Below are 128,348 nucleotides of genomic sequence, written 5' to 3'. Positions count from 1 at the left end.
CTTGACCGATGGAAAGCTACCCAGTAATGAAGGGCTTTGCTGTTAGGAGACAGCGCCCTCAGCTCTGGCTGATGCTGCCAGGCTAACTGAATTCATGGGAACAGAGAGGCCCCAGACACCTAACAAGGTGAGAGCTATGTTTATGGTAAGTAGTAACCAACAAAGGTGTTGAAAGGGTGCCTGTGGAGGAAGAAGAGCGTCAGGCAGGTGACACAGGACCAACAGGGCAGCTACCTCTTGCAGGTAAAGTGGGGTTCCAAAACCTAGCCCTTGAAGGGAGCCCAGAGATCCTCTCACAGACGTGCCCAGAACCTAGACTCCCTGGTGATTCTACATCCCCTGGAGTTGATAGCAACCATCGCAGAACCTGAGAAAAATCAAAATGGCAGCACGGGTTGTGTGTACACACACAGCATTGTGTACACCGTGGTTAAAAGCAGAAATTATACAAATGCCCAAGCGATGCAATAATTGCCTGTATCTCCATACGCTGGACTATTTGTTAAAGGCGCAGAGCGCGGATAGCACAGTGCTGCCTGGATGAGCCTTAAAAGTACAGTAAGTGAACAGAGTTACCCACATACACACACACAAAGCAGCTGTTCTACAATTGCCCTTGTATAAAATGCTCCACATAGTCACGATCCCAGACCGCACCGCTTCAAGAGCGCCCCTCAGTACCCTACTGACCTGCTTAAGGAACCCGGTGTGAGAGGATCCCTTTGAAATTGGTTATATACTCGAGCCGTCTACCAGTCCAGAGCCTGATATGCCTGAACACTGGCATTCTTAGTTCTTGGCAGACTGTAGTGTAAGCCAGTGACCGTGTAACCGCTAGAGAAAAATGATAAGGATCTATTAATGATGAAAGATTCCACATTGCGCTGGGCAGCTGTTTTCAAAGGTGAAATTGTACTGAGAAGGGGGAAGCACTCATAAAACTGTGGCTGTCAGACAGAGACAGGTTAAGTTTGGCCGACGCGCCCAGAGCCCTGTCGGTTATGGCATCATTCCTTTAGGTTTGGTGTCTACCCAGATGCTGGCTGGGTCACTTTCTCCTCTTTTTCCTTTCCCTCTCCATCTTGAAATGTGTTGGTGAGACCTTACCCTGGCAGGCTTAGTGATCTGGCGTCTGCAGAGAACACCAAATTCCGGGACGTCAGTAAGTGGTGAGAGGAAGGTGGCCTGAAACCCCTCAAAGCTGGATAGCCCTGCAAAGAAGGAGCCGGATTGGGGATCAACTTGCAACCACCCTTTCCTCCCCATCTCCTCTAATTGAGCACACTGGGAACCTCGCAGCATCACTAACCCACTGTGCCCAGCCAGCCCCCTCCCCCAACACAGTAAGGTGCAAAAGAGAAAACACTAGCACAGACCAGGGGATGAAGCAGGTGACTGAAAGATTTCCACTCTGCCTCACTGAGATCCCGAGAGTGAACGGTTGGTCCTTAGTCATTTAAAGGGCTGATAGATAGTTATGGCTCTTTTGGGTTTAGTGTACTATGATCATTCCTTCATTGAGTCTCCTCAGCCCATGAGGAATCGCTAACGTCCCCAAGCGGGTGCTTGGAGGGGCTCCCGTGTGCAGAGGCTGACTCAGCATCACTGCTTTTGTCCTCCCAGACCAGTCCTGAAAGGTATTCTCTTTAGGACTTTAAAGACCTGAGGCGAGGGTACGATCACAAATGAGGCTGACGAAACAGTACCCACCTATATGTCTCCTCAGCTCTGGCCGATCCAACAAGAACGCAGCTTTCTGTATGACCCCAAAGCTGGGTATAAAAATCCCAAACATGCCTGAGGATTGATGAGGTTGATGTTCACGGGCAGTCTCGTGTTCATGCATGGAGGCTGGGAACTGGCCTTGATGTTAAAGAAATATGCCCGTCAACATGAGGAGAGTCTGCCTTTAGGGCAGTGGGGGTGGGGCAGAACTGGAGAGAGGGCTCAGCCCTTGAACGCGCCTGCTGCTCTAGCAAAGGACCTGAGCTTGGTTCCTAGCACTAATCAAATGGCTCATACCTCCTGTAACTCCAGTTCAAGGGGATCTGACACCTTTTTCTGTCCTTCTTGGGTACCCACACTCACACAGACACATGCAAATGCACATAACGTTTTTGAAAATTTTTACTCAATTTTTTTAAGAATTAAAAACCCCACAGTTGATAGTCATTGGTTAACCGCATTTTACGTTTGTTCCATATCTTCAAAGTTCTGTACTTTCTCTTTACATGTACACTGTATTGTAGTGTTTCTGTATTGTTGGAATCACTTGGTTTGTTAAGTTCCAAAATGACACTGTCCAACCGGACAGACCTGTTTTCAGCCATGTAACTGATAAAACAAAATGCTGTAACTTTCAACCATCTTTCTTTTACTTAAAAGGTGGAGCTGAGTTTGTGAGACTTGGTTGGTTGTTGACTGTTCTAAGTGATGAGAGGTTCAAGATTGAGATGTTTTTCTAAAAAATTCTTTGTCAAACCTTTTATATATTTGTTTGTTTGTTTGGTTTGGTTTGCTTTGCTTTCAAGATGGGGTTTCTCTGTGTAGCCCTGGCTATCCTGGAGCTCACTTTGTAGACCAGGCTGGCCTTGAACTCACAGAGATCCTCCTGCCTCTGCCTCTCCAGGGCTGGGGTTAAAGGTGTGTGCCACCACTAGTTTTTGAAGTCTGTATTAAAAAATTATGCTCATAATCCTGGTGCTCAGAAAACCGAGGCAGAAGGATTGCTGCAAGTTCAATGCTAGCCTAGCCTGCCCAGAAAGATTCTGTGCTGATGGCAGCCCCCCACCCAAAGCAATAAACTTGGGCTCAGCCAGTAAGTACTGAGAAGCTGAGTGAACACATGTGAAAAGCCAGGCAGTCGGAGCTGAGAAGTAAGAGCACTTGCCGCTCTCGCACAGGACCCAAGTTCGCTTCCCAGGACCCATTTCAGGCCAGTCACGGTCTCCTGTGACTCCAGCTCCAAGAGATCTCTTGGAGATCTTCTGACCTCTGTGGGTACAATACTCACTTTCACACACCCACTCATGGACACACGAACACACACACATATCTACAGGAACATATATACAAGTGCATTCACACAAAACGTGTGTGTTGGTTTTTCAAGACATGGTTTCTCTGCGTAATAGTCCTGGCTGTCCTGGACTCACTTTGTAGACCAGACTGGCCTCAAACTCACAGAGATCCGACTGCCTCTGCCTCCCCAAGTGCTGGGATTAAAGGCCTGTGCCATCACGCCCAGCTACACATAATCTTTTAAAATGAGATATTTTCAAAGCCAAGCGTGAAGGAGTATGCTTGCAACCTCACACTGAGGAGGCAAAGGCAGGTGTTTCCTGAGGTTCAGTGGCCAGCCTAGTCTACTTGGAAAGCTCCGAGTCAGAGAGAGAGCCTGTCTCAAAGCAAGATGGCTGGCAGCTAAGGAACAACACTCAAGGCTGACCACTGGTCTCCACAGACACAAAAGCAAGAGCAGACGCCCGTGTGTATTCACACAAAACATCAGGCTTGCACTGTTTTGCCAGTTAAAAATGAAAGTAAGTAAAGTTAATACAGAAAGGGGTCTGGGCACGCTGGCTACTTTGATTAAATCAGTATAGTGACAGAAAACATTCGTGAAATAAATTATCTTAATCCTGTGTTGTCGATTTTTAACAAATTGGGTTAAATCATGGTTTCAAGGTCCAGCTTTGATGTAAACATTCCTCCTTGTTTCACACACACACACACACACACACACACACACACACAAGAACGGAGATTCTTTTTGTATTTTGTATTATGGTATTTCCCCTCCCTGGTGTGAGTGTGTGAATGTGTATGTTGAATAAATATTTGTCAAAACACAAGAATGTCACTCATGAGGGGCTGCGGTGCTCTCAGTTGGTAGAGTCCTGACCTGGCATGCTGGGAGCCCTGGGCTTGAGCCCCAGAACCACACAAACTGGGCTTCCTGGTACATGCCCACAATCGGAGCATGCAGGAGGTGGAAGCAGGAGGTCTAGATGCTCAGCATCATCCTGGAGAGTTAAAGGACAGCCCCGGCCAAACGAGACCCTGCCCTGAACACAGCATCACTAAGGCAAGTGGGGTAGGCTGTGTAGATGCAAGACAAATAAAAAAATAATGTAAGTGTACAATAGATGTTTAGATGTTTCTTTTATTCAGAAGTTTAGTCTTAACAGTGAGGCTTAGAGCACTTTTCACTTTCCCTCAGATTCTAGGGAGAAACTCAGAGATAGGGGAGCAAAGATAGGGGAGCCACGAATAAGAATGTCTTCTGTGTTTTCTAGTCTGTCTTTGTGGTACTGTGAATGTGTGTGGGTGTGTTGTGTGTGTTTGTGCCTGTGTATGACTGCTTATGTTCCTACATGTGAGAATGTGTGTCACAGACTGTGTGTCTGTATGTGTGTTTGTGTGTCTGTGTGGGTGTGTGTGCATCTGTTTATATGATTGTACATGTCTATGAAATATATGAGAGCATTTTTATGGGTGAATGTATGTTTCCGGTCTTATGTGGTAGTATATGTGTGTGTGTGTGTGTGTGTATGTGTATGTCTATGTACATGGTTGTGTGAGTGTATCTTACCTATATGTCTGTGGTTTTATGTGGTTGTATGTTTCGGTGTGAGTATGTCTGTGTTGTGTATGTGAGTATGTATATCTAGTATGAGTGTGTTTGCATATTGTGTATCAGTGTGACTATGTGTCTATGTTTTTAAATGTGTGTCTACATCTGAGTGTGACTTGGTGCATGGAGTATGTCTGTTTGTGTGTCTGTGTGAATATGTATACAAATTTGTGTGTCCGACTGTACTGTGTGGGTGAGAGAGAAAGAGACTGCAGTCTGCCTGTGTGTGTGATGGTGTGTCTGAATGCACTGTGTCTGTGTGTGATGGTGTGCCTGACTGCACTGTGTGTGTGTGTCTGTGTGTGATGGTGTGTCTGAATGCACTGTGTCTGTGTGTCTGTGTGTGATGGTGTGTCTGAATGCACTGTGTCTGTGTGTCTGTGTGTGATGGTGTGTCTGACTGCACCGTATGTGTGTGCAATGATTCTCTTCCAGGTGGCCACACAGAGGTACACTCAACTCAATTGCAAAGCCAAAGAATTGTGTTGATTGTGGGATTTAACATTTTGTGCTCAGAACTTTTTGGTTTCTGATACATTTTGAGTAGATGTTTTCCCCCTGCAACTACAGAAGAACATCAAAGTCCAAACCAGACAGGTTCTGTGTGGAATGTGACAGGTAAAAAATGGTAACAACTGAGGCCTTTCCTAACCCGCCTTTCTCCTTAAGGAGAACTAGGTGGAGGAGTCCCCTGAGCCCTCTGAATTACGGGGACTCTGACTTCTCTAAAAAGGAAGTGTGTAGCCCCAGTGAAAAGTAGGAAGGAAGCCGTTTCTTCCAAGCATCGTTAGCGCCCAGCCAGAAAATTACACAAGAAGAAAAAGCAGCAATCTCCCAATTCAAAAACAATCACTCTGACGTGGGAAAGCAAGACTCAGAGAATTCTAGAACCTGTCCAGGTCCACAATCTCCACTAAGCTGTGCGCCAGCTGAACAAATGTAAAATGAGTCAGCCTGGCCCCTGAGAACGAGGTGACTACCTCTCACTTTCCCCTGGCTCCCGGGAAGCCTGAGGCCAAATCTCAGCTACCGTCAGCTTCACTCACTTATCCGCAATGCTTGAACTCTGTCACCGTCAGCCGCTTGATTCTGCTCTTTGTATTTACCTTCGCCGGTTTGTTTTCATCGTGCTATCTTGTAAGTGTATTCAAATGCTTTCTAGAACAGAAGTTGAAGTAATAGATCCTAAAGCAACCTCGGAAGGGAGATCTCTCCCCACCCTGCCCTGCTACCCACCTGCAACTCTTAATCCAGCTCTTGGGGTAGCTTCTTCACCGGAGTCTGTCTTGTCAATCATGACGTCACTTTCCCACCAGCCTTCTGTACTGTGTCTGTGGTGATGAGGCAAGTCTGGGCATCTGCTGGGAGGTGGCGGGTCTGTGCCCTCCCACTGGAGCCCTGGCTGGGAACCTTGGGTTGGAGAAAGGTCTGAGCTAACCCCTGCCGTCTGAGGAGCTAGGGAGGAAGCAACTTCAGGAGGGTCCAGTTGTGGTTCCAGCTGCTGAGGGCTCAAGGCTGGCTGGCTACGGAAGTGGAAGTGAGTCTGACTTGACAAATATTATGAGACTAATTCTAACTTCGACAGTCACAATCCTTTTCCTACATGAAAAAATACGCTGGGTTTCCCAGGAACTTTTGAGTTTTCTTAAAGTCTCACTCATGGTCCCCGAGTTAGGAACGATACCACAACCTTCTCTGCATAGAGCCCCTTGTTTTTCATGTTGGGGCTTGAACCCTTCATCCTATATGCACTAGGCAAAAACTCACCACAGCCCCAGTCGCCTTTCCTTGGGGGCACTATCCTACGGAATTGATTTTCTTGCAGCACTTGCCTATATTATAGGAAGGCATTTTAGCAAGAGAGGCTCTTCTAGAACATTGCTGTGACACGCTCACAGCATCACCTAAAACAAGGGCGTAAGAAAGACACAGCTGAGATGCTCCGCAAACCGAAATCCGACTGGTAAACAGCAGTGTGCTATAATCATCAGGGGGAAGCAGGCTATCGATACCCTCCCTGCCCCCGCCCCCCGCAAAAAAAAATCCAGAACTCAAATGCACGGACCATCTCAAAACCATGCCGTGTCTCAATCTCAGAGAAGATCATTAGTATTAAAACGTGGTACCCTTCCACAGAAAGCACATATAAGGAAATGTTTCAAAGGGGCAACTAGTCTGGGCTAGAAGCATCCTTCTCATTTTGTAAGCCAGACAAGCTTGCCCATTTATATGGCAGGCACGAGCCCTCTGCAGACTCTGCCACCTCCACTCCCTGCCTGCTCCTCCAGGCCTCTGCTCTCTTCCCTCCCTCCCTTTCCTCCCATCAGAAAAGCAGATGAGTTGTTTGTGCTTTCACTCTGGTCCGTGCTGTCTGTTCTGGGAGCACATGTCTCCACTGTCTAAGTCGTCAGTACTAACCAGGAAAATGCTTGGGGGACTATTTAAAATTTAAAATCAGGCCATTCAAATATCTGTGTGTACAATATTTGTGTGTGTAAACCATACAATAATCTAATTGCTTTATATTCTCTTTTTCTTCTAAAGTTGTCACTCCCTGGCCCTTGACCTGTGGATCCAGATGTTTATCGCCAGGAATAAGGTGGACAGGATACAGGGGATGTCCTGTAACTATTTTAGAATGCACAAGAGGCCTTTTAATCATCCATGCCAGGCCACTGGGATCAACCCTGAGGCCTATGCTTGGAGAAAATCAAATGGTTCCTGAAAGGTCAGGTCTTGGTAAACCAGGGGCGTGTCTTGGTACCAGGCTTGGCTCAATTTCTTCCATGCATAGCCCATAGCTAATGTAAGAGTGTGTGCACCAGCAGGCCATGCTTACACTGTTTACAGCTAATTTATAGCCTAAAAAAAGCTGGGAGGCTGGGCATGGTGGTGCATACCTTTAATCCCAGTACCCAGGGAGGCAGAGGCATGCGGATCTCTGTGAGTTCTAGGCCAGCCTGGTCTACAGATGGGAAAGCAAAAATCAGTTTCTCCAATGGAGTCACTAGGTATATCAGCCACACTCCAGGGCAGGCCCCATGCCCAGGAACAGCTGCCAACACAGAACAGACTCCATGTTTTGTTTTGGTTTCATCTTTAAGATTTATTTAATTATTTTATGTATATGAACACTCTGTTTTCATACATACCAGAAGAGGGAATAAGATTCCATTACAGATGGCTGTGAGCCAGCCACCTTGTGAATGCTGGGAATTGAACTCAGGACCTCTGGAAGAGCAGCCAGTGCTCTTAACCACTGAGCCATCTCTCCAGCCCAACTCCCTGTTTTTTTTTGTTTGTTCGTTTTGTTTTGTTTTGTTTTGTTTGTCTGTTTGGTTTTGGGGTTTGGAGGTGGGGCAGAGGAGTGTAGACCCAGTTTTTAAACTCTACTTTATTTGGGGTTCCTTAAGTCTCTATCTCCCTTCCAATCCCCCTCCTCAACCCTAGGTAGGAGAGAAAGAAGGTTAGGAAGGAAAGGGGACATAGAGCTCTTTGTTCAGACTTAATTCTGGCTGGTTAGGTTTGTTGGGGGTTCTTTGGGAAAATAACAATCCGAGTCATCAGGATATCCAGTAGTCCAGTAGAATGAGAGCCTTCTTTTTTCCCCATCTGAGTCTCTCCTCAAAGCATTCTCGAACTCCCCTCCTCTCTCTGAGTCCTCAGAATTAAACTCTCTACAGCTGACAAAGACCATGCCCCGCACAAAGCGATTATCAGTTGTGGATAAACTAAGGCAGTCCCATATCCCATACTTGAGATTAAAACAAAAACATAATTACATAACATAACTGAGTTTTGTTTGTTCGTTTTGTTTTGTTCAGTCTTGTTTTTGTTTTTTGAGACATGGTTTCTCTGTGTAGCCTTGGCTGTCCTGGACTTGTTTTGTAGACTAGGCTGGCCTTGAACTCACAGAGATCCACCTGCCTCTGCCTCCCCAAGTGCTGGGATTGTAGGTATGTGCTATCACCACCTGGCCAAATGAGTGGGGATGATTTTTATTTTGTTTTGTTATGTTTTGGGGTTTGTTTGTTTGTTTGTTTTGGTCTTACTAGTTTTCATTTGTTTTTAATTTTGTTTTGTTTTGTTTTGTGTTTTGAGAGAGAAAACACAAAGTTGGGTGGGTAGGGAGTCAGGGAGGATCTGAGAAGAGCTGTGGAAGGGAAATATGATCAAAATATACTGTATATAAATATTTTGAGTAACAAAGATTTATTATATTTTATGTGTATAAGTGCTTTGCCTGCATGTGTTTGTGTTTACCATATGCTCCAAAAGGTTGGAAGAGGGCACTGGGTCCTCTGGAACTGGAGTTAGGGGTAGCTGTGAGCTGCCGTGTGGATTCTGGGAAATAAATCCAGTCCTTGCTAAGAGCAGCAAGTGCTCTTAGCTGCTGAGCCATTTCTCCAGCTGCAGATGTTACGATTATTTTTAAAGCTATTTACTCTTTCTCATATTAATAAAAGAATGATTCTTTTTTTTTGAGACAGGGTCTCAGTATGTAGCTCTGGATGCCTGAAACTCAGCTTGCAGGCCAGGCTGGCCTTGAACTTATAAGGATTCACCCGAAGTCGGCCACCATGCCCAGCACAGCTGGTTGTTTTGTTTATTTGTTGTTTGAGATACGGTCTCACTAAGAACTGTTTTTGAGAATGAAGATTATTATGAACTTTTCAGTATAAGTCTTAGCCATAGACTTAAAGATTTTTTTTTTAATTGTGTATGTATGTGAACACACATGCAGGTGCCCAACAGCCAGAAGAGGACGCAAATCCCCTGGATCTTGAGTGGCGGTGAGCTGCCTGACATCAGTGCTGGGAATCGAACTCTGGTCCTTTGAAAGAGCAGCAAGAGCTCTTAACACTGAGCCGCCTTTCTAGCCCTGAAGACTTTTCCTAATGAGACTATGTCACCTTTTAATGTACTATTTTTATTAATTCTTTGAGAATTTCCCACACGAATGCAATATATCTGACCTCATTAACCCTCTACTCCATACCAAACTCGTCTCAGACCCCCACCCATGCTAACCTCCCACTCTATCTCCCAACTTTTTCTTTTTTTTAATTCAAGGCAGGGTTTCTGTGTAGTCCTGGAAGGGAAGGAAGGAGGAAAGGGAGAAAGGAAGAAAGGGTGAGCTATGCTGGATACATTATGCACAAGAGTGAAAGCGAGCCCTAAAGTAAACACATGTTTGCATACATCATGTCAGCGTAGGCTCATTAGTTGTAGCAAGTATTCCATCCCAGTGTCAGCTGTGGATAACGGGTTAAAGCCCTGTAAGCTGGGACGAGGTGGGGGAGGTTAGAAGAAAGCTGAATAGATCCTTAATTTATTTAATGAGCCCCCAGCTCTTCTAAAGGTAGCCTTACTATAGAAATGAGTAACTTTGCTCCGAGCATCCTGAAGTCTAAAGGACAGTTTGATTGTTCAGCCGTCCCACCTTTGGCAGCTTTGGGCTTGGTGTCTGCGCGGCAGCTTCAGAGCTTTCGACACGTGTGAATCAAGAAAGAGCTAAGCCTCCTGAGCGTCTATCCTACAGTGAGTAGCCATGAGTCTCTAAATGTTGCCAGAAAACAGGCAGGACGACATACAGCGATTCTCTAGTGTATGGTTGGGGCTTTGTGCACGTGTGTGCCTGTGTCAGTGTTTATGGCCGACAGTGAACATCTTTAACCCCGTGAAAGCCTGCTTTATAATAAAGTCTGGTGCCTCAGTAATCATGACAGTCTCACACTGACCTTCCACATCCCACCCCTGTCCTTCGTGCTACTGTTGTATATTTTAATTTTCCATGTTTTCGTGGGATTTTTAACTCAGTTTCCTTGTGATGAAAGAACGTATTTGGTGTGATTTAAACCCTGATAATTGTATTAAGATTTGTTTTTATAGCCAAGCAGATGGTCTTTATTGGCAAATATTCCACCTGCCCTTCAGAAGACTGCTGACTTGGGATAGAAAATGCTGCAAATGTCAGATAAGGTCATTTGATTGTGTTGTTCATGCCCAATATACACTTTCTGGCTGCTTATTCTGACAATTGTTGCATATGGGTATCTTGGGATTTTCTCTGTTTCCCTTTTCAGTCCCATAACTTTCGCTCCATGCATTTTGAAATTCTACATTTAGATATAAATATTTAGTATTACTTTGACCTCTTGAAGAATTAACCCCTTTCTTATGAAGGTAATTTTTATCCCTGATAATTTTAAGAATATACCTTTCCTGATGTTACTATATGCATTCTGGCTTTCTCCAAAGAGGACCTTTGTTTTGTTCTGTTTTGCTTTGAGACTCGCTCTCATGTGGCCCTGACTCCTCATCCTCTTGCCTTCACCTCTCGAGTGCTACATCACAAGTATGTGCCACCATGCCCAGACCTTCATTTGGAATGGTGCTAGGATAGGGTAGGTTACGGTGGTTTTTATAGACATCATGCAATTGGAGCTTACATGTGATCTAATCAGATGATTTCTGTTTCCAAGTGTTTTGGTCATCATTTAGTGTGAATATCAATGCAGTTCTATTTCATAATTTTTTCTTTGGTTTTTCGAGATAAGGTTTCTCTTTGTAGTCTTGGCTGTCCTGGAACTTGCTCTGTAGACCAGTCTGGCCTTGAACTCATAGAGATTCTCCTGCCTCTTCCTCCCAAATCCTGGGATCAAAAGTGTGCAACACTTGCCACCTGGCTGATACACTTCATTTTTTGAGGCAGAGTTTGATGTAGCCCAGGCCTTGAACTCACTATGTAGTTGAGAATGACCCTAACTTTCTGATCCTCTTGCCTCTGCCTTCCAAGTGCTGGGGTTACAGGCATGGACCACTGTGCTTGCTTTCTGGAGCTAAAAGCCAGCACTCTATCTGGTGAGCTCCATCCCCACCCTGCTGTTTGTTTTCATTGACTGAGAATACTTAAAATGAGCCACGAAGATAAAATAAGCCAACGCACTGGAACTTCTACCAGCAGATGTCAATTATTTTTTAAAAATAATAATTACCTTGAAGGAACATGAACCTATTGAGATTTCTTCTCCACGTTCGTTTACTTGGGAGTGGGTGGCTCTGTGCCTCTGTAGACATGTGGAGTCTGAGGACAACCCTTGGGAGTCTGTTCTCTCCCTGCACCATGTGGGATCGGGGTCATGGGGCTGTCAGGCCTGGCGGCAAGCGCCTCTGCCCACTGAGCCATCAGCCCACGAGTTCATTTTGAATAACCTTCATGGAATGATCGGGGACCCAGCTGGGAAAAGAACTACCGTATGCACGCTACACACACAACATGCATCTCATCACAGCATTTCTTCTTTTTAACACCCCCCCCCCAAAAAAAAACCAACCTGCTTACTCATCCACCGTACTCATCAGCCTTGGATTCGCTAGTTTTGACTGCTTCAAAAAAAAATCAAGTTCATCTTCAGAAGATGAAGCTACCCATCATTTCATCAAGTCTCTTTCTTAAAAAAGTAATGGTCCCAAACACTCCCATCCACTGCCATGCGGGTGCTCCAAACATGCTGTGGAAATGGTGGCGCCGATAGAATAGGTTTTAAGCCAGCTGTCATGCTGCTCTCCTGCTGCCCTCCTGCTTGCTGTGATTAGTCGGAGAGAGTCACAGCTCTCAGGCCAACCTGGGATACATACATAGCGAATTCTAAAACAGCATGGGGTAGGTAGCAAGACCGCTCTCAAAGGGACAAGTTTTTGATATTTATTAAAATATTGTTGCTGGGGGGGGGGAGGGAGGGCTGGAGAAATGGCTCAGCAGTTAAGAGCACTGGCTGTTCTTCCAAATGGACCTGGGTTCAATTCCAAGCATCCACATGGCAGCTCACAACTGTCTGTAACTCCAGTTCCAGGGGATCCGACACCCTCACAGACATACATGCAGATAGAACACCAATGTACACATAATAAATTAAATAAATAAATATTTAAAAAAAATACTGTTGACAAGTTTTTTTTTGTTGTTGTTTGGTTGGTTTTTAGAGACAGGGTTTCTCTGTGTAGCCCTACTGTCCTAGACTCACTTTGTAGACCAGGCTGGCCTCAGACTCACAGAGATCTGCCTCCCAAATGCTGGGATGCACTGCTCTTGCTGGCTTCGTTGACATTTTTTTATGCTCGTGCTTTGGAAACTATTTATCTCCCAAATAAAAGAGGAAAGAGTGCCCTCCTCTTAGGATTTGGATCTTAACTGCAGCTCTTGGCAAAACAAACAAGAACAAGAACAACAACAACTCTTATGTGTTCAAGGCTTGGTCCCCCATACATCAGTGTTCAGAGGTGGGCCCTCAGGAATGCGACGGGATCTTGTGTGTTTGATGGGTTAAGCCACTTATGGTTCATGGCTTATTGGATTTGGGGGAAGGAGCCTTCGAGGAGCTTTGCTGGCCTTGGGCTCTCCACCACACTGGCCTGCCTCTATCCAGGTCCAAAAGCAACGGAACCAGCTGGCCACAGACTCATACCCCTTAGAGTGTGAACCGGAATCAGTGTTCATTTCAGGTGGTCCCCACCCTGCATCCTGTCGGTGATACGCACCTAGCACACTCTTTCTAAATAAGAGAAGCCACAATGGCTTTTCTTTAGCACAGTGTGTCAGTTTTACAACCACAGTCATGATCTATATAGGACCCTGGATTGATGGACAGAGGACAGATACCCCTGCACCTGCAGGCTGGATGTCTCCACGTGCAAAATTTAGTGCTTGGTACTGAAAGCACAGTACCTGAGCCAAGAGCTTGGCAGGGACACAGGCTCCCGCTGCATCTACTGAACTTGAAAATGTCCTTTTGACAGGACTCCCAAGTGATTTCTAAACATGGCAAAGTTTGATAAGCAAGGCTCTAGTTGCTCCTTCAGAAGACATAATTTACAACAACAATGACGTAGTTAATGAGAAAAGAGATTTCTGATAGCAATGGCTGTCCATAGGAAGAAGAAGTTAATTCCAGAATTATGTCAGAATGTGAACCTCCAAGTAGACTGCAGTGTAGATTGGTTGGGCTGAAGATGCCAGTTGAGCAAATCACCCCATAATCTGAAGACACTGCCAAGCATTCAGGATGGTCCTGTTGCAATGCCATGCCAGGCTTCAGGACATGCATACATGTCCCAAGTGCCTCAGGGAAGGGTAAGGAGCTGGAGACCTCCGCAAGGACCCTGGCCAGGCCTGGGCAGTGTGGGACTTCCACGAACAAATAGGCTAAAAAGCAGCTGTAAATCCATTCCCTTCTGGAAATCTAAACTTTTTTCCACTTAAGACTAAGCCAGGAGGGGCTGGGAAGATGGCTCATCAGTTAAGAGCACTATTTGCTCTTCCAGAGGGCAGGAGTTTAATTCCCAGCAACCACAAAGTGGTTCACAACCATCTATAATGAGATCTGTCTGATGCCCCCTTCTGGCATGTGGGTGCACATGCAGTTAGAGCATGTATAAAATAAACAAATCTAAAAAAAAATAAGCTTTGAAATTCTGTAGCATACATAACTGCCTATATAGCTTTTTAAATTTTATTTTATGTGCATTGGTATTTTGCTTTCATGTACATTGTGTGAGGGTGTCAGATCCCCTGGAACTGTTACAAGACAGTTCTGAGCTGCCATGTGGGTGCTGCAGATTGAGCCTAGGACCTCTGGAAGAGCAGCTGGTGCTCTTAACCACTGAGACATCTCTCCATCCACACCTATATAGCTTTAAATTGCATCCACCTGACTTTAACAGCCTCCTTTCTTCTCTTACCAAATCAACTAAAAGCTACATCTAAAATTCAATAAGAAAAATGACAATAAAAAATTGGTTTGTGATTTCTAGATTTATTTAATATCTCTACGGAGAGTGGATGAATCACAATCCAGGAAGCCAGCAAGAAGCAGTCCCTTGAAGCCACAAGCCGTAAGGAAACAAGTTGAATACTTGAGCAGATGCTGTCAACGCTGTTTCAAAATGGGCGGATACTCCTGCTCTCTGCAGTCCTCCAGATCCGACAGAGGTGGAGCCGGCGGTGTTCATCTGTTCAAAGCCCAGCGACAGTTTATTTACAGCAAGGAAGAGGTGTCCTGAGGGATGAAAATGCACCCAGAGGCCCCTCCCGAACAGTGATTCTCAGCCTTCCTCATGCTGTGACCCTCATGTTGTGGTGATGCCCAAACATATTATTATTTTCATTGCTACTTCATAACTGTAATTGTGCTACACTTAAGTCATAACGTAAATCTTTTTTGGAGCTAGCTAGAGGGTGATAAAGGGTTGCAACCCCCAGGTTGAGAACCAATGCTCCTATCTTAAGGTTGCATGGGCCTAACCAGACTTAACCAGACTTGAGCAGCACGTGGAGGGCGAACGAGTCTGGTCCCAGGATTAGCAATCACCGGGTGAGACTTCTCAGATGACATTTTCAGAGGCTTTAAATAAACTTTCCCTTTAGTCTTCTCTCCTGAGAACATTTGCCCCTCACTGAGAGTGAAAGTTCAAAATTAAGGCTCCTTTCTTAGTTTTATAAAGACACACAAAGGTTTTTCATTATCCTAAAATGAAAAAAAAAATCTGTCCCTTTATTAAAATTTTATTTATGAAATCTACAGATCTGAAAGAGAAGTGGATATTATCTATGTAGGAAGTTAATATTTAATACATTTTGATCTTTCTTCTATGTACAAGAATTGGGATAATTTTGAAAAACATATCTTATTTAGTTTTGTACTTTTGTTTAAAAAGGAATCCTCGGCACCTTTAAAAAACATCTCATGTGTTAGTGTGTGTGTCTGTGTACAGATACGCACACATGTTTGTGAGGGCTTGTGTAGGCCAGAAGACTGCATTTGCTCCCTGGAGACAGAGTTACTGGTATCATGATCTGTCCAGCCTTGGTGCTATGAACCCAACTCAGGTCCTCTGCAAGAGCATCAAGTGTTCTGGATCTGTTAGCCACCCCTATAGTCCAAAATCTTACGCACATTTTAAAACTGAAAAAAAAAAAAAAAACTAATACATGTTCACAAAAGTATTTCCTGATGTCCTGTCTTAATTCCACAACTTAGCAGTGATAACTTATGTTACAATAAACACGTGTACTTCCTCTGTCTTAACAAGTCCGCTGCATCACACTCCATATACGTACTGCAGACACATGAAACAAAAAACTTCCGAAGACTGTGACGGGGTACTTCCCCCTAGTGCACCCATATTACATTATTTTCTTTTTTTTAATATTAGTTTATTTGCTTTCATCCGAGGGTGCCCCCTTCTTCCCTTCCTCCCAGGCCATTTCCTCTCCTTCCTTTCCCCCCAGAAAATGGGAGGCCCCTCCCCTGTAGAAACCCCTCCCAGCACATCAAGTCACATCAGGACTGACTGTATCTTCATACCCTGAGGCCAGGCCAGGCAGCCTGCCAGGCAGAAGTGATCCAAAAGCAGGCAATAGAGTCCGTGTTAGAAACAGGACCCCCTACACCTGCCAGGTGCCCCATATGAAGACCAAGCCTCCTGTCAGCTACATGTGTGCAGGGGCCTAGGTCCAGATCATGAGTGTCCCTTGGTTCTTAGTCTCTGAAAGGCCCCATGGGACTGGGTTAGTTGTCTCTGCTGGTCTGCTTGTAAGGTTCCTGTCCCCTCCAGGTCCTTCCATCTTTCCCCCAACATTTCTACTGAACCTCCAGAGCTCCACCCCATGCTTGGCTGCATCTGTCTCGATCTGCTATTGGCTGGAGCCTCCTAGACCACATTACGAGTTGCCTTGGTCATGGTGTCTCTTCATACGTAGAAACCCCAACTACAACAAAAAGCTTTAATTTCCTTCTCTGCCTCTAAACAGCTGAGGTTCTACTCTGTTGTGCACTAAAGGTAGCCGGACAGTAGAGAGATTAGGGTGACTTCACCACATTGGAGTTATCCATAGAAACTGCCTGTGCCAAGAGACAGGTTCTTTATCTGCACTGTGCAAAGCAGTGGCCAGTAATCCCGCCGACTGCCGAGCCCATAAAACTGTGACCAATGCAACTGAGGACTGGACTTTTAGTTGGGAGTTATCTCAACAGTGCCCTGCTGCTAGGAGCTACCATAGGATGAACACACCTTCTCCTGGGAATGCAGTGACTCTCAGTCAACACAAAATGAGAAACCGGTTGAGAGCTCCTTATTTTTAAATCCTAGCCTTTCTTAAAAAAAAAAAAAATAAAGAAAGAAAATTTTGTTTCATGTGTATGAGTGCCGGCGGGTGTGTGTACAGAACATTTGTGTGCGCAGTGGACTGAGGCCAGAAGGGGGCACCAAATCCCCTGGAACTGGGGTTACAAATGATAGTGAGAAGTTTGGTGTAGGAGCTGGGGAGCAGCAAGTGCTCCTCTGTAAGCACTCTGAGTCATCCCCGAGGCCCTGCTGAGTACTTCCTAAGTGCAGGGCTTCCCTATCGTACAGTACTTTTACAACCCTTGTAGAAGAGAGAGAGAGGCATAGTACAGGTGTGGAAACCATTTGAAGTACTCACAGGCCTCACAGTACTCACCAAATGCTTGTAACGTCAGTTATTCCTAAGTGCAGAAACTATTTGAGCTGGGAGAGTGTTCCCTCCAAGTGCTAGAACATCCTTAATTTTGGATCATGAATGTATTATCTACTCAAATACAATTTTATAATAATCTGAAAATTAAGGGAAGGGGTATAAATGCCGCTCAGACCAAAGGAAACTTTTTGTTTTTTGAGACAGGGTTTCTCTGTGTAGCCTTGGCTGTCCTAGAACTCACTCTGTACACCAGACTGGCTTTGAACTCAGAGATCCACCTGCCTCTGCCTCCCCAAGTGCTGGGATTAAAGATGTGCACCACCACTTCCCAGGTAGGAAATATTTTTAAATTAATGCTTACTTCCACACTTTCTCGATGGTCCAGTAACACTAGAATTAAACACATTATCTTCTGTTCATGGTGTCTAAGATGGTCCCTAAATAAGACTTTAAAATCTCAGAAGTGGTCAGTGGGGTAGTTTAAGGGCAAAAACACGTGTGCAGTTTGCTTGCCTTCACCTGATTCCCGGAACCCACTCTGAAAAGACGGAACTGATTCCACAGAGTTGTTTTTAACACCCTTACACATGCACACAGCACACACAATAATGAAAATCTCAGATGATGTACACACTATGTGCTGCCTTACCCTACGCCACCACTCCCCACTACAAACTCCCCAGAAACAGCTACGGTTTTATTTGGACGCCTTGACAGTCAGTCTTAGTTCAAATGCTATCTCTACCCTTTAACCAGCTAAGTGGCCACAAACTATGACTGTTTCGTCATCTGCAGAAACATGAACATTAGTCTTCTGTACTGGCTCTTTCTGATTTTTAAATACATTTCTACACATAAAATCGGACATGGCAGGAAGACATGAACATTAGTCGACTTTACTGGCTCTGTGATTTTTAAATACATTTATGCACGTAAAATCGGACATGGTAAGCTCTGTAGTTGGTAACTATTAAAATACAGATTACCTTTAAGTCTCTTACGACCCCTATGTAAACCCTGCATGTGCACATCCTCTATTTTTCTCTAAAATTCTAAACTATAATGCTATTTTCAGTAGGATTTGATTTCGGAGAGAGGACTACACTCTTTCAAATTACCAGTGACACTGAGTAATTAGCTTCGTTGTTCAGGAAATAAAATAGACATCTGAATTAGATGGAGGGAGGGAACTGGGAGAAGGGGTGGGAAAGGTAACAGGTGTAGAGAGAACAGGAGTAGAGGTTATATAAATGCAGATATGTATGTATACATACACATATATGAACACACACACACACACACACACACACACACACACACACACACAGGGCTGGCCTCCCTTCAGGACAGTGTAAAATTCATCTTCAACCACAGCAGGAGTTGGCTCTGAGCACTGAGGGTTCAGTTCTGGCCAAGCTCAGGCTAGCAAGCAGCTCTGGGTTCAGTGCCCATCACCACACCCCCACAACAGCCTAACTAAACCAGTAGGTAATCTGGTTTTGCCACACTGTACCATGCATATAACTAAGCGACAGAACCTTTTGGATTCGTATTCTAATAAACACAAGATGTCATAATCATCCGCTAATGATTACTACTGAATTATCGTAAGACCAAGAAAACATTTATGAACAAGGATAATGACAAAATCTGTTCTAAGGTGTGAGCATGATGTTAGGGTCAAATGCAACACCACACAGCTCTTTAGCATGTAAGAGAAAGAGCATACATGTTCAAAACAACATCGGCTCATTAAGGGAACAATCCCAAATGAAGAGGTGAGCTGCTCTTACTCATGTCACACCAAGGAATAGCAAATCCTGAGGGCCAGGACTATCTTAGTCTGTCAGTGCAGTCAGACAGAACAGTGTAATAGAAACGAAAATTTCCTTTCTCCATAAAACCAAGACTAGGGACACAACTTAAAAATTGCAAATATAAAAGTCAGGCCAATCTTCAATATATATGCTTTTCAAAGATCTCTCTCAGAGAAAGGATGAAGGACTCAGGGGCAACAATCTCTGAATGAATGCTATAGCTTCAATTCTTCGCTTCACTGACTTCTGACAGGTTGGCAAATTGAGGGTCATCACATTTAAGTGTCACCAAGCCTTTACAAATGTGACCTGAGAGGATAAATATAAACTCCAAAAGCCTGTGCTATTTCCTGTAGCTTCTCTGTAGCCCCTTTTTTCTCCTCCTCCAACCCCCATGACAGCCTTGGCTGTCCTGGTGCTAACTCTGTAGACCAGGCTGGCCTCGAACTCACAGAGACCTGCCTGCCTCTGCCTCCTGAGTGCTTCAATTAAAGGGATGAGCCACCAACACCTGGCAAACAGTAATTAAAAAAAATTAAAACCAGGAAATTTTTACCTCTTTCTTTAAAACGAAGGTCTAGTTCTTTCAAATTCTTATTTTTGTTTTTCTCTAACTAAATATTTATCTAAGTCTTGCTTTGCTCCACAGCATTTAAATGAATGCATGTCCCAGGAATTGAACTCAGATCATATGCCTTAGCAGCAAGTGCTTTTATCTAAGCCATCTCACTGTCCCTGGTTTTAAAACTGTAATTTGGCTTTAGTTCCAAGAAGAAAAAAGGGGGGAGGGGAAGCACCCATCTCCTGGTTTCACATACACTTCCAGACATGTTGCATCCTTTTATGTTAAACCTATATAAACAATCTTTAAAATACCAGAACTGGAAAGACATACTTAGAAATTATTGTTTAAGGTTACACCCTTAACCCAGATCAGATTTAAAGACTCAAAGACATATAAGGAACTGGTCTTTTTGCACATGTACATGCATATATAGATTCATGAGTTTAGTGTACAAGTATGTATGGGGGCCTCAAAGGACAACCTGGGTCCTTGTGGCCACCTCGTTTGAGACAGTCTCTTTGCGGATCACCTCTGACATCTGTGCACATCAGGCTAGCCTGCCCTCGGGTTCTGGACTCTCTGCAGACTGTGGCACTTTACCCAGCATTACACAAGTTCTGAAGAATTCAATTCAAGCCTTTTGTCCTTTACAGCAAGCACTTCTTCAGGCCCTAAGAAATATGCTATTCTTCCAGACATCTGTTGGGGGCTCTTGAAAAAGGATTAGTTATTGTTACCCAATTATGTGAAAATTTCAAAAGAATTTTACTAAAAGGAAACTAGATACGACCTAGCTCTCTCCTGTATGGCAATGGCATGGAATGATGAATGACAAGTGTGAAAGGCGGGAAAAAAACTAAAAGCCAAAAGTGAGTCGTGAAGCAGAAATGTCGTGAAGCAGAAATGCCGGGCAAGTGTGCTGTCGCTTCGTCAAGCAAGTGGCTGGATGGTTTTTGAAAATGCCATTTCAATGCGGCAGGACTCAATATAATGAATTGGGGCTGTTGTGCGGTGATACAGCATTCGGGACTAAGGTGTGAAAGGAACCATCAGAAGGCCTCCTGAGGACCTTTATAACAACAGTGTTTCACATTACGGGGCATCAGGTCATGCCTAAGGAGCAACGGACAAAGAGGAGGAGGACAAAGTCAACCTTGAATAATATCAGACAGAGCTTATTTGAAAAAGAAAAGAGAGAGAAGAGTGGGTGAAATGCAGTCTGTAGTTGGTATCTGTAGATGTGCCCGGTCTCAGCATATTTTTATGACATTGATTCAACCGACCCACAATACGAAAATTATTTGCTCTGCCAATGCCTCACTTTGAATAAATGCCAACTGTAACTGTAAAAAAAAGTGAGTCATGATAGGGAAACGAAACTATTGAGAATTGAGGGATTGGACACTGCAAGAACAGAGAAGTAGGCTGTATGCGTTACTTATGCACGCTGTGACAGTGCTCCTGGCTGTGGATCACGCTCAGGCTCTGCACAGGCCAGGCAAATACTCTACTGGTGAGCTCTCCCACAGTGCAACAACTGTATTTCTTAAGATAAATAAACACACTTTATTACATTTGGGGGAAGGGAACATTATGGCACACAAGTGGGGTAGTCGGTTTTCTGTACCCACACGTGGGTCCTGGAGATCAAATTAGGTTGGCAGGTTTGGTGGCAACTATTGCACTGACGCCAATTCCCTATCTTCAGAGACAAAGACCCTATCTCAAAAACAAAGACAAAGGATAACACGCATGCTTCCCATGGCTACAAAGACACATCATAAATTCTCACAATCTTCCACCAAGTGTCATTTCTGGATCAAAAACTACCACAACAAATCCTTTAATCAGAGTTTTTGTTTCCACATTACAGTTTTCTGTAATTCACAAACTTCGATCTCAGAAAGTCTGGAGACCCTGCTCACAGGGGTGTGAATGCTGGGTACCTAGCTCTCTCATCAGCATGGCAGCTTCTGTTCGTGTGAACGATGCTCACTGCTCCCACACACCTCCAGAGCCGACTGGGCAGAGACAGCTGCGGCTTTGCACTGAGTCTTCAGTTACTAACCTGAATGGTTTTCCCCTTGAGACCTTAGAGCTATTGAGAACTATTTGCTTACATAATGTGTTACAGCCAATATGCTATGCTAAATGCCCACTTGAATGGCAATAAATCAGACGCACTGTTGGCTCTGACAGCACACAAAACCACAACACAAGTTTCAGTGTAAGAGGTTTACTTTTCTCTCAAAGCAAAAGTACCCCACAGCTCAAATTTACATAAGTAGTGCCTTCTTTTAAATAAATTAAAAACACAATGTGTCCTGCCTGTAAAGCTATAAATATTTCTAGTTCATTTTACAGAATGTTAAAACATTTACAAATGCATTATTTCCCAGTAAACACTATGGCACAGAAGCCAATTAAAAAAAAAGTCATATATATCTAGAATTATGTCTTTAACATTACAAAAATTAAACCAAATAAGGAAAAAAGGAGAAAAGAAGAAATTTTACAAAATGGCAACTACTACGATGTAAAAGGTGCTGAAATGTCTTCACCCCATTCAGTAACTGCGCCTTTTCTGGAATGCACATCTGTGGATAAGGAAGTTAGGAAAGTGTGCCTCTCTGTTCAGGTCAAAACCACAAAGTATACAGAAATTCTTTCCCAACTGGGCAGGAAAGACAGACCTTCAAAACATAGTGACTGTTTAAAAACCACACAACAAAGTTTAGCCAGAACCCTCAAGATTAGCCTTTGGTGGACTAAAGTCTTCAGTGGTTCCAAGTCCATGGGGACACACTGTACCATGTTAAGAAAGGAAGCATGATTTCACGGTTCAATACAGACTGTCTAACATGAGAAACGGTGGGTGATCTAAGCAGCCAATGTCCCTACAAGAAGCACGAAGACATGATTAGAAGAAAGGAGTTTTAGTTCTGTGGCCTGTTCAACTGCTCTGCACACGAAATATCCCATCCATCTTGAGAAGCACGGCTTCTGGACGGCACTGATGCCCTTTCAGTGGGGAAGACGACATCTCCACGCCCCAAGGGACTCATTCACCATCTATAGTATTTCCAGATCCACGTGCCGAACTTCAGGATTTCTTTTCTGGAAAGGAAAATATTTCCAAATTATTCACAGCTAAACAAAACCCCCCTTTCCCCTTTTTTGTCAATTCTGATCACTGGACTGGAAAAACTAAAAATATTTGTTATACTATCAAGTAGAATCTATACATAAGAAAATAAGATCACTGAGAATATACTATGGACAGCACAGGAAGTAGCCTCACCTCCCTGAGCCCATTCATGTATTAATACAAAAATGCTTTACGGATCTTCTATATGCCAAGCGTGGAAGCACTAAAAACCACAATGCCCCTTTTCACAGTGAAAAGAATATCACTGCAAAACAATACCAACTGGAACTAATAAGCTTATAACACTGCTTGATACAGTTTAGTAGTCCATATGGTCTAAGCAAGTACTGTGCTAAAGGAAGCAAACACAGGTTTTTATAGTAAGTCTGTCCTTGTCCAACATACACACACACACACACACACACACTTAAAATGTAACTGAGAGTGAAGCACCACGAGTTTGGAATGTAACTGTAATTACACAGACATTCCCTGAGATGGTGGACTCTGATTCTAGGCAAGTGCTTGGACGAGAGGCTCACTACCCATTTATTTATTTATTTATTCATTCATTCATTCATTTATTTATTTATTTCTGAGACTGGGTTTCTCTGTGCAGCCCTGGCTATTCTGGACTTGCTTTGTAGACTAGGCTGGCATGGAACTCACAGAGATCCTTCTGCCTCTGCCTCCCAGCACTGGGACTAAAGGTGTAGACTACCACACCCAACTAGGCTTACATTAATTTAACAGTGTGATTTTTGTTGTTACTGTTGGGGTTTTGTTTGTTTGTGTGAGACAGGGTCTTTCTACATAGCCCTGGCTGTCCCGAACTCACTATGCAAACTAGGCTGGCCTCAAACTAACAGAGGTCTGCCTGTCTCTGCCAGGATTAAAGGCATAAACCACAATATCCAGCTATTTGAAAAGTTCTTTACAATGAAGTGATATTAGGAAAACAAAAACCATGTTCTTTGACCCTAAGGCTGGACCCAGATTAAGCAGAAGAGACAGTGGAATAGTATTCACATTATATTCTTGCATCACAGACTAAATGCAGAGGCAGATGAGAGAATTGAGCTATCTGTAAGGCAGCGACTGACTTTTAATCCTTTATACTAAAGGGTTTTTGCAAAAATGTGAAGTGGCTGGAGAGATGGCTCAGTAATTAAGAGCATTTGTTGTTCTTACAAGACCCAGGTTCAGTTCCATGGAGCCACACAGCAGCTCACAACTGCCTGGAACTCAAGTTCCAGAGGCATATTCTGGCCTCTGTAGACACTTTCCACATGTGGTACACAAACACAAACATATAGGCAAACATCCATACACATAAAATGGAAGTAAGTCTTTTTAAAAAATACTTAAAGCAATACTACCAGTAACATAGCTAATAAAGTGCAAATACTTCCAACTAAAGAGAAGAAAACAAAGTATGATGTAAGGGAATGTTTAGCACTATAAAACATGCCCTTACATTAGTTTTCAAATTTCTGACTAAAATCTGAAGATTTCTTTATTTTTCTTGATAATTTTTCAATTTTTCTTCAACCCCAAGACAGGGTTTCTCTGTGTAGTCCTGGCTGTCCTGGAACTCACTCTGTAGATCAAACTGGCCTCAAACTCACAGTCTGAGTACTGAGTACTGAGATAAAAGGCATGCACCATCACCATCCTGTGTTAAAGTATTTTCTATTTAAAGACAAAATACTTTTTACTATAATACTTCGTACTATGCCAAGTACGAAGAACAGTAATAAAAATATTGAATTTGGAGTTGAACAAGAGGTTCAAGCCATTATTCTCCACATTACTGGCTGAGTTACTTAACTTCATGAATCCAACAAAGTTTTTATGGGGTAAAAAAGAGTACACATGTATACATGTGACACTTAGCATGGTGCCTACATGGAACAAGAACTCCAAAAACAGTTATCAGAACACAATTTTTTGACAAATAGATCTTACTTTCAGCTCCTTCTCAAGCCTGTCTACTTCAGCTCCTAGAGTATCAATAATGTTTTCTCCATGTTTAAGCATAAAGGCTTCTAACTGTTCAGGAGTTTTCACCTCTTGAATTTCCTACAAAGATGAAAGCAGAAAAACAAATTTAAAGTTACAATGGTTTATGCATAGTTTGTAGCACCATTACATCTAATGAAAAATAAAAAGCTTACGCCAAGGCACCGAATCACCTGCTTCTAAACAATTCCGGAAGAATGCTGGACAGCGTGAGCACTACAAACAGTAAAGGGAAGACTGTTCACCAAGTACTGCTCAGACGACCTTCTGTGACAACAAAAATAGCTAACTTCTACTTCAGCCCAGTAAGAAAATAATTCAAAGTAGATTAGGTCACAAACTGTTCAGAAAAAAAAAAAATGTTTTTATGATAAAAGGATTTTTTTTTTTAAACCACAAGATGAACAGCATATATAGTCTCAGGGATGCCAGCTCTGGAGGTAAAGACAAGAGGATAAAGAACTCACAGTCTCTGGGTGTAGTGGGGCATGCCTATGATTTCACTGAGTTGGAGGCCATCCTGGCCTACATGGCTAGTTCCAGGCTAGCCAGCCTACTATAAAAAAAAAAAAATGCAATAGAAACTTCTATCCTGAATGTGGGAGAGAAATGGACATACTCTGGAAGTTAGGTTGGTTCTATATATGGAAGCTGAAGAGTATGCATTTAGTAGTCTCCGTATCTACCCTAAGGAGACTGACACACATGACCTACGACACAGGTATGAAATGCCACGGACGTTGCTTCTTTTTCTTTCTGAGACAGGATCTTACTACGTAGCTCCGGATGCCACAAAATCATGATCCTTCTGCCTCAGTCTTTCAAGTGCTATGATTACAGTTTTGTGCTATCACACCTAGCTTGTAGCATTGTTTCTAACAGCTTAACACAGAAAAGAGCATAAATCTTCATTCTAGAAACAGAATACGCAAACTGTAGCACATCAGAATGAGAGAATGCAACAGTAGTAAACAGTAGTAGACCCCAAACCATATAAACTAACAAGGAATCTCAGCCATACTGCTATGCAGCTGTATAGTCATACAATATGAAACCATTTATATATTATACATTTATATCATACACTGTGAAACATTCAAAATGTAATATATTATGCTAAAAACAGACTAAAACTCAGAATGAAAATGACAGGTATCAAATTCAGCATATTTAGTTTGGGGATGCAAATGAGATTTAGCAAAACAAACAAACAAACAAACAAACAAATAAATAAATAGACTTTTTGTCATGATTTCTTTTAAGACCTAAAACAAACTAGTACATGCTAGATGCCTCTAATCTGAAAATCAAAAATGTTCTGAAGTCTCCAACTCTTGTGGGCACTGACATGACACACATTTGGGCAGGGATCTAGCTCATGGTGTGGCATGTGCACACAGCCCTGTGCTCGGCCCCCAGCATGTATGCCAAGGAGCAGTGACACGGTCCCCAGCACACATGGTAGGTATGGCAGCATGCCTGCAACCGCAGCATTAGGGAGGAGGATCAGAAGCTTCAGAAGTTCAGTTATCCTGAGGGACACAGTAAGTTCGAGACCAGCCTAGACTAAGCCAGACCATGTCTCCAACAAAGAAACAAAAGGACAACAACAAAGTCAAATAACAGGCCTTTTGACTTTTGGACTAGGAACATACAAATGTGTTCAAATATTAAAAAAAAAAGAGGGAGAGAGATCATAAACATTTCATGTCCCAGTGTTTTCTATAAGGATACTCAACCCGCATAGCAAATGTTAAGGTCTGACAAACCCAAGTAGTAACATTTGTTCTGTTGACTGTTGGCCTCTACAAATTGTCTCTTAAATTACAGCATTACCCTTTTATCTTTGAGGTTTTGTCCTAGTGTCTAGAGGTTGCTAAAACCACACAGTGAAGATATTAAATATCTTATGGTTTTTGTTTTTTTTTTTAATTTACTCCTATTTTATGTATATTGGGGCTTTGCTTGCATGTGTATCTATGTGAGGGTGTCAAATCCCCTGGAACTGAAGTTATAGGTAGTATGAGCTGCCACGTGGGTGCTAGCAATTGAACCTAGGTCCTCAGAAAGAGCAGCCATTAGCCACTGAGCCATATCTCCAGCCCCAAGTTTTTTTTTTTTTTTCATATAAAAAAAATACCTAGGATGAAGTTGAATCAATTAAGCACATACGGCAATAATAACAAAGTAGAACTGAAATAATATACCTGTAATGTAAGTTATGTGAACTTGCCTCTCCCCTTCCCTTACCAGCTCAGCTTGGGCAGCGCCTACAGATTGGACATGCTTGGAGAAGGGATAATTTATGTCTTGGGAACTAACAACTGTTCAGAAGGCAATTTAAAGTTTATGCTCATTTCTGGAATTTTCTACTTACCATTTTTGGATTCTGATAACTTAACCCACAGAAAATAAAACAGTCAAAGAGGTAGGTTCTGGAGTCAAAGATTAGATTCATGTGACTTCATATATATGGTTCTGAAATCTTAGACAAGCTAACTAGTGTGTTGTCTAAGTTTCCCTGAATGGTAGAATCTAAGTGTCATTTCATCACCATACAGGGCTGTTGAGAGCAAATTAATAAAACATGTAGCAAGTATTAACAACTTAATGACTAAGTTTGTTCTTTTGGCTGTCTCCTCTGACCTACTACAAATACAAAGTTCTCTTATCAGACTTGGGAACTAAGAAGTTCATAGCTCAAGTGACTCTAAGACCATAAAGACAAAAAGTGTCTTTACAACTGTGGGCTAAAAGAAAATGATGAATACATAAGAATACAAAAGAAATGATGAATACATAAACTTACTTGCAGCATGTGGTCAAAATCTTGCTTTTCCAAATATGATCGTGTAACAACTCGTCCATCAAAATCAACTTCAGCCTTAAATCTGACTTTTCCTAATCCCAGATCTGTGGCTTTAACATCATGAATTGCCCTGCGATGAATAACAACTCATGTAAGGCTGAGCGTAACACATCCATACTCTCTCGGCAGAAGTCCAGCTTCCCCAGCAATGCTGCAGAACACTTACCGCCATGCTCATCACTTTTCTAAGGCCAACCATATGTTTTGGTGCATAATGACACACAAAAGTATAAGCCAAATCAATACTGTTTTACAATACCATGTGTGAATTTTAAAGCTTGTGTATAAAAAAATTACTAATTACTAATTCTCTAAACTATTATCAAATTAATCTTATAAGCCTTTCCATAAACTAAACACCTGCCGATTTCCTAACATTTAAACATAAAAATTTTTGTTAAAAACAGTATTTATGTGCGCACCAATCACACTTTTCTTCCTGCTTTCCTTTCTCTTCTGAGGTGATGAGGTTCAAAGCAGGGCCAGTGCACAGCAGTGCAAGTGAGCTACACCACAAGTGTACCAGTGGCTTGTGTGCTGGCTGGCATGCAGGGTCTTCACACAGCCCCGCAGCTACTGATAGAATGAGGTGAATAAAACAAATGCACAGGACTGGTGAGGGCAATGATGACTGAGCACACGCTCAGTGCAGCACAGACTGTAAGGTAGCCATTTAAGGAAGGCTCCAATAAAGACAAAACGCAAGGTAGCATATGCACTTACAGCAGTGATTTTCTCAAGGTCACTCAGCCAGTGCACAGGCAGAACACAGCTCCCACACTGCACATACCCAAGCCCAGGAGTCTACTGCACCTCTCTGCCTCCTAGAAGGGAAGGCAGATGATGCATCAACTGCACTGCTTTCTTCCAACCCTAACTCCCTAAGAGCAAATCTTCCCTGGGGAATTGTTGAGAAAGCCTCTACCTGTGATCAGTCTAATCTACTTTCTTTATAGAATATATAAGAAATAAAGCCTGGGTATGGACAACATTGTTGAGCTTAGAATGCCACCATAAGAGACTCTTTGTGCTATGAGAACACTGGATTCCAATTTCTGAATGATCTTGAGCAACTAACTGAGTCCAAGATTTCTAATCTACAGAAAGAAGCTTCATCAACTCTCTGAGATGATTTGAGAATAAACAACTCAATAGCTATAAAGTTAAAGACATTCAAGTTAAAAATAAAGCCTGCCCAGATTGGCAAGATGCTAACTCATTTCTTCACTTTTTTGCATTCCGTCCTCAAAGCGCTGTGATATGTCTTTCTTTGTTTAATACTTAGGAAGCAGCTAATTCTATTCTGCTGTAGCTGTTCCTTATGTCCTTGTACCTAACTGCAGATAGATCTGAGATGTTCTTGCTGATCAGTGTGTCCTTTATCCTGTGTGATCAACTCTCCTGGAATGTGACCCACTTCTAGGCAGAGAACAGATACAGGCAAGAGATGAAGTGTCATTTCCCATATTAGGCAGGCTGTCTGTTGCTCTTTAATTGTTCACATTCAACTCTATGTGCTCCAGCAGCTCATCCACTGCCATGCTGGAGAGGCAAAGGATCTAATCCTGCCAGCATCAAAGAGTTGACAAACAGCTCTTTCCCAGGACACCGTCAATGAACACCTTGACTACAGTCTGTGAGAAAGACTGAAGCAGGGAGCTACATAAGCAGGGCCTGAATCTCTGACCACAGATACTGTCAGATAATAAATGCTGCCTAAACCTCTAAGCTTTGAGATAGATGTCATACTGCAATACTACAATAGGTAACTAATATATTGTTTAAAAACAAAACAAAACAAAGCTGCACGAACTTTGCTTATTAACGTTGATGGTTTCCATTGATATAATCCACATATCTTCATTCTTGTAGATAATTCACATTTGCTACTCTTTCATCTTTTAAGATTTCTTTTAAGGGCTGGAAAGATGGCTTAGGGGTTAAGAGCACTGGCTGCTCTTCCAGAGGACCCTGGTTCAATTCCCAGTACCCACATGGCAGCTCACAATGTCTGTAGCTCCAGCTCCAGGAGATCTGATAACCTCACACAGACATACATGGAGGCAAAACACCAATGCACATAAAATAAAAATAAATCATTTTAAAAAGTTTTTTCTCTAGCTTTAATTAGAATAACGGAAATAAACAAAAAACAATGGACAGAAATAAAGTAGAAACAATAACAGCTGAAGACTTAAATGACCTTCTTCCAGAAAAAAAGGGAGATGATCAATAGAAAGACTGAAATTTTTGAAGGCTATAAACCAACTAACCCTACTAACATCTACAAAACATGCCTGTCTAGCAGAGTTATTTCAAGTGCACATGAAATATCAACCCACACAGAATCTATGCTAGGCGAGGAGCCAAACTCAGTATAAAAAGGACAGCGACAGGAATATATGCTCTGACCACTGAGGTAAAAAACAAACTGATTCATAACAAAGACATTTGAGAGAGTTGCAAATGTTTAAAAACTGACATGCCCCCTACACACACACATACACACCCCAAAAGGGAAATTTGTATATTGGAAAAACAACTGTACTCTAATGATGTACTCTTACAGATGGAGGTTATGGAAAGCAATCTAGAAGTTTATAAATAGATAAATTGCTACAGGCTGAGAAGGGAAGGAGGAGAGGGGAAAATGGAGAGAGACTGTGATAAATGACTACAGGGATGAGTGGAATGGAAAATTAACTTAATATTCTATAGCACAGTATGTACAATACTTACAAGTGGCAATAATTAGTTGCATATTTCAAAAAATGCTAGTTTGAGATGTCAAATGTTCCCAATGAAAAGAGTTAAAAGTTTAAGGAAATGACTACCGGATCTGATCTTTACATGCTACACACATCTGTGAAATGTTATACTATGGTCCTTAAATCCACACAATCATCATTTGTTAATTAAGAACAAAAAAATCTTTAAACAAGCAAAATGAGAAAATGCTTTGAGAGAAGAGAAAATGTTAGGAGAACAATGCCTGTGTGTGGAGAAAGCAAAGGCAGAGACAACTTCTATTTATGAAATGTCTGCATTAAAAAGCTAACAAATGAACTTGAAAACTTACCCTATTACCTACGGACAATGAAAATAGAGCAGACTAAACTAAAGCAAGAAGGAAGGTAATAATAATGATTAAAGAAATTAGTGAAAAGGGAGATGAGAAAACACAGACAGTCAATTAAGACAAAATCCAGTTGTTTAAAAATCAAATTGACTCTCTGAGATAAGCTGGAGGCAGGGAGGCTACAGGGAAGACATGGGGATGTCTCTAGCTGAGCTTTCTAGCAGTGGGGGACATGGAGACTAAGGAAGCCATCTTCTGGCCAAACAGGACTTAGAGTAGTGGGAAGAAAACAGCAATTCACCTATAAAACCTTTGACCCAAAATTTACCCTGTCTACAAGATGGGCAGAGATAAAGATAGAGCAAAAACTGAGAGATTGTCCAACCAATGCCTGGCCCAGCCTGGGTCCCACCCCATTAGAGAGCCAACCACTGACACCATTAACAAACTCTGCTATGTTTACTGTCAGGAGCCTAGCATAACCATCCTCTGAGAGACCCAACCAAGCAGCAGACAGAATCAGATGCTGAGACTCACAGCCAAGCATTGGGTGGAGTTCACAAAGACCTGTGAAAGAGTCAGGGAGGCTAGGATAGAAAAATCGGGAGGGGAAAAGAACAACACAAGAAAATCAAGAGTCAACTAACCTAGACCCATGGGGGCTTACAGAGATGGAAGCACCAACCAAAGAACATACATAGACTGCACCTCGGTCTCCAACACAGATGTAGCTGACAGGCAGTTTGATCTTCATGTGGGTCCCCTAGTGAGTTGAGTGAGTGATGTCTATGACATAGACTTTTGCCTGGTTTTGATCACTTCCCTCTAACGGGGATGCCTTTCCCAGCCTCAGTGGATGAGGATGAGCTCAGTCCTAATGGGACTTGATGTGCTAGGGTGGGTTGAGGGGAGCTCCCCTGTTCTAAGAAGGGAATGGGGTTGGGGGGAGGTAAGGGGTAGATGATGGGAGGGAGGAACAAGAAGGAGAAAAGGGAGGGGTTATAATCGGGATGTATATAAATTAGAAAGAAATTAAGGATAAATTTCAACAAGAAAACCAATTTTGATAAATATTTATTATTTTTAAATAGTGTATATGTATGTAAATGTGGAGACCTAAGCTAACAGAAACAAAAAGCAATCAGAAACAAAAGATGTGATGTTACTACCAACCTTAAAGAAAACTATTTCAGGGCTGGAGAGATGGCTCAGAGGTTAAGAGCACTGGTTGCTCTTCCAGAGGTCCTGAGTTCAATTCCCAGCAACCACATGGTGGCTCATACCATCAGTAATAAGATCTGGTGCCCTCTGCTGCCATCTGGCATTCAGGCACACATGCAGGCAGAACTCTGTATACGTAATAAATAAAATCTTTCTAAAAAAAAAAAAAAAAAAAAACTATTTCAAAGAATCACGTGCAAAACCCCACATATCATACATATAATAGGAATGTTGGTATAATGTTCTTGTGGAATGCATACAATTTACCCTTGTTCATTCACATGCTGATTTCTCTACCCCACTATCTGGTTTCAATCCGACATTGCATTGTGATGCTTATTTTAAGCATCGCCTGTCTCAAATTTGTGTAAACATGCCATCATTTGTTCTCTGTATTGTCAATAAAACAACCAGCCAATGTTGTGCAATGGAGAGAATAGGGTGGGACATCCTGATTTGGAGGGGAGGAGAAAGAAGCGAGTGGAGAGGAGTGGGAGAGCAGAGTCGGCAGGAGAGATGAACGGGACCTAAAATATGACTAAAAGAAATATAATGAGTAATATCTGAATGGGAGGAAACTATGTGGGCTTGGAGGTTTAGAATGGGGTAATCACTGCCCAGCATTGCGCTATAGGTTAACTAAATACATCCTAGTCTTTGTGTGGTGACTTGGGTATAAAGCTGGTTAAAAACAAAACATTCATATAAAAAAAGCTCATGTCCACATGGCTTCACTGATAAGTGTTACCGAAGAATTCTAAAAGAAATTAGTGTTGGCCTGGAGAGATGGCACGGTGGCTAAGAACACTGGCTGCTCTTCCAGAGGATCTGGGTTCAATTCCCAACACCACACGCTGACTCACAGTCATCTGTAACTCCAGTTCCAGGGGAGAAATGCTTTCTTTTCACCAATATGGACACTCATGTACAGCACCGATATACATGTGGGCAAAACACACCCCCAAAACACACATAAAAATAAAATTTAAAAAAGAAATAAATATCAATTCTTTATACACTTGCCTCATAACAGACTTCCCAACTCACACTATAAAGTTAGTAGTTTAGAGAAAGTATTAGTAGGGCTTATTTCACATGAAATAACTAAGTCTAACACCAATTTTAATATTCAACTTCAAATTATAACTTAACTACTTTGCAAATTTAGACATACAGATTTTAGAATGTAAGTCAAACAATTACTAATTCTGGCATACAAGACAATTTTAAAAGTTCAAGGGTCTCAGTTGTAACACCCCATGTACAGTCACGCTGGTGTATAATTCCTCAATACAGCAGTGGAAGCTGGGGCTTGCAGAGTGGGGTTGGGTGGAGTCTTCTCAACAAGACTAGTGCCACCTCTGAAGGACGCTGAGTTCTTGCTCTTAGGACTGCAGTTCCAGGAGCCAGCTGCTTCAAGCCTTCTTCCTCTATTTTCTCTCAAGCTACATGAGCTCCTGCTGGAATGGGAACTTCCCTGCTTTCAGAACTGTGAGCTAAATAAACCTTTTTTCTTTAGAAATTCTCTATCTGGTATCCTGTTATAGCAACAAAACTACACTAAAAACCAAACCAGAGAACAGACTAAAGACTTTCCCATTTTAAAGTTTGAAAAGATAATTGTATTTATTAGTTTTTCATCACTGTAGCCAAATATCAAATATAATAATTTGAGGAGGAAAGATTTATTTTTGGCCTGTGGTTTTGGAAGCTTTAAAAAAAGGCAAGTGTACTCAACTCCGTCTCTCTTCATTACAGCATCACGACTTAGCCACAACGTACACAAGTTGAAGACTTGTATGTAGGAATCTTAGAAGGGGTTTCCCACATACACTTTCTTCCCTGAGCGACAGTTACTGTTTGTGCAAGCCACCCAAAGAACATTAATTAGCCAAGGCTGACCTTACTGATGGGTCGCTCTCCAGGAGTTCAGTAAGCCGCTGTACTTGATCTGGTTGTATAGATCGTCCTAGGAGTGCCTCTGTGTTAGTGTAGATGAGGAATGCCGAGACCACACCTAGTAAGGTGCCCACACTCAAGGAACCCAGGCTGTCATACAATGGATTGCCTAGAAGAATCACAGAAGAAACCAAAACATTTCCTATTACTTCAGTGAGCCTTAGACAGCAAAGAACTTGAAATTTACTCCTGATTCCTTTAGTTACTTCTTTAATGACTGCTAGGGGTTTTACTAGTCTGTAAAAGTAGTTGAGGCATGGTGGTGTATGCCTTTATCCTTAGCACTTAGAAGAGGTAGGTAGAGCTCTGTGAGTCTGAGGCCTGCTGGGTCACTCTAGGGAGTTCTAGGCCAGCTAGGGCTTCACAGTGAGACCCTATTTCAAGAAAAAACAACAAAACTTTCTTAAAATACAAAAACAAATGTACTTTAGTGTTTGAGTGTGTGCTCACGCATGCACACCACAGTATGTGTGTGGCTCTCAGGAGAGCCGCTGGGGGAACCTGATCCTTTTCTTCCACTACGTACATCCCAGGGGACAAACTCAGCCTTGGCCTCAAGTGTCCTTAGCTGCGGAGATATCTCAAATGGCCCTTATTTAACTTTTAAAACAGGAACAGCAACAAGACTTTGAGTCTAGCATTTGAGAGACAGGCAAATGGAGCTTTTCTAAGTTCAAGGCCAGCCTGGTCTAGAGAGCCAGGCTAGCCAGGGCTACATAGTGTAACCCCATCTTGAAAGAGAGAATTGTTAATTAACAATTTATGACCAACCAGGCATGGTGGCACACACCTCAGCACTCGGGGAGAGAGAGGCAGGTGGATCTCTGTGAATTCAAGGCAGCCTGGCCAGAAAGTGAATTCAGGACAGTCAAGGCTACACTGAGAAACCTTGTATCAAACAAACAAACAAACAAACAACAACAACAACAAAAACCAATTTACAACCAAAAGCAGGGTAAAGATCAACCAGGTCATCAAACGATATTTTCTGAACACTTCAGAGAAGGTTAGCCCTAAGAGAATCTGACCTCACAAGCTGAGTGAACACAAAATGAGCTTTCTGTTCCAACTTACCTTCTGGCCCTCAAAAGACTTAACCAGCTACCAAAATGAGTGGGGAAGAGCCTGAAGAATGAATGACTATGAAGGCAGCAGATCATTCCTGGTACCAGGAGCAAGAGCTCCATACATACATATTTCTCCATACATACATGTTTATTAAAGTTAGACCTCAAAGTGATGGTCTAACATCACTTTTTCATACACATCATTACATCAATCCTTATTCACCTTCCCAGCCTGCCTGATGGCCCCCTCCTTCCTTCTGAAAAGCTTTCACATGAGTTCTATTACTTTCTCTTCCCTTCCTCCTTCTTCTGTAACAGCTTTTCCTCTCTGCTAATGGTGTTCCTCCTACTTTCAATACCACACACATACACACATTCACCTAGATTCTGTGGATGAAAGAAAATAGGCAGTATTTGCCTGAACCAGGCTTATTTCACTAAACATGATAGCTAGTTCCATACAAATACACAAATAAAAAATTAGCATGGAATTAATATAATAATAATCTACTGGCTTAAAATTACTCAGTGATATGGCCAAATCCCCATTAGAGAACCGGGTAGTAGAAGAAAATCATGTAAAGTTTGGGAAATATTTACCTGTTACAGAGGTAAGGCCCATGCAGGTAGCCGCTATTATCACTCCTAAGACAGCTGCAGTATCCTCCAATAGTATAACATTTGTACTTGGATCACGACTTTCCATGACTTAATCATTGGGGCAATAGACAAGAAAGGAAAAATTCTGAAATCTTAATTTGACAATCAGAGGTCATAAAAAGTGGCGATTTAAAATCAATCTGCTAAATTAACAAAAGAATGTATGAGACCATAGTTTTAAAACTCTTTTTATCTTAAGTATTAATAATCACTTGCATAATCAAATTACCTTTCAAATTATTCCGGGCACATGCGGAAGTGTAACAGCTCACCTAAGTCAAGTCTAGACAGAAAGCATCCCTGTACTCCAATGTGCTATCCCTAGGCTCAAAATTCTCTTTTTAACAAGCGGATTTGCCTTATGAGAGCCACACAGAAAAGAAGTGAGCATGTTTTATTCCATCTATTGGTAACAAAGCAACAGCACTAAACATTTTAAGCAAATAAAAAGAAGAAATAAAAACCTGGTTCTAAACTACATACCATATTTATAAAACGTTGTTCCCTTGGCCTGAGCATTCCTGCGGAGTTCATTTATGGCAACAAGAAGTGTTGCTGAAAGAAAAGCATCCTATCAGCAAGGAAGAAACTTCATGTCTCCAAACTTTAAAAGAGGCATTTCAAAAGATAAGTAAGTACAGCACATTAACACCATAGCAGGCAATAAGAAAACCCTATATTAACAGTCACCATCACTATTCTAATTAACCATTACAATAAAATAGATCTCCTATTTTAAATCTTATAATGGTTAACCATAATTACTACAGCAATAGCCTTTGTCAACTGAGCAGCCACTGTTGGACAGGCACTCACTAAGCATCGTCACCTCTGCTCCTCCCAATCCTTGGAGGTCTATCAATTAAGGAAAACCAAATAAATATGTTCAATTATAACATGCCATAAGAAACCATGTTAATTTAAAAATAGATGAGGAATTAAAGAGGTGGCTTAGGGAGTAAGAGCTCTGTAATCCTGATAACTGGAGTTCAGATCTCAGCCCTCATGCAACAACCACCAGACACCCTGCAAACACCTGTAACTCCAGCTCTGAAAGATCCGGTGCCCTCTTCTGGCCTTTGTATGCTCACAGGTGCAGGCACCCACTCAAACATGCACACACACCTACATACAAATAAATACAAACTCTTTTTAAAAGACGGCTGAAGGGAATATCAAGAACAGAAAATGGTAATTGTTTAGGGGTAAGAAACACTGAGCTTGGTAGTTTATGTTTTTATTAGCAAGTATGTTTCAATATTGTTGAAGCTGTATTTCAGAAATTATTCTTCTTTTGTTTGGTTTTTATTTTTTTAAGACAAGGTTTCTCTGTGTAGCCTTGTCTATAAAAAATATTCTTATTGTAAAGAGACAACTTTTTTTCTGATTAACACTGCTAAAAACCAATTTAGAAAATTTCCAATGGTTTGAGCAATACAGACTACTCATGATCATAGCCTATTCCTCTTGCCCTCATCCACTACAGCAACAACCAGAGCATTCTACCTTGAAAAGCAGACAAAGCTTAGGTTCCTCACTCCACAGGACTAACTAACAGAACTTGGCAACTATAACGAATGTGTTGTTGAGTATATAAATCACTAGACTGAAAATAAATACTCTGTGCCAGTACATACCTCCTTCAGATACCAAAGATCCTGCTAAAATATAGTATGCCTGGAAAACAAGTATTAAAACAAATAATGAACCAAATATTTCACTAAGGATTGCAGCAGCTCATTATGTACAATTTGTAAAATATAGTAAAAATGAAATATAAGTTCTGAGATCCTAGATACTAAGGATCTTGTCAGAAAACAACTCAGAGGACAATAAAATATGAACACAAGCCAGGTAGTCACTCACACCTTTAATCCCAGCACTTGGGAGGCAGAGGCAGGCAGATCTCAGAGTTTGAGGCCAGCCTGTTTTACAGAGCAAGTTCCAGGACAGCCAGAACTATACAGAGAAACTTTGTTTCCAAACACATAACCCCAATTTTTTTTTTAAACAAAAAGTTTTTAAAAACATAAGAGGAAAAGTTCTGTTTAAAAAAAAAAAAAGAAGACAAAATCAAGGACTCTGAAGTAATGCCTATTAAGTTTATGGTCTACTGAATCCATTATTTAACAAAGTGCCTCATTCCAATGGAATGCTACTCTGTTACTCAAAGCCAGGATATGTTAGAAACTTTAAAATTTAAGCACTATTAAAAATTTACCTCATCACTCTCTAACTTCAGAAACTGCCTTGCCCCTGTCAAATGATGCTGTTCAATTTAGATGAAGCTAGAACAAGGTACTGTGCCTATAAAGTAGCTAGACATGTTCAAATGGGAGAGGCAAGTTTTGTCCAACTAATTATACTAAATTAGTTGGTTTGGTTAAAAACAAAGAAGGAAACTGGCTCAAAATGTAAACGGAGGACGAGACATGGCAGTATTTGCCTGTAGTCACAGCATAGGGGGTGTAGCACAAAGCAGGGCAGGAATTCAAGAGTTCAAGGCCAGTGTCGGTGTCAAAGCACAAATACTGTGTCAATAACTAAATAAAAACAAGCCAAGATTACCTGGCTTGTCACTATATAGACACATATGGAATAACAGAATGTTAAAAATAAGACTAATTATTTACTATTCTATGATCCAGAACAGGGAAAATGTTCTAAGTTCACGCTCATTCCAGAATGTTCCAAGACTAAAACAAAGTTGGCCTTTGGGGTTTTCAAAAGGAGGTAGGGGGCTTTCTCTACCCACTAGACCACACTCTGGTGATAAGCCTAGCAATACCGAAGGAAGACAAGTTGCAGAGTAAGGAGTGCCTTGAGTTGCTGAGATTGCTCAATGAGCTTATTAATAAGTGCCCCCAGGAGTTTGAAGATTACAGCAAACAGTGTCTTAGATACACATGAACAATAATCTGTAGGCAAGGCTACTGACAGTGGCTGTCAGAAAAAAAGGAAAAACACAGAGCCCCACAGAAAGTAAAATGGAGGACATAGGTCTTAATCATGGGGCCCTGAGTTGGAGTCTTCTGAAACATTTAAAAGGCATTTTTGCCACGTTATTCCCTGCAAAACAGAAGCTAAGGGGGCAGCATATGACCAATCTGTGTCAATCCAAGGAGTCAGAAACTCTTGCCCTCAGAGCTGTAACTCAGCAAAGCAGCTACTGTCTACGGTGTACCCGTGAAAGGTGAGGTGGTTTTAAAGATCTGCAAAGGCCAGAGCAGACCAGTGTTAGTGTTTACTGTTCCTACCCAGTGCTGCGCACAGTCTACTGAGCAGAAGAGCATTGGTGTGACAAAACCCCCTTTTCCCATTCTCCAGTGCATGTCCCCAACCTGATGGAGGCTCACATGAAAAATAAAAACACAAAGCAAACAAACAAAATCTCCTTTTCATTTTGCTTTAACATTAAATGCAGTTCCAGCTTATGACAAGTAACTGGAAACTATTACTAATACAAGGTCACTCCTGGCGCTGGAAGTGCATAGAATTTTTTGTTCTTCAATAGCATTTCTAGAAAAATCTGTAAAATTGCTCAAGATTTTAGCCAAAAAGGATGCTTAATAATTACACCTACGAAGATCTAGAGAAGGGCTAGAGAAACAAACAGCTCAGCAGTTGAGAGCACTGGTTGCTCTACCAGAGGAGCCGGGTTTGATTCTCAACACTAAGAAGGCAGCCCACAGCCTGTTGTAATTCCAGTCCCAGGAAAGCCAGCACCCTCTTTTGGCCTTTGCCTGCACTGGCCATACATGTGGTGCATAGGCATACGGCAGGCAAAACACCCCCACACACAGTAAGTAAAAATTGTCTAAAATTATGTGGATTCAGAGATCATACTCATGTGTAAAATCACAAATAATCACAAATAAGTAAGTTGTGTGACACAGCCAAAAGGCATGTTATTTCTGTTCTCCAATGTTGGAATAATGTCATTGTACACTGTGTATAGTTTACCCTTGTACTATTCAAATGCTAATTTCTCTATCCCACTATCTGGCCTTAAACAGGACATGGCTTTACTATGTTTATTCTAAGTATCTCTTCTCTCAAGTTTGTGTAAAAATGCTGACCATTTGTTCTCTACATTGCCAAAAAAAAAAAAAAAAACACTGACCAGCCAATACTGAGCACAGAGAAAAGTCCAGCTAGGGGTGTGTGGGGTAGAGGGAGGATTAAGCCAGGGGAGAGGTTCAGGAAGCACCAGAAGTGAGTTGAAGCCAGGATGGTTGAAAAAAAATGCAAGGAGTATGGGAATTTTGGCTAGGAGGAATCTAAACTAGCTTGGAAGTTTAGCATGGAGTAATAATTGCTCAGTATTGTGCTCAAGACTAATTAAATAAATCATAATCTCCCTATGTCGTCATTTGGGTAAATAGCTGGCTAAAAGTAAGCTGCTGCCATATTAATTTTATACTTATAATATATTAATAATCCTTTTACCCTCTAATACAATACAGCAAAAGTTTTCTTTCACTAAGAGTACGCCAAAGTGAGAGTGGGGGAAGAAAAGAGGATCACCCATAGAAGGGATTCCATTGGTTCAGGATGAAGCAATCCCATGATTCCATGGTACCAAGAGAGTCCTGCGCCCATCATGAAAATACCAACACCACTAATCAATGAAGAAATGTAGCGCATATTTGAAAAGCCATACCTGAAAGATAAAAAGATCATAAAGGTTGCAAAAATGAATACTAACTTTCAAAATATACTTAATAAGCCAATGAAAAATTCTTAGACTATTAAAATAGTGTAGTTTTATATATTAAATACTGTAGGTGCAAAGTTCAATTTCAATTAAAAAATATGCAAAGTGGGGAAAATGCAAGATCTTTGAAAATATATAAAAATAAACAGCACTTAACTCAGGCACTTTCTAATCTCTATTTCATATCGTCTGTTTTGATTTATCAGAACTATTTTAATTACATTCCACAGATGTCAGGAATATTAATCTTTTTTTAAGATTTATTTATTCATTATGTATACAATGTTCTGTCTGCCTTTACTCCTGCATGCCAGAAGAGGACACCAGCTCTCATTATAGATGGTTGTGAGCCACCATGTGGTTGCAGGGAATTGAACTCAGGACTTCTGGAAGAGCAGCCAGTGTGCTCTTAACCTCTGAGCCATCTCTCCAGCCCAGGAATATTAATCTTTTAAAAATTACATTACAATCTTTAACAAAGAGGGCAATACTTCAGTGTCCTTGGATTGCAGCTTCTAACTGCGTATTACACTCTCGTGCTTCGCTGTGACGTGGCGTATATTCCCTATACTCCTATTTCATTGCTTATTTCTGAACAGATTACCATGAAACTTACTCCTGGTTCTGAACAGTTTAGCACACAGCTGAACCAATAACTTCAGTTTTCTGTATATTTTCCTTTTTGAAAACAACTATTTTTCTAATGACCTTTGGTCAAAATGAACCACTACTTTATATTATTTTAAGTACCAATACAGCACTATTAGGACACCTGAAAACTATGACATACTATGAGAAGTAAAATAATTCACTTGTATAAATACTTCCTGAGAAATATACTCTTAAACCCAAACACCACTGCACTCTCTGATAGATACACTAAACATTCAAACACTGGTTCTTAATTTGAAAATGTACTGGAATTCTCTTTGTGGAAAGATGTACTAGCCATAGAGAATCCCAGTTTATGGATGTGACAATGTTCTACAAATCTAAGTTTTCTTCAAGGTAACACCAACTTAAATTTAACGCCAATTTAAATTAATGAATAAATTAAGATGCACGGCTTTCATTTTATGTATTTCAAGGCGCTGTAAAAATCTGTTTGTTTGTTTTTTTAATTGTTACTGGTTTTTTTGTTTGTTTGTTTTTTGAGACAGGGTTTCTTTGTGTAGCCCTGGCTGTCCTAGAACTCACTCTGCAGACCAGGCTGGCCTCAAGCTCACAGAGATCTGTCTGCCTCTGCCTCTCTGAGTGCTGGGATCAAAGGTGCGCAACACAACCACTGCCCAGCTTGCACTGTGGGTTCTACTAAAAACTTGTATCATATAGATCTGCACTGCTTGCTACATTAAATCACTAGTCCCATATGGCTATTCATATCTAAATTTCCTTAAACTGCAGTCCAAAATTTAGTTACTATACTAATTAGTACTAAAATGGGCTACTGAAAATAACTTAAGAAGCAATCTTCAAAACATAGAATTTAAAATTTTTACTTATTTATATTTTTGATATGGAAAATCAGTAAGAAAAATATTTTTCAAGAGATAGTAAAACACAGTAGATGTGTAATTAATTAATGTTTGCTCTCAACATTAAATAACTCACAATTCTAGAAAATAAAAAAGTATTATTATTATTAAGAGTAGTGTCCCACTTTCAAGTAAGGAAAAGTATAAAGCACTAAAATAGACATCTTCACAGCGATAAAGTTGAATGAACTCTTTTGCCTTAACACTGACCAACCTGTATTAAAGCAGTTAGTTAAAATAACGAGGGACTGGAGAGATGGCTCAGAGCCCAGGAGGATTGGTTGCTCTTCCATGGGTCCTGAGTTCAATTCCCAGCAACCACATGGTGGCTCACAACCATCTATAATCATCATGCCACCTTCTGGCATGCAGGTGTACATAAAGCAGAACATTGTATAAATAACAAATAAATAAACCTTTAAAATAACAATGACTACGGAGCTCAAACATTTGGATGGCTGCTAACAGATGCAACAAAAATAAATACCCACATCAGGAGACTGAGATCCTCAAGGTAATATATTCTTTAAAAAATTAAATATTCATAAGTGAGGACTTTACAAATATCTAATTTTGAAATGTTATCAAAATATTTTTCAATTGTAATAAAAGCACTAAAGACAGAGTACGTATGAAGTATGCATTTTAAAAAGGTTAGATTATGTAGTCAATTACGTTTGGACTGGAATATACTTCCTTGAAATAAAATAATAGAATTCGGAAGTGTTTTGTAATTATCAAATGCAGAGAAGATCTCTGTGCTGTATTATAAAGCATAAAAAAATTCAACTGCACTTTCAAATTATGCCTTAACTTTACTTTGACCCTTACAATTTAGATGCTACAAAGTAAATGACCAAATCTCAAACAACCTAACGCAATATAAATTTTAGCCTTCTGAAATTCTTTGGTTTATTTCATGACTTATAGCAAATTCAAGTGAGAGGCAGTGTCCTTACGGGTGAGAAGGATCTGGTGTTTGCACAGACTTGCTGATGCCCAGTGCTAGCAAACCCTGTGGAGAACAAACAGTCATACTCATTACCAAGACAGAGAATACAATCAGTGAGCCAACAAAGAAACCATATGTGTACATCAAGGGCCAAGCGATTGTAGTTTCCAGGACTTAGAAAAATAAAGATAAACCCAAGGAGATTCAAACAACATTGTTTATAAGGGTGAAAAAGCTGGAAATACAGCTGGGCATGGAGGCATGCTTAAATTCCCAGCACTTGAGGAGGCAGGAGGACCAAGTTTGAGTATATCTTGGGCTGCATGAGACCCATCTCAAAGAAACCATACCAAACTAGACTAAGAAAATGACAAAGAAATCTAAAATTCCATCAGTAGGAAAATGCAACTCAAATGATCAACCACAATAAGTGACTTCTACAGCAGGTTAAAATAGCAAGCCTTAAGTAGTTTTCTGTGTTGATATGGGTAAAGCTCCTAGATGCACCCTTCAGTGAAAAGGACTTGAATGCAAGCCAGTCCGAGCAAACACTGCAGCACTCTGTCACAAATAAAACAAGGCACAGCTCTACCGGCATTATGACTGGGGTTACATTCATTCTACAGATCACTGTCTTATCCCATTACATGCTCTCCCAGTCCACTGCCCTCTTCGCGGTCCTGGGGATCAAACCTTGGGCCTTGAAGAGTCTAAGCAAGCACTCAACACTGGGCTGTGTTCCAGCCTTTCTTAGATCTTTGTAAAACCTCTCAGCAATAGTTTACAGTTTTCAGTGTAAAAGTTTTGTGCATCTTTTTCTAGATTAATCCTTAACGTTTTGTGATACTATTATAAATGGAAAATTTTAAATGTTATTCTGTATTTGCTGCCACTGAAAATGCAATGATTTGTATCTATTTATTTTGACTATTAAACCAACTTACATTCTCAGAACAATATTTACTTGACTATATTATGATTTTTATATATTGCTTGATCTCATTTGGTTACATTTAAAAGAATTTCTGTGTATGTCCCTGAAGGGTACTGATCAGTATATATGTTTTTCTCATGTGATGATACTGTGAGTTTTGGTATCAGAGCTATGCTATGTCCATAGAGTTGAAAGGCCATCTATGCTTTTTCTACCTCTCAAAGTCTGTGTACTATTGGCATTGTTTTCTTAAAAGCTGGTTCAGTTTTCTTGGTACTGTCTCCAAACGGTATCTAAGGATTCCTTTATCTTCCTCAGTCTTCTTTATCTCTGGTTCTAGTATAGATGCTTTCTATTATTATAAATAAAGAACGACTCTTTTCTAGTGTTTAGTCTTCTGTTAATGTTACCCAGTGAGATTTTGTGTCAAGCATTTTTTTTTTCAGCTCTAAAAGCCCTATTAATGTCTTTTATCATCTGCCAATTGAGTTTACTTATTTTCCTTCTGGTTGAGTCCAATTTTCTTGCTCCTTGCACTGTCTAGTAGTATTCTGCTCCTATCTAGAAAAATTTGCCAAACACTGTCAATGTCACACTAAGTGTTTGGGGTGAGGCAGTCTATTATCTTCTCTAAAGAGCATGGAGCTTTGTTCTGATACACAAATTATTCATAGATAAACTTGATAATTTACATTTCTGGAAAAGTCTATAAAGAAGGATTCTAGAATAGTCTTTTCACTAGGGATACTTTAACTCTACTGCTAAGGTATGAAGCCTGGGCTCCCTGGGAACCAGCACAGTTTCTTATCCCACCTGGCCAGAATATGAATGTGCTGTAGCCCTGTGTAAGCACTAGAAATTACTCAGCTTGTTGCTTTGTTGCTGGTTTGGTATTTCTGGCCACAGTTTTACACACGGGTAATTTAACATTCACTAAGGACTCAAGAAGATCCCTAAACAGACTTTGACTCCCCCCCCCCATGTAGCTCTTTCCTCTGTAGAACTCTGCCTCCTAGTTTCCAAACAATTCAGATTCCTTGAACTTTGATATTTCTCATCCTGGCCCACTACTCTAAAAGCGTTTCTAAGCAAAAAGTTAGAGGAAAAGTATAAGAGAAATCAAATCCCTTCTCAGTGGTATAGTCTTGTGCTTCTATTATTCAATGTTTGGAAGCAGATATATTTTTATCTAGGTTTTTACTGTTAATGCGTCAAAACATTACATTCAATCTCTGTGAGTCCTTCATGGTTAAAGTACAAGTTATATAATATATTCTGCACCTCTATTTTTTTATTCAGTTTACCATGGTTATTCCTTCAGCTAAAGCTATCATAGCTTTAAAACCCATATGTAATATTTGTACTGGCTAGCTGTAAGTAAACTTGACACAGCTACAGTCACCTGAGAGGACGGATCCTCTATTGAGAAAATGCCTCCATAAGATCAAGCTGTAGGCAAGCCTGCAGGGCGTTTTCTTAATTAGTGATTGACGGGGGAGGGTCTGGCCCATTGTTGGTCATGCCACCTCTAAGCTGGTGGCCCTGGGTTCTATAAGAAAAAAGGCTAATTATGCCAGGAGGAGCAAGCCCACAAGCTGTGCCCTCCACTGCCTCTGCTTCAGTCCCTTCCTTCAGTGATGGACTAGATGTATAAACCAAATCAACCCTTTCTTCCCTGGCGTTTCATCTGAGCTGTAATAACCCAAAGTAGGACAATATTTTAGAGAACAGATACTTAAGATTTATCTCCAATGTTCTAAAATTAATACTAACACTATTAATCTTGTTTCATATTTTTTTGTCTTTATGTCCTTAAGCTTTCAAGGCTCTTAAACACTGTTTTTATATGTCCCTCCCCATTTCCTCTCCTTCCTAATACTGTGACTGACTGGAAAAAAAAAAAAAACTATATTGATGGTGGTTATTAAGTACTTCCTGATGGCTCAGTAGGTAAAGTGCTTCTCATACAAGCGAAAGCACTGGCGTTAGGATCCCCAGCACTAAATGTTGGGTGTGGCAGTGATGGCTATCCTAGAATCCTGGCCCTTTGGAGGCAGACAGGGGCTCTCTCTAGACTAGCTAAATCGGTACTCCTGTGCTCAAGTTAAGAAACCTGTCTCAATAGATAGATGAACAACAACTGAGGAAAACATCTATGCCAACGTCACGCACATACACCTCATATACTAGTCACACGCACATACACACATACACCTCATATACAAGCCAAAAAAAACAGAAAAAAACAAACACCTCCCTTTACTTTTACAGAAGGTTTTAATATACTGAACAGTGAGATGCCTGCTTAGGCTTGTTTGTTCTTTTTTATTACTCCTTTGAATGTTATCTTAAATGTTCTTTTTGGGTGGGCAGTGCTAGGGATCAAAGTCAAGGCTTCTCATTTGGCAGTCACATACTTTACACTGAGCTACTTGCACTGAAAATTCTCTCAAATTTATTTCAATATAAATAAAGTATAAACACTTTATTCTTTAAATAAAGTATTTAAATTTTATTAAATTTCTCTTTAAAATATGTAAGTAAAATTTCTATATTATTGTTCACAAAGAATTAGGTTTTAAGTATTCATAATTTGGGCCAAAGAGAATTTAAAGGGTATTTTAACTTTTTTAATCTTCATTTGCAAAATCAAGAGAAAGATTTCAAACTACTCGTCTAAGTATGCTTAACAATCACACAGCACTATCTTTATTTAAAAATTTGTATTGGCTCTCACAGTAGTTAAGAATTTATATTTAGCTGAGCACAGTGGCACACACCTCTAATTCCAGCACTCTGGAGGCAGATGCAGGCAGATTAGATCTCTGGAGTTTGAAGCCAGCCTGGCCTACATAGTGAGTTCCAAGACAACTGTATTTAGAAAGCTCTTTCAAAAATCTCTCTCCTGGGCCTGGTGGTTAGAAAGATGGCTTACAGGTTAAGAGCACTGGCTGCTCTTCCAAAGGTCCTAGGTTCAATTCCCAGCATCCCACATGACAGCCTAAAATTGTCTGTAACTCCAGTTTCAGGGAATCCGACACCGTCAAACAGATACACATGCAGGCAAAAGAAAAATAAGCGCATGCACACACATAAAAACAAAACTCTTCTACAAGCTGGAGAATTTGCTCAGTCTTGGAAAGGACCCAGGTTCAATTCCCAGCACCCACATGAGGCTCACCACCTCTTTAGGCACTAGGCATACATGCGGTGCACAGATATACATGGAGGCAAAACACTCAAACACATAAATCTGAAAAAACAATAAATAAAAAGCATCTTTTCAATGCTTTAGTTTCTTATGTAAACTAGTATTTTCAAATAACCTACAAGTATCCTCTCATATTTTAAATCATGTCTGTATTACTTCTCATGTCTCATACAATATGAATAGTGAATATATATATAGTACTGTTAAACTCTATTGTTAAGAATAGTAGGGATGGGATAGAGAGATGCTTCAGCCATTAAGAGCACTGGCTCCTCTTCCAGAGGACTGGGTTTAATTCCCAGCTCCCACACGGAGGCTCTGTAACTGTAGTCCAAGGAGATCTGATGCCTTCTTATGGCATCAGGCATTTATGTGGACATACATGCAGACATAACATTCATACACATAAACAAACCTTAAAAACAAGACAAAAAAATGAGTAGTGATAAGGGCAATAGCCTGTACAGTATAGACAGTGTTCTCTCTCTCTCTCTCTCTCTCTGTCTGTCTGTCTCTCTCTCTGTCAGTGTGTGTTTGTATTGAGACAGGGCCTCTCTGTATAGCTCTGGCTGTCCTGGAACACACTATATAACATAGACCAGGCTGGGTTCAAACTCACATAGATTACCTGCTTCTCCCTCCTGAGTGCTGGGTCTGTGCTACCATGTCCATCTACTTCTCGTATTTTTACTCCATAGTTAGTTGTGGGGATATGGAAGCACAGGTGCAGAACACATGTATAAAAAGCCTCTGTTCTTAAATGTTCAAGTTAAGAAAGCTGCCACAGCCAAAGCCAACTACAGGGTATTTTTTAACAAATCATTTTCTGCCTAAAGCCTATAAGAAGATGTTTAAAATTAATGAAGCATTTTCTTCTTACCTGGTTACAAGTATCAGATAATGAGTGTATAGCCTCTGAGAACATACTTGCTGAACCCGTATAAATCCAGGCAAGAAACTTAAAGAAGCAGTTCAAGCCATTACTAGAGAGAAAGAAAACAATTTACCATATGTTTGAGGTAAAATTTTTCCATGAAAAGCTAAATGACTTTATACTAGGTTCTATTGAAAATAAATAAAAAAAGAACTTCCTACAATTCAGGTATAAATATGAAAAGTACAGATTGCGACACCATTAAGTATGCAAGGAAAAGCATTGAGGCAATTCTGTATGTTGAAGACTCTGTCTTTCTAATGCTATATAATTACCCCCCAGGCAATCTTAACTATTGCTATGGTTTTAATTATCATCAATAGACTAATAATTCACAAGTCTAAATCTCCAGCCTAGATCTTCCTGCTCAGCTTGAGAACAATATATATTAACAATAATACTTATAATACATATTATGTACTAGGTATTATGCTAATTAGTTTATATATTACATACACTCTCACAAGGACGGCTACAATTATTATCACAACTTTGCTGGCAGAAAGAACTAACTATTCACCATCTCCTCCTGACAGCCTTATAGATGTCTCAAACTAAAAACCCAAGATCATTTTCTCTTCTGTCCTATCCCTGTTTCTGGTGCTCCTGTCAGAGTAACATCTATCAGTTGTCTAAGCAGAAACCTGGACACCATTCTTGATAACAGTTCTAAGTATTCTTAATAGATATCATCATCCTTAGTCCTTCCTGGAAACTCTTTCCTCTAGTCTAATAACCTCCAACCCTCCAAAGATTATATATTTCTAAATCCTACCGTAATTTGATATGCATTTTTTTAAAATAAAACTCTTCTGAATTACAAAATTAATGCTTTCATACAGCCTAAAATTAACTAGCAAAGAACAAAAAGGTAAGCAAAATAGAAATCAAGAAGCCAGAGGAAAAAGGAATCTGTCACAAAACCATGAAGTTTCCTCCAAAGTTAAGTGGGAGGAAAACACAGGCATGAATGTTCTTCTTAGTAGCTGTGGCCTGAGTCACAATGGCCAATGTAACTTTAAAAAATTGACCCTGACAAAGTCCAATGAGTATTCTCAGGGAGAAATTTATATCCACTTCAAAAATACACAAACCAAGTACAAATGTCTAAATGGACCTCTACCCTTGTCCTATCACGTCACTAGCCATGACATAGACTCAACTTCCTAAAGTAATAAAAGCTACATGTCAGTTATGCAGCTAGCCACTAAGTCATCTATTTATACATTCAAGGACACACATATTAACAGGTATATACTTCTAGTTTAAAAGCCTTGTCTTCAAAACTTACATGCAGATAGCAACCATCACCACCTTTCCTGGTCCCTTAAGGAACACTGACACCGCCCTGGAACGTGGCTGTAAGACAAGAACAAAGACTTCCACAGTCTCTCAAAGAAGCATAGCAGCCAGTGGTCTGACACAGCACAAGATTCAGCTTCTCAAAACTTCTAAACAAAGAGGCTTACTTTTAAATTCTTTTCATCCAAAATTTCTCATTAAGAGGAGTGTAGTGCGGGCCTAGAGAGATGGCTCAGTCACTAGAGAGCATGCATTCTCCTTGCTGAGAACACTCACTTGGTCTCCAGCACCCATCTTGGGTGGATCACAACAACCTACACAACTCCAGCTCCAGGTGATGACACCTCTTCTGTCCTCTGGGGTCTTGGCTGTCCTGGACTGGCTGGCCTCACTAGACCAGGCTGGCCTTAAACTCAAAGTGATCTGCCCGCCTCTGCCTCCTTGAGTGCTGGAATTAAAGGCGTGTGCCACACCACGACCAGATAATAAAATAAATTATAAAGTACGTAGGTAACTGAAAGCACACTTGGGTACTTTTCCAAAACCTCAAATGCTCATTTTGTTCTTTAACTTTCATACTTAAGTTTATTTTACATTGTTATAAGAACTGACACGAAGCCTGATGACCTGGGTCCCCAGATGGTAGAAGGAAACTGTCCTCTGACCTTCACAGGAGCACCATGGCATACGGACACTAAATAAGTAAATATTAAGTGTTTAAAAATTTCAACAGATGTCATAGAGGACTACCAGGGAAAGCTGTATAAACCAGTCAGAGCACCACTGGTTCATTTCAAAGCAATATTATGGCTGCAGCTAAACTTACTCAGTGGAGATAAAGGACTATCCTAAGAAATTCACAGTCAGGATCTAAGGAAAGGCATAAGAAAGCAGAACAAATTAAATTAAAGAAAGAAAGAAATTAAAGGGACAGTGCAAAATTAGATTATGAGAGGATAGCTATTGCTCTGATGAGAGAATGCTTTTGGTAAACCTAAGGATGCTGTGACTTTATTTCTTGCTGTTAGAGTTCCTGTGAAACAAGAAGAGTGTAACAGGAAAAATCTGCATCCAAAGTAAAAATACATAAAGAAGGCATGTAATTCCAGCAAGCAGGACTGCCCACATGAACAGATATGAGGCAGATGTCACTGGCCTAAGTTATTCCGCACTGTAAGACAGTGATAGTCATCTTGTAGCACAGGAGAAATTCTAGCTCCCCAGACATGGGAAGACTACGACCTTCAGACCACTCTTCTGTGCTGCACTCAGAAAAGGCTCTGCAGGAAACCAGAATCAAAATGAATGAAGAGAGGCTGTGCCCAGTTCTGAACTGTGTGAAAGGCACTCAAGTCTCAAATGCTACTCAGAGAAAAGACAATTTGCAAAGGCGGCCTTTGCCCAATTTATGCATTAACTTGATTTGTTCTGAGAAGTCTCACTCTAGCCCTTGCTAGCTCTGATTTGTGGCAATCTTCCTGTCTTAACCTTCCAAATGCTGGTATGTCAAGCATTAGCTACAACACCCAGCTATGGCATTAATTTCTCTTTTTATTTTGAGAAAGACATATAGATAGATAGAGAGACAGATAGACAGTTTCTTTTGAGATATAACCTCACTAAGTAGCCTTGACTGGCCTGGAAATTACTATGTAGACTAGGCTAGCCTTGAACATGAGGAGATCTTCCTGATTCTGGCTCCTGAATGCTAGAATTATGGCTAGGAACCATCACATATACCCACTATTAACTTCTTGATGAAAGATCCCTCCTAGCCAAGTTGAAAAGAAAAGTCTATTCTAGATATAGATGACTTTGCATTTTGGATGTTGTTTGTGACTTTTGTTAAGAGCCATTTATGTTGTTTGTGACTTTTGTTAAGAGCCATTTCAGTAGAAAGAAAATCCAATTAGACTGAATTTAACAGACAAGAGCAAGTGAGATACTGAATGAAATTTTCTGTATTTTTCCTAATATTCAATTATTTCTTGTAGAAAGGATGGTATTTAAGAGCATGTGTAGATAAAGTCTGTGTATCTGATGAGTAAAATACAGTCCTCTCATCAAATTACAAATGGTCTTTGACTTATAGGATTAGGGTCTCTATAACCACCACAAACTTAAATAGTATAGATTAAAAATGCATCTAATCCATGTAACCTAACCATAGCATACCTAGCCTGCCTCAAATGTATTCAGAACTCTTAGATCCACCTAGTAAAATCATCTAGCACAAAGCCCATTTTAATGAAATATCAACTATAACTTACTGAATACTATATGGAAATTAAAAACAAAGGCCATATGCTTATGATTTCACACTATCAAGTTGATAAACCACTTTACAGTGGAGCCACTTGTATACCTGTTTTTGTTTTTTTTTCAGTATGAAGCAGGGACAGTAGCTATCAGCTACTGTCAAAAGGTAAGGCTGTAGAAAGTTTGGGAATGGGGGAAAGGTGTACATTAAGCTATTTTACAGTGAAAGAACATATTAATGAAGTCACACAGAGTTTTTACTAACTATACACGAATAATAAATATTAGTATAATCTAGGCAATAATACTTATTACATAAAATAGATAAAAATTTAAAATTAAATAATACATTTAGATAATAATAAAACCAAATAAAGAACAATCAAACCAGTGGTGTAATTTTGTCTTTCAAGGGATGCTTTCATGTGCAAAAGCAGACAGCTAGCAGCCTCAATGCTGAATCAGAATTAGGAGTAGAAGGAGTAAAGAAAATTGCACTTAAGAAACTTTTATATACAACTATATGTGTGTATGTGTGTGTGTGTGTGAGTATGTATGTATATGCATATGCATGAGAGATAAAAGATATGAAAGAGAAAGAAAATCCTGATAAAACCTAAGCAAATAGTCTCCTTTATTTATGTATGCTGAAGAACCTTAGTAACAGCTTGGTCTACAAAGCAAGTCCAGGATAGCCAAGGCTATACAGAAAAACCCTGTCTTGAAAAACAAAAACAAAACAACAACAAAAGAAGCTTAGGAAACTCATGTCACAATTTTAATTTCAAGAAAATAAAACAGAAATGAATAGATGGCAGTTCAATTAATTAAAATGTGCTCAAGAAAAATCTTGGATTATGATCAAAGACCTGCTAGAATTTCTTGGATTATGATCATAGACATTTTGTAACATACTATTTGTTAATTAACAAACACATAGGATTAAAAAGCTATCCTTACCTTTGTGTATCCCAAGAAATCACCATATTCCCTTAATATTCTTTGGTTTCTAAACAGCCCTATGACAATCAGAAAATAAGTTTAGGCCATATATATTATTACTAATCAGTTTATAGTAATACAACTATTTTCTTTAAAACTGAGTTAAATAGTTGAGGGTGTAGCTAGAATGCTTGCTTATCATGTAAAGTTCACTTTCCAGAACCGTGTATACCAGGTGTAGCACAGATCTGTAATCCTAGCATTCAGGAGGTGGAAACAGGAGAATCAGGGGTTCTTATAGTCTTGTAGTCTCCCATGTAGTCATCCTTGGCTACACAGCAAGTTTGAGGCTAGCCTGGGTCATGTGAGACCCCTACCATCCCTTCCTTGGAAGGCATGTATTCAGGATGTTTCTTCCCACAGCTATGAAAACTAGGATTACATTGGCATCTATGACGAACAAGTGGAACAAGTACATGCAGAGCATGGTCCCTTCCCATTTATGTATGCTAAATGTGTGTCTACAGGGTGCTGGAGACCACCCGGCAGTTCAAAGAGTTGCTGCTCAATCATGAAGAGCAGAGTCTGGCTGCCAGCACTACAATCCACGGTGCTGAGCTCACAAATGTCTGTAACTTCAACTCCGAGGGTCTGCACATCCTCTTTAGGACCCAGAGGGCACCTGCGCATGTGTACATACACTCACAAAGACACGCACACACACAAATAAACAAAATGAATCTTACAGAAAGTGTGCACATGAATTTTAAAATGTGTTGGAAATATTCTGAAAGGATATAACCAAACCATAAACAACAGCTATCTTTAGGAATAAAAATAAAAGGATTACAGACAAGGAAAAAATGTAGTACTCTTTGTATTTTTGTATTCTTTGTTTGGGAGTACTGGTAAATCAAACTGAATTTTTTTATTCATAAATATGTACAATACTTCTGCAACAATAAATATATTTATATAATTCAAATCATGTAAGACATATTTTACATTCCCCTATATCTAAACTCTAAATCACTAAACTCATTTTCCTGATAGTCTTAACTTGTGTCTGTAGTTGAAGGACAGTTTTATAGAGGAATTTTAATTCAGAACATGGCTGTTCTGGCAAGAGATCACATCCAAACACCTTCTAGATCTTTGTTATCCGGGTGGCAAGAGATCACATTCAAAGATCTTCTAGGCTTGTGTGATCTGGCTGGAATAGAAACAAACCTTTTAATCTATGAAGCAGACACTAGCAGATCTGAGTTCAAGGTATAGAGCAAGTTTTAGGTAAAGAAAAGCTTATATCCAGGCAAGTTGGTATACACCTTTAATACCAAACAATGAAGGTAAAATTAATTTACAGAAGGAAGCACCCATGTTTGAAAGTGCTTCTAATTGAGTGGCAGAAACAGTGACAAATTAGAGAAAGACTTGACAGAATAGGGAAGCTACTTAAGGGCAATACAGAGAGAGGAGGCAGTTTTACCATGACAGAGAAAGAACTCAGGTAAAGATAGAATGAGCTAGAGAATGAGAAAGAAGCCAAGAGATATGAGCATACTGAATAAATTAGCTGGGAGAGGAGTTTGAGCCAGAAGAGCTGAGTTGAACCAGCCAGCCTAGAAGAGCTCAGTAACAACAAGAAAGAGTGAGCTTATTCACTGGTGGGTCTCAGAGACTGAAAACATTCTGGGCCTAGGTTACACAGAACAGAGGCTAGAAGCTTCTAGGCCTAGGCCTAGGTTAGCAGTGGGAGGCGATAAAAGTTACTTTTACGCAGTTTCTTAATCATGTTAGGACTATGATAAATATTTGCTGAATGAATGAATGTGGTGGCTGAATCAATACTTTCTATAACAAGGCAGTAATTACCACTTTCATAATGGTAATCTTTAAGTCAGAGCTAGTGTCACTAGTATTGTTCCACAGAAACTAAAAAGTATTTTTCTTTTTTCTTTGCAAGTATTTTTCACTTACTCTTACCATCCTAGAAAGTTATCAAACAAAACAAAACAAAAACAAAAACAAAACAAATTGATTCTGTTTTTTAAATGAATCCCCATGGTGGAAAACTGGGACTTGCTGTAGCGCAGCGGAGCCAAACCATGAAGTGCAAGCACTAGAGACCACCTGGCTCTCAGGGGCACAGCTCTTACCTAAATGTTATTTTCCAAGAAACCCAGACTTAAACTAAAAGTACTTACGTTCTCTGTATTCTATTTCTGCTTCTTTACGCAATTTTTTCTCCCTGGCGAGAGCTTCAAGGCTTCCCCAAACTTCCAACGCTCTGTGTGTACAAGCATATGCATGGTCACGACTAGGGATCATCTTAACTTACTTTACTCTAATTACATTTAAGTAAACATGAACTATATATAAAAAGCTTATAAAAGAAAAAGCGTAAGGTCTTTTCACGAGAAAAACAAAAAGTGCTTAAAACTTCCGAGTCAAATCTAAGCAATTCAAATCAACTCATGAGGAAATATTTTTATAAAATGCGTCTCTAACCCCAAATCCAGCATGCACTCTGTTGTGAAGGAATTATGCTCTTACTTTGCTTCCACATCTGATCTCAAGAATACAGTGAAGGACTCAGTATCATCATGGGGACTTCGTCGTCTGATTTTCCGAAGCTGTTCTAAATCACTGGAGACATAGAGGTGTTGAGGTTATTCAGACAATACTTAAAAGCTTACAGATTAAAGACAGTAAACAACTAGACTGACCCCCATCTTGAAAGAAGGGATCTGTATAGCCTCTAAACATCAGTTTAAAGACAGCATTTTTAATACAGTAAAAAAAGTTGATCACTGATAAAGACCACCACAGTACATAGACTCCACTCCCCTACATACAATCCTGAATGTGCATGGTCTCATCAGAAACTTAACAGGGTCAAGCCTGGTCAGTATGTTGCAACTCAGCCATTGACGCTAGTACTATGGGCACAGAAACTTTTAAGGCACGCAAAAAATAAAATATATACAAGTATCATTCTTCTGTTTAAGAATTTAAGTTAAGTGCTGGCAAGATGACTCAGCAAGTACTTGCTGGCAAGCCTAAAGGCCTCAGTTGTGGCCCCCAGATCCACATGGCAGAAGGGAACCAACTCTCCCAAGTTTTCCTCTGACCTCCACATATGCACCCCCCACACACAATTAAATTTTTACAAGTTAGATATATCAAGTCACAGTTGTAATCACTTTGATTTTTCTTAAATTCTGAAAGGTTTATCAAATCACTATTAAGGTCACTAATAGATCGTTTTCTACTTAATCACTAGTTGTAGAAATCTGTGACAATGAGCAATTATCTTCATGCTAATTTTGAAAATTAATGAAAAGATAACAGGCCATATTATTTGTACAGAGTACTACATTGAAAGAAATACTATGGGCTGGAGAGATGGCTCAGGTTAAGTGCACTGGCTGCTCTTCCAGAGGTCCTGAGTTCAATTCCCAGAAACAACATGGTGGCTTACAACTATCTATAATGAGATCTGGTGCCCTCTTCTGGCATGCAGGCACACATGCAAGTAGAACACTGTATACATAAATAAATCTTTAAAAAAAAGAAAAAAAAAAAAAAGGAAAGAAATACCGTACCTAGATTTAAGACAGAACTCATTTATTGCTCTTACTCCAGTGATGAAATTATTCTGAGTGTATTTTGATCCATACTCCCTCTTCTTAAGGACTGCTTTAACTAAACCAGAAACAAAGTAATATAAGTATGCATACTGAAAGCTCTACTGGAAAATGAAAACTTGTTGAATTCCATATACATTTGTTTTTTTTCCTGATAATAAGATGGTAGCAAATAAAAAGAAATATCTCCCCCAGTACAAAAAACTAGTGTTTATCTCCATAATTCATCTCTAATTGATGCTAAATAACAACCTTTCATCTAGTAGAAACCTTGTATCAGTAGTACTGATCTGTTTAAAGCATTAAAACAATTTAAGTTGCTTAGGGTCTATGTGTAAATGAAGTCTCAATAAATATTACAGAATAGTCACTGCTATCCTGTACTGATTTTTTTGGAGAGAGAGAAGGCTTCACTATGTAACCTGGGATTCCTTCCGCTCCAGCTCCTGACAGGCTGCAATCAAAGGTAGGTAACACACAGAGAGTACAATGCTGATGACTCTTGATTACTTAACTATTTGTATTCATAATCTTCAAGGCCACCCTGATGAGTAAGGTTTATTTTTACCATCTTATAGGGAAGTGAGCTAAACGTCAGAGTGGTTAAATAAGTTAGCTACCTTAGAGCAGACAGTTAGTTAGTAAATGTGAGAGCTAAAACTGAGCCCTGTTTTGTCTGACACCACAGTGCTTCAAACCTCACAAAGCTAAAGAATTAGTTGCTTTGGAGAAAAATCAGACACAACCCACGTGAATTTAAGCACACTATAGCTGAAGGCAGTAGCCTCCTGTTCCTTAATAACATTACTTTTTAAAAAATAATAAAGCAAACTGATGATTTTGGTTCTTTAGGCTTTTTAAATACTTGTCATCAAAAGGAGTATATAACTAGAATAAAAACTTATAGCCAATTTACTTAAAATAAAAGCAAACTATAACTACATGCTTAGATTGTTAAAGACCTCCACATAAATTCTGTATATTTATATATACCCACATGCTAAAACATCAAATAAATGATACTTACCTCTTACTTGAAGAGGATCTTGCTTAAGTGGAGCTTTGAGTTCTGCGCCTATATTTTCTGCTGTAAAGTTTATCAAAACAACTTTACATTAAAGACTCGCTTTGATATAAAACTGTAACTTATTAATTTAATCAAGCAATGTATAACAGTAAGTATATTATCACAAACTATTTTAATTCATTCTATAAAACATAAGAGTGTCAAACTTCATTAAAGCTACTTATCCCTCAATGATACACCACAGGAGAAAAGGCATGAAATCATCTCAAGCACAAAAGACAATGCATTTAGTAAAACTCAGCATCCATATACATGACAAAGCCTCTCAGGAAACTGACGAAAGCACTTGTTTTAAAGAGTAAAACAAGCAAAATCTGTGAGGTGTTACATCTAATGGTCAAAGTGTAGATGCATTTAAAATAGAAAAACAAAAGCACAGAGTTCTTCCACTGTTTTAGAGACAACATTCAGTGAAGAAAAGATGTCTATTAAGTGATATTAGACAACTGTACTCCCATTCACACCCCCAAAAACCACTAATAAAGGTAAAAAATAAAAAGAAATTGGAATCTACCTCCCACTATAGGCAAAAGAAATGTTTACATAAATACCAATTCAAATATCAATGCATTTGAATGCTCCACTGTAGACCACAGCAACTACTGTTATCCTAAAGAAAGATATTCTTTCTTTTTATGAAGCAGGGTCTCACTATACAGTGAAGAATGAGCTCAAATTCACAACGCTCCTGCCTCAGGCTCTTGAATGATGAAATAACAGCAGCACACCATCATGCCCAACCAAAAACAACAACAACAACAAAAAACTTATAAAAAACAGTCAATTAAAATTCAGAAAATCTATTCAACAGATTCTGTACTTGAGTGAGCTGCTATAGTTAGTTCTCACAAAATCATTTTGGCATAGGTATTATCTCTATGAAGAAACTGAAGCAGAGAGGTTACAATATCCCCTAAAGTCACACAACTACCGTTTCCTTTCTATGAGGAAACAGGCAAAGGGTTCTGTAACTGCACAGGTGATATTTTAGACATGGGAGCAGTCAGGTCAAAGCCTAAGATATTTTTATTAGTGTGGCACACTGTTCACCATTCTCCCACACGGCCTTCATGTTTACAATGACATCCGACTCATAAGGAGGCATCTGTGTATTTTATACTGAGGAAAACAGAAGAGGCTCACAGTGAATGCTGAGTAATTTGCCACACAAAAGCCATCGGAAGCTCTTGCTGAGCACTCTCTGTGGAAGAATTACGATGAAGGCAAGCACAGAATGAGGATGGAGGCAAGTGCCATCTGGGTTTTCAGCAGAAGCTGAGGGAGAACAGAATCAAGGAAGGGAAAATTGCTGGTACTGTTAGAAGGCAAATCACAAGAGTCCTGGAGGACCAACACACAAAAGAAGTCTGTGTCTCCACCTCTTCGCCAGGCACACATTTAAAGGACAGCATTAAACATGACCACTTGATTGTGGCACACTTGGACCATCTTACTGCTTCTTCCTAGGTTACTGTCCTTTTATCTTTCACATTTCCTACCATCTGTTAGAGTCAACCAATCTTCTATATGTTCCTACCATCTCATCCTCCAATTTAAAAAATTATACTTTTTTTTTTTTGAGACAGGGTTTCTCTGTGTAGCCTTTATTAACCTGGACTAACTTTGTAGACCAGGCTGGCCTTCGAACTCAGAGATCCTCCTGCCTCTGCCTCCCTGAGTGCTAGGATTAAAGGAGTGTAGCACCACACCTGGCTTTTTATTTCTATTCTTTAATTTAGTGTACACAGGATATTTCCTGTAAATCTTTCAGCCATCTGCAAAGTCAGTATCTCCACTCCCTTCTAGAACAAGATTATGTTTTTCTTACCACTCTGGATTACATTTTAATATTAAATACTGAAAGAATATGTTATTTCTATTTCTAATACTTAATTTTATCAACATCATTTATCCATTTCTTTTTCTTCATTGCCTTTTCTATCATCCTGATTTCCCTGAGTTTATTTTACAACTTAGAGACATGTTAAATTTAACAGTATTCTTCTTTAACTCTGAATGGACAAGTCTGCAATATCAACCTTAATGTGTAAAAATGTGTTTATTTCAGAGGTAGACAGATCTCTGTGAATTTGAAACCAGCCTGGTCTACAAAGTGAATCCAGAACAGCTAGGGCTAAACAGAGAAAATCAAAACCAAAAAAAAAAAAAAAAAACCAAACAAACAAACAAACAAAAAAAATGTACTTATTTTCACCTTTAAATAAGTCAAAATTCCATAGTAACATTCAGTTTTCCTCTCATGATTCCAAAGGTATCACTCCCAAAGAGTGTTTCTTTGGTCTTCTGCATATCGTTGATATAAAATGTGTATTTCCAATGAGCAACAACTAGACTCACGGCATTCTGGCTTCTCTGGCAGCTTTTAGGTTGAATTGTTTCTGGTCTGTTGTTGCACTCTGGTTTCTTTTAATAAGATGTCTCAGTGGATTATTCTTTTCTTATCCTGCTTAATAGTCCAAATGTATTGAGTTCTTCTGTTAGTTTCTTTTTGTTTCTTTAAGACTGTCTCACTATGCAGCTCTGGCCATCCTGGAACACACTATGTAGACCAGGCTGCCCTTGAACAGCAATCCTGCCTTTGTCCCCCAAGTGCTGGGATTTACACATGTGCCCCAACTGGTTTGAAGTATATTTCTAATTGAGGAATCTAGTTTTTCGCAGAATCTAAAGATCATGCCCACCCACCCCCTCCTCTTTACTGTATGTATGGGATGTCTGTGTGTGGTGTATGTGCACATTCTACTGTGCCTGTGGATGCAAGAATACACAGGTACCATGTGGAGAACAACTTATGGTGCTAATCCTTCCTTCTTCCTTCTCATTGTTTTCTACATGTGCCAGGCAAGCTGACCCATGAGCTTCTGGGATTCTGCCATCTCTACTTCCCATTTGGCTGCAGGCATGCTGGGATCACAGATCTTCATCTGTCTTTATGTGGGTTCTGGGGATCTGAACTCTAGTCTTCACACTCAACAGGAAGCACTCTATCCTCTGATCAATCGCTTCAGCCCTCCATTATCTCTACCAATTACTTATTATTTTTCTGTCTTCTCTCTTACATGCCTATGAAATACAAGCTAGAGCTTCATGTTGTTTTGTTTTGTATGAAATAGCATCTGATTCAGTACTGATCAAGCTGGTCTCAGGCTCATAGCAATCCTATCTAAACTGAAATCTACTGTCAAATCTTCAGAAACACCACTTTAACCCCACAAAGCGATCATTTAACCAAAGCACATAAAATAAGCTGCTCTCAGATGGAAACTTGTAAACATTCTCATTCTGAACTGTCTAGATGTTACTATATATATATGCTATGAATCACAAGCAAGGAAGTTAGTTAATGGCTCAAACACATGCATGAATACTTATTTCACAAACCACAACCATCTTAATAAACTCACACTACATTGCTGGTATAGAAGCTCTATGATCTCTACAAATAATCAGATATTCTATCCATGAATACCTCTAGACATTTGTTTTAAGCTCAAAATTCTGGCTGTTTGCCACATATCTGCTGTCATTAGTAAAATTAAAACTAATTTTACTAAACTCAAACCATCTGAATGCTCCTTAAAAATTTAAGGATGTCTTAGCAAGCCTCTGCCCTTAATGAGCTGCTCCTGACTTTCTTGTGTGATTTGAATTATTCAAAAGTCAATCTCAAACTCTTAAGTATATAAATTATCTTTCAATCAAGCAATTACTTGGCGTCTATCTGATAGCTAACAACGTCTAATTTGGCCTAGGCAAATCTTAAAAAAGAACCCAAAATAAAACTGTCAATACACAATGTATTTCTACTATAAGACAATTAACTAAAATTTTTACTATACTCAGCAGAAAAAAAGGAAATCAACCCATGGATGTCAATTTTAAAGATTCTGTATAGTGAAGCCAACATTCAATATTTTTGCCTGAGTTTATATTTACCTAAGAAAACTACTATATAATATGTGGTTTTAATTATTTCATTTCATCAACTATTTCTTTCTCTATTGTGTCTTTATAAGAAGCGCACACTGGATTCTGGAATTTAGACACTCATTACACATTTTATTCCTTCAACCAGTAGTATCCAAGTCTAAAAATTTAACAATTAATTAATTTCGTGTGTATATATGTACATATGTATATGCACACACATGTGTATGCTATGCTATGTGTGTGGAAGTCAGAAGATTTATTAGAATGGTTTACAGACGGTGGTCCTCCTAGTCCAACAACTGTCTACCAATGGAAGGTCCAAGAATCCATAGTTGTTCAGTCCACAAGGCTGTATGTTTTGGCAGGTCTTCAGGACATACTGGAATCCAGAAGTAGGCACTAATGCCAGTGAAGGAATGGATGTGATTAGCAGGCAAAGAAAAAGCAAGCTTCCTTCTTCCATGTCTTATATATAGGCTGCCAGCAAAAGGTGTGGCCCACATTAAAGGTGAATCTTCCTACCTCAAAAATCTGAAATAGAAGTGGGTCCTTCCACTTCAAATGATTTAATTAAAAAAAAAAAAAATCCCTTACAGGCATGCCCAGCCATTTGGGTTTCAGTTAGTTCCAAGATGTAGTCAAGCTGACCAAGAAATCTATTGCAATGGGGGACCTTAAGAGTGAAGATACTGTACTTTTTTTTTTGAGTAGATTTTGTTCTGTGGACAAATGAAGCCAGGGAAAAGCTGTAAAAGAAAGGGATTCAATCCATTTTTTATAGACCATACTGCTATCTGGAAAATAGATATAAAAGGAAAGAGTAGAAGCAGAATGTGAGCTGGGCATGGTGGCACACACCTACAATCTAGCACTCAGGGAGGCAGAGGCAGGTAGATCTCTGTGAATTCGAGGACAGCCTGGTCTACAAAGCAAGTCCAGAATAGCCAAGGCTACACAGAGAAATCCTGCCTTGAAAAACCAAATAAATAAATAAATAAATAAATAAATAAATAAATAAATAAAAACTTAAGTAGAAAAATAAAGAAGATGAAGAAGCAGGGTATAGTAGTTTGAATGAGAATAACCCCCACAGGCTCACTTATTTGAATGCTTAGTCTCCAATTGATGAACTGTTTGGGAAGGATTAGGAGGTGTGGCCTTGTTGGAAGAGGTGTGTCACTGGGGGTGGGCTTTGAGGTTTCAAAAGCCAAAAGCAGGACAAGTATCTCTTTCTTTGCTAGCTGCCAGCTAATCAGGATGTAGCTCTCAGCTATTTCTCCAGCACCATGCATCTATGCATTCCCATCTGTCACCACACTCCCCACCCTCCGAATCTGTAAGAAAGCTCTCAATTAGACACTTGCTTTTATAAGAGTTGCCTTGGCTACAATGTCTCTTCATAGCAATAGAACAGTAACTGAAACACAGGGCTCCCGAGGAGACAACTACTGCAGTAATCCAGCTAAGGGAAGAGGATCTCTCAACAGTAGGCTAGCAATAAGGAAACCAGTGGGCTTGTAGATTCATGGCATAGTCAACCACTTAACTGTTCACTATGTCTATTAAAATGTCCAATGGGTGCCTAAGGGTCAGATGTCCAAAAACAACTCATTTTATTATAAATATCCTTTCACTTTGGTATTTGCAACTTTTTAAGCTGTATTTACTTATTTGTAGGTGTCTGGGGTGGGGGTGGGGGGATGAGTGCACATGCCACAGTACAGGTATGGAAGTCAGAGAATGACTCTGTAGTAGGATCTTTCCTTCTAACTTTACCTGATTATGGGGATTGAAATCAGATTCTCAGGCTTGTGCAGGGAGTACCTTTACCCATTGAGTCATCCTGCTGGCCTTGTATTTGTAATTTTAAAAATCAATGAAATCATTTACACAATTGTTATTTTTCTTTACACAACTCTTTCCTCCATTAAGTCAATTGCCAAGTTCTAATTAGTTCATCTACTCCTTTTTAAAAGTATTGTTTATATTAGAAGATGCAGCTCAATATTAGCACTTGCCTAATACATGCAAGGCTCTGCATTTAAAAAAAAATCTATCGTTAATATTTACAATTAATCCTTGTTTACATTACTGCTTTCACGTTCCCTGTTCCCTCCTTTGCAACCTGTGTGTTATTTTGCAGCAAGCCATCCTTCCAAAACTTACAGACCAAATCCAGCCTCTGCTCAGGCTCCTCTCAGACACTGACAGGTACTCTATGGGGACAATATCTGTGAAACCCCCACCCTAAGCATTTGCCAATGCCATGACATCTCACCTGGCAAGTAAATCCACACTAGATAGGTGCCATGTCTTGTTCTCAACCCAGTTCTGTCTCCTGCCTGGGAAGCAGAGAGCCTGGTTGCAGGCTCTAGCTATAAGGTCTAAGCCAGCCTGGCAGCTTAATAAGATCTTGGGAAGGAAAGAAGGGAGGGAAAAAGGAAAGGAAGAAGGAGGGAGCAAGGAGGGAGGGAGGCAGGGAGAGAGGGAGGGAAGAAAGGAAGCTGATGGACTAGTAAGATGGAATGGTGAATACAGGTGTTTGTCACACACTTCTGACGATACAGATTTGATCCTCCAAACCCACACAAAGGTGGAAGGAGCAACAGTTCTATAAAGCTGTACTCTGAGCGCCATATATGCACACATGTTCATACGTGTATGTACATACACAATAATAATAATAATAATAATACAATTTTTAAGAGGCTAGGTGTAGAGTACTTGCATCATATGTGTGAGGTCCTAGGTTCAATTACCAGAACAGCTAAAAGAAAGGAATAAGCAAATCACAACAAAAAGCAACAGAACACCAATTTATGTTTACAGAATTGAAAGAGTTGAATGGATATAAAACATTAGCCAATAAACAGCACATCAGCTGAGAACAAGTTGTCAGAGTAAGGCATTCACAGTCTTTGCAGTTCCCAAAGGAACCTAAACATTAATTATCTTTAGCCTTTGAAGTAATAATAGATTATATAACTTCCATATAAACATGGAATATAAACATGGAAGTTATACTTTTTTCAAAATTTTTTGTTTGTTTGTTTTTGGAAACAAAACAGGGTTTCTGTGTAGCCCTGGCTGTCTTCACTCACTCTGTAGACAGGCTAGCCTAGAACTCACAGAGATCTGCCTGCCTCTGCCTCCTGAGTGCTGAGATTAAAGGCGTAAACTACCATGAACAGCTTTAAAAAGATTTTCCACTTAGAATATAGATATATACAGATAAAAAACTTGTCCCAAGAAATCAAGGCTACACATATTTTCAAAGACAGGGGGGCCACTTAGAAAAACTATTCAAATGGTAAAACCAAAACTTAGGCAACAAGCTTCATGCCATAATCAGAGAAATCAGAGACCAAATTTTGTGACAGCTTACAAGCTTTATGCAAACAAACTGAAGGCTATATGTGTGGACATGTACATGCTTGTTTGTATCTGTGAGTGCAGATGTATGTGTGCTCAAGTGTGTGTGTAGGTTGGGAGAATCTCAGAGATTGGTCCTCACCTTTAACCTGTTTGAGACATTCTCATTTGCTATATACCTCCAGAAATACACACCAGTCAAGGTAAGTTCTATTATTAAAGTTCTATTATTAAGTTCTATTATTTACAGGCAAGTTCTATTATTAAAGAGCAAATAATTTTACACTATGTCAGTGTATAGGAAATTTTAAAAGCTTTCAGCAAGTTTGCACATACCTATTTCTTTAAGTGGTAGGACTTTTTCTGCTCTTGGAGTCTGAGAGCCCTGCCCTCCTTTCTGGACATCCGTAGAGTACAACTTGACTCGCTTTGAGATAGAAACATGTGGGTGACTGTTGGGAACCATGTATGTAATGCTCCCAAATGTCATTAAATTCTTCCATCCTAAAAGAAAAAAAAGTCACTTTAATTTCAAACATTTAACAAATCACATGCTTAAATCTCCTAATTTATATTGATATGGAAACTTTTCCCTAATTTATATTGATATGGAAAAATATATATGAGACCAAGCAAAACCCTTGATATCCAATTATTCCAAAAGGCATTTCACAGTATATAAGAGATATTCTTATTTTGTATGCTTGTTGCATTTAGGAAAAAAAGAGAGAGAAAAAAAGGCTGGTATAATACATTTTTAGAATAGTAGACTCTGAGTCAACTTTGGTCAGAAGGGATACTCGAAATTATCCCATGACCTGGAGATTTAGTCCTTTCATATTACAATCAATAAATGATTCCTATTAGCAGTCAATCCTGTTGTCTCTGATTTTTTTTTTTAAAGATTATTTATACAGCATTCTGCCTGCATGTACGTCTGTACACCAGAAGAGGGCACCAGATCTCAATATAGATGGTTGTGAGCCACCATGTGGTTGCTGGGAATTGAACTCAGGACCTCTGGAAGAACAGCCAGTGTTCTTAACCTCTGAGCCATCTCTCCAACCCCTTTGTCTCTGATTTTTAATCAGATAATTAGATCACAATTTGGTGAATGCCCCGGTATATGGAATTTTTAATTGAGAGAATAAAAGACACAAAGCACTTTAAATATTGCATCTTGGTTGACAGTGACTTTAGACTGACACAGAAGGAAGAGAGACTCCACAATTAAACTGAAATGACAGAAAAAGTACTGTCTACTCTCCTAATCTTTCATGTATTACTGTGTATTCTTAAAATTCCAGTCTTTCAAAGAACTCAAGAACTATTTAGATAAAATTTACACTTTCTAAGGTTTTATATGAAACCAACTATGTCATTAGAGATAATCCAGTTTTTCCAAGAGTGAGTGAGTGGGCACTGAAGAGCCGACACTTGGTCAGGAGACACAGCTCAGCCCTATGGGGTGTGGAGGGGGCCAGTGTCTACCTGCTGACAACTGAATTTCCCAAACACAAACTGATTTATGCCATATGCATGAAAAGGGCTTGTAAAATAAAGTCTCTTCTTACGGTTCAGAGATTCTGGCAAGAATAAGTCACTGTCAGCAGTGTAGGTACCTTGAACACAGAGGGGTATAACACAACATAAGCTCTCAGCCAAGCTATAGGCTGCTCATTTATTTTGGAGGGAAACTTCCTGATGTCCATTTATTCTTAGTTTATTTGGCAAATTGCTGAGGATCCAATGCGATTTTGCTTATGAGTATCTATTTCTAAAAGCTAAGTGAGGAAAATAACAGAAGAGGATTCCTGCACATTGAAACATGTAATGGACCAACCTGTCTTCTTCACTGTGGCCACTGGTGTTCCTGAGGCAGAATAGGAAGACTAAGGAAATACGAAGGGAAATTAAGGGTACAGGAGATCACACCACTGATTCCAGTACTTGGGGAGGCAGAGGCAGGTGGATCCCTGTAAGGTTGAGGACAGCCTGGTCTAAATACCAAATTCCAGGCCAGCCAAAGCTGCATACTGAAACCCTGTCCTAAAAATAATAGTAGTGGTCATAATGACAATAATAAAATTAAGGACTCATAAGGGACTAAAGCCCTGTACCCTGAGATCTACTGCTGACTGAGAATCATAAGAAAATTTTCAGCACTGATGTCAAAATTGCCTATAATTTGTGTTTACCTAAAAACATCTCAAAATACTAAAACAACAAAGTGCCTAAACACATTTCGGACCAAATGTTTGTAACCTCAAGTTTTAGCACTCCTGTCATCCCTAAATCTGAACAGTAAACCTCAGCACCACTGAGGAAGGGAGGCTGACCCGAGAGGACAAGATGGCTCAACAGAGAAGAGCACTAAGAAGCATCTGCAGAGTGCTGTCCCCTAACCTCCGTGAGTGTGCCATGCATGCTCTGATACTTACAAATGTCAGACACAGCCGCATGGGAACAGTAACAACACATAACTTTCTAAAAGAGAAGAATTCTTTAACCAGTTGTCACAAACATAATTTTTTTATATGTGCATAGACCCAAACAAGGTCCATATACTGTGCCTGAGACCTCTCTTGATCATTTTTAAAACTATTTTTTTAATTTAAATTCTTTAAATATTGAATAAACTAAGCTGTTCGTCTTTATTTCTGCCCTAGTAGTCTTCCTATCTTGACTTTATTAACTGAATTCCCATAGTAGTGTTTAACTTATCCTATGCGTCCCGCAAGTGGGTGTGTGTAAAGGCTTTTTCTGAACTCAGCTGATGAGAACACCTTGGAGTGTTCGCTTATTCTGGACTGGGATTGTATCTCAGTAGCAGAGCTCTGGGCCCTGGGTTTGGTCACTAGCAGAGTTTAAACTCGAATTATCTATTTTTTTTCTGTATTTATGACAATGTTTACTGTTGCTCAATGCTAGAGAGATTATTCATTAGGTAGTTTTAAAACTGGAGCATTCTGATTTTTATCACCTCTTCTCGCAGTCAAAATACCTTCACACAGAGATGATTCCCACTCTGTGGTCACTAGCAGTACAGGTGAAGTCAGCCTTGGAGCTTCATTCTCCCCTTTTATGCAGCAACTCTCAAAACAGTGAGTGTATTGCCTGGTATGCTGCAGTGGTGGCACAGTTTCAGCTTGCATGTACCATTACAATTCCAGATTTCAGTGAGATTTCAGTCACTGGCTTGAGTAATACTTAAATGGCCTTATTTCTGGCCAGCAGAGGTCTCCTCAAACCCTTCTAACATTATACAGTTATCTTAGATAGCTCCCTTGCTAGCTGTCTGAAAACATTAACATGTCAGGTACTAACAGCTTTCAGTACACCTTCAGCATTAATACACAACTGAAAACCGCTTACAGATCCACATCTCACTCAAGAAAACCAATATAATACCTAACACAGCAACAACAAAAATATAATCAATCATCTCTAGCAGGCAAAAATAGAGTAAAACATATTCCTAATCTTAACACCCTTTCTTCAAGGTGACATCTAAAATTAGCTACAAATGGAATGTTAGTTTTTTATTTGGCACTGACTGCTCTACCAGCCTGAATAGAGTTTCCTCATCGCTACACACCTAAGAGTTGTTTTCATCTAGGTTGTAGCTACTGGTATCTTCCCAGTTTAGTCACAATGGTCAGGAGCCTGGTCACAAGTGTGTCTTCACTTTGCTGTCACTGTTTGCTCTCTCTCAATCTAGTTTCTCATCTACTTATTTACTTTGGCTTTCAGAGAGAACATGACTTCCATTTGAGACTAAGAGCAACAAAAAGCAACCATTCCCTTCCCTGGAAACTTATAATGCGGTCTCTCTGATGTATGTTTCATCTGCACTAAAAGGACATCTTGTGGTTTAGGTTCATCTCTAGCTCATCTTAGGGCTTGAGTCAAGGTTGCAGCCCATTGATTATAGGTCAGTCTCCTTACCTAAGAGACTATTTCAGTACTTTCTTCCCTCCAAATTCTAAAGCACTGACATATCTAATTGCATGGCTGGAGGGATAGCTAGCTCCATGATTACGAATACGAACTGCTCCACAGAATCAACTGACTCAAGGGATTTACAGAGATCAGGGAGCCTGTAGCAGTCTGACCTAGGTCCTCTACATATATAATATGGCTGAGTAGCTTGGTGTTCAGTGTGGGACTCCTAACATAGGAGCTGGGGCTGTCCCTGACTCTCCTGCTTGTGGAACCCTTTTCCTCCTATTGGTTTGCCTCATCCAGCCTTGATGTGATGGTATGTGACTGGTCTTATTGAAGCTTGTTGTGTCCTGTTCGGTTGATGTCCATGGGAGGCCTGCTCTTTTCTGAGGGGATATGGAGGTGGGTGGATCTGGGGAGAAAGGAAGTTGAGGTGGTGGGGAAGACTAGGGGGAGGAAAGGGAAGGATGTAATCTGAGAGAATAAAAAAAACAAAAAACAAAAAACCCAACACTTTTGCTTGTCAGATGAGGAAAATTTTCTACCTTACAATGTTACATGAATAAGACTAACTCAATAATGGTTTCAATCACTAAAAATGTACTTGGTAAACTACAGGAATTATATTTAATTTTTATACTACTTTCTACTTTCTGTATTTTAAAAATTTGCACAATAGGCTAGGTGTGGTGGTGCATGTCTGTTATCCCAACACTTGGGGAGGCAGAAGCAGGCAGATCTCTATGAGTTCAAGGCCAGTCTGGTCTACAAAATGACTTCCAGGACAGCCAAGGCTATGTAGAGAGTCCCTGCCTTGAAAAATCTTTTTTTTTTTAACTTTTAGCTTTATTTATTTAGTTGTTCTCTTTATATCCTAATCATAGCCCCCATCTTCCTCTCCTCCTGGTCCCACTGGGGGAGGGGGGAGGGTCTTAAAGGGGATTGAACAGTGGGTCAGTGGTTAAGAGCACTTCCAGAGGACTGGGGTTAATTCTCAGTATCCACATGGCAGCTAATAATCTCTGCAACTCCAATTCCAGAGCATCTCATATCCTCTTCCAGCTTCCATGAGCACTGCACACGTGATGCACAGACATACAGGCAGGCAAAACATTCATACACATGAAACTTTAAAAATAATGATTTATGGGGCTGGAGAAATGGTTCAGTGATTAAGAGCACTGCCTGCTCTTCCAAAGGACCTGAGTTCAATTCCCAGCACCCACATGGCAGCTTGTAACTGTCTATAACTCGAGTGCTAGGGGATCTGACAACCTCACATCAATTCATACAAAATGAAATTAAATTATCAAAAAATAATGGATTTATTTTAGAAAAGATCTTATTAACAGCACTGTTAATTTGTGACAGTTGGTGTAATATTACACTCATTAATCCTAGTTTACTTGTATCCTTCTTGCTAGGCAACACTGTAGGAAAATTCTGCCTACTCATCTAGCAAGCAAAGGTATGAGTAAGGCAGAGTAGCCCAGCCCAGGAGGATGTGACTGATTCGGTTTTAGTACACAGTACAAAAAAGGCCACCCCTCACTTTTTTTTTTTGTAAAGCAACAAAAGCACAGACAACTCCCTGCATTACATCTTAGATTATATCTCTACTATCATACTTAATTACTTCAACATTTGTTAAGAAAAAGTAAAAACAGCCTGCAACCCCAATACTTGGGGATAGAGACAGAAGGATCACAAGTTGGAGGTCAGCCTAGGTTGAGAACCGATCTCAACCTAGGGGGGTAGGGGAGGGTGTAAAATCAATAAAAGAATCTAGCATAATACAAATACTATAACTACAAATAAGTTTGTAATTGATTAGTATAGTAACAAACTGAGATACACACAATTCTGCTACCAATCAGTACGAAAATCTTAAGAGGCTGAAAATAGGGCTCAGCAGCTTAGTACTGCATATGCCAATAATCCCAGCTCTATGTGATTCAATGCCCTCTGTCGGCTTCCATGTGCACAAATACCAGCAAATACATGGGCATATACTTATGAACACACACATAAACAAACAAAATCATTAAACAAAAAATGAGAAAACTTAGCCAATGCAAGATAGGCAGTGAGCAGTGAAGTCCTTTAAACATACATAACTGTACTTTTTCATGTTTGTACAACATTTCTGCACCTCTGTATGCTATTCAACCCTCAATCATTTTCTTGGCCCATTATTGTATTGCTATGTATGCTATCCAACAGTCATATTGATGGGCTGTGTAACTACACACTGGATTCTGCAGACAACACAGAATGGGAAAAAGCTTAATATTACAAAAATTGTATGTCAGAATATTTTAATATTGTAGGTTAATAATATTAATCTATTGTTACTTTTTAAAACATGGCTACCACATAATGCAAAACTACACTATGTATTTTGACTCTTGAACACTTTTTTTTTCTTTGCTTCAGAGATTTCTAATTTTTAAGTATTTATAACAGTCAATGTTTTCCTCTTCTGTTTAGTCTCTTTTGTTGTTTTGTTTTTCAAGACAGGGTTTTTCTGTGGAGCCCTGGCTGTCCTGGAACTCACTCTGTAGAGAGCAGACTGGTCTCAAACTCAGAGATCCTCCTGCCTCTGCTGGGACCACCATGCCTGGCTTCCTGTTTACCCTTTAGAAGCCTTAACTAGACAGGTAAGCACTCTAGAAGCAGAAACTAAACTTTATTTCTTCTCAAAGAAAATCATCTGGTCTTGGATCCTTGCTCCCCCCTCCTCCAAAAAACAAAACAAAACAAACAAAAACAAAACAAAACAAAAACAAAACAAAAGAACAAAGCAAAACAAAACAAAAACAACAAAAAACGAGCTTCAAATAGTTTTTCTTGTAGCATGCAACTTAAATAGCACACTTCCTCCAAAAGAGTTCTAAATTTAACCATAGTTTTGATTGCTCTTTCAAATACTGCAACAAAACTTCCACAAAGAAGGTGACTTTTGAAATCTAGAAGGGTTTTAAGGGTAAAAACATTCAATTTTTTTGTAGTAATAAACATCCTAAAGAACTCTGCAAAGTCATCCTAAATGGAGAGATAGGTAATTATTATCTGTGTTGCACAGATGAGACAAAAAACATATCATATTTGGCACGGTGACAGGAACACAGAATAAGAATTACAAATTACACTACTTCAACTCATTTTACCAACACTGAAAGTGCAGTTTGGACAACCTTCAACAACGACCCTATGAACTTCAGTGTAATATGCCAAAGTTTACTTGGGGGTTTTAGAATAGAGTATATAAACAGGCGATTCATTCTGTTCATAAGATAATCAGGCATATTGCCAATATGGGAAAACTCCATAGCTAGTTTTCTGTCACTAATGAAAAAAAAAAGAGAGAGAGAGAAAGAAAAAAAAAACCTGTAACAAGTGTTATTGCAATAAATTCATTTGCTATCTTAAGAGCCAGCTTTTATATTTATTACAAGATATGAATATATTCTACTTTTATCTGTACAGCACAGCAGTCTGTTACAGCTTTTACCACTCAAAAGCCTGAATGGCTGCAGCTTTCGATTTCCACTCAAAAGTTTCTGAAGCCTGAATGTTTGAGAAACGTTTCCGTGAACACTCCTTGCAACTCCCAAGAATCTGGGGGGATTTAGTTATTAGTGGATTTGGTCCTGTTCTCTCCTGGGCTCTGCTATGACATGCCAAGCTATGGCAACAAGGGAGGTAGGTAAACAGGAATACAGCCTACAGGTTTCGTGCTATTTCAGAAATTCTCCAACCACTTTGACTAAGGAATGCTGAAGGTGAAGAAAACTGTCAATTATCGTTCCGCCCAGTTTCAGGAAACCCTTCCCCCCCCCCCCCCCACATCTAGAGAATTCAATGAAACTGCAAAGTTCTTGGGGATTCCAGTCCCCACACTAGGCTCCTCTGGTAACTGTGAAAAGCCCTCAACCTAAGCAGCAGGTAGAACTGCGAAAGGGAGCTCAAGCGAGTCTCGAAACTGGTGGACTCTGCCATTTCCCACAGCCTGTTTGGGTCACCGCGATGCGCGCTGAGACCTCCGGGTCTGGTGGTCCGCCTCAGGGTGTCCCCACGCCTGCTGGCCCCCGAGGGGACTCTGCGGCAGCCGCCGCTGGCGGGGACGCCGTATGGGGACCCTGCGAGACCGGCAGGCTCGGGGCTGGGGAAGGGCAAGCTGGCCAACTGCCGAGGCCAGGCGCGGCCTCCGCCGCTCGGTCACTCACCCTGGCTGCGGCCACGGGCCGCCGCCCGGCCGCCACCGAGCCTGCACAGCGCCGCCCGGCTGCACCTGTGCGCCGCGACGGCGGCGGCCAAGCCCGGAAACATCCTAGCGGGGCCCAGGCCCCCACTGGGACACCGCCTCCTGCCTCCGAGCCTCCGGCCGCGCCAACTGACTCCATAGACTGGGCCCCAGCGAACACGGCTGTGTGCGCCGCGGCCCGCGGCCTCGGCGACCCGGAAGTCGCGGCGCGTCGGCGGAAGTGACGGAATGCGGCCGCTGGGTCGGGGTGCCGCGGGCGGCCGCCGCCGTGCCCTCTCCTGCCCGTGATTGGAGGTCCGCGTCCCGCTGTTTGAGGGAGAAACAGTCTTCCGCCGAGCTGCCGGACCCCGCGGCGAGGGGAGCGGAGGAGAAGTGTGGGTTTAAGTTTCTGCCCCCGTGCCTTCTGAACCCTCGGCGCCGCGCCTACCAGTACTGCGGCCGCCTCGCCGATCCCCCCCTCCCCCCAACCTCCGCTTCTCCGCTGTGGTATAACAAAATTAGAGGCGTGTGTAAAATGAGAGATCGTGACACTGTGGGTACTCGAAGATGGGGCGATTTTGAAACGGCCTGGTCTCAGAAAGGAAGAAACCCGAACACCGTTCGCGTGTTTTAACTATTGCCATGTCAATCAGGTTCATTCGGGTCTTAGCTTAAGCCTTTGACCACTCTAAATATTAAATCAGCGTGGTTATTTTATTCTAAGTCGTTGGCCTGTATACTTTTCTTCAGAACACCACTACTGAAATTACTGTCCCCTCGGAACAGAGATTATGTATGTGGCTACTACAGCCTGTGCAGTTTTACACCACGATAGTCCAAGGGCTCAGGCAATACCTGCCTGGCCAATTAAACAGAATGGGATACATGTCCATTTGTTTTAAAGATTAACCTAAATCGCTTAATTAAAGTACTACAAAATCAAATTTTAAATTGGAAATTAGTGCATTAATAATTTTAATTACTACATTGTAATAGTAGCAAATACTAAAGGGGGAAGCCAACCACTTTGATCCGATTTGCGGGAATCCCTCACAGGAGGAAATCCACCTTTGATAAGGTTTAACAGGTCAAAGGCCCATGGTTATCAAGATCGGAGGCTCTAGTGAAAAACTATTTTGGATTGCAGCTGTGTGGGTAAATGGACAGGATATTCTGGTTAAATTGCCTTCTAAAATAAGTATGTATGCCCACAGACTAGTACTACTGTCAGCTTTGAATAAAGCAGCTTTTTTTTTTTCTTTTTGCAATGGTCAGTTCCATGGTGACTGCAGAAACTTGTAACTGATCAAAGAACTGGGAATAAATGACTATTGAATGCGTAGCCATAGATTGAAACGTGTATCACTCGGCTTCCAAGTCCCAGTGAACATTCTAGAAGAAAGGGTGGATTAAAGCTTCCTCCAGAGGAAGCAGAGGGAAGCGGTGGGAAACCTTGACTTCCAGCATGACATTGTTGTTGCCCTCTTCAACTCACACTTGGTGTGATTACTTGAACAAGACTGAGGCCCTCAGCACCCTGTCAGGGAATGAGAAGGAGCCCCTGGGGTCCTGCCCTTCCCTGAGAATTTATACACAGTGGTTGATGCGGGGGAGGGGTGGGGTGGGGCATTTGAAAGCAAACCTTCACCCACATACCTGTAAACAACCCTAATGAGACCCATTAGATGTCATACATAGGCATATGCACATGTAAGCAGAATGGAAAGCTCCTTGGAAAAGGGATTGGTGGCAGTGGGCAGAGGACACGACAGAGTACTAGGTATGTAAATGTGACCGTAATACACTCTATAAAAGTAAATATAAAATCCTGCATTATTAATGTATGCTCATAAAGGCTAAATAATGAGAATCAGCACACGGTTTTTGTCGTTTGGATGCGGGGGGGGGGGGGGTGTTTTGAGACAGGATCTCACATTGTAGCCCAGACTAGCTTGGCACTCACTGTGAACCTGGAATCACTATGCACCCTATGGTCCTTCTACCTCAGCCACCTTTCACTTTCTAGATCGGTGATTACTGTTCTTTGAAAGGAAGTGTAAAGTGTTTCAAAAGGCGTTGACATTGTAGTCTTTATTTTCTGGAATGTAAGTCACAAGTGAGCATATTTCCCTCTAGATTATTTTTTGACATTTTTTGTGTGGTTATGATTTTAGACTAAATTAGGGATTTATAAGTTGATGCTTAAATGTGGACAACTATCCTATCAGGTGGACAAAAATAGAGGTGGCAAATGATGAAGTGTCATTTCATGTTTCTCACACACCATAATTCCTGCAAGGTTTTTCCATCGAAGTTCCTGGATTTACCAAACACTTTAAAATTGAGCTGGCTATTCTTGCTTTCATCCTCTCTAGTTCCGGGACAATAATGATTCATTAGACAAACCTAGCTAGCTGCCTGGAAAATGGACTTAGATGACTCATTAAAAAATCAAGGGCATGGTTCTACCCTGAGGCTTTCCAAGGCTATACGTTTAATTCTGAGTACACATATATCTGTTGGAATTTTGTTCTTTTCCTCTTCAGAATTAGTGGTGAAGGACCTTACCCACCTGAACATCTTTTAAAGGCTTACACATGGCTATATAAAGAGACCATCAGACCACAGCCAAGGGTGTTGGTCTCCACTATACAACCACAGTGAGAGATAAAGTGGATCTGCAGACACATTTTGTATGCCTAAGGTAAGTCTTTCTCAAATATGTAAAACTGTTCATATTGTTTCAGACCACATTGTTGCCACTTCTCCATTTTTTTCAGAGCTGTTGAGACATTTGTCTCCATTCAGCACGAATGTGGTAGAACACTAAATCAGACTCTGGCCCTCTCTTACTGCAAATACGTATGTTCTGAAAAGCATGTTGTAAGACAGGGAAAATGCAAAGGGTGTATCATTCTGTGTACATTATTGATATGTATCACTATATGAGGAGGCTAGAGGTTGGTATCAGATGTCTTCCTCTGTGTCTACTTTTTATGTAAAATCACATTTATTTATTTTATTCCTGGGCTCACACGTATAGGCAAGTACATGGTACAGCGTGCCTTTGGAAGACAGAAGATAACTTGTGCATGTCAGTTCTCTTTCCACAAGGTGGGTTCCAGGACCTGAACTCAGGCCATTTCATTCATCAGGTGTGGTGACAAGTGCCTTATCTACAGGTACAGGTACAGATACAGCCCCTCTTAGTTTTAAATTTTAGTGTGCATGTGTGTGTGTTGTGTTCATGATGGGGGGAGCATGTGGCATTTCACCGTGGAGGTCAGAAGACAACTTTGTGGAGTCGGTTATCTCCTGCCTTGATGTGGGAGCTGAGTATCAAACTCAGGTCATCAGCCTTATGCAGCAAGCAGTTTTACCTGCTGAGCCATCTCCAGAGACAAGAATGGGTTATTCTTATGCATTTTGACTCCATTTATTACAGTTGCTTGTGGGGTATTTTGGTTACAGGTGCTTTGTTTTATAAATGGTTTTAATGTAGCATTTGAAAAAATATGGAACAAAGATCTAATCTGGCCAGATTATAGTAAGTTTTTGAACTAAATTTGAGGTTTTAAATAAGGACTAAAATTATATGCCTAGAGTGAAAATTTTAATTACTAAGGGAGCTTAAATTTGAAAAAGGACTAGTGTAGAAAAGGGGAGGCTTTCTGCTTGTATCCTGAAAGTCTCAATCAGATTAGAGCAGGTTAGAGCGTTGTCTCACCTGATGTACTGAACACATCTTTAGACTGGGATCATTTTCCTTATCTTCTTATACACAGGATTTATGGTAAACCCCGTGTATTTACTATATTTTATAGCATGAGGCATAGATTGAGTGTAGTGAATAAAATAATGGAAATTTAAAAATACAATTTTAGTTCTCCTTTAATATCCAATCTTTTATTAAGAAGGATAAAGATGAAATATCTAGGAAATCTCTCCAACTTCTACTCCAGACAGTGAATGTTAATGAACTTCCTCATTTTCTGGTCAACTTCCCTTTATTCTTAATATAAATAAATCCCCTACGATCCACTTCGCTCCCCACCTTTTTTATTTTCCCCTCCCCTTTTTCTTTTCTTTTTGTTCATTAGGGCTGGCTTTGAACTGGCAGGAACTCCTGACCTCAGCTTTCTGACTGCTGGGATGATTTCAACAACATAAACAAATTCCTTAGTGTTTTATTTTTTCCTAACATCTCAAACATTCTTTTTCTTGTCTTTGGGAAACTTGCAGGAAATGTTTGTCTGACATCATACTTTAGCCTATTGGTTTAAAAAAAAGTAGTTGAAATTATGCCAATATTAGTGCTAATTTTAACCATGCTTTGTCTACTTTTGGACATAAGTACCTCTAGAGAAATTGAAGTAAGAAGAAAATCCTGTTCCTGCCCTATTTTGAAGAAGCAGATACTGCAGAAAGGAATACAAAGCATGGTCTGGTTTTGCCTTTAGAAGATGAGGCCTCAGCTGTGCCTGGGAAACTGAAAACAAACCTGACCACATGTTTGGCTTCATTACAATAAGGAACAAATTCACTGAAGCACAACAAAAGGAAACTTTCAGGAGCCAAAAGATTTCCTAAAGAATTGAGGCACAGGGAAGAGGTTAATAAACAGAAGCAAAAAAAAGGGAAGTTTAAAATTAGGAACTAGAGTTCTTTTTAAAAGTTACAAATATAAATTATCAAAGAATTATTACTAAACCCCACGTACATGTCTTTGACAAGTTAATTGCAATCACAGGCCAGAGTACAAAAAATAATTATTAACCTGAATGGTAGCAAGGGTACATGTTCTTCTAACAATTAACCTCTACCCCTAGCCAAGTTCTACCAAGTCCATAATGCAGGCTATACTTCAGGTTAAGGGGCTAGGCTATTATTTACTAGGTCAAACAATAATTAAACACTCTTAGATGCACAGAAGCATTGTAGATCTTTACCCCTACCTCATTGAGAGGGTAGGAGGAAGTAGCTGGAGACCTGAGGCCAGTGCAGCAGTCCCAGCAACAGATGGCAATCAGAGGGGACTTGCAGGCTACTGCAAAGGATCCAATACTGGAAGCACTAAAGATTTTTGTGCTGAGAAGACTTGTTGGGAGGATTCAGCAGATCAATGGTTGCTATATCAAAAACAAACAAACAAACAGTATAAAGGGGTAGGCAAAGGCAGAAGCAAGAAGGGTAAAGAAGCTACTGTTATAGTCTAGGTAAGAGATGAATGAATTTTCTGTTCATGTGCTAACTGAGGCTGGTGAAAACACTGTGATGCTGGGTTTATTCGAAACTATACCTGGCAAACTGGGGACAGAGTACTTTTGAGACATTTTAATAACTTGTGTTTCTGACAACATGTTTTGAGTTGAGGCATTTCTGGTGAATAAGACCTTTCACGTTGATCGTTTTACAGTTCACACTACCTGATATGGAACATGCTATATTATCACTACTATGTAGAAACTGTTTAATAAATATTAGGGAAGGAGGTGGCTTGGTGGGTAAAGTGCTTTCCACACCAGTGTGAAGATCTGAGTTCAAATTCCTCAAACCCACTTAAAAAGCGGGTGTGGTAGAACACATCTATAATTCCAGCATCTCTGTGGTGAGAAGGGAAGTAGAGATGGGTGAGTCCTTGGAAGCTCATGGACCTATAACCCTGGACACTTTGTTTTCAACAAGGTGCAAGGTGAGGATCCACACTAAGGTTGTCCTCTGGCCTCCGCATGTACACCACAGCATGCTTGAGCCACAAATTTTGATTGCCAGCTATGCCCAAGTCATGGTAGACTAGAGTTTACAAAGACAATTAGTGTTAAATAAGGTGAGGATAGTGTCCTAAATACAGACCTGGAGGCCTTACAAGAGGTACAAGCAGTCACACTGCCTGAAATTTGTTTAAAAACAAGAACAACTTCAGAAAGGAACTTTGATTTTGAACTTCCCAGGGCTCCAGAAGGGGAGTATGAACTTCTTAAAGCCGCCCAGTCTGTAGGATTTTGCTATGGTCATTCCAGCTAATTTTGTTAGGAAAACGTCATTTAATCTACAGCAACACAGTCTTTAATTGGCCACGTTAACACAAAAAAATCCAAGAATGTTTAATCATAATTTCACATTGAGGTCACATTGTCTAGCCACAAAGTTCACAAACAGTAGTCACTGATTTTACATATTTAGCTATTCCTTAAGTTCCATTCAGAGCCATGAGGTCCTGGGCTCTGGGGAGCAATGTGTGGTGATATGACAGTCAGCAGTCTCTCCAAAAAGGCCTTTCATATAGAACGCGACATTAAGAATAACATGTTGTGTGTGTGCGCGTATGACTCAAGATGAGAAAAAAGGAAATACAACAATTAGCTTGTCTATCAGTTATTGATATGATTTGATTATGTTGGATTAAATTGAGTTAAAATTAACTTTACCAATGTTTTTATTATATTTATGGTGCTGGGATAGACCCCAAGATTTTTTTTTACATAGTAATACAAAGCACACACTACCACTGACTTACACCCCAGGTCCCTTTTTATTGTTTTTAATGTGGCTAGCAGAACACCTAACATTACCTACATAGCTGGCATTGCATTTCTACTAAACACATACACACCCCCTAAGTCTCGGTCATTTTCTTTTCTTTTTCTTCGAGACATGGCTTCTCTGTGTAGCCCTGGCTGTCCTGGACTCACTTTGTAGACCAGGCTGGCCTCGAACTCACAGAGATCTGCCTGCCTCTGCCTCCTGAGTTGCTGGGATTACAGGTTTCGCCACCACACCCGCCTAGTCCAGGTGGTCTTGAGGTACTCCTTCCTTCAAATGCCAGCTAAGTTCTTTTCTAAGTCATCTTAGAAAGCAATCTGTCCGCCAACTGGTTTTATGTGTCTGTGCAGTGGTGGCAGTGGCGACGGGGTGGTGGCAGTAATGCACGTATGTGCATGCCCACACACATGTGCAGGCTCCACAGGGGCAAAATACGCTCTGCTCCTTACTATTCCCTTGAGACAGGCTCTCTTACTGTCCCTAAAGCTACTTATGTCCTTGCTTCCCACAGTGCTAGGGTTACGGTGGGTGCATGTGACCGTAGCCATCTTTTCAACATGAATTCTGGGGATCTGAAGTCAGGTCCTAATGTTTACACAGCACACACTAGTACCGTATGGGGCATCTCCCCTGCCCTGTTAAACTCTTTATGGAGCCTACAGCAGTTAAGACTTTTCTCATTTCACTGAATACCCTTCTCTCCATCACCTTAGGTACCATTGCTTTTAAAACCATCCTTCTATTACATTAACCTTTAGAGATTCAACACCCTAAAAACGGGTCAGACAGCAAAACCATATCAATATCACATACTTTAATATGTGGGTCCTATATTACTTTTTTTTCCAAGATGTTTCCAAGAGAAACATGTTTCAAGCAATTAAATATCTTCCCTAAGGTCACAAGCTATCTAAGATATTTAGTGCTGAAATATGGGTTCCTATGACACTTTTATCATTATATCACAGTATCATGTTTGCAAGCTCCAAACATTTTCTGCTTGTTTTGTTTTTTGAGACAAGGTTTCTCTGTGTGGCCCTGGCTGTCCTGGCTTTGTTTTGTAGACCAGGCTGGCTTGAAATTCACAGAGATCTGCCTTCCTCTGCCTCCCTGAGTACTGGGATTGCTGGCGGACTCAGCGGTGCAGGGCTGTAAACTCCAAAATTTAAGTTTGAAATTTAAAATTTTTACTACCGGAATAGGTAAAACTGTATGTACCCATCATGACAACAATCACCTATTACTATGTAGAACTATGATTGTTTTTTTTTTTTTTGACTGGGTTAAACGTACATAGGAAATTATGTTAGTTTATCCAATGAAGCAATCTTCAGAATTGTTCTAAATTATAGAATACAGTGAGAATGACAGACAAAATTTACTGAGTTCTTGTATGCAAAGCACTGTTAAAATTGTTTGATTCAATTTATCATCTCACAAAATATGAAGTGTTGCCATCATGCCAATTTACAGAGAAATAGGCACACAATTAAAATGCAACTGAAAGCAATCCTATCTGACTTCAGATCCCTTGACTGTGGCCAGATACCATGGCCTCCCAATGCTGTGAAGCTTTTGATGTCTTCCTAAGGCAGCCAGAAAAATGTAACTCACATACACACTCTGCATGTCACAGATGCACTGAGCTTTGAGCATCTCATAAGCTACTTCTGCATCCTATTCATGTATTCATTGGGGATAATTTGGAAGAATGATGTCTTTTAATCATTTGCTGATTTAAAGATGTTATTTCTGCAAAGAGCTCTTCCAGGTGTGAAGTTTTGCTAAGCAACCACACTTCTAGTTTCTACCTTTTGCATAAAGCTCTGGAATTGGAGGGCTAAAACATTCTCCTGTTGACAGTTTTTGTACTTGAATGGGGAAATTTTTTGAGTAGATCGAAAGTTTAGTTTCTTTTTTTAACTTTTCTGCTGGATATTAAACCCAGAGTTTTGCAAATGTTCAACCCAAACTCTGCCACTGGGCTACATGCCCAGCCCTGAATTTCACTTTTCTAGTATTGTCTTAAAACACAAAGGTCACAAAAATTAAGCAATACTGCTTCATCAAGCAGTCTCCTGAGAGCAGTTCCTTGCAAATCCCAGGAGCTCTGGCCTCTCTAGAGGTAAGCCAGAGGTAAACCAGAGGGATAGTCTAAGAATGACTTTCGTGGAAAAAATTCCACCATCTGTAAATACTTTTCACATATGGCACATCAAACAATCTTCAATTTTTTTCTGCTAGCCACATTTTATAAACAAAAAAATTTAGGCCCAGGAAAACAATAATGTCCAAACACTGGAATTATGATTTCTGACAGACATTTTTATTTTTGAGACAGAGTTTCACATAGTCCGGGATAGCCACAAACTTGCTATGTGACTAAGGATTGTCTTGAACTCCAGATCCTTTTATCCCAACATCTCTCAAATGTTGGGATTATTGACCTGTGCTACCATGCCTAATTTCTGACACACAACTCCTGGTTGTGTGTGTATAACTTCTTTATTTAGCATTCAGTTGCTAAATTAGGTCTACAGTGTGATTGGCAGTATTTTGATATTTGGGGGTTGGATGTTGGTGCTGAGAAATCAACTCCAGAACCTTCTTCATGCTAAGCCAACACAACACCACTGAGCTGTACCTGCCAGGCCTAAAATTTGCATGCCTTTATGTTAAACATGTATTCTATCCAGTCTTCCCACTTCTGTGCTAGTGTGTGCCCACGTGCGAAGTCCAGGGGACATCAAATGTCCTCCTCTTACTGCTTTTTCATTGAACCTGGTTCATAGTATTTTTTTCAGCTACACTCCTGGCCGGTAATCCACCTGTCTCCACTTTCTGAGAGCAAGGGTTATGGGTGGTGGAGACTACACTTGCCTTTTTAAGTGGATGCTAGGAGTTCAAACTCAGGTCTTTCCGCTTGCAAAACAAGCAAGCTCACCCACAGCCATCTCTCTAACGACTTGCTGCTAGTAAGCCAAGTAGCTGGCTAATTATTCTTAGGACTCCTAATCAACATTCAATAGCAATAAAAGTATTAGTATTAAAAAACTGTCCAACTCTGTGTCTTGACTTCCATCCATACTTGCTGGTTAATCATTTTTTTTTCCTGTTTTGTTGTTGTCTTTGAGACAAGGTCTCACTCATTACAAGAAGCTGATTTCAGTAAGCTTGCAGTAAGCTTCCTTTCTCTCAGTTGATATGATTGCAAACATGTATCACCAAACCTGGCAAGATAATTATTTTAATATTAAATCCTTTAGCTCCAAATTACCCCCCTGTTTGGATGTCAGCATTCTCTTCATCTGTAGGACTTCCTCCTATTGTTTTTTGGTGAGGCTGGAAAAGAAAACATCACACTTGGTCTAACAAGATGGCTCAGTGGTGGGTAAAGGCACCACTTGCTAATCCTGACAAAGCTTGATTCCTGGGGCCCACACGGTGGAAAGAGAGAACCAATTCTGAAAGTTGTCATCAAACCTTCACAGGCACAAGCTTGTGTGCCTGCCTGCATGGACACACCACACACATACAAAACAAACCTTTCTAAACCCGTCACATTTTCAAGGAAACGTGAGAATGACGTTATAGCACTTGTGATCCTAATACTTGTGAGGTGAAGGCAAAATCAGCAGTTCAAGCTTGAACTACACCAAACAGTACAGTAGGGGAGAATTAAATAAAAAGCAATCTTCTATTCTAATCACTTCCCCAAGAGGGCAGAGCTGCTGCCTCTATCTTGCTCTGAGAGTAGTAGAGGGAAAAAACCAAGCCCTTCTTTAGCTAAGACATAGCAGCATTTCCCTTTCTCTTCATAATATTCATCTATCTTAGTTAAGGTTTCTGTTGCTTTGATTAGACACCATTACCAAAGGCAACTTGGGAAGGAGAGGATTCACTTACATTTACAGCTTTCCAGTCACACTCCACCTGTTCAAGGCAGGAACCTGAAGGCAAGAACCAAAGGAGGTGTTGCTTACTGCCTCTCACCCCATGGCTTGCCCCGAGTGCTTTCAATGATAACCCAGGACACCTGCCCAGGGGCAGCCCCACCCAGTGAGCTGGGCCCTTCTACATCAATTATTAATTAAGAAAATGTCCCACAGGCCTGCCTTCAATCTGATAAAGGCAAAATTTGAGGCTCAAAAAAAAATTTGAAGTTCTTCTTTTAAGTGTAGGTTTGTGTTAAACTGACACACACACACAAATAGCCAGGATAATTAACCTCGTGTCAACTTGACACACAAACACACCATCAATCATCTTTTCTCATTTGTTCCTAAGCTGTCATTAGTATCACAATATAAAACATAATTAAAAAAAATCCCAGTCTTTAAAAAGTTCAAACACTTAAAAGTTTGGTGTCGTTAAGTGCCCATAAAATCAAGAATAAGTTACATACTTCCTTACTCCAAGAAAGAAAATCAAAAGCACAGTTACATTCAAATAAAAACAAAACCAAAGTCCAACAGCTGAAAGCTCAGAGTTACATATCTGGGACTCCTGATCCTCCAGGCTCCTAAGGGCTTGAAAATCCACAGCATACACCGCTTGTCTCCTGGGCTCAGGCCTGCTCCACATCACAGCTACTGCTGTCCTTGGTAGTTGGCCCACAGTACTGGCATCTCCAAAATGCTTGAGCCTCTTGCAACTGGGCTGCACCTTCACCAACAGCCTTTTCTGGGCTCTCTTTGGGGATTCTGACCTTATCACATGGTGCCAAGCTTCAGCTTCTGTGACCCCTTCAATTCCGGGGCTCTACTGCAGCGGAGCCTGTACGTTTACCAATGGCCTCTCATGGTGCCGAGTCTCTGCTGCTCTCCATGACCCTTTCATGCCTTCAAAACAATACCACCTGGTAAACTTACATACTGCCAAGGTCGGCTGTCAGTACATGGTATATTGCCTTGCCCTCTCCAGAGCACAATTTGTGTGTTGACCCTGAGGAAATACTTCATGTTAGTGGCTCAGGTTTCTGGTTAATCAGTCTATTCTTCAGGCCCAGCTGACCAGAACCACAGATTCCCAATTCAAAATACTGAATGTTCCAATTAAGACTTTAAAGAGATTCTCACGGGGCATGGAGGGACACACCTACAATCCCAGCACTCATGGAGGCAGAGGCAGGTGGATTGCTGTGAGTTTGAGGCCACCCTGGTCTACAAAGGGAGTCCAGAACAGCCAGGACTACACAGAGAAACCCTGTCTCAAAGAAAACCAAACCAGGACTCTAAGGGATTCTCAAACTTCCCTCTGAAACGTCACAAGCCAGGCTTCCATTGTCTATACTGTTCTCAGCATAACTGAGGTTCTCACAATAATAGCTCATTAAACTCTAAATTCTTAATGGCTTTTCCAGCTCAAAGCTGCACAGTTTCTCCAACAATCCTCCTCAAGAAAATATGGCCAGGTCTATCAAAGCAATACTCTACTCCTGGTACCAATTTCAGTCTTAATTAGAGTTTCTATTGTGGTGAAAAAATATTACCAAAAACAACTTGAGAAAGAAAAGGTTTACCTTAACTTTCAACTCTCAGGTCACACTCCATCACTGAGGGAACTCAAGGCAGGAACCTGGAGGCAAGACTGAAGGAGAAGCCATGGCAGAACAATGCTTCCTGGCCTGTACCTCATGGCTTGCTCAACCCCTGCCCAGAGGTGGCACCACCCACAGGGGGCTAGGACCCTTCCACATCAATTATTATTCAAGAAAATACCCCACAACCACTCTGGAGGCATTATTTTTTTTTTTTTTTTTTTTTTTTTTGAGACAGGGTTTCTCTGTGTAGCTTTGGCTGTTCTGGACTCGCTTTGTAGACCAGACTGGCCAGGAACGCAGCCTGCTTCTGCTTCCCCAAGTGTTAGGATCACAGTTGTATGCCACTGAGCCCAGCTGGAGGCATTTTCTTAATTGAGGTTCCTCTTCCTATGTAAGTCTAAATTTGTGTCAAGCTGACAAAAACAGAAAACCAGCAAGCATCACATTGTTATAGTCAGAAGCTTTATTTCTATCAACCAACTTAAAATATCTATGTGAATTACTTAGGTATTTTATGCTGGTCTTAAAAGATGCTCTTTTAAAGATACATAATGAATTTTTTTACTGAGTAGTATAATGTAAAATTATTAAACCAGGAGACAGGAAAGTAAATGGGATAACAGGCCATAGTAGAGGGTTTTGAGTTCTGTGTAATAAGACTTTAGACACTTTCCACTGCATCTGTCAACTTTCAGGTATGTTTAAAATTTGCACTAAGATAAACGTGTGTGTGGTAGATGAGTGGTATGTGCACACACATGGAGGCCAGACATAGATGTCAGGAGTCCTGCCCTATTTTGTTCTACCTTATTTCCTCAAGACAGAGTGACTGAGCTTGAAGAAAGCTGGTGGCTGGAGAGCCCAGTTTCCTTACCTCCACTCCTCATAGTGCGAGGGTTAGCTGCAAATGTGCAACCCCATACCCAGCTGTTCACATGGACTCTTCAGATTTGAATGGAGGTCCTCTTGCTTGCAGAGCTAGTGCTGTCATCAGGAGCCACCTCCCCAGCCCCAAGATAAGTTTTAACAGGGTTCTACTGCCTCATCTGTTGTTCTCTAGGATCTCAGCAGTCTCCATTCAAGCAGGAAATGAGTGGAATTTGCCTTCCCAACATTCAGAATTATGAGCTGGGTGTAGCTGCACAGGTCTTTAATCTCAGCACTTGGGAAGTAGAGGCAGGCAGATCTCTACGAGTTTGAGCAGCCAGCCTGGTCTACACAGTGAGTTCCAGGACAACCAGGGCTATGTAGAGAAAGGCTGCTTAAAAAAAAAAAAAAAAAAAAAAAAACAAAACAAACACCAAAATATTCAGAATTATGGTATAATAAACTCCAAAGAAGCCAAGCATGCTGGCACATGCCTGTCATCCCAGCACTCTAGGAGGCAGAAGTAGGAAAATCTCTGTAAGTTAGAGGTCTACAAAGTAAGTCTAAAGAGAAACCCTGTCTTGAAAAAACCAAACAAAAACAACCAACAAAAAAGAAAATCCAAAGACTTTACTTCTTTTAAAGAAAAACAAAACAAAAAAAAAAAAAAAAAAAAAAAAAAAAAAAAAAACCTACCTATATTATGAGCCGGTGGGTATGTCTCAGAAATAATCTATCATATAATCTTTAGGAAGGGACTGGAGAGTTAGTTCAGTAGTTAAAGAGTATTGGCTTCTCTTACAGAGGACGATTTCAGTTCCCAGCACCCACATGGCAGCTTATAATTATCTATAACTTCAGTTCCAGGGGATCTGATGCCTTCTTCTGACCTTCACAGGCACCAGACACAAATGTGGCACACATACATACACATGTGCAAAATATGCACACACAAGAATAAATACATTTTTAAAAACCTTTAGGAAATCAAATTTTCTTAACTTCCATATAATGCTGCAGCTCAAATCTAGGGTCTGATTTGTGCATGCTAGAGAATAAAGCGTTACCACTGAGCTATCAAACCCTCTTATTTCCTGGGTTACCAAAGATTTTTCTGCTTATATAGATAACTCTAGTTGCCTTTGGTCTTTTCTGCAATTTTGTCGTGCCCAGCCCTGCTCCTGCCTGTTCAGAGCTGAGGATCAAACTCAGGGCTGTGAGATTGTACCAATGAGCTAAACCCTCAACCCCATATATGGATAGCTAATTCATCTACTACTTTCTACCTATAAGAATTACCTTTATGTAAAACTGCTCTTTATAATGTCTTCTGTATTGCATTTTTGAAGTGAACAAGGATTTATATAATTGGCTTGTATAACTAACTTACAAAGGACCTGCTGTTCAACCAACACAGAAAACACCACTTCTAGATACCTAGAGGGAAATGCACTTCTGTTATCTGGTGCTGGCTGTGACTGGGTGCACCTGGGTGTGCACTGTGAGTCATTTTAAGGCGACTTATAATGCAGTTTTCCCATTTAACATCAGTTTTCAACAGCACGGTATCTTGTTTGTAATGTTTGTAATGGGATGAGGACAACAGAAGCATTCAGACTCAACTTCTATCAATAGGCGATTAGGGACAAAGAAAAGCTGAATTCTGACTGTAAGTGTACTTGTGCAACATAGCATTTCTAAACCTGCTTAAATCCAGGAAGACTTTTATTACACAATTTGACTTTACATCAATAAAATGTTAGTTATAACATTATAGATGAAGGAAGAACAATTTAATTTGTATTGAAATAAATACTAGACATACAAAGCACATACAGTGAAAAGGAGTCACAATAAATTACAGGTGGAGACATGACTTTGCTCAGTCACCAAAGAAAGCCCTAGATACTTCCAATTTCACAGCATCAAATTTATCATTCTTGCTGATTTAAGCAGAACACAAAACAAGTACGGATCCTAGGGCTTACTTTCATAGGTACCAGCATGGATAATTTACTACAGTGATCCAATTTGAAAATCAGCAGGGACCAGTAAATCGCTGCATAGAAGAAAGAGCGAATGAGGCCCTTTTTCCTTGGTGTCAGCAGGCTCTGATTATTATGTTTATTACATTTTCCTGAAAGGACTTCACATTTTCTCAAATATGCAGGAGAACTATATTTCCCCTCTGAGGCCTACATTAGCATTATATGCTTTGGTCTTGAATACAAGAGAATGATGAATTTTTCAATTTATTTTATAAATTTATAGCTTGGATAATATTGGCTTGCAGAGTATATAACTCCCCAAACTGTACAATATATTAAAAATGGACTCAAGAGAAGTTAGTAAGAAATGCTGACATACTGTTCATAGAAATTTTTTAGTTCAATATATCCAATTTTTATTAAGCACCAGAAGCGATGCATTTATCAATCAAGCGGTTCTTATGACTATTTCTAATCTCTGCAATCCTTGTATATCTGTTCCAATATATACACATCGCAAGTGTTCCCTGCCCAAGCTTTTGCTCTTTTGGTCTCAACTTACAGATACATGTAGACAAAAACTAATGTCAAAAGGAATTGTTCCCCAAGTTACAAAAAAGAACAGTAAACATTTGGAATTAAATGTTATGCTCAAGAAGGTTAGTTTCAAAAAAATGATAAGACTATTTTTAAAATATCGCTTTAGAAAACCAGAAAGGATGGGAGGCAGAAGCAGGAGTATCCCTGAGTTCAAGAACAGCCTAGTCTACACATAGAAACCCTGTCTTGGGGGTGGAAGGGAGGAAGGAAGGAAAGAAGAGAGAGAGAGGGAAGGAGGGAGGAAAAAATGAAATGATTCTTGGGCCCGTCATTCCCCTACAAAAGCTAACTGTTAGAAGACTCTGGCAAACACAGCTGTCAGTCATCTTTTCCCTATGGTTTTCTAAGGAAAAAAAAAAAAAGTCCATTTCAGATACAAAGAATACTGCATTTTGTCTTGTCACTACCAACTCAAAACTCAGCGTGGGTCAGTTATATGGCATGTGCAGCGCTAAAAGGGGACCACAGAGAACCCTTCACCCAAGAACGAGTCCATTCCCAATAAGCCACTTCAGTGCCATCTCAAAGCACAAGAATCTCATTGATTAAATAATTACAGGAAACCTTCCAAATTCGCAGCAGCTCCACTGACATCCTTGACACAGCTCCAAGAATGGCTTTGCAGCCAAACTATAAAAGCAGTTCTTTAGTTGTGCACTAAAGAACTGCTGAGCAACAATTCCAGACCTACAGGTATGCGGTGCCCAGAGTACGCTGCCTGCTACGCTACACCACGCTGCCAGTGCTGAACTACCCCAACACTGCGAATCTTCGAGCGGTGATAAGAAAAACTTGTCTTTGTAAACTACAACTGATTTTCAAAACCAGGTAGCACTCCTGCTAATAGAATCCAAACTGTTAGCTGCTTTCATATTACAGGGAAAATCTCAATTGTAGTTAACCTGATTCTACCTTAGTGTACCTACAAAAAAAAATCATGAAAAAAAAAATCCCATCTCTCTATGTAAGATGAGAAAAAAAACCTATCAATTTTTCTACATCTGAAAAAGGGAGAGAATAATCTTTATGCAGTCAGGTGACTGGGGCTGAAAATAAAAAGATGAGACAATAACATGCATGCCACTCCCAACTGTGTCCCATTTTACTGGCTCATATTAACAGTGTACTTCTTTTGAATATTTTATTATTATAAAATGGTACTCATAAGCTGGGAATATAGCTCAGTGGTAGAACAAGAGGCCCTGGGTTCAATCTCCAGTCCCACCTCCCAGCATTCACAATAAATACTTACCAAGTATTTGTCCACTATTGAATTAATGGGGTCATAAAATTAAGATACTTAGTGTTCTGTCAGCTAAGCACTTTCAGTAGCACAGCATCTAACCTTCTAACATAGCCTGTGAAAATGGGTACTACCCACGGAGAGAGTGACACCCACTGATTGCCATAACTGTCCATAGCTATATTTTCCCTGGGTCAATAAAAGTTCCAATACAACAATAGTTAAGTGTTTGTTGTAACCACAATCTTTTACCACTTTCTCATCTGAAATGCTTTTAGAGAACTCAACCTAAGTTCTATTTGTCTTTCATTTTCCTCTCCAGGATCTAGGATATTCACTAAACTTACAAACCTAACTCAATTTTTTTGTCCAGATCTTTGGATGTTGCAATTCTCTCTCTTTTTTTTTTTTTTTCAAGACAGGGTTTCTCTGTGTAGCCCTGGCTGTTTTGGACTTACTTTGTAGACCAGGCTCGCCTCAAAATCAGAGAGATCTGCCTGCCTCTGCCTCCCAGAGTGCTGGGATTACAGGTGTGTGCCACCGTGCTTGCAATTCTTACTTAACAGAATCCTTTAGTTTTCCAGAACTTATTTGTTAGCAGCTTGCCTTGACATTCTCTGTAAAGGATATATGTAAGTATCTAAATTTAATTTTTAAAATTAGCTTTCTTATTTTTCTTCCAAAAGCATCTACTTTAGTAAAACGTTATTTCAAGGCAGCTTAAATACAAACTGTACTTAAGAAATTGCTCTGTGGCTTAATATGAAAATACAGCAACTCAGTGAGAGATGAAGTATATAACAGAAATACAGAATGCTCACTAGAAATCAAAAGGATTTATATGAAGCTTCCATCTGTCTAATGGGGCTTAATAAGCAACAGCACTGTTCCTAAAGGACTAGATATTCTGGGTAAAAATTCAACTTCCTTTAGACTGTTTAGTTATGCAAAAAGTGTTGTGTCTCCTGCTACATCTACTTTATGCACTATTACATTTCCTATATTTTGATAGGTGCATATGGAAACACTAATTTCAGATTCAAGACCAGCCGATTGTACATATTCACAGAAGTGATTATTTCTAACTATAACTTCATGCAAACTAACATCTATCTAGTAATGTTCAAGTTATAAAATATTATAAAGAACAAAAAGTCACTAATACACCCTGAAACATAAAAGGCAATCTAGGTTCAAATGCAGCATACATATAAAACAAATGGAAAAATTGATGAAATCCAAATAAACCTTGTACTTTAGTTAATCCAGTTATTATCTTACTTTGCATAAATGTCCCACCAAAAGAAGATGCTAATATAAAAACAGATAGGTATAAAAGGTACATGGGAACTCTCAGCACTATTTCTGAACCACTTATAAATTTAAAATATTCCAAAAAAATGTAGGAGAAAAAAACATTTCAAAGTAAATATGCCTTTAGCTGCCAGCACTTGATGTCATTCAAGACACTGTTTTAAAACATCTTTAGAAATCAGTTACATTTACATAACATTATAATCATTTTATTGCTCTACAAAGTTGTATTTTTTAAAACCATCAAATTACATACATAGTGATAAGGAGGCTAGATACACACATAAAAAAATCAACTGGCTATTATGAGGTTGCTTCTACAACTTGGTGGATAAATATTACAAAAATATAAAAGTAGCTGATTATAGCTAAGCTATCAAGTTGTATTTTCTGAAATCTACCCTAAAACAATCACCTTTCTATAGATTAAGAACTTAAACAAAAAGAAAACTGATGTTGCTAATGAATGTATTTGAGAAGTCCAAATTACATGCAGATAGAAGAGAACTGAGTACAAAAAAAGCCACATTACATTTTTCTATACTAAAATTATGCAGTTTTAAGTATTTCCAATCATGCAACTGTAAGAAGGATCAGAATGGCTTTTACAAAGGAATTGATGAGAACTCAATTAAAAGAACTGAACATATTATACAGCTCCTATCAGATGCCTTGTACATCCAAGCCCCCCAAACCAGGAAGAAATACCCATCACTTCCCCTCAACTGCTCCCAAGACCCATTCTCCATTAATTACCTTACCCATAAACCTTTCCATTTAACCTTTTCAATCATATTTGCTGCATAAACATGTAATCTACAGAACAGTCTTCATTATTTCAGAACATACAAGTGTAATCACATGCTTAGTCTTCGACCACATCCTTTCAAAGGCATCTGAACTGCTGCATATGGCTAGGAAGTGTCAAGCCTAAGAAACCAAGAAAACTAGAGTCAAGAATCTAGAACTTTGTAATTCTACAAACTATAGCAACACTGATAATTTATCTGACGACATTTGTAAAAGTTACTCAGTCTCTGAAAGGAACTCTGTGTCACTACTACCTTCTATAGTAAATGGTTATATGACCCCAAAGATCTAATCCAAAACAGGTTTACAGTTTTCAGACACTATTCAAAGTCACAGATGTGTTAATGGAAATGAAAGCTTGACAGGTCATAAAATGCATACAGAAATTTCCCTTGTGATAGTAAAGGCTAAACACACCAGTCCTAGCAAAGCAACAGAAGACCAGCAGAATGTGAAATGAAACTGCAGGGGGATGTGTTTCTGTTAAAATATCAATCAAAGTCACTGAATAGAAAAATACTGTCTCAAAATATACTAAACTCATTACTACTATAATGAACTCATTCCAGACATAACCTGGGTTAATAGTTATGGTGAAACAAATTTCAGAGTTCGTTTTAAAAGAAAAAGATGTATTTCATGATGTAGACATAGCAGCATCTAAAACAATTTAGTAACATTTATCACTAAATACACACTTATATAACCACAAACAATAATGTACAATAAAATTTTCTCAGAAAGTGTTAAAGGCTTGATTTAACATGCCAGGAAAATTATTATTTTTCAGAGATGCATGTATGTAAATCACGTAACTTGGACTGAGGTCAGTGTTAGACCTGTAATGTGAGACCACTATCTGCATTACCAGCTATCTCCTACACACAGCTCAACTAGATGTTAAACTACGCAACTGTTGGTGCCAGTCTGCTAATGAAGGCAATGCTCTGGAGACACAATCTTCTCACAAACAGTGGGCAGGAGGGTTTCATTATAATGTGCTCAACAACAATCCTCAGTTCATTGAACAAGTTCCTGTAAGATAAATGAGTTCCATTCAGAAACACACCAAAAGGCAATGAATACAAACAATGCTGAGAAAATGCTGAGGAAAAAATTGACCAAAAAGAATTTAAAGAAGTAGCCTGGTGTAGTAGCTCACACCTTTAGTATCAGCACTTGGGAGGCAGAGAGGCAGGTAGATCTCTGAGTTGGAGGCCACTGGTCTACATTCTGAGTTTCAGGACAGTGAAACCTTGTCTTGAAACCAACCAACCAACCAAACCACCCGCCCACCCCAAACCATTTCAGTGAACCTAGAACACACTGTAGGGAATACACAAAGGTGAGCGCATGCACACCTATCAGTGCTAGCCCTCAGTTGCTAGTGCAGGAGGTGGGGAGTCTAGGATTCCAAAGCCAGCCAGGGTAGCAGGAGAGCGCCCAACTCATCACAAACAAGAGTGTCTTTTTAAGTAAAGAAGTAATAAAAACATTTTTTAAAAGTATGGTTATATCTAAAAAGGATTATTTACTTTTCTCTTAATCAATTTTCGCATTTTAAAGACAACCTCAACTCATTTTAAAAAAGATCAAAAAATTACATAATACAGGCAATCCACACACTGTTTCTTTAAAAGAATGTTTTCTCTAGGAGCTTTTCTGACACTAGGAGTTTCAGTGCTGTGGTGAAGTTAATGGAGACAACACTGAACACATTCAATGAAGGCTACTTATAACCTGGATACTGAGCAAACTAGCTGCTTTTACATGAAAACCTACCCAAGAGCTCACATAATCTGGTCTTGATCTAAGATCTTGCTCCGTTTCTTGCTGCAGCTTCTGACAGTGCTGCGTTGCTTTATGTTTGTTCCCAGGCTAAGAGGCCTTCCTTGCCTGACCTAGACTACCCACAAAGTACCCTTCATTACACACTCTCCCTGCACACATGCATACACACCATATACAAAGTGATGTAGACTGTACTAGAAGTCGATCTGGTGGATCCTCAAGGACAATTCTTCCTCACATTTTCACCTTGCCTGACTCACTGTGCCTAACTTGGGATCTCCCGAGTGCAGAAAGTGCCTTTGGACTCCAGAGCACTGCTGTTACAGATGTGCGACCCCTTGCCTGGCTGTGAGCTTTTTAGGCCTCGTGTAACAGGAAGTTACAGTGTGCAGAAGGAGAGCCTATTACATATTGATTTGTTACTTTAAATATCATTGTCTTTGTTTTAACTAAGAAAGACCTCAAGAATGGGACATCCCTAACCATTAGTAGCACCTTCAAAGATAATCAAGATAATGCTAGCTTCCATTTCTGGAAATAAATAGAAGGCCCCACCCTTGAATGGTTTAGCTTCCAGTGTTTTTACTTGCACTGTTGTAAAGTGGCATATACTCAGCAGCAATGTACTTCAGATTTCAGTCTTTTCTAGACTAGCGTCATGCTGCACAGATCTCTACTGTGGTGCTATGAGAGCAGTGAGCTGCAGCTCTGGCGACAGGGCATTCTATGAAGCACTGTGCTGCTAAGCTGCTTGCTGGGCTAGGTGTAGTAACTGCATTTTAACTTAAGAATGAACTCATCAGGATGGAAACCTCTAAGTCAAGAATTAGCTTTAAAACTATGTTTTCACTAACTCCAGCTAGTTTTAAAGCCTAAACTTAAATTGAAAAGATACTCCTTCCTTCTAAATTCTAAACTGTTAGTTAAGAAATTTCCAAGGGGGGAAAAAAAAGAAATTTCCAAGAGTTATAAATACTACCAAACAGAATAGATTTAAGATAGTCACCAGTGCCAGACCTTGGTGGCACTTGCCTGTAATCCCAGGATTCTGAGAGGAAGAGGCAGGCTGTAAGTTCAAGACCAGACTAGTCTACAAAGTGAGTCCAAGACAGCAAAGGCTACACAGAGAAACCCTGTCATGAAAAACAAAACAACAATAAAAAAAGATAATCACTAGCTTACCGACAATATGGATTTCTTCTAGAGGAATATCGAAGAGTAAGAAATCTGTAGTATATAAAAGGCTGAAGCAAACTTCCTTGGCCACTGAAATAAATACAAGGGTGATGAATACACATTACTCATTCATACATATATTAAAATATTATGGGCAATTTAAAAGGAAAATATATATGTCTGCATCAAATTGTCAGTAACAATTACTTTACCTTGGCACAAATTATTCTTAAAAAGGAAATAGAAAATGGAGGACTGAAAAAAAAAACAGCAAAATGCTTTTTATCAAATTTCAATACTAAAACTCAGAAAATATTGGATATTATTTCTATAATTATTAGGGACAATTGATAAAAATCAAAAGTTTTGGGGGTATTTTTTAAATTGTTCATTATTTGAGTTTGAGTGTATGCTGTGTGCCGTGTTCTTGAGTGAGTGTACACACATGATATTGTGTGATAATGTGGGCAAATGCCAGGTGCACACAAGGCTCTGGCAAGGAAGGAAGGAGGATGAGCTATGTATACAACAAACAGCCAGTTTGGGTGAACACAGTGAGGCAATAGGTTAGTAAATTATATTGTATTTAGTAATTTAAAAATCATGGTTATGAATAATACAAAGTGGACAGTCAGACATGGTGGAGTACACCCATAATCCCAGGACTTGAAAGATGGAGGCAGACAGTTATTTTTAGCTACACAGTGAGTTTGAGGACAGCTTGCCTACATGGGACTCCATCTTAAATAAAGAGGAAAGAAAAGGAAAAACCCAGAGAGCAGCTTTGGAAAAAAGCAGAATGTGAGGCAGAGCGATGGCTCAGCAGATAAGGTGCTGCTGTCAGGCATGATAACCTGAGATACAATCCTGGAACCCACGTGAAAGGAGAGAACTGACTCCTGAAAGTTATCTATGACCTCTATAAATGTGCTACACACTCACAGAAAAAAACTAAATGGAATAGGAAAAAAAAAACCTTTTTAAAGCCAGATTTAGTGGCTCATGGCTTTAATCTAATCACTCAGGAGGCAGAGGCAGGTGGATTTCTGTGAGTTCTAGCCCAGCCTGGTCTACATGGTGAATTCCAAGATAGCCACAGCCTCATAGAGAGACCCTGTCTCAGAAAACAAAAACAAACAAAACGGAGAGATGGCTCAGAGGTTAAGAGCACTGGCTGTACTTCCAAAGGTCCTGAGTTCAATTCTCAGCAACCACACGGTGGATCACAACTATCTATAATGAGACCTGGTGCCCTCTTCTGGCATGCACTGTATAAATAATAAATAAATAAATAAATGTTTTTTAAAAAATTAAAAAAACAGAATATAAAAGTATATACACTATATTAGCTCTTAAGTCAGTGTTTATAACCTTCTAATTTATACAATAATTTTATAATAAAAATAATGTATATGATTACAAGTATATTACATACATTTTGCTCAACAAATAATGATATAATTTTCAGCTTTTTCTTTCTTTCTTACTTTTTTTTAAATTTTTTTGACCCAGGGTGTCTCTCTGTGTAGCTTTGGCTGTCCTAGACTTGGTTTGTAGACCAGAGTGGCCTAAAACTCATAGCAATCCTAGTGCTGAGATTAAAAGCATGCAACACCATGACCATCAATTTTCAACTTTCTAAACTGAAAATTTTAAAAGAGAAAATATCGAAAGCATTAATTGAAAATCAAGCTTCCCACTATTCAAGTTAGCCCTTTATGAAATTCACAATTCACTCTCCATAATCTATCCTTTTAGGAACACATGTACACAAATGCACAAAATGACAAAAGTAACCAATGCTCTTATAATAATTCACTAATTACTAGCTCTAGAGAGCTTGACACAACTACGAACGTACTTATCCTTGCACGTCCCCCAAAAATAAGTGGAGAATACACTATATACTGTTAACCACTTTAACTTAGATAAACATGTAATATGCATGACAACATGCCAATAATCCTATTCCTTTTACAGGTTCAAGTATTCTGAAATCTTATGCTCCTATATACCAAGCTTCCCTTTAGGCTGGCTCTATATAGGAAGAAATTGAAACTGTAGCCGAGGGAGTAGCTTGGTACCACCTGCTTGCCATGTAAACCATCCTATAAGCAATCATAGTTTGTGTTTGTTTTGAGAGGGTTTAATCCTCAAAACACACCCACAAAAGGGTGCCTGTAGCCCCAGCATCCTAGTACTCAAGAACTAGAAGTGGAAGGATTGCTTTAATTTCAGCCTAGGCTATAAAACAAGGCCTTGTCTCAAAAACACAAAACATGGAAGGAAGGGAAACAAGAAAGCAGAAAGAAGGGAAAAGAGAGAGTGAGGAACTGAAAAAAAAATGTAGAAAAAGGAAAAAAGTAAGCAAATTTACAATGATCATCTTTCCTTGTACATATGTGCATGCATATTCAAGATAAACTCAAGACTGTAGGTTTATCTTTAAATACAGAGCGCTAAGAAATACAGCCTCTCCTAGTCAGAGAGTGTATCTGTCATGAAGGCAGCATATACAGACCAGTGATAGAATGATTGTTTTAATTTTATGGTTGGGGTAATATTTAAGTTACATTCTTACATTAAGTATTCTACAAAACAACATACTATTGCACATGGAAAGTTGAGGAAACAGCTCAGTAGTTGCACAGAGCTACCTGCCTAGCACATGTTGACTTGATTCCCAAAGATAAAATAAATAAACTTTATAAGCTGAATTTACTAAAGTAATTAAAATTACAAAATACTGATGAATGACATTAAATACACACAAAACCAGAAAAGTCTCCCATGTTTATACACTGAAAAAATACTGTTGAAACATCATGTTACTCAAAGCAGTTTAAGATTCATCCATCAGAAGAGCAACTATGAAAACAAGCAAAAAAAAAAAAAAAAAAGCCAGCACTGGTAAGGATACAGAGAAAAAAAATGAATGCATGCATCTATGGTGCCAATGTAACATTATGGAAAAGGGGAAAGAAGAAATAGCGTAATGACCTCGTGACCCAATTATCCCACTTCTGGGGATGAATCCAAAGGAAATGAGATCAGCATTATCAATGTGATCTGGGCACTATGTGTTTACTTCATCACTACTCAACACAAGAAAGATATGCAATCAAATGAAGATTGAACAACACATGAACAAATAAAGAAATGTGCGACATATTCCTAAGTATACACACAAGGTTGGATGATAGTTTATCCTAAGAGGATGAAATACTATCATCTGTAGTGAGAAAGGAAAAGGGGATGGAACTGGAAAGGCTATGAGATGGCAAGTGTGTAGTTGGGAAAGGGGGCTCAGCAGACAGAAGCACTTGCTCCTCTTGTAGAACATGCAGGCTTGGTTTCTAGCACCCATATGGCAGCTCACAACCATCTCTAAGTCTAGTTCTAGGGTCTCTTCTGGCCTCTGTGGGTACCACGCATGTACGTGATAGACATACATGACGTAAAACACTCATACACATAAAATTAAGCACATAAACCTGAGATAGAAAGATTAAACATGCACTCAAAGGCAGTGGCTAGCAATGCTGATTTCAAGGAAGAGAGTAAAAATAGCTATGACCAGAAGTTAGGAGGGAAGAGGAACACAAACAAGATGAGTGTCAAAAGTGTAACAGACCAGTGGCTACAGTACTCGCTGTACATGGAGAAGGACCTGAGTTCACCCGGTTCAGTGAAAGAGACTCTGGAGCGTTACAATGGAAGACATCCAGTGTCAACCTCTGGTATCTATACACACACACTAGTTCATTAAAGGAATACATTCTAGTGAAGAAATTAACTTTAAAAATGTTTCTGGTAGAGGCAGGAGAGAAGGCTCAGAGGTTAAAAGCACTGGCTGTTCTTCCAAAGGTCCTGAGTTCAATTCTCAGCAACCACAGGGTGGCTCATAACTATCTATAATGAGATCTGGTGCCCTCTTCTGGCATGTATACATAATACTGCATACATTATAAATAAATAAATCTTTAAAAAATGTTTCTGGTAAACTCTACTCTTGAAAATTCAGATGCTGACAGTTTGTCCATATTGTTAAATAAATGCTTAATGAGCTCAATTGAGTTAAGTATGAATGAAGTCAAAACCTACTATAATTCTAAAATAAGGTTTCATGTTAATGTGCTAAATTTTAGGGTATAAGCTTTGGAGTTGAATAATTTATAAATGCAGCTGCATCATATCCTGTATTAAACATTTAGGAAATGAAGTTTAAGCTATTTATTTCAATTAACATTTTTTCAGTGCTAGAGATTAAACACAAAGCCTTATATATGCCAGTTAGTATTTCCTTTTAAGTGAGAAAATTCAAGGCTCAGAAACATGTTAAAAGTCTTACCAACTAAAGTCCAGGTCCAGAACATCTATTACAAATATTTTTATAGCCAGATTAGTGGCGTACACCTTTAATCTCAGCACTCAGGGAAGCAGAGGTAGAAGGATCTTTATGAGTTCAGGAAGGCCCAGTCTAATACATACAGAAATCCAGGATAGCCTGGCCTACATGGAGAGTCTGTCTCAAACGAACAAACAAATGAAAAAATTTTATGTGTATCATTCTAGAGCCTTATATTACTGAGAACCCACAACTTGAGCAGCATATAAACAACCCTAAAGTTTACAGAGAAAAGTATAGCTTAGAAAAATGAAAAAGATGAATTTAAAGAAAAATCTGTAAAACCTATGAAGAGAGATGAAGTTAGCTAGTTACTCAGAAAGATGATACAGGATTGTAAGCTCCAGGCCAGCCTAGGCAATTTAGTGAGACCTTATTTCAAAAATAAGAAAGAAAAAAGAAAAAAAAAAAAAGGCAAAAATGGACTAAGGCTGTTACAGCTCAAAAGCAGACTTCTTAATACACAGTGCCAGGCCCTGGGTTCAATCCTCAGTACAAGAATGAAAAGAAGAAGAAAAAAGAAAAAAAGAAAAACAACAACAAAAACCACAATCAACTTTCAGGTATATAAGAACTTCCAACAAACACTAAAAAGAATAAAGTTTTATGCTTAGTAACAATAACTTGCACAAATAAGCAAAATTATGAAAACCAAGTATACAGACTTTTTTCTCTAGACAAGAATCTTACTATGCAGTCTAAGCTTGCCTTGAATTTGCAATCTCCTGCCTTACCCTTCCCAATGCTGGGATTACAGGTCTGTGACTGGAAAAGCACACAGACATTTTAAAGAACATTTTGACACGGTCTAAAAAATACAAAGTGCATTTAGCTTAAAGACAGAAATATTAATTCTGATATGTATGTTGAAGAAACCACTGTTGGTACACAAGTATAAGCAAGCTAAGAAAGTTAGCAATATTTAGAAAACTAAAAATGCAAACAACTATCCATCATCAAGGTAATAAAATGAAACACACTAATACAAAAGAACAATGTGTGCCATTAAATTTACAAAGGTTAACTCTAAAATGTCAACACAGAGACCACAAAAATACACCTTGACTGGAAAAACAAGCTGCAAATAATCCATGAATTATTGTAACTATGGTATACAGTAAAAACAATTAATAAACCTATACCCCCAAAATATGCTTGCTACAGACACATATTTTCTAAATGGACTATACATATACACTGGTTTTCTAAATGGACTGCATATGAACAAGTTAAACTCCTTACTCTGGAACAGAGAAGACAGAATTGCGACTAGAATGCATCATAAAATGCTTTTTACTAGAGAAGTGTGTTCACCCGGGAGCCCGTGAGGCCATATGCTGCACAACACAGCTAAAATTCCAATCCCATGTAAAAGAGTAAGCTTATTTAAAATATCGTGCAGGGTTCTTTCTTTGTCATATTCTGAACTTTGTAGATGACATCACGGCCCAGAGAAGCCAATAAGTTAGACAGCCCTATTAGCTTATCTACAATGCCCTACTCCTTAGAAAACTAAATTTAAAAAGCAGGCCATCCAGGTAGATATGTACATGGTTAAAATTAAAAGCAAAAGTATCAATAAAGAGATCAATACTGCTGTGATGTTCTACCTCTTGAAAGAAAACTTTCTTTATTCATCCATTATTTCTAGATTCTAAACAAAATATGTTAACAACTGTAGGCAATTGCTACTGTAAAATGTTTTTTTAAGAATGTTTTTAAAAAATGTTTCTTTTTAGTTTAAGAAACAAATACTAATGGCAAGAATGAACCTAATTAGACTTCAAGACTGTGCTGGCTAGTTTTATGTCAACTTGACAGAAACTGTAGTCTTCGGAGAGGAGGAAACTTCAGCTGAGAAAATGCGTCCACAAGAACTGGCTATCGGCAAGCCTATACAGCATTTTCTTAATTAGTGATTGATGGAGGGAGGAGGGCCCAACCACAGTGGGTGGTGCTATTCCCTGGGCTGGTGGTCCTGGGTCCTGTAAGAAAGCAGGCTGAGGAAGCCATGAGGAGCAAGCCAGTAAGTAGCACTCCTCCATGGCCTCTGCATCCTGCTTCTAGGTTCCTGCCTAGACTTCTTATGATGACAAATTGTGATATGAAATCATATGCCAAATAATCCCTTTCCTCCCCGAGTTGCTTTCTTTTTATTCATGGATTTCATCACAGCGATAGTAAGCCTAACTAGAACTAAAACAACAATAACAAAACAAACAAACAAAATAAAACAAAAAAATATTCTTCTAAATGTAGTATTTTAAAACTTTTCAAAAGTTAAAATTAATTTGCAAGGCTTAAGTTTCACAAGGTGTATAAGACAATTCCCTGTCCCTGGCTACTCATTGATGCTGAGGCAAGAAGAGTCATTGTCTTCAGTCTTACACTCACTGGTAAGCCCACTGGGCTCCAGAGGATAGTTCCACAGGACTGGTCACACAGATGGCCCTGGTTTAACTCAGTGAGTAACAAAACATATATATAAGAAAAGAACTTGTAGGAAGCAACAGGATTGAAAATGACGAGAGGGATATACAGTGGGTAGGGAGAATTACCACATGTATTTAGTTGTTAAGAAAATAAGTATATGTAATAATCAAGTGTTTGTGGGCAGCTCGTTGGGAAGAAGGGTTTCAACAAGAGAAAAGAGGAGAAAGTGATGGGGGTGGCAGGATGGTAAAAATGACCAACACATAGTATATACATGTATGAAAATGTCAAATAGTAATTCTAAAAGCATGGGATATGGGGTGTGTATGGGGGGACAAATCCCTGGGTTTTTCAGTCTCAATGCTTCTACTGAAGCAGCTGCTGCTCTACCTAAAATCAATCTTTCAAAACAAGCATGTTCAAATTCTTACCTAAAGAGCATAAAAACTGTAGCAGGCATCAAAAATATTTCATTACAAGCAATGAATTTCAGAATATTTTGTTGGTTAGTACTTAATTTATCCAAGAATGATCTCAACAGAGGCAAGCTATTTGAACCCTTTGCCTAAAACAAAGGAAAACAAGCATTAGAAATTACAAGGACTCTTTAACAACTCAATTAGTCACCCTAATACTAAAATAGGTGGATGCTCAGACTCTTTAAAATGGCATCATATTACATACAACTCACTCATCTTCTATACTTTAACTTCTCTCTCCATCACTTACACTCTAGTACAACACAAGAGCTATGCAATTGTCTCACTGTATTGTTTAGGGAAGGCCAAGATAGGCCTGTTCAGTCAATAGTTTTTGGAAAATACTTTTGATTTATAGTTGGCTAAACTGCGGCCGACTGTCATTAGCTCAGTAGCATATTTAACAGGTAATACAATCCAGGGCCAATTATTTCCAAACTTACAAACTAAGAACTTACTCGGTGTACTCTCCTGCTTTATTCTGTTTCTGAAGAGAACCCAAAACACATTATTAAAATTTTTCATTGTTACCTTATTTCCCATAAGAAAAGTCAAATTCCACCCTCCCCACAAAAAAACAGTGGTTATTTCTCTCCAATTGTAACAAAGACCTGACTATTCAGCAATAGTCAAAATACCTGTGACACCTTAGATAACTAGCACTACAGATTATGAAACCTTAAGTGCCATGTGGTTAGAGATATAAGGATATAAATTAAATGCCAATAAAAAACACAAACTTGGGGCATGCATGGTGGTGCACTCACCTTTAACCCCAGCACCTGAGAGGCAGAGGCAGTGGATCTCTGTGAATTCAAGACCAGCCTGTCTTACCTAGGGAGTTCCTGGCCAGCCAGGGCTGAATAAAGAAACTGTATCAAAAAAATAAAATAAAACCCACACACATACAAACAAACAAAAGACTCAAACTTGGGATTTTCATTCAAATTTAAGTATATATACAGCATATCTGCTTAATGTTCCAGCCCAGGAAAAAAAAAATCAGGAAAGCATCTTTTAATGTTACTACACAGACACTGAGCATGGCTCTACTTCCTTAGTAAGTTAGAATGACAGTGATGGAAGGCAAGATCTCTACCAACTCATCAAACCTAACACATTTTAAATGAAGATATATAAACTTCAGGGAATTTGAAGGAAATTTTAATCCTTTCTCCACAAAATACACTGTTTTATGACATTTCAACAATATAACCTTCAAATTTAAAACTTTCATATCACTTAAAAAAATGTATAACAAGCTTGTGGGAATATAGGGACTTTTGGTGAAAAATGCCTGAAACTCAAAGTCATAGCAACCATCTAAAATCCACAAGGCAAAGAAAAGATAATTTTACTTACATCAAGGACCTTCTTAGTGTATGTGGCAGCATGAAGCAAAGAAAATAACAAGACTGGGAAAATACTCACTGGAGAAAGCAATTAAGGAAAGCCTGGAAGTCACTGAGCACTGTGCACACACGTACACAACTATGCATTCTGTGTAAGGCAGAGCTGAAGCAACAGACTTGACAGTGAGTTCACTGGAATGGCTTTTCTACTATCTGTTTGGAATGTCAAAACCGTTTTAATAAAGCACCACAAACAGCTGCTAAATAAAACAAAAATGTAGGCCATCCCAATAACTGAATATAGTTTTTACCCCACAATGACCATTTTGTTTTCTTAGGCCTTATTTATTAGTTTTAGTTATGTGTGTATGCCTGCATGACTGTACGTTTACCACACACATGCAGGTGTCAGTGGGTACTGGATCCCTTGGAACTGGAAGTATAGGCAGTTGTGAGTTGCCTGATGTGAGTACTGGGAACCAAACCTTGATCTTCTGCAAGGGCATTAAGAGCTCTTAACTGCTGAGCCATCTCTCCAGTGCACCAATTTGGTCTTAAACACAGAAAGTCTTCCACATTGCTTTCACAAGTTTATACTGCTTAAATCCTATTACTTTGAGAAACTATACTTCAAAAAAAATTCTCAATTTGTAAAAAAAGACTGTACATTTGAGCTTATAAAAAATTTATCACGTCCTATCAATTTAATTACAAATATAAGCAAGGAATTTTTATATTAAGCCCAATGGTTTGGCCTCATTTTATGGGTAAATACATAATAATTTTCATTCAATTTTTCAAAAGAAAAAATGGAAATGGATACATTCCAATTTTGGCCAGGTTGATAATAAAAATCTTGTCAAGTATTTACATAAAATGACAGACCATCAATGATGAATGGCAAAAACACTAGCCTTGAGAAGTTAGCTATAATAACACCAGCACTAGAAATGAATCACTCTATTTTTCTGTGCTAGGTAAAGATAGGGCATGGATGGAAACTGCTGAAGACTGATAATCTGAGCGTCAAAATTATAACCTTCTCTCACTTAGCACACAAAAGCGCATTCCAACCAGTGAACATCTATGCCCAAACATCAGAACCTAAACACCAACACGTGTCTTTCCCTGTAGCCTAAGCTGGCCTCAAACTCTTGTTCCTCTGTGCCTCTACCTCCCAGGTGCTGGGACTGCCAGTATACACCACCATGGCCCTGGTTTAAAACTTTTTAGTGAGTCAGACTCCTTTAAAACTTCTCATGTTTAAGGCCTCTGTGAAACTCAGCAGAAGTTTAAATAATTCAGTTTAAACTCTGACATGACCAGACTTGAAGTCTAATTCAGTAACAAAGGCAATGGCAAAGCATAACCTTCAACTAGGTGGCAAGGTATTTGGGTTCCAGTCCTGGCTGCCTCACAAACCTTAATCTCCTAGGCCAAGTTTCATACTATCAAATGACAACATAGAGATCAAGGAGATTTGTAATGAGGACTCTATCTCTAACTGTCTACAGTTCACAAATTAGTTTAGCTTTTGATGTCACTTCTCCCCCCTCCCCAACTTTTGGTTTTGGAGACAGGGTATCATGGAAGCCCAGGCTAACCTTGACTTCCTACCCTCACTTTCTACGTACTGGGATTACAGGCATGAGATTACATGCCTGGTTCAATGTCACTTTTGAATTATTTAGAAAAGATAAGGGGTGAAAAGGCTACCATTTATTCTTCAGTGCCAGTCACTGACAGCAAGGACAATATACCACAGTAAGAACAAAGGCCCATATCTATTTGTAGTATTACTTTGGGCCACCTTTGCATATTACTGTAATTCCCAGTTTCTTCAAGAATTAGATTAGCATTTTTAAACATCTGCTAGTTTATGTTCTTGCCACTGCTTTCTACTTCCCTTCTCCTAACTCATAAGAATTAACCTGATAAGCCAACCTCCTAGCTTGTTTTTTTGTTTTTGTTTTTTGAGACAAGATCTCACTTTGAACCCTGGCTGGCCTAAAACCAGGCATGTAAATGAGGCTGGCTTTACAGCACCTGTGCTTCCCAGTGCTAGGAGGACAGGTGTATACCACCACACCTGGCTCATGTCCTTACTTTCTATTTTATGTACAGCAAATTATCTTCACTTTATTTTACTAAGCCATTTCTGGACAATTTTGTTGTTGTTGTTGTTCCTAGCTTATTGGAAGCTGGGGGAACAAAGTCTTTTTTTTTTCTTGTAGTTTTTAAAAGTAACACATTAGTACGGATGGAGAGATGGCTTGGGAGTTAAGAACACTGGCTGCTGTTGCCGAGGACCTGAGTCCATTTTCCATCACCCATACGGTGGCTCAAAACTGTCTGAAATTGCAATTGTAAAGGTTTTAACATCCTCTTCTGGTCTCCCCAGGCATCAGGCACACATGTGGTACATATACATAGATGCAGGCAAAACACAAATACATGTAAACAAAATATGCATTTTTGCCCTGATAAGTATAAAAAGCCAATGAAATAAAAATTTAAATATTGAATTTATGTATTAATTTGTGTTTTGAGTGTTAATTGTTAAATATCTGCTAAGCTGACAAAGGGCAAGAACATTGAAATACAAAGTTTAAATTCTCAAAACAGCTCTCCAGAGTTTAGATTTCAAATTCTGGGGACAGAAATGTTTGCATTAATGTATCTTCATACAAATGACAGACTAAAAGCAAAAACAAACAAGCTTTATGAAATATCACTGCTGTCTCCTTCCAAAAGAAAGCAATCAAGACATCTCCCACATGCCTAACTGGTGATTTCATTGTCAAAGATATGAAAAGGATACTTGTAACGGGGTAGGAATTGACGAAAATGAGTGAATACAACAGGTAGTGGCAGCTGTCCTCTAACAAAGCCTGAGCCAGGAATGCTCTGCTTAACTGAAAGTGTGGTAATCTTTGGTGCAACCTCAGAGCACTGGTGAGAGCATTTGCCAGCAAAGCACGCTGGTAAAAGCTTGCTGCTTCATGCAACCTGCAAATTACCAGAGGAAAAGTTATCATGAGACACCAGCAGCTATTACATTTCTTCCTCCTTTGTGAATTGCGTCATAATTGCACAACACCTAAATCATTTAATTGTCAATAGAAAACAAATTACAAGAATGTACTCCACATTCTGGGAAGTATCACTTCAAACACATATCCAAGTGAAATAAAGCAGTCATTCTTATGTCAATTTAAAAAGAAATGCAAAAACCATGAGCTTCTCAACCCCCGAATATCTATCTCTCCTCAGATTTACAATGAGCAGTCACACAAACAACAACAAATAAAACATCCCAATGGGTATTAACAGATTTAATGTTGATTTTAAGTGGGGTATTAACTAGTGTTATCCCATTTATTTTAACAATTCTTAAAGCTAAAAAGTGTTTCATAAATGCTGATTGAACAACTTTCTGCATCAGAAATATGATAATACATACCCAAGAAGAGGCAGAACAAACAAGGCGGAGCAATAAACTGTGAACAAGCGAGAAAGCCACATTGCTGTGTCCAGTTTATTGGTCATCATGAATTGCTAGATTAAAAAAAAAAAATATGGTAAACTAAGCATGAAAATTATTTTAAGGACAAATCATGTACTTTTATTCCTATGAAGACTATTTAAACACCTTGTAACATTTGTTTTTTAGGTCATTAAGTGGAAACTCGCGGTATTTAACTGCTTCTTCACATAGACACTGTGGAAGGCATAAGAAGCACTTTGAGAAAAAATCCAGACAGTAAAATTTTCTGTGTTATTTCAACATTTATAATAACGACTCCATCTATCTTAATACGTTAAGGAAGAACTAATGGCTCTCAAGAGAACTATAATGTCTATTCTTAGAAGAAAAAAAAAATCTCAAACCCAAATAGTCAGGCCTCAGGACTGAGTAAGGCATCAAATATTAGGTTTGGATTGAATAACCCATTAAAAAGAGAAAGGTGAAATCACTGCAGTAGTTAGTGCTGAACTCATTAGTCTGTAGACCATTTGTCTATGTACATGGAGAAGGGCCTAGCACACCCGAAGGCACTCCAAACAAGCCTGTCAAGTGTGCAATGCTATCTACTTCTTAGATCACATTACTTTCTGCATTTCCTACAGGCTCCCACGCAAGTTTTACACCGATATCAGTGGGCCTAGATTAAGCTTATCCTGAAAACAAGAACTTAATCTGCTTTATCACTAACATACCAATTTCTAAAGAGGCTTTCATATTTTTAACTACAATGCTCAAAAAACTGTTAATACTAAGATGCGAACATATTTGGGTACATAAAGTATAAGATGCGAACATATTTGGGAACATAAAGTAAACACAAGTTTCATTATACATATCCTCATTAAATGTGATGGAATTTTGTTTCTAGTTGGCACTTGCAATAACTGATTTTAAAGCACATTCATGTATCAAAACACATTCATGTAAAGGCAAATTACAAGCCTTTTAGTTACTACTAGCAACTGCAAGAATATAAAATATGCCGTTAGCTTATTCTATCTAGACCCAGCTATCATACTGTGATGTCCCTAAATTTAATTGATTATAGCAGCAGTCAAATGCAGGGATAAATCTAGATTACTGTGCTTAGTTTGTTTAGAGCATTCTCTTTAAAATCCATTTGTTGAGCCATAAAGGCAACTCAGCAGTAAAGGTACATGCCGCTAAGACTGATGACTGAGGCTTGAATTCAGAGACCACCATGAAAGCAGAGAACTGATTCTCAAAGGTTGTTCCTCGACTTCTACATGACACCCCCCAATAAAAACATTTGTGTAGGGTTTTCATTCTTCAGTGAGTCACTGAATTATCTATTTCAGACATCTATTAAAAAAAAAAGATTTTATTTTATTATTACCTTTTTTTATTTTGTTTTCTTGAGACAGGGTTTCTCTGTGTCCTTGGCTGTCCTGGACTTGCTTTGTAGACCAGGCTGGCCTCAAACTCAAAGAGATCCACCTGCTTCTGCCTCCCTGAGTGCTGGGATTACAGCCATGCACTATTGTGCCTGATTTTATTATTTTTCATTGTTTGTGTGTGGTGAATACAGTAACCTATAGAGAATAGAGGATCCCCCTGGAGCTAGAGTTACAGGTAGGTGTAAGCCCCACAATGTGGATGTTGGGAACTGAACTAGGGTCCTCTGCAAATGCAACATTCACTTTTAAACACTGAACCCATCTATCCAGTCTTTCATGTGGGTCTTTTTTATGTATATACATGCTATTATACAACAAAAAAGCTTAAAAGGCATATGTTAATTTAAGTTTTAAAGAGTGAACTGTGTGATATATACAGTTTCAGTTTCCTCCAAAAATTATCTTAATGGATCTTTGGTTTGAACATTTGAGGACAAATTATTCATAGTTAGTTTCAAAGTATTAGACCAGCCCACTTTTTCATTACAAAGGGGAAAAATGGTATTACAAATCCGTTGATTGCACCTTAAACATCACACCTGAATTCCTTAAAGCATAAGAAAATAAAATGGTTCTTGATGAAGAAATGAGAAGGTCATAATAAGTCATGTAACTTCAATTCTTGGATTGTTCAGCAAAACTAATCTAGATTTTTTGAAACTAGCTGTGTCTTCAAAGCCCAAAGACGGAGAACAGAGGAATTTCCATTGTCTGAATGAGAGTAAGGAGATTAAGACTAATAAATTCAACAGTTTCATTCTAAGGAGGGGAAGTGACAACCAACAATTAAGGAAATCTGAACATAAACTACGTGTTAGCTTAATATACATCAACGTCAAATTTCCCAAACGTAACGAAGTGTAAAATACTACTTAAGTACTTGTGGGTTAACAAGAATTCCAAATGCGTCAGCAAAATAAATGTGTGTATACAGAGGTGCTGTAAAATGATAATCAAAATTTCAGTTTACGAATGAAAGTACAAAAATGCTTCAGACAGAGCAGTAGAACAACGAAATTTACAAAAGGGTAGTTATTCCTCCTATTAAGCGACCAACCTAAGACATCACTCTCTCCCTTGCGAAATTTCTTAAAAGGCTGAAAGTAGGTACAAAGGGCAATACTACGCGCACCACGAGGCGTGTGGGTGGAAGCCTCTGCCTCAGAAGGCATCTCCAACCTTGGGGCCGAAGACAATCGGAGGCCGAGGTGTGGGAAGGAGCAAGGAGGCCCAACATCCCCTTCAGACAGGAGACGGCCACCTGCTCCGGGACTCCCTGGAGTCGCTTTTGAAACAAACTTGGAGCTCCTCTCTACCCGCACCCCACTCCCTAACCCAGTCGGCCAGGCAGCGGCTTCTAGAACGCTCTGGCCCTCTCAACACTTCCTTCTCCTCGCCAACTCTTGCTGATGGAGCCGGTAGCTCAGGCCGCTCACTCACCACAGCGCCCGCCCCTGGGGGGCCGTTCGGGGTAGTATCCGCCATGGGAGACACACAGGATCCCAGGACGCTGCGACAGCGGAGACAAGAAGAGCAAAACGTCAGTGCAGGGCGACGACACTCCGACCTGCTTCCAGAGTCGGCCGGGAGTCCAAACCCCCAGAGAAGCAGGCTCTCCCAGCCCCGTGCAGCACACGGCCACCGGGTAATACCTGTCCCGCACGGTCCTGATCAAAGCTGCCTTTCCAGAAAGACCCAGGAGAAGGCGGAGCTTCCGAGAAAGGCCCTATAATGGGCCGATCAACGCCGCCGGCTCCAGTGGGTCGCAAAGCCGGAAGTGGCGCTTTCACTTCCGTGTGAGTGAGGCGGGGACGTTGAGAGTGACTGTCCAGAGGCATGACGGGAAATGCAGTTTTTCTTCTTGTTTTGGTTCCACCTGTCCTACTGGCCAATGGGCATAGAGCTCTGAGAAGTGAAACCAGTGGAGCAATTTTTGTTTTATCAAGGACTCAGGCAATTCTTACTGCTTCCAAACATAAAAAAAAAAAAAAAAAAAAAAAAAAAAAAAAAAAAAAAAAATTTCTACTTCTGTATACAGAAGCTTTAGAATTATCTATGATCTCTTCAGACAGGGAGTCACTAAACCCACTGATTTAATTTGATTATTTCAAGCACTAGTGAAATGTGACAGACATTGCGCTTGTCAGGGAGAATAAGATGAACATAACATGATCTCCTGAGACAGTAGAGTAAATGGGAATCTCAGCAAAAACGTATATAAAATATGGCCATAAGTTGTGATAATGAGGGGGTTCCTGGAAAAGGTAATTCTGACCCTAAATCTTGAAGGGAGAAGTTATGTGAAAGGGGAAGGAGGTTCCAAAAAAAGGAAACATGGCATGTAATGGAACACAACAGTCAGAGGACAGTTCGAAGTGAGCAGACTGAATGTCGAATGGATCTGGGGAATGAAAGATTTGGACTACAGAGAGGCAGAATGTGCTAACAGCACCACGTGGGAGGGATTGGAAGGAAAGGGAAGGGGAGAGATGATGAAATTACATTTCAGTTAAAAATATATATATATATATTTAAAAGCATCTGAATTTAACCTGCAATCTAGAGAGCCAGACTACAGCTTTAAACTGTAGTATGACATCAGAGTTAGAAAGATCATGGAGGGGCCCAGGGCACACAATTATGGAGAGAAACGATGAAATCCTGGATTGTGGTGATGGTGTGGGAGAAAAAGAGAAGACTTGAATGTGGCTTCCACCATTTCCTGACTGGCTAAATAAAGGTATGCAGGAGAACTAGATGAGAACTAGAGAACTAGAGAAGAGACATAGAGAAAAATGAAAAATGAAAAAGGAGCGCAAAGGATGGAGAATAAAGCATGCAGAGATTGAGGAGAGGGAGCCGGCTAAAGATCTAGAGAACTTTGGAACCATGTTTCTCTATGCTCCCACTCTCTCAGAAGTGTAATTGTCTTCATGATTCATAGCAGCCCAGGAGCCAGTCAGCTGCTGCCCAGGAGTCAAAGGGTGCTCAGAAGAAATGCTGTAAACTTTTTTCCTACGGCCATAGTCCATATTTGGTCTCCAGAACCTCAAGCATAGATTACCTACCCTCCCAGCTCAGCTGACGTGTTACCTTCTCTGCATTGCTCACGTGTCATTTGTCCCTTATTTTATATTTATCATTGTCTAGAATTTCTTCTTCATTATTTGTCTAACTAGCCTCTCCCACCCTCTGTGTGTGTGCACGCGTGTGCTTGTGTGTGTGTGTGTGTGTGTATACCCATGTATCTTGGTTCACTCAAGGTGTCAAAACAAATACAACAGACTGAGTACTTTAAACAACACCACTTCTTTTTCCTCACACTTCTGGATTCAGGAAAATCCTAAATCATTTTATCAACAAGATAGGTTTCACTCTAAGGCTTAGTGTTGCTGACTGAATCTGTGATCTTATTAAACTTAGTGGCTGAGTTTGATTTCCCTCAGCTTCTTCTGTATTCTCAGATTTCCTGAATACAAGTAACTAGTACACAAGTAGATAACAGTGTATCTGATTTATACTAAAGTTATACCTTCAACCTTCCCACTCTTAGTAAGAGCTACATTTTTTTTTTTTTCTGGTGTTCTTGTTTCCTCTCAAGTATAGAAATCTCAAAGGCAAATGATGTCTATTTCTAAGTCCTTTCCCTAGCTTCGATCAAAACTGTAAGAGATGATGTTACTATAATTCAGTTTTGGGCCATTTAGGGACAAGACAAAAATACACTTAAGTTCACAGTTGGAGCTGAAGCTGCTCTGCTGAGACACTAGAACAAAGATTCTGCCAAGAGAGTATTTTCATCTGTTTTCCTGATCTCTCTCTCTCTCCATCTCTCTCTGTGTCTCTCTCTCCTTCTCTCTCTCATCCTCATCCCCCTTCAACTTCAAAATTACTTTAATCACTTTTTTTTTTTTTTTGTGGCTAAGAGCAGGCATGCCATAGCTTGTGTATGGAGGTCAGAAGACACCTTGTACACATCTTAAGCATAGTAATTAAAACCTTAAATGTAATGTTAACCATCACATTATCTGAGTCTGAATCGAGGATTCTTATGGAAGGAGATCACCACTTGTACACACACACACACATTTATTTATATATGCCTCTAGCTTGTTAACCCCTACCTTGTACAGTACCTTGTCAGCCCAATTCACCTTTTTCGCAGACCGTGAAAATTATTCTTAAATTGATCTGCTATAATTTGCTGTTCCTGCAAGATAATAGGTCATACGAGTAACTGCTATTTCTGCCTTAGTGGTCAAACTCTGCTTATAAAGATGACTAGCACAACTGAAAGACATGTTAAAATAAGACCCTGCCTACACCTAGTCAAAATACGTGTAATCTTGTGGGTTTTGCCTTTATAAACCCTGGGCTTATAGGGCTCAGTGCTGCATCTTGAAAGTGCTCTCAGATGCAACCCTGGTGTTGGATTGAGGCGCCAGTACCTAAATAAAAAGCCTCCTATTATTAAAATTTATTTATGGTCATGGTGAATGTCTGAGCAACCTCAGACACATAGCAGTAGTCAGGCTTGGCAGCGAGTGCCTTCACTGCTAAGCCATCTTGCTGGCCCAAGACAACTTTTAAAATACACCTCATTGTCTTGGAACTCTCCTGATCACCAGTGCAGTATTGTCGCTTCATCCAAGCTTTCACTCAGTGAAGCTGCAAGTTAATTTGTAGTCAACCACGGTAGAAAACATGATAAGTAAACTCCAGAAGAATCTGGGTGTGGTGATACACATCTGTAATTCCTGTTCTCAAGAAATGGGAGAAGGAGAATTAGGCATTTAATAAGGTCATCTTCAGCTACATAGTGAGTTGGAACCCAGCCTGGGCTATGCTGGATTTTGTTTTTAAAGAGGAAGAGAAAAATCTGGGGGGAAAATGGTAATTTTCTTTAAATTGTATGCTGTTTTGAGTGGCATGGTCAAGCTTTATGGCACCTCACTTTAAGACAAAGCACAGTGTCCTCCTGTCGTATTGCCAGATCATTAATAGCCTAATACTATATCGCAAAACCTATGTCATCCACCACACACACACACACACACACACAGAGGCAGAACCTCTCTTTCTCTCCAAGGTTTCACTCTGTAGCCCTGGCTAGCCTGGGACTCATAAAAATCCACCTGCTTTTGATCCCAAGTGCTGAGATTAGAGGCATAGCTCACCACACTGGGCCTAGCTTTGTTTCATCCTCATGGCACATGAGACATAAGTACAGTACAGTAGGATATTTTGAGAGAACACACACATACAGCATATGAAGTATATCATTGTGATTTTTTTCTATTTTAGCCTCAGTATTTTACTATGCCTGCTTGATAAATTAAACTTCATTATAGGGATGGATGTCCAGGTTAAGAAATACAGCATATACAGGATTAAGTACTATTAATTTCAGTTCTAGGCCTCCACTGAGAGCCTTGGAATATGTCCCCCCATGGGTAAGAAGGAAAATTACTGCAACTAAGAAGATTTCAGTATCAGAAATTAAACCTAAACCAACACATGAGAAATCAAAGGCTCCATGACAGAGCAACTGTGAGACAAAATAGAGGCAGATGAGCCCTTCTTGAGTCACAACTAGATTCCAGAATTCAAATAACATCAAAGAAAACCATTCTCCTCTCTGCTTCTCCCTAAACTGATTTCCTTGTCAAACTGGTTTCTCCCACATGTTTACCCATGCTCCAGCTCAGCAAAGACCAGCTCACAGAAAGTGCCCTTGCCCAGTGCTTTCATGTGACCATCCAGGTTTCATTCTCACGGTATCAAATTTATTCCTGCAAAATTCCTAAGCCAGCCGTTTGTCCCAAAATACAGTCAACAAAGTTTGGGTCATTCACCCACCAAAGAGGAATGAGTGGCATTATTATTACCTGAAACTCAAGGAAAAAAAAGAGAGAGAGAGAGAGAGAGAGAAGGCAAAAACAACACATTCTTTTTACTTTTAGCTTATACTTTTTTATACCCACAGGCTCAAAGTCAATTCATAAGGGTTACACCCAGCTTACTTACAATCGTAAGAAAATCTTGGTGTAACGCACCTCACAAACCAAAACAGTTGTTTCACAACAGGCCATTACTCCTTTTGCCTAGAAACTGGCTTAGGGACCAAGAATTGATTCCAGAGTTATTGAGGATTTGGCTTTCTCTGGTTTTCAGGGGAGCGGGGCGGGGGGGTCTACTGGAAAAGCCAAGTCATCAATTTGCTCATTCCTACTCCCAGCAGTGATGAGCAATTCTGTGCAGAGCAGAGCCTCTGCTGAGTGCTGAGCAGAGGCAGAGACATCTGCCTCACTGGCGTGCAGTCTCTCTTCTGTAGCAGCCTGAAAAAGCAAGGCCACAAAGGGTCTGCACAGGCAGCTTGATATGGGAGTATTAATAAATGGGGTCTACTGCCACTTTTAAAAGCATGCATTCAGCGGGATGCTGAAGCCAGACATGGTAGCTCAGGCCTTTAATCCCAGTACTCAGGAGGCAGGGGCAGGCAGATCTCTGTGAGTTCCAGGACAACCAGGCCTACACAGAGAAATCCTGTCTTGAAAATAAAATAAGACAAATCAATGGGATACTGAGGCTCTGGGCATTCTTCTGGTGTTATATTTAAACTCCAAGTTGCAGGCAACTAAATCTCTGTTGCATTAGTGTCCTGTTTCTGCTGTTAAAATGTGCCACAAATTTGGTGGCTTCAAACAGTCTACTTATTACTAATGTAATGCAGGAGATCAGGAATCCTATACAGCACTTGATAGGCTGGAGTCTAGATTTCTGCAGAGCTCCGTTTCCTTCTGGATACTCCAGCAGAGAATTTACTCCCCCACCTTTTATGGTTGTCACTGTCCACTTTCTTGGATCTTAGGCCCATTTCTCCATCTTCTAAACTGGCAGTGCTCCACCGTTCTAAAGTTCCCCTGTGATCACACCGAGCTAGCCTGGCTGGTCTCCTGCTCATGAAGTCTGATGAAGAGCCGATTTTCATCTCCTCAGGAGCTATTGGTCCTCTGTGCGGTGTAACCCGCAGGTATAATCCCAGGTTCTGAGGGCGAGGGTGTGGAGTGGTGGGTGGGGAAAAGTGACATTACTTACATCTGTAAGCATGCAAATGAATTTTGCCTGATTGAGGACTCTACTGAGTTCTCTACCTTCTTATTCTTGCATAAAAATCCTGTTCGTTTCAATTTGTAAATTCACTTGAATATTACTTCATTTAGTATTTACTTATTTATTTATTTTCAGATTTTCAAGACAGGGTTTCTCTGTGTAGCCCTGACTGTCTTGGAACTCACTCTGTAGACAGGCTGGCCTCAAACTTTGAGATCCACCTACCTCTCTGCCTCCTGAGTACTGGGACTAAAGGTGTGTGCCATCACCACTTGGCTTAATATGACTTTATCCATATAAACTTTTATCCTTAGACTCCTCATTTCAATCAGTTCTAGCAGCTTCCCCAATTGTCTCGTTAATTGCTGAGCTACATAAAATCCCTGTTGTGGGCGTATACACACACACACACACACTCACAAACACACGGTATATTCTGATGCTTCTAAAATTAAAAATCATCCTCATCTTTTCTACCTTTGCATAAATTTCAGCCTGTGTAGAGGATGGCCCTGGCAGGAAACAGGCTGTAATGGCTGACAGCTGAAAGTTAGAGGTTGGGTTACTGTGCCCTGATCCTCGCCTTTATGCCACAATCAATTTAAGGGAATTAAAAACAAAACAAAACTACTGCCCATTGCTTTATCTGGAACCCATAAAAGCCTTACAACCACCTTCCTAAAAAGAAACCTGGTGAGTGACTGCTACCAGCCACTGATACACAAATGATACTCTATAGGATTAAGTAAAAATTAAGCTTATCTGTTCAAAAGTGTAAAAATATTCAGTTATTCTTGCCAAGACCATTGGAAAGTTCTTCATTCCGACGAGCGGCAGCTACCCTACTCTGTCCTCCTTCACGTCAAACAACTCCAACACAATAATTGGCTGTGAACTTTAGCCTAGTGAGCGAGATACAACCTCCTAAAATATAAAAGTTCCCAGTAATCACATAGCCAGCAGGATCTGGGGGATGATGAATTTGACACATTACTATTCACAAACCCTTTGTTATTTTATCATGGGAAACTGGATAACAACTTTATAGACCAAGATCATGAAATACAAAGGACGTGCAGGCAAGCATGATGATACAAGCCTTCAATATCAACACTCAGGAGGTGAAAGAGAGTGGATAAGGAGTTCGAGACCAACCTCAGCTGCATGTTGACCCTGTGTCAATGAACAAAAAATAAAACATGGTATATAGCAGGATAAAAATATGGATTAAAGCCTGGAGGTGGTAGCATACACTTTTAATCCGAGCACTTGGGAGGCAGAGGCAGGTAGATTTCTGTGAGTTTGAGGGCAATCTGGTCTACAGACTGAGTTCCAGGACAGCCAGGGGTCCACAGAAAAACCTTGTCTCAAAAAAACCATAAAATGAAAGAAAGAAAGGAAAGAAGAAAGGAAGAAAGGAAGAAAGGAAGGAAGGAAGGGAAAAGAAAGAAAGAAAGAAAGAAGGAAAGAAAGAAGGAAAGAAAGAAGGAAAGAAAGAAAGAAAAAGAAAGAAAGGGAATTTAGATACTTCATTTAACAAAATATTATCAATACTAGTATGTAATCAATATCACCAAGCATTGTCAAAGTGTTCTTGAGACAGTCTTTCTCTGTTTCCCAGGCTGGACTCAAGCTCATAGCAAGCATCCAGTCTCAACTGACAAAGCACTGGCATTATGGGTATGAGCCACCATACTTGGCCATTATGATTTTTGCATAGTTGCCTTGCAAGCATTTCCACAGACTGAGCCATCTTCCCAGACCCCTCTTTTCTATTATTTTTATGGTGGCTCATTGCTTTGGGTTTCTGCAAACACAAATACAGAGTTATCTGCTTAACAGAAATCAGAATTTATGTCCCATCACCAAAAGAACTATATTTCTAAGGGAAAGCATTGTTACTTAGACATTGGTTCCTGAATATGAATGCAAGAGTGATCAAGAACAGGGACGTGGATTTCATTACTTCAAAGTTACAGGGTGAATCAGTACTTTTAATCTCTGAGCCACCTCTCCAGACCCAAAAATTTTTTAAAAGTTGCTAGTAAAATAATTATAAATTGAATCATGCCTTTTTGTTTTCTTCCTTCTTTCCTTTCTTTTTTTAAAGATAGGGTGTCACTATGTAACACTTGCTGCCCTAGAACTCACTATGTAGATCAGGCTGACCTTGAACTCACAGAGCTTCTCCTGACTCTACCTCCTGAGTGCTAGGATTAAAGGAGTGGACTACTATGACCATCACCTTTTAAATATATATATATATATATATATATATATATATATATATATATATTCAAACCCTAATTCCCAATATTTCAGAATGAGACAGGACTTGAAAATAGGGTCATTGCCAATGTAATTAGTCAGTAGGAAGTCACAGTGGACAGGGTAGACCCTTAATCCAATATGGCTGGGCTCCCTATAGGGAGATGGCCATGTGAAGACAGAAAAATGTTGAGCTGTGTCTACAAAGCAAGATGTGTCAAAGATTGCTGAGAAACTACCAAAAGCCAGGAAGAGGTAAGAAGGAAGTCTTTCTAGGTGAGAGAGAGAGAGAGAGAGAGAGAGAGAGAGAGCGAGCAGCCTACTGGCACCTGATTTTAGCATCACAGTTTTTAGAGCTGAGAGACAACTCATCTCTGCCAAGCTAAGCTGCCCTGTTTTCAATGCCTTGTCATGGCAGGCCTCAGAAATGACTTCCATTGTCTATCTTCTGGAGCTTTAATAACATGCTTCCAGGCATTTTTAAAAATTTTTATTTTTTACAATTTATTCATTTTCTATCCTAATTATAGCCCCCTCCCTCATCTCCTCCTGGTCTCACCCTCTCTCCCTCTTCCCCCCTATCCTCTTTCCCTAGTCCACTGAAAGGGGGAGTTCTCCTTCCCTGCCATATGACCCTAGCTTATCAAGTCTTATCAGGACTGTCTGGATCTTCTTCCTCTGTGGCCTGGCAAGGCCGCATCACCAGAGAGAAGTGATCAAAGAGCAGGCAACTGAGTTCATGACAGAGACAGCCCTTACTCCCCTTACGTGTGGACCCACTTGGAGACTGAGCTGCCTATCAGCTACATCTGAGCAGGGGGTCTAGGTCCTCTCCATGCTTGGTCCTTGGTTGATGCATCAGTCTCTGCAGGACCCCTATGGACCCAGATTTTTTGGCTTTGTTGGTCTCCTTGTGGAGCTCCTGTCCTCTCCTCAGCTATTAAAAACAAGGAAATTTGCAGGCAAATGGATGGAATAAGAAAAGATCATCCTGAGTGAAGTAACCCAGAACCAGAAAGACATGCATGGTAAATACTCACTTATAAGTGGATATTAGCCATATAATATAGGACAGCCATACTAAAAATCTACAGATCCTAAGAAGCTAAACAACAAGAAGGACCCTAGGGCAGTTGCTTAATCTCATTCAGAATGGCAAACAGGATAGACACCAGAAGTAGTGGAAGAGAGGAAAAGAATGGGAGCCTAACAAAGAGGTACTCAGAAAGCCTCCACCCAGTGGAGTATGGAAGCAGCCGCTGAGACTCATAGCCAAATTTTGGGCAGAGTGCAGGGAGTTTTATAGAATAAGGGGGATAGAAGGACCTGGAAGGGACAGGAGATTTCAGGCATTTTATATTCTTTTTCCCCCCCTCTCATTTATTTATTTTATTCCCTTTACATTTTTGTAGCTCTCCTCCCAGTCCCACCCTCTCTCCCTCCCCTACCCCTCCTTTCCCTCAGAAAGGGGAGCTCCCTTTCCCAACCACCCCAGCTCATCAAGTTGCATCAGGACTGAATGTGTCCTCTTCCCCTGTGGCCTGACAAGGCAGTCTGGCCGGGGAAAATGATCTAAAAGCTAGCAAGTGAGTCCTCGCTTGAAGCCTTAGCTGCCCATCTTTGTAGGGGGCCTAGGTCCAGTTCATGCATGGTCCTTGGATGATGCTTCAGTCTCAGCAAACCCCTCTGGGCCCTGGTTAGTGGCTGTATTGTTTTTCTTGTGGAACTCCTGTCACTTCCAGGTCCTTTTCTCTTTCTTCTTACTCTTCTCCGAGACTACCTTAAGCGTTGGCCAATGTTTGGCTGTGAGTCTCAAGGTATTTTATATTCTCAAGTTTGCATCCATTCTTTTTTTTTCTTCCTTTTTCACATATGGTGAGAAAACAAAAGGTCATCAGAATTTGTTATTTATTTTTAAAATTCACTTTGCTGGCAAAATGAGTTACAGCAAGTAAAATACAAACAAAGACAGAGATAAATACGTTGTTTTATTTAATCCTAGAAGATAAAGAAATTATTTGCTATATAATGTGGCTTATTGCCAGAGGAGTTGTTTGGAAAACAATTATAAGTACATTAAAAATGACATTTACAGAATCAACTATCAAATTATTTGCAGAATACATTTAAAATTAAATTTTCCTTCCCAAGTCCAATATCAAAGAACATCATTAATATTGTTTACAATATTAATTATGCAAAGTAGGTACAAGATGGCAGACTCACAAATAAATTGACAATTTAGATAGAAACTATTCACCTCTGAAAGGCCTTAGCAGTATCTTTGAAATACTGCTTCAACTACAGAGATGATATTTGAGGACCGTAGAAGTTTCAAAAGCCCTTTTCATTACTGAAATCACTCTCAAGGGTAAAACATCGTTTCACATACTGTCACATCATAAAACAAGCCCTGCCCTTCACTGACTTATACGCAGAAATTTAAGAATGCCTAACCCATTTCCCTTGGCCAATAAGTAACTTTTCTGTAAATGGAAAGTCCTCATGGGATACAGGATGCACAGAATCAGTGCGACCTCACTGAGGTCAGGCTCACCAGTTAGTCCTCGCTCATCTAGAAACCAAAAGCAATACAGGGCCCGAGGAGGTGTCTCAGCAGGTGAATTAGCTACTTTTCTTGTTGCTTAGATAAAACACCACGATTGATCATGGCAACCCATAGAAGGTTGAGTCTACTTGGGCTTAAGTTTCCAGGAGATTAGAGTTCTGAACCCTCTGTCTTAGTCCTCCTCAGCCTAGAGCACAAGGTGCAAATAGTGCTGACACGATTTAGGAAACGGAGAGGGTAACAACATTTGGGGAGTCTTTGCAAGATCTCTTGGACCCTATATGAAAAGAAGGCCCGATGCTCATATTCCAGTATTTCCTTCCTCTACATGAGATTTTTAGTTGCAAACAGGGGATTTCAAATTTGGCTGTTTTCAGGAGAAAAAAAATTTTAAAGACTGTTGAGCCAGGTGTAGTGACACGTAATTGTAATCTCGGCACTTAGGAGGCTAAGGTAGGATGATCACAAGTTTAAGGGGGTGCCTGCCAAGCCCTGAGAGATGAAGGGAGGGAAAGCACAAACACAGAACAGTTCACCAGGAGAGTCAGGCTAGAGGACCACACAGACAGCATGATGACCAGCTGTGGTCTGTATTCGGTCCTCTGACGTGCCGCTGCTGCCATCCTTGGTTCATATAACTCACCTCGCGCCACCTCCACCACCCTTCAATCATGGGGTCCTTGCATGATAACCGCCAGCTCGGGTCTCCATTCAGTGTTTCTGTGGCTCTATTCTCCCCAAGAGTCTTCTTAGGCAGAGCACCCATCCTTGCCTGGTCCTGACAGCAAAGAGCACCGAGGAGGTGAGTCACTGATGTTTTCGGGTTCCAGAGCAGTATCCAGAGCAAGAAAGACTCCATCAAGGAAGGGCCATACAGCGCAGTGGCAGTGTCCTCCCTCACTACTTAAACACAATCCTGTCACAGTGCCTTGATGAAGAAGCACGAGTTAGGAATGGACTCAAGACTTCTCTACAAAATGCAGTGAAGTGAGCATTTGAGGAAGAGGCCCCTGCTCTCCCTTAAGCAGCCGTGTCAGACATGGCTCGGCTCTGTCCGGTTCCAGGAAGGGCATATCCGTTTTCAAACCATAACACTTCCTCTTTTCTTTTGTAATTCTGAGCCTCAAACCCAGGACCTCACACATGCTAGCCAAGACCCTTGCCACCGAGCCATGCCCCCACCCTCAGGATGAGTAGTTTGTATCTAAAGCGTCGGTTTGTTTGTGAATCTGTCCTCTGCCTACACTGAACAGTTAAAAGCAATGTTTTTCGTACTGGAACGGAGAATGAAAACATTATTTTAAATGTCTCTAACATATATTTTGATAGTAGCTTGTTATTTGAGCCTAATTCCCTTTTGGTGCTTCCACACTCTGAACCACTGTGACCCTGTTGTCAGCATCTCAGAATCTGCAGGGGAAGTCAGGGCAGGAACTCAAGACAGGAACCTGGAGGCAGGAACTGGAGTAGGGGCCGTGGAGGAGTGCTGCTTGCTGGCTTGTTTTCCATGGCTTGCTCAGATTGTGTTTTTTTGTACAACCCGGGACCAACTGCCCAAGGATGGCTCCACACACAAAGGGCTGGGCCCTCCCACATCAATCATTAGTCAAGAAAGCCCCACAGACTTGCTTATAGTAGGCCAATTTTTTTTTAATAATCTTTTTCTGTTTGTTTTTGAGACAGGGTTTCTCTGTATTTCTCTAGGCTGTCCTGAGCTCACTTTGTAGACCAGCCTGGCCTTGAACTCACAGTGATCCACCTGCCTCTGCCTCCCCAAGTGCTGGAATTAAAGGTATGTATTATTATGCCTGGCTGGTAGGCCAATCTTATGGAGGCATCTTCTCTACTAAGGTTACCTCTTAGCTATGTCAAGTTGACAAAGAAACAAAAGAAAACCAAAAACAAACAAACAACAACAAAAACACCCCTATCATAGTGTATGTGTGTAATAGAAAATGGTTACAAAAGGGGTTAAAGAAGCTATGGAAATCGAAGCTTCTTGACTGGAGGCCGAAGCAGATACAGATTGCAAAGACAGCCACTGTAGTGCTTGAGGGAGACATTAAGGAACCCAGCTAGAGCTGCTGGAGTCTCAGAGCTAGGTTCAGGGTTACAGAGGCAGGTCACAGGACTTAGTCAAGCTATGGAGGGGCAGGGTGGTGGAGGTGAGGTGCAAGACCAGGATGGGCAGATGGAGAGATAGCAATTTGAACAGGTCATTCAAATAGAGGGGATGGAGCTAAGCTGAAGGCCTGGGCATTACTGGGAACTCTCTGCCGGTGGGTATGTGAACATGCACATGAACACACACACACACACACACACACACACACAGACAGTCACACCAGGTAGTCAAATGACAGATTGGTGGAGCCTTTGGTATCTCAGTATTAGGTGGCCTCAATTTCTTCTTTTAAAGACAAGGTTTTGTTGGGGGTTGGTCTGGTGTGCTGTGTATTCAGATACTGACTGGTTACAGTACAGACATGGGCATTGTCATCTTCATTGATCAATGTTGTGTAAACTTTGCTCCCTAAAAATCCCTGATTGGTTAATAAAGCTGCTGAGAGCCTGTAGCTGGACAAGAGAGAATAGGAGGGACTTCTGTTCCCAGTCTTGGGGGCTCGGGTAGGGTCCATGAGGTGGGGGAGAGAAAAAAAAAAGAGGTAGACAAAGGACATGGCCATGAAGGTTGACCTGATGGAGCAGAAGCAACCCAGACAGGACCAATTAGCAAGTAAGTCGGAGTGTGTGGCTGAGACATAGCCAGACTAACATAATGAATTAGAATAAATCATATCTGCTCAGTTATAGAGACGAAAGCTTATAAAGAAATCTAGCAGGTCTCTGTGTCATTTATTTGGGATTTAGAACAGGTGATAAGAAAAGGCCCAACAAATTATAACCTATATTTACAAGGTTTCACTAGGTAACCCTGGCTGGAACCTCCTGTCTAGACTGGGCTGGCCTGGAACTCCCAGAGATCCACCTGCCTCTGCTTCTCAAGTAACAGGATTAAAGGTGTTCACTACCTCACCCCAATGTGTCCTGTGTAGGAGGTCCAGGTTATATTTTCCCTTGGTCTGTTGTTTTCTTTAAGCTCTTTTAGACTCATATTAAACTTTTTAAAAGTACCTTTTTCATCTAGGAGTAAGTTATCTATCAGTTTTTGCCTCAGTCTGTGCAGTCATCCTGCCTCCACATTTGCACTCAAAAATGAGGGCAAGAGTTCCTTGCAAAATGGAGTCACTGAGGGCAAGGCACAATCTAAAGACCTGTTTTATACATATAAAGGCATACTCAGAGAAGGCACTGCCTGTGGGACACATCTGTTTCGGGCTGGGTCTGGCTGTGATACAACTTTGCCACAGTGTATCTCCTCCATCATTCTCATCCAGGTGACCGATGGAGCGGCTACTTAAGAAAAAGAGTGGTTTGTGCGACCCTTCTGTTAAGGTCAAATCTGGCATTTCTGGATAGCCTCTGAGGTCAGTACAAGATGACAGACTCCTTTTCTCAGCTAGGTTTCCTCTCCACCTGATCTGGGGAAGCCCAGATCCTCTGAGGAACATCACATAGCCCTCCCGGAGACTAAAAGCCCAACTCTTTCCTGATAAGAAACCGATTCACTGTGCACCTGGGGATTCCTGGAAGCACCCATCCTTTGTAATGAGATGTCTTGGCTTTCAACCAATGACCTTTAACCATACCTGGAGCTCTTCCCCCATCCATAGGGTAATTAAGTTGTGCTTTCCCCCTCTTATGATAAGACTGTTCTGTTGCATGTAACAGAGGGATCCCTGACACCTCTAGCCCTATCGAATCAAACACATTTACCCTTAAAACCCTTCCCACTGCCCCAAGGTTTATAAGTTCCTGTTTCACACGAAGTCAAGGGACCAGCTTCATCTATTTCACCATGATGGGCTGAGACTCGTCATTTATTCTGAGGACAGGCTCCCTTCCTCCCCTAAATTCATTGCTGGAGCCCTGGGCCTTCACTTCTGGCCAGGCAGCCACGAGCTGCTGGCCTCTGAGAGCTTCCGCCATTCAGCCATTCACTAGTGTGTCATCAGATCGCTGCTCCGCCCACTGCAGTGCCCTCTGTGGGAGCAAACAGCCAGCCGTTTCCAAAGCAGCGATTTTGTGCGCCAGGACAAAACCAGTCTCCTGCCTAAGCCTCTCTCTGTTTCAGAGCCTCCGTTATTGGTTGCTCAATCCACTCAGGACAGGCCTTCGTTGCCACCTGGGTTAGGTTTCTTTGACCCTTGTTTCACCCTTTTCTGCCCGAGAGAGTGCACTTCCGGTTTCAGGCTTGTCCAGTCCCAGGAGAGTACCAGGCTCCTGCTGGATGCAGAATGACAATGATTTATTCAAACTTGAGCTGAATTAATCTCAACAAGATGAGGGAAATGCCCTTCATCAATGTGGAGGCAGTCTGGAAGTTCAGATATGGTGGGTATTACAGTCAAATAAAAAATGTTATATTATATTTACAAATTCACTACAGACATCTGTCTGAGTCACTGTTCTAGTGCTGTGAAGAGACAGCATGACTATAGTTACTCTTCTAAAAGAAACTGTTCTGTCCACTTCACGAACCCCAAAAGACCAGGAATAAACAGACTCCACTGTAAATACATGAGGTTCTTTTTATTGTAAATTACAAGCTGTAGCTTGGGCCCACAACACCCACCGCCAAAGCGGTGAGAGCCGAGCGCGCTGCCCCCAGGTTAGTTGGGTGATATATAGATTCTGGTCCCTCCCAGCATGCCCGAGGCAGGGGCAATTCCTGCCTGGCAAGCATCTATTGGTCAAAATTCTACATTTTGAATTGATTGGCTATAGGAAGGTCCCCAGACCATAATGACCTGGTGTCCCTCCCTAGGGGGATGGGTCAATTTCCTAGCAACTGTATCTCTAGTGGGTGGGGAAAGAATGCAGTAAGGCAGTCCTTCCCCTCAGGGCATTACTAGACTTCTCCATCCACATAGTTCAGGCCTTAATTAATAATAGCTGCTAATTTTTAATCTTTTTGGTCCATCAAAACTATTTAATCAGGACTTACTAAAATTTCAGAGCTTGAGTCCATTGTCATCATGGCAGGGAGCATGGTGGCTAAGAGTTCTACATATGGATCCCCAGGCAGCAGAGAGAGAAGGCTCTGGGCCTGGTTTGGGCTCTTGAAATCTCAAAGTCCACCTCCTTGACATACTTCCTCCTAGTCCATTTCAAATAGTGCCATTCCCTGGTGACTAAGCTTTTAAATATATAAGACTATGGGAGCCATTCTTATTCAAACCACCACAACTCCCCAAGGAGAAATATTCACTACATTTGTTCAATGCCATTTCCTGGGACAATCCCAGACAATGAAGCATAGCCACCGAGGAAGATGTCTGTCCCTTTAGAGCCAACAACTTCTTGTGTCCAGTGTTGGTAATAGCATCCAGAGCCTCGAGCATGCTACATAGGTGCTCTACAGCTCGGCTCCCAAGCAACTCTAATGCACATTAAATTTAAGGGACACATGCTGGAGCATTTTGAGGTGTCTCCTAAGACTCCATACCATTCACTGTCACAGTGCGTCATGTTGATACCAGTGTTAATGGCCAATCGTCCTAATCCTGATCTTATCCTAAAATGGTCTACACTTTCTGTCTCGGTTTCTTACTTAAATCTTGGAGGGCAGGACTGGGGATGTAGCCTGGTTGGGAGAATGTTTGCCTGGTAGGCACAAAGCCCTGGGTTTGATCTTTAGCACCACATAGATTTGATATGGTTGTGCATGCTCATAATCTCAGCATTTAGAAGGTGGAAGCAAAAAGAACAGAAGTTCAAAGCCTTCCTCAATTACTTAGTGAGTTCAAGCCCGGCCTGGGATATATAAGACCCTGTCTCAAACAACAACAACACATCTTTATGTTTGGGTTCATGTGAACACTCTTAGAACCTGCTGACAATCTGGTCTTGGTCTAGACCCTTTTTATTCATATCCAATAAATTCTTCATACACAAAGAATATAGCCAGGCTAATATTACATCCACAATCAAAATATAATGAGTTTTAAGTACTTTCCTTCTCAAGCATAGAGTCAAGCAACTAAAATACGTTTTCAACTAAACCTACAGTTACTTACTTAGAAATAGCTTTGCTGTCAGTCCTGAATTAACGCAACTTCCAGGGAAGCATCTCACCAAGAAAGAAAAATAAATCCCTGATACCATGGCTGTAAATTCTGTCCTTGACTAAGTGCCTGAGAACAATAGCCATTTGGGAGTCCTTTTCAGCCTGGCTCTCCGTTTTCAGACTGTACTCTCTCCAGCACCCGAGCCACTGAGCCACAATTGTATATATAATTGTGTGGCATCTTAAAGGCATTTTCTGTGTAGTTTTTTATCCGAGAACAGCAGAAGATGACCAGAACCAAAAATACTTTTCTTTACATTGTGAGGCAGACTTTTCAAGCCTTTCATCCATTCCTCAGCAAATGAAAAGCTAATGCCATGTAATCACAATTTCCTGGGATTCTGTAAAACCATTAAAGAGGCACATTGATGCCCTCTGAATGGAGACACTGTAGCATGATTTGGATTGGCTCTGTTCTGGGGGTTCTTGACACTCATATGCTCAAATCAGACTTTTCAAAGGGTTCTTTTGTGTGCAAGACACCCAGACGGTCTGATTTCAACCATGGACTTCTGGGTGAATGCAGATGGCAGTGGGGTGGATTTGGGGGTAGGAAAGAACCATCATTAAAGGCTGTATTAATTCAATCCATGCTTCAGGCTTGACAGTGATTGGACATTCATTTTTCATATCAGTGTAAAGTGACATGTTTTAAAGTTGTACTGTCAGCGGAAGGGCTTTCTTGTTTGTTTAAAATTGGGGGGGGGGAGCGAAATACCAGCTAAATAAGGTTTCAGCAGAAGAAAAGATAAGAAACTCCCTGATGGGTTTAATAGTTAACAGAAAGAGACAAACATATAGCAGAGAGTATTTTGAAACTATGTTAATCTTTTTAGGCACGGAGGGAGCTTCTTCATCACATTTTGAAAAATATTTCTGAAGTGTGTGCTTGTAGGTAGGGTCTTTGTTTTTTTTGTTTGTTTGTTTGTTTTTTTATTATTTTGAGCAGGCTAATGTGCTGCAGGCTGGTCTTGAACTCACTATGTACTAAAGGATGACCTCGGACTTCTGGTCTTCCCACTTGCTTACTCCGACTCGCCAAGCGAAAGGATTATAGGTGTATACTACCCTACCTGATCGATGTGGCGCTGGAAATTGAACCCAGGGGTTCATTCATGCATTCAGAGCCGTCCCTCTACAGACTGAGCTGCTCTCCCAGCCCTGTGTGGATAGTCTTCAAACATTTCGCAAATTTAACTTTATTTCGAGTGTGTGTGTGTGTACACGCATGACAGCGTACGTATGTGAGGACACTCACATGTGTCACAATGGCCGACTTTCAGACTTTGTTCTGTCCTTCCATCATGTAGGTCCTCTGGATGGAACTCAGGTTGTCAGGTCTGGCGGCAAGCATCTTCACGGAGCCATCTCCCCAGTCAATGCAGGTAGGGTCTTAAAGCAGTTTCCAAGAGGCTTGGTGATTTCTCTGGAAAATATTTGTGTGTGTGTGTCCGCATATATAATATATATGCAAATATATGCATATGTGTGTGTGTATATATATATATATATGTATGATTTGTGTTGTATGTTCAGATATCGTTAACATCAACATCTTTCTGTTTGTTTTTTGAGACATGGTAGCCCTGGCTCTCCTGAAACTGACTCTGTGGACCAGGCTGACTCCAAACTCAGAGATACTCCTGCCTCTGCCTCCTGAGTGCTGGAATTAAAGGCGTGTGCCACTACTGCCCTGCTTGAGTTGAGTGATTTTTTTTTCAATACCCCTTTTGCAACCTTCATCAGGCCCATTTTCAAGGAACCCCTTTAAGGGATGACATGTAGAAGTGTGGACCTGGTTCAGATGAACACAATCAGTACAGTTTGTGACAGAGAGATGAAAGCAGACCTGTGGCTTCCTTGACTTGGGAGAGCTTTGCAGTGAACCATATGCCATGAGTGTGTCCCAGCATGTAGCGTGTGCTGGTCTGAAGGGAAAGAGCCAAATACTTGTAGTTTGATTGTTGTAGGGTACACTGTGGGTTTTGTGAAAAAGAAAGGAAAGCAAATAAGCCAGGAGCTGAGGTTTTTGGAAAACACAGGTACTGATCCAGCCTCACAGGCGAGAATCAGTTCTCATCATTTCTTCGGCGATCAAAATGAGCGTGACGGTGGGGAAGATGGAGGGAGACGCAG

General features: G+C 40.2%; 2 protein-coding genes, 1 long non-coding RNA gene and 1 pseudogene across 6 annotated transcripts; 2 read left to right on the top strand and 2 right to left on the bottom strand.

Moving 5' to 3' along the window:
- The first annotated feature begins 20,420 nt into the window (after nucleotides 1-20,420).
- On the top strand, nucleotides 20,421-20,742 carry LOC132652873 (cytochrome b-c1 complex subunit 7-like; annotated as a pseudogene).
- A 995-nt stretch (nucleotides 20,743-21,737) lies between these two features.
- On the bottom strand, nucleotides 21,738-72,811 carry Slc30a9 (solute carrier family 30 member 9). 2 transcript variants are annotated; one of them, XM_021635499.2, is made up of 18 exons: nucleotides 72,563-72,809; nucleotides 64,725-64,892; nucleotides 57,006-57,065; nucleotides 55,937-56,036; nucleotides 54,885-54,977; nucleotides 54,536-54,618; nucleotides 52,347-52,405; nucleotides 49,117-49,184; nucleotides 47,772-47,874; nucleotides 42,754-42,809; nucleotides 40,070-40,205; nucleotides 37,180-37,219; nucleotides 36,026-36,097; nucleotides 35,483-35,590; nucleotides 33,759-33,924; nucleotides 27,497-27,626; nucleotides 24,634-24,747; nucleotides 21,738-22,634 (listed from the first exon to the last, which is right to left on the bottom strand). In XM_021635499.2, the coding sequence occupies exons 1-18, from the start codon at nucleotides 72,663-72,665 to the stop codon at nucleotides 22,590-22,592; spliced, it is 1,704 nt and encodes a 567-aa protein (XP_021491174.1). In that variant the 5' UTR covers nucleotides 72,666-72,809; the 3' UTR covers nucleotides 21,738-22,589. The 2 variants fall into 2 exon arrangements, with proteins under 2 accessions (XP_021491174.1, XP_060236691.1); XM_060380708.1 differs by lacking the exons at nucleotides 21,738-22,634; nucleotides 24,634-24,747; nucleotides 27,497-27,626 and adding an exon at nucleotides 27,930-28,380 and having other exon boundaries at nucleotides 72,563-72,811.
- Nucleotides 72,812-72,865: 54 nt separating this feature from the next.
- Nucleotides 72,866-79,001, top strand: LOC132653162 (uncharacterized). Its single transcript, XR_009590898.1, has 2 exons — nucleotides 72,866-72,974; nucleotides 75,126-79,001. It is a non-coding gene; the product is annotated as an uncharacterized LOC132653162 (long non-coding RNA).
- An 8,237-nt stretch (nucleotides 79,002-87,238) lies between these two features.
- On the bottom strand, nucleotides 87,239-109,860 carry Tmem33 (transmembrane protein 33). 3 transcript variants are annotated; one of them, XM_021635495.2, is made up of 9 exons: nucleotides 109,725-109,834; nucleotides 109,513-109,582; nucleotides 106,589-106,683; nucleotides 105,947-106,134; nucleotides 103,136-103,203; nucleotides 101,726-101,859; nucleotides 94,460-94,543; nucleotides 92,401-92,521; nucleotides 87,239-91,606 (listed from the first exon to the last, which is right to left on the bottom strand). In XM_021635495.2, the coding sequence occupies exons 2-9, from the start codon at nucleotides 109,555-109,557 to the stop codon at nucleotides 91,601-91,603; spliced, it is 741 nt and encodes a 246-aa protein (XP_021491170.1). In that variant the 5' UTR covers nucleotides 109,558-109,582; nucleotides 109,725-109,834; the 3' UTR covers nucleotides 87,239-91,600. The 3 variants fall into 3 exon arrangements, with proteins under 3 accessions (XP_021491170.1, XP_021491168.1, XP_060236692.1); XM_021635493.2 differs by having other exon boundaries at nucleotides 87,239-92,521; nucleotides 109,725-109,860; XM_060380709.1 differs by lacking the exons at nucleotides 109,513-109,582; nucleotides 109,725-109,834 and adding an exon at nucleotides 108,012-108,526 and having other exon boundaries at nucleotides 87,239-92,521.
- Nucleotides 109,861-128,348: the final 18,488 nt, after the last annotated feature.

Source organism: Meriones unguiculatus, chromosome 3 (assembly GCF_030254825.1).
Source record: "Meriones unguiculatus strain TT.TT164.6M chromosome 3, Bangor_MerUng_6.1, whole genome shotgun sequence".
NCBI classification, from domain to species: domain Eukaryota; kingdom Metazoa; phylum Chordata; class Mammalia; order Rodentia; family Muridae; genus Meriones; species Meriones unguiculatus.
This window is presented reverse-complemented; position numbering and strand designations above follow the sequence as displayed.

Bases quoted from the DNA above. Each gene is read 5' to 3' on its own strand.
- Slc30a9 (XM_021635499.2), bottom strand. From the start codon at position 72,665: ATGTTTCCGGGCTTGGCCGCCGCCGTCGCGGCGCACAGGTGCAGCCGG. The intron at 54,619-54,884 runs GTAAGAGCATAA...TTGTACACACAG, and splicing joins AGATCAGATGTGGAAGCAAA to AGCGTTGGAAGTTTGGGGAA. The intron at 37,220-40,069 runs GTGATCCTCTTT...CTTGTTTTCCAG, and splicing joins CAATGGAATCCCTTCTATGG to GCATACTATATTTTAGCAGG.
- Tmem33 (XM_021635493.2), bottom strand. From the start codon at position 109,557: ATGGCGGATACTACCCCGAACGGCCCCCCAGGGGCGGGCGCTGTG. The intron at 106,135-106,588 runs GTATGTATTATC...GGTAATTTGCAG, and splicing joins TTTGTTCTGCCTCTTCTTGG to GTTGCATGAAGCAGCAAGCT. The intron at 101,860-103,135 runs GTAAGTAAAATT...CCTTTGTTTTAG, and splicing joins ACACTAAGAAGGTCCTTGAT to GCAAAGGGTTCAAATAGCTT.